At 39.6% G+C, this 134,741-nt stretch overlaps 1 protein-coding gene across 2 annotated transcripts; it reads left to right on the top strand.

Annotated features, from left to right (window-relative positions):
* Window positions 1–31,644: 31,644 nt before the first annotated feature.
* On the top strand, window positions 31,645–122,507 carry CWH43 (cell wall biogenesis 43 C-terminal homolog). Of its 2 annotated transcripts, none has more exons than XM_004469778.4 (16): window positions 31,645–31,870; window positions 33,672–33,863; window positions 49,299–49,419; window positions 49,800–49,954; window positions 57,596–57,794; window positions 60,907–60,995; window positions 63,050–63,307; window positions 65,996–66,121; window positions 74,783–74,862; window positions 87,559–87,664; window positions 88,704–88,839; window positions 96,293–96,442; window positions 102,359–102,503; window positions 112,114–112,175; window positions 117,820–117,975; window positions 122,230–122,507. In XM_004469778.4, exons 1-16 carry the CDS (start codon window positions 31,828–31,830, stop codon window positions 122,306–122,308), a joined length of 2,097 nt encoding a protein of 698 aa, XP_004469835.1. In that variant the 5' UTR covers window positions 31,645–31,827; the 3' UTR covers window positions 122,309–122,507. The 2 variants fall into 2 exon arrangements, with proteins under 2 accessions (XP_004469835.1, XP_023447846.1); XM_023592078.2 differs by lacking the exon at window positions 31,645–31,870 and adding an exon at window positions 34,626–34,685 and having other exon boundaries at window positions 33,786–33,863.
* Window positions 122,508–134,741: the final 12,234 nt, after the last annotated feature.

The raw sequence follows: 134,741 nt of genomic DNA, 5'->3' as shown, positions 1-134,741 counted from the left end.
CCAAACTGGCCAGCCAGTTTCCAAGTTTTCAGATCTCTGAAAGCAGGTGTTGGGGCTCCAGTTCATTCTGCTGGGCTCTATGCAGATTTATTGGATCCCTCTCCAGGGATCTGCTTTGCGTCCCTGTGACCTCTAGGAGGAACAATACTGGGATTCCTTCTGATACACCTTCACTTTCCACTCCCTTTGAAAGCCTTCTGGACAATACATTTCATAACTAAGACTGATCAATAATTGTGAATAAGAAAGCATGAGGCAGCCTCCATCTTCAGACAGAGGATCAGCTGGAATAACTAAGCACCTCCTCTCAATGGACTTCTTGTTTAAAGTTGGCCATACTAAGTACCCATGACATAGACATTCCAGCAGACATTTTCTGAGTGGCACCACCTGTAGGGGGAGCCTCTACATGTCTATTAGCGTAATACAGCTGGCCTCTTATGCTCTCTTCCTCAAGCGTCCCCCAGGAGGTGCTGGTGGTTTGGGAAGGAGAGGCTTTTATAGCTCAGGTTCTTCCCTCCCTTTTCCTCTTGGCAGAGTGCTTACTTATGCTGTTCTGCTCTTTGTCACACAACGGAAGCTCTGCCGCAGTGGGTTGACAACCGTGGCTTTCCAGGGCTGCCTGTGGCTGGCTGCTGAGTCTGCTTAATTCTTGGGTTCAGTTATTAGAACACCCATGTTACAGCATATCTAAACCACATGCTCCCATCCAGCTTTTAACGGATTAAAAAAAACTTTATCTGATTGCTTAAGTTGATTCAGAGCTTGGGTGGGGAAGGGTGCTACTTATTGATTCCCTCAAACCTCAACCCTATGTGCCAGACACAGTAAGCTAACTAAGTTAATGAGGCACAATTACTTCTCTGGGTAAGTTGAGCATCTAGCTATTGTCAAGATGTAAAATTACAGACCTACAAGAGTAAACACACCAAAAACTTGGCGATCAAACTCCTTACCCATTTATTCACCCAGCACAAGATATTCCTTCCTTTGTCTATTCAAAGACTTAACTACATATAATGAAGTTAGTGGTGTAGTGGCATTTCAGTTTTCTTCCTCTGTGTGTGTTGGAATGTTTTGGGAAGGGGAGGAGGAGGCAAACTGGAAACATCTCAAGGCAGACTCTGATGTTGAACATGTTTTAACTTGCTGGGAAGTGGTGGAGTCCATCATCACATCTGCCTTGTCCTATCATTTAATTCATTCAGTCATACTTCAACTGAGCATGTACTTGATGGCAGGTACAATGCAAATTCTTTAACCTTGTTTCAAGGTCCCTTCATTAGACTATGTGCTAGCATGCTTTGTGAAACTTCTGCTTTAGGACAATCATTGCTCACTGAATCCAAATATAACTCTAACTTTATCCCTTTTCTAGTTGTTGTTCTCTTTACCTGGAAAGACATAATCCCTGTCATTTGTAATCATCTCCTTCTTTCTAGCCTATCTCCCTCAATCACCTTAGCAGAGATGAGCTCTTGCTCTATCTAAGAACAACCCTTCCCTTGCTGTTTCTGAGTCTGTGTCCCTAACAAGCTACCTGCTGAATTCCATTCTGTTCTCCAGCTCTGTCTGGTGGAACATGCTGGAGCCACACCCCAGGAGAATGATGGCTTAATGTAAGATTATATTAAACATATAAAATGGTTTAATGTTATATTGATCAGATGGCTTAATATAAAATGGCTTCAAAGACACAGGAGCCATATCTCACACTTTCCAAAAAGACATACAAATGGATATGTTTGATTTACTTGTTCACATGTCTTGTTTCAGCTCAGATTATATACTCCTGGAGGGGTCTATATTTTTGTATCTCCTGAGATGCTGACTTGCCAACTAATTCTCTTCTTCTGAAGAAGAGAATGAACAAGTCGCCCCACCCCGCCTCCTCCCAAGTTTTAGGAGACCTATGTCAAAGAAGTCTACTACGAGAAAAATTTTTGTTCTAAAACTTCCTGTGCATTTTGCATTCTTCTCTGTAATATACCCATGTTTGTTTTAATATAAAAATAATGTTTTAAGTTTCTTACATATAATGCTACGAGAAGATGTATAATATTGAATGGCTGAATTTGTATACTCTCATACACTGCTGCCACCCCTGTGCACACCAATTTGAGAAGCATGGCTAATAGATGTTCAATGAAAAGAATAAACTGAATGACGACATGAATGAAAAACCTGATTATACTAATAAAATTCTTGTTTTTAAATAACTCTTTCCAGAAATTTTTATATTGGGTCACAGTCTTCCAAGGACGCTAACTTGTAGCATGATGGAAGTCACCTTTAATCTGTCTTTCCTACAAGTCTGACCATTTAGGGCACTGATGTAATAATTTCTTACGTTCTGTAGTTAGCTTCACATTACAGATGGGAAAGTGGAGGTTTAGGAAGGCAAGTGAGCCCCACAATTTACTATGGGCAAATAGACCACACCAGCCATGTCTTAGAGTGCCTCCAGGCAGACCTCCTCCTTGGGGACCCCAGAGGGTCCAGCTCATTCCACCTTTACAGCATTTAGCATGAGTGTTTCAGGTCCCTTCACTGGGCCAAGAGACTCTCCTATTTGCTGAGACTGTGTCTTGAACATTTCTGTGCCCTCAAGGATAATGATAGCATCTCACATAGAGAGGACTCCCAGGACAAGTTAGGAGAATGAATATGAAAAATGTATATTTCAAAGAAACTGTTGACTGATGAGTTTATTTTTTTAAATGTAGTTTTTTTATTTTTAAGGCATATTTCTTTTTTTTTAATAGTCAACTTTGATGTAATCAAAATCAAAAACTTTTGTGTAGCAAAGGAAATTGTCAAGAAAGTGAAAAGGCAACCTAAAGAATGGGATAAAATAGTTACATAACATATAACAATTTGTGTGATCTATGTACCATTTAAAAAAAAGATAATAAAAAAATGAAAAAAAGACAATTATGTAACTTTCTAGGTGATTAACATAAGCATTTTCCATACAACTAGATAAATAAAAGAAATAATTCAGATTAAATAAAATTTATCAGATAAAGGTTTAAGTCAAGAATATATAATGAACTCCTATACTTCAAGAAAAAAAGAAACAACACAATTTAAAAATTGATAAAGGTTTTGAATAGACTTTTCTCCAAAGAATATATACAAATGGCCAGTTAACACATGAAAAGATGCTCATAATCATTAGCCATTAGGGAAATGAAAATTAAAACCACAAGGAGATAATACTTCACATCCACAGTCATGGTTATTTTTAAAAATATATTTTTATTTATTTATAAAAGATACTTAGATTACATAATGTGTTACATTAAAAAATATAAGGGATTCCCATATGCCCCACTCCCCACATCTACCACTTTTCCCCACATTAACAACTTCTTTCATCAGTGTGGTACTTTCATTGCAATTGATGAGCACATTTTGGAGCATTGCCACTAAGCATGGATTATGGTTTACATTGTAGCTTACATTCTCTCCCACAGGATTCTGTAGGCTATGGCAAGATATATAATGGCCTGTCTCTGTCATTGCAATGTCATTCAGGACAAATCCATGTCCTGAAAATGCCCCATATTACACCTCTTTTTCCCTCTCCCTGACTTCAGCACCTCCCATGGCCACTGTTTCCACATCAATGATACAATTTCTTCCATCGTTAGAATCACAATGTCTAAGTAGAATACCAGTCAGTCCGCTATAGTCCATATATTATTCACCAATATTGAGCATTCTGGGATGGTGATGCCCACTTCCCCTCTTATTGAGAGGGTGTCCCATCCCATAGGACTGATGGATGGGACTTTCTTGCTTGCATTTGTAGAGTCTCTTGGTTCCTTGGTGTAGTGGTTGTCCTGAGGCATATTTTCTAAGTAAGCTTTTAAAAATAGAAACAAAGCCTGTGCTAAGATGGTGCTCTTGATTAGAAGTCTAAATGAAAGAAAACCTAATGTTCATATTAGTCAGCCTTTCTCAAGCTTGACAAAACCTGTTGTTAACTGTATGTTAAATGTTTGCTCAGAGCAGACCTTCTTTACTTTGGGGGTGCCAGAGTGGTTTATTACCTTTTATCTCTTCGAGAAACCCTTGTGACCCTGGTTTTGTTACCAGGTCTCTTAGAACAGGCACATCTGCTCTCCTGTAGCAGGAACACAGTTTGGTTTGTCTACTATGCAGATAGTAATTGTCTTGACCACCACTTGTACTGAGGTCTGAGTTTAAACCAAGTCTAGGAAGATAATATAATGAGGGTCATTTGCTAGCTATTTTATAGGTACAGATGTCAAGTCTACAACCTATAAAAGTATTTAAAAACAGCTGTATTGAGATATGCCATGTAGTACAAAATTCATGTATTTAAAGTATATGATTCAGTGGTTTTTAGTATATTCATAGAGTTGTGCAACCATCATCACCATCACCACAATCAATTTTGGAACAATTTCATTACAACAAAAAGAAACACGTACCCTTTCGCCATTACCCCCAATGCTTCCCCATTCTCCTCCAGGTAATCACTCATCTACTTTCTGACTGCATAGATTTGCCTATTCTGGGTAGTTCATATGAATGGAATCAGAATTTGTGGTCCTTTCAACCAACTTTTTTTTCACATAACAATGTTTTTAGGGTTCATCCATGTTGTAGTTTATATCAGTATTTCATTTCTTTTTATTGCTGATTAATATTCCATTGTATGGATATATCACATTTTATTGATCAGTTGATAGACATGGCTATTATGAATAATGCTGCTATGAACATTCATGTACAAATTTTTGTGTGGATATATGTCTTCATTTCTCTTGGGTATATATCTTGAGCAGAATTTCTGGGTCATAGGATAACTCTATGTTTAGCTTCTTGAGAAACTATCAGACTGTTACATTCCCACCAGCAGTGTAATGGGTTCCAATTTTTTCACATCCTCTCCAACATTTGTTATTAAGTCTTTTTTTATTATGGCCATCCTAGTGGGTGTAAAGTGTTATCTTATTTGAATTTTGCTGCTGGCTAATAATGTTGAGCATCTTTTTACATGCTTCTTGACCATTTGTATATCTCTCTGAACAATGTCTATTCAAGTCCTTTGCTCATTTCTCACTTGTGTTATTTGTCTTTTTAATACTGAGTTGTAAGTCTTCTTTATGTATTTTGGATACGAGACCCTCATCAAATATATTACTCGCAAATTTTTCTCTCCCATCCTATGGGTTGTTTTTTCACGTTTTAAATGGCATCCTTTGATGTACAAAAGCTTTTAATTTTGATGAAGTTCAATTTATCTGTTTCTTCTTTTGTTGCTTATCATAGTTTTAAATCTTTTTTTTTTTTTTTAAGATTTATTTTTATTTATTTAATTCCTTTCCCCTCCCCCGGTTGTCTGTTTTCTGTGTCTTTTTTGCTGCGTCTTGTTTCTTTGTCCGCTTCTGTTGTCGTCAGCGGCACGGGAAGTGTGGGCGGTGCCATTCCTCGGCAGGCTGCTCCCTCCTTCGCGCTGGGCGGCTCTCCTTATGGGTGCACTCCTTGCGCGTGGGGCTCCCCTACGCGGGGGACACCTCTGTGTGGCACGGCACTCCTTGCCGCGCATCAGCACTGCCCATGGGCCAGCTCCATGTGGGTCAAGGAGGCCCGGGGTTTGAACCGCGGACCTCCCATGTGGTAGACGGACGCCCTAACCACTGGGCCAAAGTCCGTTTCCCAGTTTTAAATCTTAAACATTGTAATTTTTGTTGTGTTTTTTGCCATATAAGTAAAATGAAGCAAGAAAAGGAGGGGGTAAAGGAGCTGAGAGTATGTGTAATGGCATGATTATGATTAGGTCATGATATTTAGACTGGGTAAAGAATGAGGAAGAGTATATAGAGGTAGAATTCAAAGACTGGAGTTCCCAGTGGGTTTGAAGGATTGTTGGAATTTGGAAACAGCTTCCTTGAAAGTTAGGAGGTGATTGTCAGAGGATACGAGGTGTGAAATTGAGTTTATGGAACACTTGCAATTATTGATAATGACTGAGTCTAGAATATGACAACAGGAGTGATTCGGCGAATTAATGAAGACAAACTCATTGGAGGAAAGAAGTTTGCAAACTGTGAGACCAGGGTGTTATTACCATCCTCAAAATGTATATTAAAATCCATAAGAATTTAAGCAGGAGTAGTGACAGTGTATCAGAAGCTAAAATTGTGAGAGAAAAAAGTATCGACTACTCTGAGTAGGATACTGGAGAAGCAGTGTTCTCAAGGGAGAGCCAGATCACTGTTGAGCAAGAAGAAAAGGAAACACTCCGAGGGGAGGTGGGGGATTTAGAGGAATTTTATTGATAATGAACTGCGGCTTCCAGAGGACAGTGTGTGTGTGTGTGGAGAGGATTGCAGAAAGGGAGAGAAAGAGTATGTGTAGAGCCATTTGGGGGTGAGAGGGGAGGGGATAAGGTGACCTGGGAGTCTGGGTGACAGAAGCAAACACGGATAAGGGGCACAGTGAAGTTAGTCCTGAAGGACTCAAGGCAGATATTGGGGGTGAGGCTGTGAGCATTGGGTGTGGCGAGGGGGTGAATATCTAATCTCTACAGATGGAGTTGAGAACATTTGAGGAAGCTGGTGTTATTCAACATTTGGAGAACCCTTCTTGACCCAGTATTATGGGTATAGATGGCTTTTTGGTGAAGGGGAATGGGGAGGGGAAGGAGATCTATGCATGTATTATAGGTCTACGTGCGTGCTCTCTTTTGGCCTCTATAGCCATGTGTTCCCTGCGTCTTCAGTGGTGGACTCAAAATCTATTTCTTTGGCTCATTTGGGTATCAGTGGTCCACCCTTGCCAAAATGGCTTTATCTTGTCCTTGCCATAACTTAGTCTATGAATACTGAATACTAAGCTTTAACCATTCAGGCATACTTTTCTTTCCAGGTAATGATATGTCTGATGCTCTCCTTTATTCCAAAGTCATCATAATCTTTTTATTCCAGTTCTACTCTCATAAAACAGCTCAGTGAGTCATTTTTGACCTATTGAGTCATCATTGATTCCTTCCTTTCTCTTGCTCCACATACTGATTATTATTCCTGTTGATTCATCTTTTATAACGACTTCTCAGTCTTACCTACTATTACACACCACTCTAGTTTAGGATCTTACCAACATAATTCAGTTAATTTTGTAGATGGTTTCTCGGCCACTAGTTTCACTCTCCTACACAATCTATGCTTTCAACTATTTTTAGAGCAATCTTTGTCAAAATCAAATCTAAAATAGATGACTCAATGTTCCAGGCAGTAGACCACACTCAAAGAAAAATTCTTGGCACTACAAGGAAAGAGAGGTCAGACATTTATATGTTCCATGATACAATAGAATGGCTATGGTAACAACAAAAACAATGACAACAAATACAAAGAAAATTTAATTCTGTTTCTTCATGACTTCAAACTCTTCCGTGGTTCCTCATTGCCCTTAACAATGTTTTTTCACCACGACATCAAGGCACATTTGTGTGTCATCTTTAGAGGCAAGGTGCGATGTAAGTAATTTGTAACAATAACATTAAAATACTGTTCTTTATGAATAGTTTTCATAAAAAAGTAAATTAGAGTTGAATTAAGATTATTATGAAAATGATGTCATTCTCACTTGCATCTCTGTATACTTTTGGAGTGCAAAAGAAAGGGATGGATTTACAGTTAGTGAGCTAGGAATTGCATATAGCCTCAATTTAAAGTGAGTGGTAGCTCTCAATTTATCATTTATTTTGTTTTTATTTTTTTAAAAGATTTATTATTTCTTTCTTTCTCTCTGCCACCCCCCCCCCCCCGCCATTGTCTGAGCTCTGTGTTGACTCGCTGTGTGTTCTTCTGTGCTCACTTGCACCCTTGGTGGCATTGGGAAACTGCATCTCTTTTTTGTTACATCATCTTGCTGCATCAGCTCTCTGTGTGTGGTGCCACACCTGGGGGGGCTGTGCTTTTTTCACATGAGGCAGCTCTCCTTGGGGGGCGCCCCTATGCAGGGCGCCCCCTGCATGGCATGGCACTCCTTGCATGTGACAGCTCTGCATGTGGGCCAGCTCACCACAAGGGTCAGGAGGCCGTGGGTATTGAACCCTGGACCCTCCCATATGGTAGGTGGACAGTCTATCAGCTGAGCCACATCTGCTTCCCTCAATTTATCATTTAGAGTTGTGATTGTCGTAAGCAATTAGAAGGACACTGAGTTGTGATTAGGTCTGTTTTCTTTTGAGTGACTGAGTAATTTAACATTGTAAAAATACAATATTATTGTATTTTTAATATCTGTGCCCAGGTTTTCATTGTTAATATGTAAAAATATAATTGATTTTTTTGGTGTTTATCTTGTATACTATGACCTTACTGAACTCACTCATTAATTTGAGGATGGTGTCTTAGTTTGCCAAGGATGCTATGACAAATACTGCACAATAGGTTGCCTTAACAACAAGAATTTATTATCCCACAGTTTTGGAGATTAGAAGTCTAAAATCAAGGTGTCATCAAGGCAATACTTTCTTCCAGAACTCTATAGCATTCTGGTGCTGGTTTGCTGTACTCCTTGGGATTCCTTGGCTTACATCCCTTCACGTGGTGATCTCTCTCCTTGTGTCTACTCTTCCAGTTTCCACTAACTTCTAGCCTCTTCCTGTGACTTCCTCTTTATAAGGCCTCCAGTAATTTTTTTTAAAAAAAGATTTATTTATTTATTTATTTATTTCTCTCTCCTTGCCCCCCCCCACCCTGGTTGTCTGTTCTCTGTGTCTATTTTTGCTGCATCTTCTTTGTCTGCTTCTGTTGTTGTCAGCGGCACAGGAATCTGTGTTTCTTTTTGTTGCATCATCTTGTTGTGTCAGCTCTCCATGTGTGCGGCACCATTCCTGGGCAGGCTGCACTTTCTTTCGCGCTGGGCGGCTCTCATTATGGGGTGTACTCCTTGCGCGTGGGGCTCCCCTACACGGGGACACCCCTGAGTGGCAGGGCACTCCTTGCATGCATCAGCACAGCGCATGGGCCAGCTCCACACGGGTCAAGGAGGCCTGGGGTTTGAACCGCGGACCTCCCATGTGGTAGATGGACGCCCTAACCACTGGGCCAAAGTCCGTTTCCCTAACTTATTTTTATTTTGCTGTTCTTTTTCTAATCTCTTGAGGTGGGAGCTTACACTATTGATTTGAAACTTTTCTTTTCTAATGTGTGCATTTACTGCTATAAATTTTTCTGTCAGCACTGCTTTAACTTTATAACTGTGTCCCCAAAATTTGATGTGTTGTATCTTTATTTTTATTCAGATCAGTGTATATTTTTAACTCCCTTATGACTGCCTCTTTAATCTCTGAATTATTTAAAGTGTATTGTATTAAGATTTTCCTGTTATCTTTGTGTTATTAACTTCTAGTTTGGTTCTTTTGTGGTTGGAGAACACACTGTATGATTTCAATTATTTTAAAATTTTTGAGGTTTGTTATACAGCTCAGGAGATGGTCTATCTTCGTCTATGTTCTTTGGACACTTGGAAAAAATGTGTTAATTTTCAAGGGAGGGATTGTTTTCTTTTTTTAAAGATTATTTTAATTTATTTATTTCTACCTCCCTGCATTGTTCTGTGCTTGCTGTCTGCTCTCTGTTTATTGTGTGCTGTGTCTGCTTGTCTCTTATTTTTTTTCAGGAACCAAACCTGGGACATCCCGTGTGGAAGGCAGGAGCCCAACTGCTTGAGCCTCATCTGCTTCCTGATTGTTTTCTATTGAATGTTACTCAGTTTTTATCAAGAAGCAGGCAAATAAATATAAAGGAAGAAGCATCTATATCAATATAGAGGGACTGCTCCTATAATTCTATTGCAGAAATGTTGTGAACATTTCTGTTAGAAACAGTACATAGTTACTATTGTTGAGAAGGCAAAATTTTGAAAAATAAAACTAAATAACATTATTCACATTAGCTATCAGTTAAAACTGTAAAATTTTAAGTTTCATTTTAACACTAAATTATAGGGTTTTAAAAAAATACTAGTTCTTCAATGTACTTACATGAGTACCTTATTTACATTACTGGTGACATGGTGATCTGGAAAATAAATCAAGACCATTCAAAAATCGATTTTAAAACTAAACATTACATCCATTACAAAGATATTTCTTTCACCATCGAAATTTTCATATTATAAGTTGGATACAATATGATCCATTAATTAAGGAATTTTGAATAGCATATCAGGGACTGCTACTGTTACAACACAGTTGATCACAAAGAGAACAAAGAGTAATGGGAAATTAGCCCTGAATGCAATGAAAATTTTCTATTGCAAATATAAGAAGCTACTTTGTTTGATTGTGGAACTAGTCAGAACTATTTTGTTTTCAAGTGACAGAAATCTGGATTAAACTAGTTTGGGGAAAAAGGAGGATTTATTGATAATAGAATCTTTAGAAATGAACAACTAAACCATGGGATGGGCATAAATGCAGCTGGACCTTAGAAGCAAACAGAATTAGGGGCATGAATGCTGTCAAGACAGTTCTGTCATGTCTGCTCTTCTTATCATATAGGATACATTCTCTCTCAACTTAGCTCACTTTCCTTCACATAGTGGGAAACACAAAACATCTCTCTTGCTTACGTTGCACTGATTCTACCAACAAGAAATTAAAGAAAAATTCTGAAGCCTCAAACCAACAACGTGGACAAAGTTCACCAGAAAGACAGCAAGGACAACTTTCAAACATCATGATTGATTTGTGGAATGCATACCCTTTGGGCAATATGGGCAATATGTACTTTAAAGTAAGTATAATCTTCAAAACAGAATTGTAGTGACAGCCAACATCTGGGTTACAAATTAAAGATATAATAATGATAAAATTGAAGTGGCATGGTTACTTCACCCCATATGCTTGAAATCTAATAATAGTAATGATCAAAATATGTAAGTGGAATAACATCTATCATGAAAATAAGATTAAAAATGAATAAAATAAGGATAGAATGTTAATCATATGACTAAGTTCTGGCCAATGGGATATAAGTGGAAGTGTGTGCAGCTTTTAGGAAGTATCCTTAAAGTGTGGTCCCCTGCTCTCTCTCTCCTTGTTCATTTTCCTGCTTGCTTGAATGAAGATATGAAGCACGGAGCTGAAGCAGCTATCTGAAATCACAAAGTGGAAGCCACCTGTTGAGGATGGTGAACAATGAGGAAGACAGAACTTGGGTTCCTCATGACTGTGGAGTCAGCATACCAGATCTGGACTACTGATGCCAACACTGAGGTGACAGAGATAAAATTTAAATCTTGTTTAAGCCACTGTTTTTTTCCCCCAAATATCTGTCACACTTTGACAAACCTTGGGATGAATCATCTCAATAAGGTGTTTCCTATTCTAATATTTTCTCAATCTCAATGAATTGTACTAACACATGGGATAGCATAAGACATTTGAAGATGTTTGCAAACATGCAAAACCTCAAAAAAAAACACTTATTTTCTATACATTCTTTCTTAAGAAGCTGCTAGAGTAAACCAACCAACTGAAGGCCATGAGATCCTGTAAAAAGAAAGACTAATATAGGGCAGAGGTGAAAGCAATTTCTCAAATGATGCTGAAGGGACACTCCAGGACAACTGCTCTACAGCAAGCCTAGAGATCCACCTGTCCAGACTGGAGCAGAGGAGTAGAGGGCACTAGGAAAGATGTCTCCAGGAATGCAAGAGGACTGATAGAAGATCTCTTGTGTTTGACTATCATAATATTTTATGGCTCCAGGGGATAGTTTGGGAATGAATTTGTGATCATCACAGTAATGAAAATATGGAAAAAAAAGTCAATTGTAGGAACATGTATTAGCCAAATGGATGCTGATGCAAAATACCAGAAATCAGTTGGTTTTTATAAAGGGTATATATTTAGGGTAGAAGCTTACAGATACCAGGCCATAAAGCAAGTTACTTCCCTCAACCAAGTCTGCTGCCACATGTTGGAGCAAGATGGCTGCTGACATCTGCCGAGAGTTCAGGCTTCCTGGGTTCTTCCCGGGACTTGCCTCTCTCCAGGTTTGGCTGCTCTGTTATCACCATAAAGCCAGCTGAAGACTATTAGGCAGTTTATTTCTCTTCCCAGGCCCTTCTCTCTTTCCTCACAACCAAGGTCCTCTGTGTGCTTACTTCCTAGGGTTTCAGTTCAACTGAAAACCATTGCTTCTGCGGAATGGAAATCAAGGGCAGAGATAGGTGTGCCAGGGGAAAGATATTTGGTCACTATTATGTGACTTTTAAAAGTATTATATTACTTTGATAAAAATAAAAAAATTAAATTAATTAAATTATTTTTCTACTTTTCTAAGCTCCTCGAGAGACTGGATTGAATGCAAGAACATTCAGGAAAAAATAAGAGAAAATAAAAAATGAGAACATTCAGGAGGATGCTGTTAGTAGGAACCAATCTGCAGAGCAAAGCCTGGTTCGAAATGGTTTATGTAGCTTTATCCTTATTATCAATAAGAAAACTTGTTAATTTTATTCACTTATTCATTCAACAAATATCTGTTGAGGGCTTGGTGTATGCCAACCTCCTAAGTACCAGAGTTACAACAATGAACATGGCATAGCGCTCACCCTAATTTTTCTACTCCTTACTCTGTTACCATAAAGTGCCTACAGCATTGTTGTTTTCTCTGGGCCAATCATTTTATATATAATAACTCAAATCATCATAACTCTGGAAAGGAAGTTTTACGGATGGGGAAACTGAGACTCAGAGATGTTAAGAAACTTGCCCAATTTCACTGGAAGGCTGGAGTCAAGATTTGAATCTAGGAGGGAATGATCCAATAACCCATGCTCCTTCCAGCACCTTCCCTGCCACCCTCAGTGTAGTAAGGACAGCAACTTCCATTCATCTGTTGTCTGTTATGTACCAGGCATTGGACTAAGTGCTTCACATGCTATCACAGACACCCTTTGTTTGTCTTGGCATATATCTAAGGACATATTGACCTGAAGTGATAGATAATGCTTACTTAGTCTTTTTTGCAGCAAGAGCACATGATCTAATCTCCATAGTCAGACATTGACTCAAGAACTAAAGATGCCAGAGGGCGATGGGAGTACTCCTTTGGCAGCCATGGAGCTCAGACCTACCTACAAGAAAACCTGCTGTGAGGAGTGTAGTTAGCTGAGAGTCTTTCTACAGCTGTTACACCCAGGAAGTTTCAGTCAATTAATGGGCACAAAGTGGGTACAGAAGCTGGGCCTTTCTTCTCCAAGACGCTCCCATTCCGTCTGACTGAAACTTTCGCAGAGGCCACTGCAGTCTGAGACTCTTCCTACCCAATCCTCTTGTCTTTCCTTTCTGCTTTCCCAGGTGTGGCGGTCTTAAGTTGTATGTACCCCAGAAAAAATATGTTCTTAAAGGTAACCCATCCCTGCATGTGTGGACCCGTTGTAGGTAGGATCTTTTGGTGAATAGTATCTTAAGTTAAGTTGTGGCCCACCTCATTCCGGGTGGGTCTTAATCCTTTACAAGAGATTGAAATTCAAAGGAAGAGAGAGAAAGTAAGAAGCTGGAAGCAAAGAAACCTGGAAGAGAAGGGAGAGACCAGCAGATGCTGCCATGTGACAGAGGAGTCCAGGATCACCGGTGGCCACTTTTCAGGAAGATGATGGCTTGATTTGTACATTTTCATGGCCTCAGAACTGTAAGCTTGTGAGCTAAGAAATCCCTACTGTAAAAGGCAACCCTTTCGTGGTGTATTGCTTTTGGCAGCCTAGCAATCTAGAACAACTACCCCTGCCTACTCCTACTCCCTTGTCCTTTATCTTTCATGGATCTCCCCTACCCCATATTAAATGTCCTCCTCTTCTCATTCTGCCTTGGCAGCGCTTCCTGAGGGACACCTCTGAAGGTGGTGACAGAAACAGCTAAAGAGGCAAGTGCTGGGAGCAGTGGTAGTTTTGTGCTGATAGCCGGAGAGTTGACTGCCTAACCCAGAATGGCAGTGGAGCTAACTGTGGCATCCAGTGCTCAATGCAGATGGGGTGTTTCTTCTCAGACCAGTTTTGCAGCATGGTTTTGCTGCAGCCCAGAAATTTAGCCTGGGGCTAGTCAGTAGTGGAGCTGGGATTTGAACATAGGCTTTTTTTTTTTTTTTTTTTTTTGGTAAGGTCCTACTCTTAATAGTTGCATTATGTTTCCCTATTTTTTCCAGTTTTTTTTTAAAAAATGTGATTGCACATGTAACCTCTGTTGAAAATCTGACAGAGTACCCTGGGAGTTGGTGAGACTAGTTCCTGGCTGAATGGATTTCCCTAGATAGTGTTTATTGAACAGATGTTCTTCTGGAGTAACACAATTCCTAGAGGAGAAATGAGTTAAAACACCAAACTCACAATTTGTAAGCTTATTATTTCTCTTTCTCTCTTTCCTGTACCTAGAAGAGCACGGGGTGAATGCTTCATGGCATTCCTTTAATTTTCACACTCTTTTAACCTCTGGGGAGCAAACTGGATGTTTGTGTATTGGTTAGTGAAATGCTAGTGCTGTAGTGAATAGACCCTAACCTTTCAGTGGCTTAACACAAGAACACCAAACAGCTCAGGGTCTGTGTTCCCAGTCAGTGGGCTAACTTTCCTCCAAGTAGTGGTGCAAGAACCTGGACTGAGTGTACACTTAGAAAGGATTGTACAGAGCATGGAACTGTGGGAATCCAGTGGTGGATAATAGACTGTGGTTAGCAGGACAAATATGAGAACGTTTTCTCCTGGATGATAACAAATATATAATACAAATACGAGGTGTTAATAGTTGGGTGGGTTGGGGGGAAAATGCACCAAATGTAGGATATGGGCTATAGTTGGTGGTGGTATTTTGACGATGCGCTTTCATAGTTGGTAACAAATGTTTCACAACAATGTGGGGACAGCGGACTTGGCCCAGTGGTTAGGGCGTCCGTCTACCACATGGGAGGTCCAAGGTTCAAACCCCAGGGCCTCCTTGACCCATGTGGAGCTGGCCCATGCGCAGTGCTGATGCGCGCAAGGAGTGCTGTACCGCACAGGGATGTTCCCCGCGTAGGGGAGCCCCACACGCAAGGAGTGCGCCCCATAAGGAGAGCCGCCCAGCCTGCCCAGGAATGGCGCCGCACACACGGAGAGCTGACACAAGATGACGCACCAAAAAGAAACACGGATTCCAGTGCCACTGACAACAACAGAAACAGACAAAGAAGGCACAGCAAAAAAGACAAAGAGAACAGACAACAGGGGTCGGGGTGGGGGAAGGGGAGACAAATAAATAAATAAATAAATCTTTAAAAAAAAAAGAGAAAATGTGGGGTGTTGGCGGTAGGGAGATGTATGGGGGCTTTGTACGGTGATATGTATGTTTGTTTTGTAAATTGACAAATTTTACTATACATTTATTGCTTATGTATGTTCATGTATGAATGATATATGTCAATACATTTTATTTTATAAAAAAGAACCTGGGCTCCTTTCATTTTGTGGCTCAGCCTTCCCCTTGGGCCTCACTGTCGGAGTCACAGACCCGAAGGGTATCGGGAATGAAAGACAAAGAGAGATTGGGATCAGGGGATCTGCGAGCATTGAAGCCTCAAGGTCATCAGACAAGTTTATTAATCTCAGGGGCTTCTTTATATACCCCAAGCAGTCGTGAGAACCAGCAACTATCCTAGCTACCTATTCCCATTACCTCAACCTGTGTAACACAATGGATCAAAATCGATGATTATAAATCAAGGTTCAAAATTTCTATGTTCTATTATATTGTTGAGAAAACATACCCATAAATCTTGTTGCCCAGGTTGTCCCGTTCTACCTAGTCCTTGTTCCACCTGAGCGTACACATCACCTTGCTAGATTTATGACCTGCACATATAGCTATGGAGACAGCATGACTCAGTGGTCAAGAAAGTAACTTGCTTCCATGGAAACAACATGCCTTTGTTTCCCACACCTCATTACCACAAAAGCAGAAGAAAAAGAGGAGGGGGAAGGCACCTACTTCGCAACCTCCTTGGCTGGCAGTGGCACACATTTTTTGTCACATTTCATTGGTGAGAACCGGTTACACAAGACCTCATGGAGATGACAGGGGTCTGAGAAGTGGAGCCCTTCGCTGGCAGCACCTTTCCAGAAACAGCTCTGGTCTATGGCAGGTAGAGGATAAACATGGGCTTTTGTTATATAGTTAACCTTCTCTGCCTCAAGGAGCCTCCCCTGTCCCTTCAGTCAATGAAAGAAACTCATATTTCTGAAGTGGAGGGAGCTGATAAAGGGCACTCCCCTATTTCTCCCCCATTCAGTTAAGAACTGAAGTCTGTTGATCTCAAGCAAAACCCTTAAAACCTGAAGACTCTGGCTAAAACAGAGCCAGGGGCCATTAGCTCCTTGGAGAGGTTCATTACTCCTTTTATTCTGTTGGAGACATGGAAACCCTCTCTTTGGAAAGAACTGTATGGCAAAGAAGGGGACGATTCATATTTTTTAGGTAAGAAATATGTTTTTTTAAGTATTAACATAAGCAAAACAACCTAAGTGTCCATCAAAATAGGAATAGTTGAGTAAATTATATATAAACATGCCATGGAACAATATGCAGCCATTAAAATTCACAAATTGTGGAAGGTCATTTATCAACATGGGAAAATATTCTTGATGTGTTAGGCACAAAAACGTGGGTAATTGAAGATAATAAATATTAATAGATCACTAATTAAAATTTAAGGAACTAAACAGAACGATACTTTTTTTTTGTTTTTATGGTACCAGGGCCAGGGAATGAGCCCAGGACCTCATATGTGGGAAGCCAATGCTCAACCATTGTGCCATATTGGCTCCCTGGAGTTGGTTTCCTCATTTGTTTTACTCGTTGTTTATTTATTTATTCTTAGAAGGCACCAGGGGACTGAACCCGGGACCTCCCATGTGGGAAGCTGGCACTCAACCACTTGAGTCACAACCACTCCCACTATGCATTCTAATTAATAGAGGACTGCAATAGATTGCATCATTGTTAAAATACACGCTGCTCCTCCTGTGTGGACCCTGCCCCACTGAGGTCCACTTGGCCATGTGTTTGCTAACTGTGAGTGGAAATCATGGGTTCTTCCTGGGATCTGAAGATAGAGCTTGCTCCTTCAACCTGAGTCTCAGATTCATGATGATGGAGCACAGCTGCAGCCAACCTATGACAGACATGTGATGTGAGCTAGAAATACTCTGTTCTTATAAAACACAAGCCTAGCTTATCCTAAAATGGCACAGATTTTTTTTTTTTTAAATGAATGAGCATCACTGAGAATTTGAAGTGGCATGAAGGGTTTTATCCTTATCAAAGCTCATCAAAGAAAAACACTTCTTCTTTTAGCTAGGACACCAGATTATCTTCATTAGAGCATAAAAAGTGTTAACTCCTAGTAGAGATTTTTGCCTTCTGATAAAAAGAAAAATGGTCTCAAAATGTTCTAGCTGAACTTTATGTGTTCACGCTCCAAGGAATGGGAAGGAAGAAAGCAGTGGGCAGTGCTATAATAGACTTCATTCATTCCCATGTAAAATATGAATGCAAATGGCAATTTGAGGTCAAAGAAGAGGCTTCAAGTGAAACAAAATGAAAAGACAAAAATGAAAATACCATGGTTTTTAAAGTTAAATTAAAACCAGAGTGATTATAAATATGAAAATTAAAGTAGCAGCATATTTATATATTTCAGCTATAAATATGAAAATTGAGGGAATGTCCCCAAATGGATGCATTAACAGAGCAGGTCAAATGTGAACTAGCTAATGATGCTGTTATCTTATCAGTTATACAACCAACTCATATCCTGTATGTTATGAATTAAAGGTGTATAGAAATGGTAGTTAATTAAATAGTAACAAAATTCAATGGAGGGAAGAGTAGTTCAAAGTTCCTATCAGTATTTTATTTGAGACATATTTTGGAAGGAAATTAAAAGCAACTTCAAAATTAACTTGCTATAGGAATAATAATTTCAACTACACAAGAAAGGATCAGGAATCATGGAGAACATTCATGCCACAATGTGCTGCAAAGGAACAAAAATGGCAAGTCAGAAAATTTATTGCAAACAAAAATGAAACATTATTAACCCTTTTTAGAAGAATACAAAAAACTGATGAAATTTCCCTGGCATACTCAGCGCCATTCTTGTCTCTGTATTTAGAGAAAAGATTGGAATGAGTTCGAGAAAACAGAGAAGGCATTTAAAATGATCTCAGGATGGAAATACTATCGATATAATTGTCAAACAAATACCGAAGACCTACTATGTACTTAGCACAGGGCAAACATTACAGGTATATACAAATAATAATATAGGTTAGCATTTACTGGGCATGGACTGAGCGTCAGGCACCGTGCTTTATTTAAACCTCAAAACAACTTTATATATGTATAAAGTTGGTTTTTGTAGCAGAGATGGCCAGGAGATTACCAAAACCTGGTTTCCTTCCTTCCTGGGCACACAGCTAGACTGCATTTTCCAGACTCCCTTATTGTAAGTTGTGATCAAAATGTTAAAAAGAAAAAAAAAAAATAAGCCAAATATTGAACTCAGAGTGGAGGAAAAAACACACTGCTTGCATAGTAGAAGCAAAGCTTTTCCTAGCACTTAACTTTGAAAGGGAACAAATATCAACAAAGTACCTACTAAGCACACATAGACAATAAATTAGACTTTTTCATGTGGGTACATGGAAAATAAACATGTATGAGCAAAGAGAAAGGAAAATGCAGGGTCTGATGTTTCTAGTCACCGAAGTCCTTCACACATTGAAGAATGCCTTGTAAAAATGACTGGAACCCCAGTCATTTATTGCAAAATATAACTAGCTTGAATTGCATTTTAAAAACTCTGTATACATGAATCCTCTTTCGCCCCCAGCTGTCTACTCAGCCCTAAGCAACAATTAATCTACTCTCAATTGGTATGCATTTGCCTATTCTGGACATTTCATATAAATGGAATCATACAACATGTAATCTTTTAAAACTGGCTTCTTTTACTTAGTAAAAGAAGGTTCATCCATGTTGTTCATCCATGTTGTAGTACTTCCTTCTTTTTATTGATGAGTAATATTCCAGTGTATGGATATGCCACAATTTGTTTATTCATTCATCTGTTGACAGACATTTGGGTTTCAATTTTTGGATATTTTCGATAATGCTGCTATGAACATCTGTGCATGAGTTTTTGTATGTTCTCATTTCTCTTGATAATTAATATACCGAGGAGTGGAATTGTTGAGTCAAATGATAACTTTACATTTAATAGTTTGAGGAACTGCCAGATTGTTTTCCAAAGTGGCTGCACCATTTTACATTCCTAATGTGGGAGAGTTCCAATTTTTCTATATCCTTGTCAACACTATTATTATCTGTCTTTTGAATTACAGCTGTCCTAGTGGGTATGAAGTGGTATCCCCTTGTGGTTTTGATTTGCCTCTCACTAGTGACTAATGATGCTCTACCTCTTTTCCTGGGATTATTGGCCATTTATAAATCTTCTTTGGAGAAATGTCTATTCAAATCCTGTGTCATATTTAATTGGGTTATTTGCCTTTTTATTACTAGGTTGAAAAGGTTTTTTATATATTCTTTTTAAACTAAAATTTTATTGCAGTATATTATTCATACATGAACATACATAAATAATAAGTACATAGTAAAAGTTGTGAACTTACAAAACAAACAAACATTAACATCTTACAGCCTCCCATACACCACCCCATAACCAACACCTTTCATTGCTGTGAAACATTTGTAACAAATTATGAAAGAGCATTGTCAAAGTATTGCTACTAATTGTAGTCCATTTCTTACGTTTGGTGTATTTCCCCCCAACCCACCCTATTATTTTTTCTTGATCATAAACCATACAATTTATCTATCAATGGCATTTGGTATAATCGCAGAGTTGGTCATTCTCCACTTCAATCATTATTAGAGCATTTTCATTACTTCAAAAAAATAAAAAAAGGAAAAAAACACAAAAAACAAATCACTATCATACCCATATGTTAACACTATTAGCTACAAATCCTGTAATATTCTTTCACTATTTTTATTCATTTACAAAGATTTACAAGTAACGTTTTACCAATTCTGCACAGATTAAACCTCAGCTTTCCATTCTCTAATGCATCTATTCTCTGGTGAATTATATTCTAGCTATTAATTCATTATATTTAGTTCATAAAAGCGAAATCATACAATATTTGTCTTTTTGTGCCTGGCTGGCTTCACTCAACCTAATGTCCTCCAGGTTTATCCATGTTGTCATATGTTTTGAGACATCATTTCTTCTTACAGCTGAAGAATATTCCATCATCCATACCACAATTTATCCATTTGTCAGTTGATGGGTACCTGGGTTGTTTCCATGTTTTGGCAAATATGAATAACGCTGCTGTGAACATGGGTGTGCAGATGTCTGTTTGTGTCACTGCTCTCAGTTCTTCTGGGAATATACCTAGTAGTGGTAGTGCTGGGTCACATGCCAGATCTATATCTAACTCTCTTAGGAACCCCACACAGACATCCATAGTTGCTATACCATTCTACATTCCCATCAACAGTACAGAGAATAAGTATTCCTATCTCTCCATATCCTCTCCAACACTTGCAGTTCTCTGTCTTTTGTTTGTTTTCTTTTTTTTCCTTCATTTTCTGTCTCTGTCTTTTAAATAGTGGCCATTCTGGTAAGTGTGAAATGTTATCTCGTAGTTTTGATTTGCATTTCCCTAATTTCTAGTGATGAACATTTTTTTCACTGTTTTTTTTCTTTTTTGTCATTTATATTTCTTCTTTAGAAGAATGTCTATTCAGGTATTTTGCCCATTTTTAAATTGAGTCATTTGTCTTTTTATTGTTGAGTTATAGATCTCTCTCTTTTTTTTTTAGGATTTATTTATTTTATTTTTTATTTCTCTCCCCTTCCCCCCAGTTGTCTGCTCTCTGTGTCCATTTGCTGTGTGTTCTTCTGTGACCGCTTCTGTCCTTATCAGCGGCACAGGAATCTGTGTTTCTTTTTGTTGCATCATCTTATTGTGTCTGCTCTCCGTGTGTGCGGTGCCATTCCTGGGCAGGCTGCACTTTCTTTAGTGTGCTGGGCGGCTCTCCTTACGGGGCGCACTCCTTGTGTGTGGGGCTCCCCTACGCGGGGGACACCCCAGCGTGGCATGGCACTCATCAGCACTGAGCATGGGCCAGCTCCACACGGGTCAAGGAGGCCCGGGGTTTGAACTGCGGACCTCCCATGTGGTAGACCATCGCCCCATCCATTGGGCCAAGTCTGCTTCCCCTGTAGGATCTCTTTATATATCGTGGATAGTAGATCTTTGTTGGATGTGTGATTTCCAAATATTTTCTCCAATTGAGTAGGCTGCCTTTTATCCTCTTCACAAAGTCCTTTGAGGTGCAGAAGTGTTTAATTTTGAGGAAGTCCATTCATCTATTTTTCCTTTATGTTGCTCATGCTTTGGATGTAAGGTTGGAGAGACCCCCACCTACTATAAAGTCTTGTAGAAGTTTCTCTATGCTATCTTCTAGGATTTTTATGGTCCTGTCTTTTATATTTAGGTCTTTGATCCATTCTGAGTTGATTCATACATAAGGAGTGGAAAAGGAGTCCTCTTTCAGTCTTTTGGTTATGGATATCCAGTTTTCCTAGCACTATTTGTTGAAGTGACTGTTCTATCCCAGAAAAGTGGACTTGGAAGGCTTATTGAAAATCAGTTGACCATAGAGGTGAGGGTGTATTTCTTTTTTTTTCCCCAAAGATTTATTTATTTATTTATTTCTCTCCCCTTCCCTCCCCTCCCTCACCCCACCCCAGTTGTTCATTCTCTGTGTCTATTTGCTGCGTCTTCTTTGCCCGCTTCTGCTGTTGTCAGCGGCACAGGAATCTGTGTTTCTTTTTGTTGCATCATCTTGTTGTGTCAGCTCTCCGTGTGTGCGGCACCATTCCTGGGCAGGCTGCACTTTCTTTTGTGCTCTGTGCGGCTCTCCTTACGGGGCGCACTCCTTGCAAGTGGGGCTACCCTACGCGGGGACACCCCTGTGTGGCACTGCACTTCTTGCGCGCATCAGCACTGCGCATGGGCCAGCTCCACACGGGTCAAGGAGGCCCAGGGTTTGAACCGTGGTCCTCCCATGTGGTAGACAGACGCCCTAACCACTGGACCAAGTCCGCCGCCAGTAAAGGGTGTATTTCTGAACCCTTAATTTGATGTCATTCATCAATGTGTTTCTCTTTATGCTAATACCATGCTGTTTTGAGAACAGTAGCTTTATAATACATTTCAAGGCTGGGAAGCATGAGTCCTCCAAATTCACTATTCTTTTTTTAGGATGTTTTTGGCTATTTGGGACCACTTTCCCTCTCAAATAAATTTGGTAATTGACTTTTCTATTTCTGTAAAGTAGGCTGTGGGAATTTTGAGTGGTAGTGCATTGAATCTATAAATCAATCTGGGTAGAACTGACATCTTCATGAAATTTAGGCTTCCAATCTATGAACATAAATGTCCTTCATTTTTTCAGGTCTTCTTTGATTTCTTTCAGCAGTGTTTTGTAGTTTTCTGAATACAGATTCTTTAGATTCCTGGTTAAATTAATTCCTAGATATTTGAATCTTTCTGTTGCTATTGTAAATGGATGTTTTCTTGAGTTCCTCCTCGCTGTACTCATTACTAGTGTACAGAAACTATTGATTTTTGCATGTTGATCTTGTATTATGCCACTTTGCTAAACTCATTTATTAGCTCTAATAGCCTTGTAAATATTTCAGAATTTTCTAAATATAGGATCATGTCATCTGTGAATAGTGAGACTTTTACTTCCTTTTTTCCAATTTGGCTGCTCCCTTCCTTTTCCTGCCCTTCCCGCTAAAACCTGTAGCACAATGTTGAATAACAGTGCTGGCATTTTCATATATGCCCTTCATTATGTTGAGGAACTTTCTTTCTATACCCATCTTTTGAAGTGTTTTTTTATCAAGAAAGGATGCTGGATTTTGTCAAATACCTTTTCTGCGTCAATCAAGATTATTAGGTGCTTTTTTCCCTTCTGTTTGTTAATGTGTTTTTTTACATTAATTTTCTTATGCTGAACCACCCTTGCAAACCAGGAATAAAACCCACTTGATAGTGGTGTACAATTCTTTTAACATGCTGTTGGATGCGATTTGCAAGTATCTTCTTGAGAATTTTTGCATCTGTGTTTATTACAGAGATTGATCTGTAAACCTTCCTTCCTTCCTTCGTTCTTTCATTCCTTCCACCACTTTTCAAACTACCTTTTTAAAATTTTTTTTAATTTTTATTTTTAAAGAAGCTTTAGATTTCATAAGTGTTACATTAAAAATACAGAGGATTCTTGAGAAGCAGATGTGGCTCAACTGATAGAGTGTTCACCTACCATATAGGAGGTCCAAAAGTTTGCTACCCAGGGCCTCCTGGCTTGTGTGGTAAGCTGGGCCACACACAGTGCTGCTGCAGGCAAGGAGTGCTGGTCCACGCAGGGAAGCCCCCATGTAAGGGTGCCCCCCACGCAAGGAGTGGCCCCTGCGCAAGGAGAGCCACCCTGCATGAAAAACCGCAGCCCACCCAGGAGTGGTGCCACACACACGGAGAGCTGATGCAGCAAGATGACACAACAAAAAGAGACACATCCCCAGTGCCACCTGATGAGAATACAAGCAGACACAGAACACACAGTGAATGGACACAGAGAGCAGACAACGAGGGGGGAGGGGAATAAATAAATCTTCAAAAAAAAAATGTAGGGAATTCTCATGTGACCCATCCCTTCCCTCTCCCATACCTTCCCACATTAACAACAGCTTTCATTAGTGTGGTGCATTTGTTAAAATTGATGAACACATATTGAAGGATTGCTACTAACAGTAGACTATAGTTTACATTATAGTTTACACTCTGCCCCACACAATTTTATAGGTTATGACAAAATGCATAATGACCTGTATCTGTCATTGCAGTGTCCTGCAGGACAATACCAATGTCCTGAAAATGCCCCCATGTTACACTTATTCTTTCCTCTCCCTCCCCTCAGAACCTCTGGTGGCCACTGCCTTTATATCAATGATACCAATCCTTCCACTGATAGAATAATAATAAGTCTATAATAGAATAATAACTCTATTTTAGCCCATTGTTCTTTCCTCAGTCTTGAGGATTTGGGGATGATGATGCCCACTCTGTTTCTAATTGAGAGGGGATTTAGATGTCATGGGGCAGATGGATAGAACCATCTTGCTTGTAGTTGCAGACACTTTTTGTCTCTTGGGATGGGCATTGTCCATCATCATCACCTTGTCACTTGTCCTAGGTAGTCCAATGAACCGGAGAGTAAGTGCTGCAACTCTGCTGAGATTCAGGGCTCAACCAGCACATAAACGGACCAAAGATTTAAGTCTCTGGGACATACATTTAACAAGTATAGTGCTAATTATAGATTCAAATAAAAGGGGCAGAAGAGCCATGTGTAGAGAAACTATAAATGAGTCTAACTCTGTTATGCTGGGGAGCATAAATCCCAAAGTAAAATCCACTGTCAGGGTGCTGAATTCCTGAGCTTGTCTGCCCTGCTTGTAATGTTTAGATGTCTAGAACCCTCAGGAGCCCTGCTGTTTGAGGTACTGGTTACTGTAGCAGTCAATGAGATCCTGCTGAGACGTGGATAAGTGTAACCTTTGGAATGACCTCTCGACTCACTTTGAAGTCTCTTAGCCATAAAAACTCATTTGATTTAATATTTCCCTCTTTTGGTCAAGATCTTTTTCCAGATTCATTGCTAGTCAGTTGTTGGTAATAATACAGCTCATTTGTCGTATTGTTCAAGTTCTGTTTCCTTGTTGGGCTTCTGTCTAGTTGTTCTATCTATTGATGTGAGTGGCATATTGAAGTCTCCAACTATTATTATAGAGACATCTATTTCCTCTACAGTTTTGCCAGAGTTGCCTCATGCATTTTGGAGTACCCCTGGTTTGGTGTATAAATATTTATGATTGTTATTTCTTCCTGGTGGATTGTCCCTTTTATTAATATATAAAGGTCTTTTGCATCTCTTCAAGTCGGTTTTGTCTGACACTAGTATAGTTACCTCTGCTCTTCTCTGGTTAATGTTTACATGATATACCTTTTTCCAACCCTTCGCTTTCAGTCTAGTTTTATCCTTGGGTCTAAGTTGAGTCTCCAGCAGACAGCATATGAATGGCTCATGTTTTCTTATCCACTCTGTAAGCCTATGGCTTTTGATTGGGGAGTTTAATCCACTAACATTCAATGTTATTACTGTAAAGGCATTGCTTCAACCATTTTATCTTTTGGCTCCATATGTCATACCTTATTTTTGTCTTTCACTTTACCCTTTTGGTTACTCTTTCTGATACTCTTCACTTCTACACTCTCCTTCAACCCCCTCTTTCTCTTTTCTTGCTGGAGAACTTCCTTTTGTGTTTCCTGTAGAACTAGATTCTTATTTACATACTCTTCTAGTTGCTGCTTATCTGTGAATATTTTGAACTTACTGTTATATATGGAGGACAGATTTGCTTGATAAAGAATTCTTGGGTGGTGGACTTGGCCCAGTGGTTAGGGCATCCGTCTACCACATGGGAGGTCCGCGGTTCAAACCCCGGGCCTCCTTGACCCATGTGGAGCTGGCTCATGCACAGTGCTGATGCATGCAAGGAGTGCCGTGCCACACAGGGGTGTCCCCCACATAGGGGAGCCCCACGTGCAAGGAGTGCGCCCTGTAAGGAGAGCTACCTAGTGTGAAAGAAAGTGCAGCCTGCCCAGGAATAGTGCTGCACACACGGAGAGCTGACACAACAAGATGATGCAACAAAAAGAAAAGAAACACAGATTCCCCTGCCGCTGACAACAACAGAAGTGGACAAAGAAGAAGACACAGCAAATAGACACAGAGAACAGACAACTGGGGTGCCGGGGGCGGGGGGGGGGGGGGGGGAAAGGGGAGAGAAATTAAAAAAAAAAAAGAATTCTTGGCTGGCAGTTTTTCTTTGTTAGTACCATAATTACATCATACCACTATCTTTTCACCTCCATGGTTTCTGAAGAGAAATCTGCACTTTTTTTTTTTTCCATTTTAGGTGTACTAGGTCTTATTAGACATCACTTGTATGTGATGTTTCGCTACTCCCTTGCCTCTTTCAGAAATTTCTTTTTATCTTTGTCATTTGGCATTTTGAATATTATGTGCCTTGGTATAGTTCTATTTGGACTTATTTTATTTGGAGTACACTGTGCTTCCTGGACACATATATTCATACCTTTCATGAGAGTTGGGAAATTTTCAGCTATTATTTCCTCAGATGCTATTTCCCCTCTCTTCTCCTTCTGGAACTCCCATAACACATATGTTGGTCAGCTTCAAACCATCACTCAACTCCCTGAACTCCTACTCAGTTTTTTTTTTTTCATTCTTTTCTCTTTTCAATTTCAGTTGTTCTGTCCTCTACATCACTGATTCTTGCTTCCATGAGTTCAAATCTGCTGTTGTATGCCTCTATTGTATTTTTTATCTCACTTATTGTGTCTTTCATTTTCATAAACTCTGTTATGATTCTACCTAAGGTTTCAAACTTTTCTTTGTGTTCACCCAGTGTCTTTTTAATGTCCTGTATTTCTTTAGTTGTGTTGTTCTTCAGCTCCATGATTTGATTTAGGAGATTCGTATGAACCTCATTGATTAGTTGTTTTAAGTCCTGTGTCTCATCTGGAGTTTTGATTTATTCCTTTTCCTGAGTCATATCTTCCTTTTTCTTTGACTTGCTTGTAATTTTTTGCTGATGTCTAGGCATCTGATTATGATGATGAGTTTACTCTGATGTTCAGTTTCTCTCTCTTGCCCAGGGATTTACTGTTAAGTAGCTGTGTGCTACCACTTTTCTTTCATTCTTGGTTCAGTTTGTTTCAGATATTTAGGATTGTCCCTGTTTAACTGCTTAAACCAGGGCTAAGGACCCAATAAGGGGATGAAGGCTAGTTTCCAGGGGCCTTGAAAAAGGGGCAATAAAAACACCTGATTGCCTTTTTTATTTATTTTTTATTATTTTCTCCCTTATTTTTGTGAACTTTTCTGGTCTGTGAGCAGATAGCATTACTTGGCTGACCTCTCAACATACAACGGAGGCCAGCCACACCCTTTCTCCCTGTGCCTGCTCAGTAAGCAGGGCAGTAGGGAGGGTGTTTGAGAAGCGAAATTATCTTTAACTCTCTGCCAGGTCTCAGTGCAAACAATGTCCCACCCTACTCAGCCTGGAAGTGTGTGACCCCTCCAATGCAGCAAACCTTGTTCACTGGCCCAAATCTGAATTTGCTCTTTTGGGGAAGAGGCCCCATGCAGCCTTCTCAGTCTGCAGCTGCTACAGTGCACAGCTGCTGCAGTCCACAGACTGCTGTTTGCTCTGAGGATGGGGGAATGGGCAACAATAGCTCCTGCTGAGCTTCATTCATGGGATTTTTCCATCTAGCAGAGATTCCTTTCCTTTGCCCCTCTCTTCTGGGTGGTGTCTAGCCTTCCCCTAATGTCCTAAACCCCAGAACAGTCCTCCTGACAGTCTCTGCCTGTCCTCTAGCTATTTTTATGGGAGAGAAGTGATCCCTCTGCCTCTCTAATCCTCCATCTTCCCAGAAGTTCTGTTTTTATATTCTTTTTTTTTTTAAGATTTATTTTTTATTTATTTATATCCTGCCCCCCCCCCCCCAGTTGTCCACTCTCTGTGTCCATTTGCAGTGTGTTCTTCTGTGTCCTCTTGTTTTCTTGTTAGCGGCACTGGGAATCTGTCTCTTTTCATTGCATCATCTTGCCGCATCAGCTCTCCGTGTGTGCCGCCTCACTCCTGGGCAGGCTGCACTTTTTGGTGCAGGGTGACTCTCTTTATGGGGCGCACTCCTTGTGCGTGGGGCTCCCCTACACAGGGGACACCCCTGTGTGGCACAGCACTCCTTGCGCGCATCAGCACTGCGCATGGGCCAGCTTCACCACACGGGTCAGGAGGCCCTGGGTTTGAACCTTGGATCTCCCATGTGGTAGGCTGGTGCTCTATCCATTGAGCCAAATCCGCTTCCCTGTTTATATATTCTTGATTCCAGTTCCCTATTAGATGTATGACTTAAAAATAATTTATCCCATCCTGTGGGTTGTTATTTTGCTTTCTTGATGGTACCATTTGAAGCAAAAATGTTTTTAATTTTGATGAAGTCCAATTTACCTATTATATATTTTGTTGCTTGTGCTTATTGTTTTGTGTCCTCTAAGAAACCATTATCTAATAAAAAGCCATGAAGATTTACTCATATGTTTTCCTCTAAGTGTTGTATAGTTTTAACTCTTACATTTAGGTCTTTGGATCAACTTGAGTTAAGTTTTGTATATGGTTTGAAGTAGGAGTCCAACTTTATTCTTTTGTATGTAGATATTCAGCTGTCCCAGAACCATTTTTTGAAAAGACCTTTTTTCCATGTAACTGTTTTGGCAAACTTGTCAAAAAAGAATTGACTGTACAGGTGTCTCAATGGAAAAAGTCTTTTGTATAACTTGAAAATGACATACTTCTATAAGAAAGAAATCAGTCTTTATTACCATGGGTCTATTTTCTGACTGGGTAGAGGTTTCTCCTTGTCATAAGGCTACTGCACTCACAGTAACTAAAAAATACAAAACTTCCTCTCCTGGGGAAGTCCTGCTACTTTATCAACTAAGAAGGTCAAAAGCTCTGGAATATATAAGCCTTGCCTAATATAAGGAAATAGGCTAATAAGTTAAGCCCTTGATCTTAAAGCTTGCACCCATGAACCATATTCCTGTAAGAATGAAACTAAACCCAGTTATAATGTCTAGTTATCTTGTGAAAACCAACTTGTTGCTCAAGTGTGGCTTTGTAAAACTCTGCAAATAAACTCACTACCATCCGTCCCATATGAGACATGACACCCAGAGATGAGCCTCCCTGCTGCTGAGGAATTATTACCAAGATTGCTCAGTGATGCATTTGCAGGAAGACTTTGGTGAAAAGGGGTAAATACAAAATAAAATGGAGTTTTTAAAGAGATTTCGAAGTGAGTTGGGAGGTCATTCTGGGGGTTATGCTTGTGCAGGTCTTAGCCAGATTTCACTAACTGCTATGATAAACAAAGCCTCAAACCAAAGTCCTACTGAAGGCCTTAGAAATGTCCAGATGCCACAGGCAAACCATATGGCTACATGAACTCAACACCCCCTCGAGGGACTCTATCTGGGAATATGATGTAGTTATACTCATTTATAAATCCCCTAAGCATGAATCTTACTTCTTTTATCTAAACATTCAATTTTCAGCTTACTTGTTAAGTTTATTTCTCAGAGACTTAAACCCTTCAGATTGTTCTTATGCCAGTTGAGCTATGAAACCTGGCATGTATGTGGTCAACTCCTGCTATTCAGTTCTTTGGGCCTGACTTGAACAAGTAACAATGAGAATGATGGACCAGCCCGAAAGCAATGAGCATCTTCAAGTGCAAGCGAAACAATTCCATTAGTCTGCCCCAATACCTACATCCTGAAGCAGAGTATACATCTTCCCAAAGCCCTTAAGATTGATGAATGAACAAAAACAAGGGGGTGGGGGAATGTATATGCTGACTAAAGCAGATTTATTGTTAATGTAGTTATCTTAGGTTAACTGAATAATTTGTAACATTGATATAAAAATAATTTAAAAATCATCTAGTAGCAGATGTGGCTCAAGCGGCAGAGTGCCTGTCTTCCACATGGGAGGTCCTAGATTTGGTCCCAATGCTTCCTAATAAAACGTAAGAAATGTAGCAGTTTGATATGGTTATGAATTCCAAAACTAGATACTGGATTATGTTTGTAATCTGGTCTGTACCTGGGTGTGACTGAGTTATGATTGGGACTTTGATTGGGCCACATCATTAGGGCATTGAGTTCCCACCTGTTGGTGGGTGAGGACTTACAGATAAAAGGCATGGCAAAGGACAGAGTTGAGGGTGTTTTGATGTTAGAGTTTTGATGCTAGAGTTTGATGCTGAAGCCTTAAGCTGGAGCCCTGGGAAGTAAGCACACAGAGGAAAGAGAAGCAAGCCCTAGGAAGAGAGGAACCCTGAACCCAGGAAGGAGCAAGCCCTGGGAAGAGAGGAACCCTCAACCCAGAGAGAATCAAGACCCTGGAAGGGAGGAACCTAGGAAGCCTGAACTCTCACAAAGGTCAGCAGCCATTTTGCTCCAACATGTGAAAATAGACTTTGGTGATGGAAATAACTTATGCTTTATGGCCTGGTATCTGTAAACTCCCACCCTAAATAAATATCCTTTGAAAAAAACCAACCAATTTCTGATATTTTGCATCAGCACCCCTTTGGCTGATTAATTCAACAAATAACAAGCAAACAAATGAAAAAACAACTCTGGGAACACAGATTCCCACACGCAAGGTACAGGTTTGAATTCCAGTCCTGGTATGTAAAAAAAAAAAAAAAAAGAAAAGAAAAACCAATTGACTGTAAATGAAATTGTTTATTTCTGGACTCTTAGTTCTATGCCATTGTTTTATCCGCCTATATTTGTAACAAAGAGTATTAGTAAGTAATTAAGTTATTTGGGACTCTTTCCTCAAAACTGCTATGGAATTATATTAGCCATTGCTTTTAAGTGATTCTAATACTTGTTAAACACTACCACCATTTAATTCCGGGGCAAACTTTCCAGAAGTGATAAACGAACTCTACTAAAAAGTAAAGCAATTTAAAATACATTGCTTTGAGAAGGTTCTGAAAAGAATGTCAAGATATCCTGGGGTTTGAAAGTTGAGAAAAATCAGTTCAGTTCCTTCGCTACTATAAAAACATCTTCCATCTTCTCCTTAAGGATGGGTACTCTCAAATATTCATGGTGCTGGGAGGGCAGGTTCCATTCGCATCAGTTGTTTTCTCTCCCCTGACCACAGAAAATCCTGCCGTCTATTTAAAACCAGTCAGGTAGGACTCGCCCTGGACCGCAGGCCTCGGGAGGTCTGGCTTGGCCTTAGCACCGCGCCGTCGGGTAATGCACCCAAATGTGTTAGGTGCTGGAAGCGCCAGGTCAGGTATTGCCAGCTTTCTCCCTCATCTCGAGCTACGCAATCAGCGTCTCCAACCCTTCCCCTCCGTCCTCTCGCTGCAACGCCCCCCGCCGTGGGCCTCGTTTCAAGGAGGACACCGGTGGGCCACCTGTCCAGAGTTGTAATTGTTTCCACCCTTCTGGCAGTAGTAACGTTCCGTCACCGAGGATGCTCAGGGAGCCGCCCGGGCCACGTTCTTGCTCGACGATGAAGACCGAGGTCCCTAAGTCCTCAGGCCGGGACGCCTGTCCCTGCAGCCTCCGGTCGCGCCGGGGAAGAAGCAGGCGCCGGGATGCGGTTGGGCTCGGGCAGAAGCAGCGCTGCGAAGGCGCGCGGGGCCCGCGACGCTGGAGGCGGAGGGAGGCGCCCAGGGCGGCGCCCAGGCGGCCAAGCCTGAAGTGGGTGTGCTGGGAAGGGGGTGTGCTGGGAAGGGGGCGGGTGGCCACGGACTGCAGCCGCGCCTCTGCTCCGCACACGAGCCGGCAGGCGGCGGACTGCACGTACCGCTGCGCAGAGATCCCGCGGCTGCCGGGGAGGACGAGGCTGCGGGCGGCGGGACAGGCTCCAAGGCAGGGGCGCGCGGCCGGCGCGGCGGAGTTGGCCCGCGCTGTTTTCCTGGAGGGCGCCCCTCCACGCCGCGGCCATGCTCTCCCTGTGGAGAGAAGTCGTCCTGGAGACCCTCCTGGGTAAGTTGAGGCCGCCCGCGCCGAGGTCGCGGGTTCGGTGGTGCTCTCGCCCGGCCGCGCGCCTTGGCTCCTGGCGGGTTTTGCTGAGCGTTGGTAAAGCGCGCTCTGTGCCCAGAAGGCAGATGCTTATCGTCCCCTGGGAATCGAAGGGAGTGAAAAAGAGAGAAGACCTAGATTTAAGTCCCGAAGCGGAGGATTCGGCGAGGCGCCCGCGGGAGTCGAGGCCTCCCGAGCTCGCGCGCCGCTCAGGGGCTGCCCCCAAGGGGCGCGAACTCTCTCTTGTCCGCCTTGAACCGACTCGGCCCGTATCGCCCCTGAATCCCCACACCCGCGACCTTTAAGTTAAACTTAATAAAATTCAGTCGTGAACTTTAACTTTTTCAAGGAAAAGGGCACCTGTTTCCCCCGGGGACGGTAGGGGAGCACGGGCGGTAGCCGGGACAGGGGGCGGCTGTGGTACGCAGAGGCACTAGGCGGCAAGCATCGGAGTCGAGAAGCATCATTTGCCTATTTAGCAGCTTTGCAAAAAGTTCCAAGGACAGTTATTAATTGTAATCCTGTCGAAGTGTTAAGATGAAAACTATAGTTCCAGACGAACGCTTGAGAGGTTGCGAGAGCCCCACGGTTCACTGTGAAACAGGCGTCTGTCTGGCCGGTAGAGCCGCTTCTCTTGGAACGCGTGATGCTCAGCGGGGCCCTGGGCTCCTTCTCTTTTTTCCGACTCAGTCGGTGTATCATACATAAGTAGGGCTGTGAAAAGCGATTAAGCTTAATGAGTACCTAGGGTGTTAGGCACGTCATGTTTTTGATCTCCTTTAATCCGCTTAACCACTTTGGGAGGTGGTTAAAAGTCCCATTTTTGCTGAGAAGTCACTTGAGAGAAAGTTTACCAAACGCAGTGGGTGCTGCGCTTGGAACCAGGCTGCCCGGGTCTAAGTCCCTTCTGCCATTTGGCACGTGCGTGACCTTAGACAATTACGGACCATTCTGAGTCTCAGGGTTTTTGTTTTGTTTTGTTATTTGCATTTGTCAGAGGGGAGTAAAGTAGTATCAGCCTTCTGGGGATGTGAGGGCTGAGAGAGAGAGCCCCTGAGAAACACGTAATGCAGAGCCTGGCACATGGTAAGTGCCCATTCATATTAATTATCATTATTGCACAAGGTTACACGGTCAGTAATTAGCAGAGGTGAAACTGACTTCAAATCTGGATGTTCCAGTAGATGCACTGCCTCCTGGGGGTTGGGTTTAACAGCCTATTCTCAAGAAAAAGATTGCTGCCGAAACAAAGTGGCTTTGGATGTAGTCTGGGGTAGGAGGACAGAGTCCTGCTGTCTGTTGCTCTTTTTGATTTTCATGGTTTATCTCGTTAGATAGGGCTCAATTTATATAAAGAAAAAATTAATGAAAATATTTTCATTTAATTTATTCAGTAACTTAGTCACTCTGTAGTTGACAGAGCTCTTTTTACACACGTTGTGTCTTGTTGAATACTAACAATTACCCTTTGAGGCAGGTAGGTACTTATTAGTCCTGGGTGACATTCTCCCATGGTCCAAATGAAGAGGCTTTAATAAAGGGACTATCTACAGGGTTATGGATAAGGTTAAAAGAACAAACAGCAGCAGGAAGCCATTCTCAATCTGGGCCCGACAAGCAACGGGGAGGATTAGGTTACCGGAACCCAGTTAAGGCAGGAGTTGGAAGGAGAGCAGCCAGCACAAGCAGTCATAGTGGAGGCTCACGGCTACTGTGTGAAATAAAGCCAAAATGACATTCTCTCTCTTTAAAAAAATTTTTTTAGGGTATGTCTCTTGGTCTCTCTACCATGGCCTGGGACCTATGATCTATTATTTTCCTCTGCAAACGCTAGAACTCACTGGGCTTGAAGGTTTTGGTATAGCCTTTCTTTCTCCAGCATTCCTAACAATTGCTCCTGTCTGGAGACTGGCCAACAAGAAGTGGATGCTAACTCTGCTGCGGATAATTACTGTTGGTAAGATTTTGAAGTGTTTCTTTAAGATATTTTTTTCTGTTAAAAACCAAGTGAAATTATGTAAACTGTCCTTTGAAAGTTAAATGCTTGAATAGAAGTCAAAGGTTTATCTTCTGGAAGATGAGATCAAGAGTCAACCGTTTTTAAGTTTCTGACTCTTCTGCCAGATTGGAAAAGCCTAAAAATCACTGAAATGAGGAGAGGGAAGATACCTTGGAGAATTGGTCAACTCTTGAACATATTGTGTTTCTTTATTAAAATTTTATCATGGGAACATATAAAAATATGTTACCTTAAATTTGCCCTTTTACCCATTTTTAAGTGTATAAAAACTCAGTGGTATACATTATGTTCACAATATTGTGCTACCACCACTACCATCTATTACTAAGCCTTTTTCATTCTCCAAACAGATTCTCTTTGTCCATTAAGCAGTAACTCCTCATCCCCCCTTCCTCTGTACCAAGTAACTCTAATCTACTTTCTGTCTATGAATTTGCTTATCCTAGATATTTCATATAAGTGGAATCATATAATATTTGTCCTTTTGTATCTGGCTTCTTTCCCTTAGCATAGTGTTTCTAAGGTTCATCCATATTGTAGCATGTATTAGAACTATATTCCTTTTTTTAAAAGAATTTTTATTTATTTATTTCCTCATCTGTCTATTTGCTGTTTTTGCTCATTGTCTGCTCATTGTTCTTGCTTGTTTTTTTTTGGTTGTTGTTGTTGCTCACTGTGCATCTTTTTGTTTCTTCTTAGGAAACACTAGGAACTGAACCAGGACCTCTCTTGTGGGAGGCGGGTGCCCAACTGCTTGAGGTACATCTGCTCCCTGCTTGTTTTGTTTGTGCTCGCTGTCTGTTCATTGTTTCCTTGCTATCTTGCTCACTGTTTTTTTGCTTGGTATCTGCTCGTTGTCTGCTCATTGTTTGCCTGTCTTCTTTAGGAAACACTGGGATCTGAACCCAGGACTTCTCACATGGGAGGTGGATGCCCAGTTGCCTGAGTCACATCTACTCCCCCACTACATTCTTTTTATGGCTGAATAAAATTTCATTGCATGTATATACCACATTTTGCTTATACATTTATCTGTTGATGGGCATTTGGGTTGTTTCTTCTTTTTGGCTATTGTAAAGAATGATACTATGAATCTTGGTGCACAATTACTTCTTTGAGTCCTTGTTCTCAGTTTTTTTTTGGGATATACACCTAGGAGTGGAATTGCTGGTCATATAGTATTTCTACGTTTAACTTTTGAAGAGACTTCCAAACCATTTATAGCAGTTCTACCCTTTCAAATTCCCACCAGCAATGTAAAAGGATTCCAGTTTCTCCACATCCTTGCCAATGCTTCTTATTTTCTGTTTTTATTTTCTTGTTTAAACAATAGTCAAACTAATGGGTATGAAATGGTATCTCATTGTGGTTTTGATTTTCATCTCCCTAATGGTAATGATATTGAGCAACTTTTCATGAGGTTACTGGAATTTGTATATCTTTTTTTTTAATCCCCCCTTCCTTGTGGCTTTTTGCATGCTGTCTGCTCTCTGTGTCCATTTGCTGTGCGTTCTTCTGTGTCTGTATTTTTATTTATTTCCCATGCCCCTTGCGGCTTGTTTGCTATCTGTTCTCTGTGTCTGTTCACTGTATGCTCTTCTCCTTTTTTGCTTATCTCCCTTTTTTTCTTTTTTTGGTTGCGTCACCTTGCTGAGTTGACTCTTCATAGTGCTTGCAGGCCAGGCAACTCTCCACAGCATGCAGGCGAGCCTGCCTTCACAAGGAGGCCCCGGGACATGAACCCAGGCCTCCCATATGGTAGACGGGAGCCCAGCTGATTGAGCCACAGCCTGTATATCTTTTCTGGGGAAATGTCTATTAAAGTTCCTTGTCCATTTATTAATTGGGTTGTGTATATTTTTGTTGTGAGTTGAGTTTTTAATATATTTTTAATTAAATCTATCTCAGATATATTCTTTTTTTTTTTGAAGATTTATTGATTTATTCCCCCTCCCCCCCATTTTCTGTTCTCTGTGTCCATTCACTGTGTGTTCTTCCGTGTCCGCTTGTATTCTCATCAGACGGCACTGCTGATCTGTGTCTCTTTTTGTTGCATCATATTGCTGCATCAGCTCTCTGTGTGTGTGGCACTGCTCCTGGGCAGGCTGTGGTTTTGCATGGGGTGGCTCTTCTTGTGCAGGGGCCACTCCTTGCATGGGGAGCACCCTTACATGGGGGCATCCCTGTGTGGGCTGGCATTCCTTGTGTGCAGCAGCACTGCGTGTGGTCCAGGTCACCAACCAGGAAGCCCTGGGTATTGAACCCTTGGGCCTCCTATATGGTAGATGAATGCTCTATCTCTTGAGCCATGTCCACTTCCCTCAGATATATTCTTGGGAACTATTTTCTCCCATTCTGTAAATGATCTTTTCAGTTTCTTGATAATGTCCTTTGATGCACAAAAGTTTAAATTTTGATGAAGTCTAATTTATCTGTTATTTTTTCTTTTGTTGCTCATGTTTTTGGTGTCATATCTGAAAATTCATTGCCAAATCCAAGATTATAAAGATTTCCCCTATGTTTTCGTCTAAGAGTTTTGTGATTTTTGCTCTTATATTGAGTCCTTGATCTATTTTGAGTTAAATTTTGTATATGGTGTGAGTTAGGGGCCAACTTCATTCTTTTGCATGTGGAAATCCAGTTCTCCCAGCACCATTTGTTAAAGAGACTTTTCTTTCCCCATTGAATGGACTTGTCACTCTGTCAAAAATCAGTGGCCATAGGACAACCAGCAAGATGGTGGCAGAGTAAGGAGCTGCAATAGTCAGCTTGCACTACAGGGCAGTTAGTAAACACCCAGAGCTATCTAAAGCACCTGTTTGGGGTATCCAGGAGACCAGAAGAGCATCCTGTGGCATCCTTGAAAGAATGGAGGAGGAGACTGCCCATCTGCAGAGAAGATTCTTAAATAGAGCATTCCATTTCCTGGAGGTTGGTGCCCATCCTTCCCTGGCAGCACAGACTGCCGCGGGAGCTATTCCTCACTCGAATTGGAAGCTCCACTTCCCAAAAATGGGGGAGGAAGAGATGATTGGGCACCAACTTCAGCTACTGATTAGTAAATTAGGCAGGCTAAAGTATAATCCTAGGAACTGCTCTAGTTTGAACCTGTCCAAGTCAGAAAGGGGCCAGTAGCTGCCATTTTAACTCCACTCCTGGCATGAGGGAAAGCAGGATGGACAGAAAATCACAGTGATGGTAGAGACTGGCTTCTTTCCATCCAGGTCAGATTGCAGCTCCAGCATAAACCCCAGCCCCACCCCCAACAGGAAGGAAGCTGGGGGGACCTGCGTCAGCCCCTTTGGGAAAATACAGGCCATGCTGTGGAGGCTGGTGATCATCCTGTTCTGGCAGAGCTGCCTCAGGAGCTATTCTGTGACTGGAATTGGAATCTCCATTTCCCAAAATCGGGTGGAGGAGACAGTGGGCCACCAATTTCAGCCGATTAGTATATTTGGCTGGCTAAATTGTAACCCTAAGAATAGCTAAAGGTTGAACCTGTTCAAGACAGAAAGAGGCCAGTAGCTGCCATTTTGACTGTACCCCCAACATGAGGGGAAGCTGGATTGACTGAAAATCACAGTAATGGTAGGGACTGGCTTCTTTCACCCAGATCGGCCTGCAGCCCTAGCCTAGGGTTCAGCCTCACCTCAGGCAGGGAGAATGCTGGCAGGCCCTGCACCAACCTCTCCAGATAACTGCAGGTACTTTCAGTTGGCACAGATTGAAGAGTTGGGAGTCTACTGCAGTCATTTTGGACCTGCAAGGCATAGATTACTGCCCATACCTGCAAATCCTTCCCTGTCCTAGGCACAGGAGAAAGGGGCTTGAAGCTACATCAGTCTCTCCGGGAAACTATAGTCTAGGCCTGCATGACTTGCATTGTTACACACACCTGTGGCTCTGTCCCTACCCCTGGCAAATGAGAAAGTATAGAAGAAGCTTCATGGGTCCCTGGGGCAACGAGGGCAGCTTGAACCTTCACAGCTTACATAAACCAACTACATCCTTGGCTCCTACTTCAGAAACAGCAAGGGAGAAAGGGCAAAAACGTCCCATACTAAAGAGAAAAACTGCACTCAGAGTAAATGCATCTAGTAAGCCAGATGCCAAGATACCAACAAAAAGTTACAATCTGCATCAAGAAAGAGGAAGATATGGCCCAGTTAAAGGAACAGGCTAAGCCTCCAGATGACATAAAGGAGTTGACACAATCATAGATGTTCAAACAAATCTCCTTAATAAATTCAACTGAGATGGCTAAAGAGATTAAAGATATTAAGAAGGTATTGGAGAAGCACAAAGAAGAATTCGAAAGCATACATAGAAAATAGCAGATTTTATGGAACTGAAAGGTGCAATAAATGAAATTAAAAATACATTAGAGTCACATAACAGCAGATTTGAGGAGGCAGAAGAAAGAATTGGTGAACTTGAAAAAATGGCCTCAGAAAGTGAACATACAGAAGAACAGATGGAGAAAAGAATGGAAAAAATTGAATAAGGTCTCAGGGAACTAAACAACAGCAAGAGAACTGTAATCATATATGTCATGGGTGTCCCAGAAGGAGAAGAGAAGGGAAAAGGGGCAGAAGGAATATTTGAAGAAATAATGGTAGAAAATTTCCCAACCCTATTGAAGGACATGGATATTTATGTCCGAGAAGCACAACATACTCCCATCTGAATAAATCCAAATAAACCAGTTCTCAGACACATACTAATCAGAATGTCAAATACCAAAGACAAAGAGATAATTCTAAGAGCAGCAAGAGAAAAGCAATGCATAACATACAAGGGATACCCAGTAAGATTAAGTGCTGATTTCTCATCAGAAACTATGGAGGCAAGAAGACACAGGTATGATATATTTAAGATACTGCAAGAGAAATCTTCCAGCCAAGAATCTTACATCTGGCAAGACTGTCTTTCAAAAAAGAGGGAGAATTTAGAATATTCACAGATAAACAGAAAATGAGAGAATTTGTAACCAAAAGACTGGCTTTGCAGAAAATACTAAAGGGTGTGCTACAGCCTGAAAAGAAAAGACAGAGGAGAGAGGCTTGAAAGAGAGTTTAGAAATGAAGATTCTATCAGTAAAAGTAACTAAAAGTGTCAAGAGAGTGGTGAAAGTAAAATAGGACAGATAAAAACAAAATATTTAGGAATAAACTTAATCAACAATGTAAAGCACTTGTCTTCAGTAAACTACAACTCATTATTAAAAGAAATTAAGATGTAAATAATTGGAAGAACATTCCATGCTCACTGATCGGAAGACTAAATATCATTAAGATGTCAGTTCTACTCAAATTGATATACAGACTCAGTACAATCCTGATAAAAATTCCACCAGCATTTAAAAAATAAATGGAAAGCATGATTATCAAATTTATTTGGAAGGGTAAGGGGTCCTGAATAGCCAGAAACATTGTAAAAAGGAAAAGCAAAGTTGGAAGCCTCTCACTTCCAGACTTTAAATCATATTACCTAGCTGCAGTGGTAAAAACAGCATGGTACTGGCATGAAGACAGACACATATACCAGTGGAACCAAACTGATGTTTCAGAAACAGACCCTCCCATTTCTGGTCATGTGATTTTTGACAATCCTGTCAAACCCACCCAGCTCAGGTAGAACAGTCCATTCGACAAATGGTGCTGAGAGAACTGGATATTCATAGCCAAAAGAAAGAAGGAGGATCTCTATCTCTCCTTATAAAAAAAATTAACTCAAAATGGATCAAAGACCTAAATATAGAAGCAAGAACAGTAAAGGTTCTAGAAGAAAATGTAGGAAAATATCTTCAAGATCTGGTGCTAGATAGTAGATTTTTAAAGGTGATAAGAAGACGGCTGAGAAGGACTACTGATGCTTAATTACATAGTTTTAATTAACTTTAAAGTGTGGATATGTATAGAGTTGATAGTAACACATTATAGTGAGTAACAGCTCGTTCTTAAATGGGAATGTGGCTTGAAAGGGTAGTCTAGGGATGTAAATATCAATTGAAAGAAAACTAAAGAATAATCTAGGGACTGAAATACATAGTGAATCCAGAGGTGGATAAGAATTGTGATTGATGGTACAGATGCAAGAATGTCTTTCTGTGATCTCGAGCAGATATAAGTCACTATTGCAGGGTAGTTGGAATGTGGAGATGCATGAGGAAAAACACAACTGGAATGACCTGTGGACTGTGGTTAACAGCAATTCTGTAATATTCATGCATCTATGCCAAAGATGTACTGTGTTGATAATGGAGTAGTATTAAAAAAATGTGCCAAATGTGCACTATGGACCATGGTTGGTGGTAATTGTCTGATGATATTATCTCATAATCTGTAACAAATGTTCCACCATGGTATGGTGTGTTGATGGAGTGTTGTATGGGAATTCTACACATGTGAATGATTGTTTTATAAGTTCAAAACTTTTGTAATAAAAATATATTTAATGACAATTCTCATCCACCTTTTGCTTTACTGTGCTGTTCAGTTCCTAGATTATTCTCTAGCATTCTGTCATTGGCATTTCCATCCCTAGACTACCATTTCCAGCCACATCCCCATTTACAAACTAGCTGATACTATTTGTTACCATCCACTCTACACATTTCCATGCTTTTACATTAAAGCTAATTAAAACTTCTACATACATTAAACATCAGTAGTTCATCTCAGTTCTCCTGTATATATTATGCATGCTTGCTTTGTAAGTCCACAACTTTTACTATACACTTATTGTTTATGTATGTTCATATATAAATGATATAATAATAGGGTGGGTTGGGGGAAAATACTTTGGTTAGTAATAATAGTTTGACAATGCTCTTTAATCATTAGTTAAAAATGTATAGCAACAATGCAAGGTATTGGTGGTAGGGTGAGTTATGAGAGTCCTGTATGATGCTATGTATGTTTTGTAAGTTCACAACTATTACTATACACATATTGTTTATATATGTTTATATGTGAGTGATATACTTCAATAAAGTAAAAAAAATAGGGTGGGTTGGAGGAAAAATATGCAAAATGTAAGATTTGGATTATAGTTAGTAATAAGATTTTGATGATATTCTTCTATAATTTGTAACAAATGTCTCACAACAATGCATGATGTTGGTTGGTGGATTGATGAATGGGATGCTTGTATGATATCATGCATGTTTGTTTTGTAAGTTCACAACTTTTACTGCACACTTATTGTTTATGTATGTTCATGTATGAATGATGTAAAAAATAATAGGGTAATGTGGCAGTTTGAGATTATTTATGAATTCCGAAGAGAGAGATGATGTTCGTAAACTTGCATGTTCCTCTGGGAGTGATAACTCATAGATTCAGCTGAGACATTTGATTAAATTATGTTAAGATTAGGACTTAGATTCAACCATGTCATTAGAGTGCAATTTAGCGAGGAGTCCCAGCCCCTTTGGTGGGCTGATAAAACAGACTCTCACACAGAAATAGAGACACAGAGAAGAACATAGAGGAATAAAGATAGCTCATTAGACATGGCAAAGGCCCCAGAAGAAGAGAGATGAGCTGATAGTCTACAGCTGACCTTATGAAGAGAACAGAGCAGCTGAGCCCAGAAAGAGATGAGCCCCAGGGAGAGAGACAAGCCTTATGCCAGTCTATAACTGAGATCAGAAGAAGCTGGTCCTTCCTTCCTTAAGACGAAGGAGGAAGGCTGAACCCTGGTAGTCATCACCCTCCATCTTGCTTCAACACATGGCCAATGACTGTGGGTGAGAAAGTACCTCTTATGGTACCTTGAGTTGGAATCTTTAGGGCCTTGTGACTCTAAGCTTCTGCCGAAATAAATAGCCTTTTAAAAGCCAACGGATTTCTGGTACTTTGCATCAGCATCCCTTTGGTTGACTAATACAGGTGGGTTGGGCGAAAAAAGCAACAAATGTAAGATACTTTGGTTGGTAGTAATATTTTGAGGATGCCTTTTCATCATTTGTTAACAATGTTTCACAATAATGCAAGGTATTGATGGTGGGATGTGGTATGAGAGCCCTGTATGATGATATGTATGTTTGTTTTGTAAGTTCACAACTTTTGCTATACACTTATTGTTTATGTATGTTTATGAATGAGTGATATACTTAAATACATTTTTTAAAGAAAAAAAAACCAATTGGCCATTGATATTTGAGTTTATTCCTTTTTTTAGGTATCAGGGCCTGGGATTGAACCCAGGACCTTGCATGTGGAAGGCTGGCACTCAATCACTGAGTCACATTGGCTCCTCTAAGCTTGTTTGTTTGTTTTGTTTGTTTGTTTTTAGGAGGCACCAGGGACTGAACCGGGGACCTCCCATGTGGGAAGCAGGTGCTCAACTGCTTGAGCCTCATCTGCTCCCTTGGGTTTATTTCTGAACTTTCAATTCTATTCCATTGATCTGTATGTAGAACGTTATGCCAGTGCATTCTTCTTTTTAACTATGACAGAAAACTCAAAATCTATTAAAAATTGTTAGCTAATACTGCACAAAATAGACAAAAATTCTGCAATACAAATACCACAAAGTGTTAACAAACTAGATGAAACAATGAACTAGGAAAAATACTTTCAACTCTTATTCCAAAGGCTAATTTTCTAATATGTATAGAGTTTCTACAAATCATTATTTAAAAAGACCAACAACCTAATTAGAAAAGAAGGTAAAGGAAATAGTTCACTGAAAAGGAAATCCAACTTGTTCTTAAAAATATAAGAAGATGTATAACAATACAAATTACATACACATACATACATATATAGAATTTTTAATATAAGATTTGCAAAAAAACATCTGATAATACTGTGTGGTAGTTTGAGACTTTTATGGACCCCAGAAAAGACCATTTCCTTAGAGCTAATCCATTTCTGTGGGTGTGAACCTATTCTAGGTAGGACCTTTTGATTAGATTAGTCCAGTTAAGGGTCTTTGATGAGACTACTTCAGTAAAGCAGGACGTAGTTTGGGTCTTAATCCTCTTACCAGAGTCCTTTATAAACAGGATGGAGAGAAAGACAGAGAAGAGATACAGGAGCTTGGAGAGGAACCACAGAAGCTGAGAGAGAAAGCCACAGATGGAGCAGCCCGAAGCTGAAAGCAATGGAACTGGAAGACAAGGCAGAGACTGGCAGATGCCACCATGTGCCCTCTTATTGGTGGCTGGTCTTTGGGGAGCATGCATCACCTGATGATGTCTTGATTTGGACACTTTTCTCAGCTTCAGAACTGAGCTTATAAGTTAATAAATCCCCATTGTAAAAGCCAATCCTTTTCTGGTATATTGCTTTTGTCAGCTTTTAGCAAACTAAAACTCTTTGTTGTGGAAGTGGGAAACAAGTACTCTTGCACTGTTGATGGAAATGTAAATTGGCAAACTTCTATGGAGGGTAATTTAGAAGTATTTGCCAAAATTACAAATATACATCTCCTTTAACCCAGCAATTCCACTTCTAGGAATACATATTACAGATGACTCACATATGTGTGAAGTGATAAAAATACAAGATTATTTAACTATTGCAGTAATATCTCTATCTATCTATCTATCTATCTATCTATCTATCTATCTATCTATCTATCTATCTATCTATCTATCTTAGTAACAAGATTGGAAATAACCAAAATGTCAACAATAAGAGATGGGTTAAGTAAATTATGATTATGAAATTTGGTGTAGCAGTTTGATATTGTTTATGAATTTTAAAAAAAGGATATTTGATTATGTTTGTAAACTGGTCTGTTCCTCTGGGCATGATAACCTTTGATTGATTTAAATTCAAATGCTTTACATTTACTTGATTATATCAAGGTTAGGACTTTGATTTGACCACGTCATTAGGTTGTGCAAAGTTGACTCCCCACCCTCTTGGTGGACTATATAAATGGATGCTCAATCAAGAACACGGAAGTAAATATACAGAGAAGCAGATACATGGGAAAAGAGGAAGAGAGCTCCATAGACATTGAAGAGGATCCTGTGGCCCTGGGTAGAGAGGTGAACCATTTGCCTGATAGTTTATAGCTGACATTATGAAGAACCCTGAGCAGTTGAACTTGGAAAGAAGCCAGCCCTCCAGCTTACAGCTGAGATTGGAAAGAGCTGGGACCATGGAACCTTATGAGAGAGGAAGGCTGAATCCTTGCAAACATCACCTGCTATCTTGCTTCAACATGTGTCTACAGACTTTGGGTGCAGAAGTACCACCTATGGTACCTTGAGCTGGACTTTTTAGGGCCTTGTAACTGTAAACTTTTACCTCAAATAAATTTCCTACTGAGTTCTGGTGCTTTGCCTCAGCACCCCTTTAATACTAAAGAATACTGTGTAGCTATAGAAAAGAATAAAACATTATTTATGTAATGAAATGAAATGTTCTTCAAAATACATTAAGTGAACCAAGGAAGTACTAAACAGTGTGTATAGAATACTAACATTTGTGTAAAAAAGGTTGGATGAAAATATATTTAATATTTGAACGTGCGTTAAATATCTCTCAAAGGATTTTAAAAAACTGATGGCATTAGATACTTTCAGGGTGGAGAAAATAGAGACAGGTATAGAAGGGGGACTTTGCATTGTATACCTTTTTTGTTCATTTTTGAATATTTCAATATATTACATTGCCAAAATGAAAATAAAATATTTTAAAATGTACACTTATTATCAGAAAGAATTGAATTTTAAAAAATATTAATAAATATTTGGGAGAAAAATTGGTAGTAAAAAAGTAAGAAGGTAAAGGTCATAGAGAAAAGGTTTAACAAACAAAACCACCAGAATCCAATCTTTTTGAACCTGTGGCTGAAAACTGGACTTTTTGCCCTTCTGCTGTGACTTCTTCTCTGAGATGTTTTCCATATGGTCTTTGTTTTTGAACCATGACATATATTTCCTTTGTCTGGAAACAATTTTTTTTTTTTTTACTTTTTTTCAGATATGGTGACAGGTATCACTATGAGATTGCCTTCGGCTTTTCTGTGAGCCAGTTCTCAACATAGGCAGAATAGGGTATACGCAGTGATTTCTGTGGTTACCCACAATAGTGTAGATCTCTTGTTTTTGAAAGTCTGGACTCAGAGAAGATCACTGAAAAGTACCCCCTTTACTAAGCTGGTGTCCATAAGAATCAAAAGACATGCCAAATGATCATGAAATTTTTACCTCCAGAAATATTAGAAATGAAGCATTCTACCCTGAACTGAGTTTATAGTAACTGAGTTCAATTCCCATTGGCTTACAGAGTCATTATGAAAGTTATTGTGCCCTGAGTGTTGCAGGTTTCATTTTCTCTCTCTTTTTTTTTAATAGGAGGTACTGGGGATGAACCCAGGACCTTGTACATGGGAAGCAGGTGCTCAGCCACTAAGCTACACCTGCTCCCCTGATTAGCTTTTTTTTTTTTTTAAAGATTTATTTTTTATTTATTTCTCTCCCCTTCCCTGCTCTCCCCCCCCCCCCCCAGTTGTCTGCTCTCTGTGTCCATTCGCTGTGTGTTCTTCTATGCCCGCTTGTATTCTTGTCTTGGAATCTCTGTCTCTTTATTGCGTCATCTTGCTGCATCAGCTCTCTGTGTGTGCACTGCACCATTCCTGAGCAGGTTGCACTTTTTTCGCATGGGGCGGCTCTCCTAACGGGTGCACTCCTTGTGTGTGGGGCTCCCCTATGCAGGAGACACCCCTGCATGGCGCGGTACTCCTTGCACGCATCAGCACTGCGCATGGGCCAGCTCATCACATGGGTCAGGAGGCCCTGGGTTTGAACCTTGGACCTCCCATGCGGTAGACAGATGCCCTATCCATTGGGCCAAATCAATTTCCCTATGATTGGCTTTTATGGAAATGATTATACCAGTGACTAAGCTCCATCACCTTTGCTCAGTGCTGCCTGTGCTGGTCTTACCTACAGAGCCAGACTGAGCAGTTGCTGAGTCAGCTTTTCATTATTCACATCCAGTTCTGGCCCAGCAACTTCTGGTGGCTTTAGTTTGCCAAAGGGCTGCCAATGCAAAGTACCTGAAATCTGTTGGCTTTTATAATGGGGATTTATCTGGGGTAAAAGCTTACAGTTCCAAGGCTGTGAAAAGTCCAACTCAAGGCACCAAAAGATGTTTCTCACTAAGTCAGCTGCCATGTGTTGAAGCAAGATGGTGGGCAATCTCTGCCTAGGTCTCTGCCTTCCCCTCCAGTCTTCCTCTCTCAGGCTCAGCTGCTCCACTTTCTTCCCCATTTCAGCTGCAAGCTGGCATAGGGTTTGTCTCATTATGGGCCTTCTGTATCAGTTGGCTCTTCTGCTCTTTTCCCAAGTTCAGCTGTAAGCTATCAGGCATTTGAAGGGTTGGTCTCCTCTTGAGTTGCTCTGTGGGCCCAGCCTCTTGGGGACTTTGTGTTTAAGCAATCCTCTATCTCACGTTGCAGAATCAAATATGATAATTTCTTTTTTCCCCTCTCTGTCTGTCTGTGTCCATTTATATTAGACCCAGCAAGGGAGTAGAGACTTAACCTGAGTCATGCCTCACTGACATAATCCAATCGAAAGCCCTAAAGCAATCTCATCTAATAATCTAATCAACGGCATCTCAACAGAATTCAGTGCAATCAAAGTGTATCACATCCAGAGAAATAGATTCATTTACAAACATAATCTGTTTTTGAGATTCATAAGATAATCTCTAACAGCCACAGGTGGCTGTATGGGATGTGATATAAAAAAGTTTGGGGTGTTTATGGCATTTGATTGGGACTTTGATTCACCATTCACCTCCTTTCTCCATGAGGAGCTGTCACCTTGAACAAAAATAGAATTATGTTTGGGAAAGTGAAGTAAGTGGAAAAGAGGACTGAGGGTTTAAGGTGAAGAGGCCAGTAATTGCCAAATACTCTTCCCTGTAACCATTGAGCTTTGTTGATGCTAGACAGAGGCTGACACAATCCCTTCAGATGCTTCTTAAGGATATTTTACAGTTTTGTCTTAAAGAGCCTTAAGATATTCTTACATTTCTACAGAGAAGGTCTGAGAACTTCATGCTGTCTCACATCTGGCACCTCAGATAGCTTAGGTGAATTACTACCTCCTATCAATTTAGGTTATTTTTAATTTTTATATTTTTTAATTTATTTCTCTCCCCTCCCCTTCCCCCCCCCCCCCCCCCGTTGTCTGTTCTCTGTGTCCATTTGCTATGTGTTCTTCTGTGTCAGCTTGCATTATCCGGGGGAACTGGGAAACTGCGTCTCTTTTTAGTTGCATCATCTTGCTGCGTAAGCTCTCCATGTGTGCGGCGCCACTCGTGGGCGGGCTGCACTTTTTTCATGTGAGGTGACTTTCCTGGCAGGGTGCATTCCTTGCACGTGGGGCACTCCTATGCAGGGACGCCCCTGCGTGGCACAGCACTCTTTGCACGCAGCAGCACTGCATGTGGGCCAGTTTACTACACAGGTCAGGAGGCCCTGGGGATTTTTTTTTTTTAAGATTTATTTTATTTCTCTCCCCTCCTCCCCCCCCCCCCCCCCCCCCGCCACCCCAGTTGACTGTTCTTTTTGTCCACTTCTATTGTTGTCAGCGACACGGGAATCTGTGTTTCTTTTCGTTGCACCATCTTGCTGCGTCAACTCTCCATGTGTGCGGCACCATTCCTGGGCAGGCTGCACCTTCTTTCTCGCCGGGCGGCTCTCCTTACGGGGCGCACTCCTTGCGCGTGGGGCCCCCCTACACGGGGGGGCACCCCTGCGTGCCACTGCACTCCTTGTGTGCATCAGCACTGTGCGTGGGCCAGCTCCACACGGGTCAAGGAGGCCCGGGGTTTGAACTGTGAGCCTCCCATGTGGTAGACAGATGCCCTAACCACTGGGCCAAGTCCGCTTCCCGGGCCCTGGGGATTGAACCCTGGACCCTCCGTATGGTAGGTGGATGCTCTTATCAGTTGAGCCGTGTTTGCTTCCCAATTTAAGTTATTTTTAACCTTAAAGATTTTGATACACCAGAATGACTATTTTAAGACTATAGCAAGCTTTGAAGAGGATGTGGAGAAATTGGAACCCTCATACATTGCTAGCAAGACCATAGTATGGTGTAGCCACTTTAGAAAACACTTTGGCAGTTTCTAAAAAGATTAAACATGGAGCCACCATATGACCTAGAAATCTCACTCCTAAGTATAAACCCAAGAGAATTGAAAACATTACTGACAGAAAAACTTTGTACATGCTCATAACAGCATTCATAGTAGCCCCAAAGTGGAAACAACCCAAATGTCTCTCAGCAAAAGTGGTATATCCAGGGAATATTATTAACCAACCATAGAAAGGAATGGAGTACTGATAAATGCTACAACATGGATAAACCCTGAAAATATTATGCTAAGTGAAAGAAGTCTGGCACAAAAGGCTCTCTATTAATTCGTATCAGAGAGGTCATGTAGTATTTTGCCCTTCAGTGCCTGGCTTGCTTCACTCAACATAAGGTCTTCAAGATTTATCCACATTATCCCATGTGTTAGTACTGTATTCCTTCTTACAACGGAGTAGTATTCCATTGTATGTTATACCACATTTTGTTTATCCATTCATCTGTTGATGGGCACTTGAGGGCAGTGGCCAAGGCAGTTGCTGAAAGCAGGGAGAGGGAAAAAGAGGTGTGATATTGGGGCATTTTTGAAACTTGGAGTTGTCCTCAATGATGTTGCAGGGACAGATGCAGGACATTATATATCCTGCCATAACCCCCTGAATGGACTAGGAGAGAGTGTAAACTACAATGTAAACTATAATCTATGCTGTGTAGCAGTGCTCCAAAATGTACTCATCAAATGCAATGAATGTACCACACTAATGAAAGAAGTTGATGTGGGAGGAGTGTGGGGTGTGGGGAGGGGGGTATATGGGAAGCTCTTATATTTTTTAATGTAACATTTTGTGTGATCTATGTATCTTTTAAAAAAGATAAATAAATGTAAAAAAAATGGCTTTCTATTATATGATTCCATTTATATGAAATGCTCAGAATAGGCAAATCCATAGAGAAAGTAGATTAGTGATTGCCAGGGGCTGGGGGAGGGAGAGAGAAATGAGGAGCAAGTGCTAATGAATATGGAGTTTCTTTTTTGGATGATGGAGAATCTGGAATTATCATGTGGTGATAGTTGCATGACTTTTTGAATATATAAAAACCACTGAATTGTACACTTTAACATGATGAATTTTATGAATTATGCCTCCTTAAAACATAATTATAGTTGCCTCTATTTTTCCTGAGTATAAAGGTGATACTAGACAAAACAGTTATCAAATGCAGATAACTGAGTACTAAGAGTTGCCAGTTCACTATTGCCAGTAACTCTTAGCTCTCCTTAAATTTGTTTGTAGGCAGCATAGCCTCCTTCCAGGCTCCAAGTGCCAAACTTCGCCTGATGGTCCTTGCACTTGGTGTTTCTTCCTCGCTGATAGTGCAAGCTGTGACTTGGTGGTCAGGAAGCGGTTTGCAGAGGTATGGTTTTTATCTTTTGCACCTATCAACAAGCAAGCATGGTCATTCACCAAAGGGAAACTTGGGAAGCAAGTGTTCCATATTACAGTTTTTATCTTCATTATTTACCTTCCATATGGCCTCATAGTCTCCTTTTTTAATTTCCTTTTTTCACAAAACTAGGATGTGAATACTTGCCATCAATCTCAATAATATTTGAGAATTAAAGCATTATAACAAATTGTCTATATAAAGAACTATTTAAAGCCTGAGACATGAACAATATTGCAAGTTATCAGGAAGGCTATTTTTGACACTCATTCTATGAAACTGAAATTATTGATGGATATAGTACAATGATTCCACATGAAAAGTCTTTAAAAATACTTCTGCACTTACAGGTATCACAGAATCTGGGGATTCATTTTAGGACAGATTCTTCTTCTTGTTCTCCGCATATGGTACACTTCACTAAACCCAATCTGGAGTTATCAGATGTCCAACACAGTGATACTGACATTAAGTACCATAGCCACACTTGATCGCATTTACACTGGTAAGTATATGCCCAGTTGATTTACAGATTTCTTTTGTCTTGCCTAATTTACTTTTCCTATCCGAATGGAGACATCTTGAAGAGAAAAACCATGAAAATATTTTTTTGACTCTCCATTTCAACTTTTTACCCCTCTGAAATAGTAACTGGAGCAGCCAGTGGGCTACTTGTTGTTTGAGCAGAAGGCACTTTTTCCTTGCCACTACTGACAGAAGGCAAAAATAAAAGAACCATGTCTGGCTTATAACACCAAGGCAGTAGGATAGGAACCAGGTCTCATACTTAGTTTTGTCTTGCTCCTCCTTCCCTCTGGACTGGACTTTCCAGGATGGGCGCATCCACCTGACAACTTCTATGCCACACCTTTATATCTCCAACACTGTGGAATGTTATCACAGCTAGGGCTGTGGGAACTACTTAGTCTGAAGATATATAAGCTCCAAATCTGAAACCTAAAGAAAATCTTGTGAATTCACACCACCTTTCACCTGGATTTGACTCTCTCTGAGATAGACACTTACCCAACTTTGATGTTTATGTCATACACTAACTTGAGACCCTTCTAAAAAGAAGGAAGAAATGAAACTGGGTTCTAATTGACTTGATCCTGGCATTTTGTGTAACTCAGTGAGTCACTAACTGTTCTTTTGTAAACTCAAGAAGAACCTCAAAAATTAATGGAAGTTTAGAGGATATTGGCTCACCGTGAAAGAAGGACAACTCCTCTCTCTCCCCACTTTTGGCATGAAATGGGTAGTGAGTATAGGGAGAAATTATGCAAGTAAGTTGGTCATTAGCATTAATATTAATTAGAACATTTATAATGTGGTCTAGTCCCTAATTGGTGTTTTTGTATTTTATAAAACACATCTAGCGGTAGAAACTTAGGTGTCAAATTTCACAGGTACAGCCAGATAAGGATCTGAACTTAAGGGTATTGTTTTCATTGCCTGATGACTTTCCTTCTTTCTTGCCTCTGTTTTAAATTTATCTGACCCAGTTGCTGACTTTGGTCTCTTCCTCTGTTTCTGTCCTGCACCCCTATTTACAAACCTCAGACCCCTCACCAGCTTCCCCAGGATATCCGATCAGTTTTATGTAGGGGACAGCCACCACAGAACACAGGATTTTACTTAGCAAATGCACTTTAAGTACCTCTCTTCTCCAAAGTCGCTGCTTAGCCCCTAGACCCCTAGCTTCCCTTTCATTTCTGCTTCTCCTTCCTCCGACTCCATTATGAGCAGAATAGATTTCTTCTTTTTATTTTGTGAAACAGCATGGCCAGCTAGACAGGCAGGCCCTAAGACTTCCTTCTGTCCCACAGGGGCCTTCTTACTGTTGCAAAGCATCTGTCCAACAGGCTCTTTGTCTCTACAAACAAATTTTCCTACTGGCATTTTCTCCGCGTGGTTATATTTTTCTATGTAAAGTCTTTGCTGCTATGAATTGTGACCTCTTAGTTAAACAGCATGTGTGGTTAACTGCAGAGGTGCTGGAGCCAGGCCCTAAGCTCAAATCCCAATTTCTCTTATTAGCTGTGTGATCATGGAAGAAGTTAGTTAAACTCCCTAGGACTCATTTTCCTAATCTTTAAAATGGAATTAGTAATAAAGCCTACTTTATAACGCTGTTTTGGAGATTAAATGAGTTAGTGAAAAGGACTCAGAACAGGTTGGGCATAGTAACTGCTTAATAAATAGACCATTATTATTCTGGATAGAGAGAGGTATAGATGAGAGCCCTTTTTATTTTGGGGGAAGTAGCTTGGTTGTGATGGTTAAGTTCATGTGTCATTTTAGCCAGACTATGTGTCCAGTTGTTTGGCCAAGTAAGTGCTGACCTGGTTGTTACTGTGAGGATGTTTCATGAATTAAATTATCAAGTTGATTGCATCTGTGGCTGATTACATCTATAATCAACTGAGGTGATTGCCTTCAACAATGAGAGTAGTTTCATCCAATCAGCTGAAGGCTTTAAAAGGAGCAGTGACGATTTCAGCAGTCAGAAGAGAGAATGTTCATCTCTACTTCAGCCAGTAAGCTTCCCTTGGGGAATTCATTGAAAACCTTCATTGGAGTTCTTAGCTTGCGGCCTGGCCTACAAAATTTGGACTTGCCCTGTAACCTGACCACCACCCATTAGGAAAGAGCCCCAACTCCTTTGAATAGATTAATCATGTTTCACCAGATGAAACTTCAATGGAATGCTGTGAGGTTTTTGGCTTGTAAGACACTTCTAATTATTCTTGTGCCCTACCTCCAACACCCCTGTTTTCTTCCAGACCTTTAAAAGGCTGAAGTCTCCAAAAGGTGAGGTACAAAGTGTGACCCATGAAGAGGTGTGCTATATTTCAAAAGAACTGCATGATTTTACCAATTTATATAGACAGAAATCAGGGAAATATGTGGGGGAATGGATATTAAGGGTGTGGGATAATGGTGGAAGGAATATAAAGTTGCATTGGGATGAATTTATTGCTATGGCCCAACAAAGAGATTCTGAATTCGGTGTTATAGTTTGAGGGCTTAGAAAGAACTCTAACAGTTTGTTCGGGTGATTGGCTGAAGCATGGACCAAAAGTCTGACTGACATCACCTGAAGTAGAGATGCCAGAACAGCCATGATATAATGTAGATGAGAGGATCCAAAGGATTAGAGAGATTGGAATGTTAGAATGGATTTATCATGTAAGAACTGCCTGCCCACCCCAGGAATGTCCAGAGGACACATTTTTCACCAGGACTGTGAAGAATAAATTTGTGAGACCAACTCCATCATCTCTAAAGAGTTTTGAGGTTGTTCTTCTCTGTAGGCCAGATATTACCGTGGGAATTGCTGTCACTGAACTTGGATCCTTAAACACAATGAGAATGATCAGATCCTGAGTTGGCAAAAGCCAAATGGCAGCACTTAATCACCAAAGACAAGGTGGACATGGTTATCACAATGGAAAGCACATTTGAAGCAGTAATTAAAATAGTCTGACTCTGAGAGAGTGACATTGGCTAGTAGATCTTGGGGTACCTAGATGTAAAATGGATGGGCATTCTACTAAATTCCTTGATCTGTATAAGCAGAAGAGTTCTAGTTCAATGAACAAAATCTGACTTGAATTACAAAAACAGAGAGTCATGGCCCCTTAATTCCCATACTTGGGACAGTTTACAGACCTAGAACCCTTTGAATGAAGGAAAGGCCAGGTTCCCTTAGGGAAAGACAGTGCTACATGGCCAAAAATTTGTATGTTTCTCTTCCTCTCAGCCTTCCTCAAAGGGACCTATGGTCTTTTACTAGGGTAACTGAGCATTGGGGAAAAGGAAATGATCGGGTGTTTAGGTGATTATTAGACACTGGCTCAGAAATGACATTAATTCCAGTAGACCAAAAATATCACAGTGGTCCAACAGTCAGAGCAGGGGCTTATGGACTTTAGGTGATCAATGGAATTTTAACTTAAGACTGTCTCAGAGTGGGTCCCCAGACCCATTCTATCATTATTCCCCCAATTCTGGAATGCATAATTGGAGTAGATATACTCAGCAACTGGCAGAATTCCCACATTGGTTCCCTGACTTATGGAATGGGGACTATTGGTAGGAAAGGCCAAGTGGCAGCCACTAGAACTGCCCTTACCCAGCAAAATAGTAAATCAAAAGCAATGCTGCTTTCCTGGAAGGTTGCAGAGATTAGTACCACTATCGAGGACTTGAAGGATGGAGGCATGGAGATTCCCACAAGGTCTCCATTCAACTCTCTTATTTGGCCTGGGCAGAAAACAAATGGATCTGGGAGGTTGACAGTGGATTATTGTAAACTTAACTAGGTGGTGGCTCAAAACTGTAGGTTCCATTCTAGATGTGATATCATTACTTGAGCAAATCAACACATTATTTGATACTTGGTATGTAGCTACTGATCTGGTAAATGTTTTTTTCTCAAGTTCTGTTAGTGAGGACCACCAGGAACAGTTTGCTTTCATCTGAAATGTCCAGCATTATACCTTCACTGTCCTACCTCAGGGGAATATGAAACTCTCCAGCCCTATGTCATAATATTGTCTGCAGGGAACTTGATCATCTCTCCCTTTCATAAGACATCACACTGGTCCATTATATTCATGATATCATGTTGATTAGACCTAGTGATCAAGAAGAAGCAAATACTCTAGACTTATTGGTGAGGTATTTGCTTGTCAGAGGGTGAGAGATAAATCCAATAAAAATTCAGGGGCCTTCTACCTCAGTGAAATTTCTAGTGTCCAACAGTGCGGGGAATCTCAAGATATCTTTTTTAAGGTGAAGGACAAGCTGTTGCATCTGGCCTGTTCTGCAACTGAAAAAGAGATACAATGCCTAGTTGACCTCTTTGGATTTTGGAGACAGGATATTCCTTATTTGCATGTGCTACTCTGGCCCATTTACTGAGAGAACTGAAATGCTGCTAGTTTTGAGTGGGGACCAGAACAAGAGGAGGCTCTGCAGAAGGTCCAGGCTGCTGTGCAAGTTTTTCTGCCACTTGGACCATATGATCTAGCAGACCCAATGGTGCTGGAAGTGGCAGTGGCAAATAAAGATGCTGTCTGGGACCTTTGGCATGCCCCTATCAGATAATCAAAACATAGATCCTTAGGATTTTGGAGCAAATTCTTGGCATCCTCTGCAGACAACTATTTTCCTTTTGAGAAACAGCTTTTGATCTGTTACAGGGCTGTAATAGAGAGCAAAAGCTAAACCATGGACCACCAAGTTACTATGAGACCTGAATTGCCTATCATGAACTGAGTGTTCGCTGATGTGCCAAGTTGGGGCATGCATAGCAGCACGCCATCATAAAATGAAAGTGATATGTATGAGGTAGGGCTCAAGTAAGTCCTGAAGGCACAAGTAAGTTATATGAGGAAGTGATCCAAATACTCATGGCCTGCACTCCTGCTACTACATAGCCTATAGCTATGGCCTTTTGGGGGAGTTTCTTATAATCAGTTAACTGAGGACAAGAAAAGTTAGACCTGTTTTACAGATGATTCTGCTTGATATACAGGGACCACCTGAAAGTTGGCAGCTGTAGTACTACAGCCCTTTTCTGGGACACCACTGAAGGAAAGTGGTGAAGGGAAATCCTGCCAGTGGGCAGAACTTCAAGCAGTGTGCCAAGTTATTCATTTTTTTTTGGAGGGAGAATGGTTGGAGGTTTGTTTACTGATTCATGGGCTGTTGCCAATGGTTTGGCCAGATGGTCAGGGACTTAGAATGAACATGATTGGAAAATTGGTGACGAAGAGACCTGGGAGAGAAGCACATGGATAGACTTTTCTGAGTAGTCAAAAAACATGAAGATATTTGAGTCCAATGTGAATGATCACCAGAGGGTTACTTCAGTAGAGGAAGATTTTAATAATCAAGTGGAAAAGATGACCTATTTTGTGCATACCAGTCTGTCTCTTTCCCCAGCCATTCCTCTCATTGCCCAATGAGCTCATGGAAATGGTGGGTAGTAATGGAGGTTACGCATGGACTCAGCAACATGAAATTCCACTCACCATGGCTGACCTGGCTACAGCCACTACTGAGTACCCAGTTTGCCAGCAGCAAAGACCAACACTCAGTCCCCGATATGGTACCATTCCCTGAAGTGATTAATCTGCTACCTGGTGGCAAGTTGATTACATTGAACCACATCTGTCATGGAAAGGGCAGCTTTTTTTTTTTTAAGATTTATTTTTATTTATTTCTCTCTCCTTCCCCCCATCCCCCAGTTGTCTGCTCTCTGTGTCCATTTGCTGTGTGTTCTGTGTCCGCTTGTATTTTTGTCAGTGGCACCGAGAATCTGTGTCTCTTTTTGTTGCGTCATCTTGATGCTTCAGTTCTCTGTGTGTTTGGCGCCACTCCTGGGCAGGCTGGACTTTTTTTTTTCATGCAGGGTGGCTCTCCTTACAGGGAGCACTCTTTGCATGTGGGGCTCCCCTATGAGGGGGACACCCCTGTGTGGCAGGGCACTCCTTGCGTACATCAGCACTGCGCATGGGCCAGCTTAACACATGGGTCAGGAGGCCCGGGGTTTGAACCCTCGACCTCCCTTGTGGTAGGCAGACTCTCTATCCGTTGAGCCAAATCCACTTCCTGAAAGGCAGCTTTTTGTTCTAACTGGAACAGACACTCCAAATACAGTTTTACTTTCCCTGCTTGCAATGCTTCTACTAAAACTATCATATATGGAGTTATAGAATGCCTAATCCTCCATAACGATAAGGCATTCTGTAAGTCCACATATTATAGTTTAGCATTGCTTCTGATCTAGGAACCTACTTCACAGCAATTGAAATGTGAGGATGGGCACATGCTTATGGAATTCACTGTCTTACCATGTTCTACAGTGTCCTGAAGCAGCTGGATTGCTGGACCAGTGCAATGGTCTTTTTGAGGACTCAATGATGTTACTACCTGGGTGAAAATACCTTGCAGGACTGGGGCAATGTTGTCTAGGAGGCTTTGCATCCACCCTGTGGTGCTGTTTTTCCCACAGCCGGAATTCAGGGATCCAGGAATTAAAGAATAGAAATGGGAGTAGCACTGCTCACTATTATCTCTAGTGATACACTAGGAAAAATTAAGCTCTGCTGGTCTACAGGTCTTAGTTCCAAATGGAGAACTACTTCCACCAGGAAAAACAACAATGATTCCATGGAAATGCAAGTTAAGACTTAATTAAAGAACTAGTGCATTTCTGATTGGACACAGGATAGTTGAGTATTGTTAGGTGAAAATATGACTATTATTGTTTTTATTTAGAGATTAAGTATGGTTTTAGGGGATATGTATGCCTCCAAGTTGACAAGGGGTTAACTGTGAACGTGATGGTTAAGTTCATGTGTCACCTTGGCCAGGTTATGTTGTCTAGTTGTTGGTTAAGCAAACTCTGGCATGAATATTACTGTGAGAATGTTTTATGGACTTAAATCAAGTTGATTACATCTATGGCTGATTACTTCTACAGATGAGGTGGTTGCTTTCAACAATGAGAGTAGTCTTAGCCAATCAGTTGAAGACTTTAAAAGGACCAGTGAAGATTTCAGCAGTCAGAAGAGAGAATGGCCATCTCAATTTAAGCCAGCAGGCTTCCCTTGGGGAATTCATTAAAACCCTCATTGGAGTTCCCAGCTTGTGGACTGCCCTATGGATTTGGACTTGCCCATCCCCATAGTCCTTTGACATAATTCTTATACAAATCTCATAATCCTTACATATATATCCTGTCAGTTCTGTTGCCCTAGAGAACCCTGTCCAATACACTGGTATGCTAGGAATGTTCCACTCAAATTGGAATTCATTTGTTTTCTGAAAATGCCATTTACTTTTCCTGGATGTATTCTTGGGTCAGTAACTTTCTGCATATTCACTTGTCAAATTTCAAAATGGCCCTTTCTCCCTAAACCACTCCTGAACTAGCTGGTCCAAAATAATCTCTGCCTCTGAATTGGTCTCAGAACATTTGCTTCAAATAGAACTTGCATGTCTCATCTCCCCTTCCAAAGTAAGCTCCTTGAAGCCAGGTGTCATTTCTCACCAGGTTAAAGTCTATTAAACTAAATATACTGGTTAAGTTTCCATATAACTGATTGTTCTCCACTTTTAAAAATTCTAGATGGTGACTGCAGTAAGCCAGGAAAGAAGACTGGGGAGGCAGCCAAGGAGATGGTCTCCAGACCTAACTGGTTGTTGACAGGGGCTGCCTTTGGTAGCCTTCTCTTTCTCACCCACTGGATTTTTGGAGAGGTCTCTCTTGTCTCAAGATGGGCAGTGAGTGGGCATCCACATCCTGGGCCAGATCCTAACCCATTTGGGTGAGTTTGTATTTGGAAGCAATTAAAAAAAAAAGTCTGTTGCTGTCAGAGGAAGGAACCCCTCCTTTGTTGAGCAGCTAGCTCTGTGATAACCATATATTTCATATTCTATTCTTTCTGGGTAGCGTAAACATTGTTTGAGGTTATTGTGGTCTCTGGACATGAAGGAGCCTTAAGGGTATTTGCCTCTGTGCTGAAACTCTGCTGAGAAATAGACCCGACCTAGAAGTGGAGGACTGAAGTGCTCCTGTGTGGGCACTCTGAGGAATCTCTGCATAGAAGAGCTTTCTCAGTGGCAGGGAAGGTATGGCTCATATGAGACAGTCTCTGAACCCCTGCACTTACCTTTCTAAATGCCCTACCTTATCCCCTGCCTCAACTGGACCAAACCCACTTGCAGTTCTCTGAAAGCGCCAGGCTGTTCCAGTCCTCCACCTGCCTGCACATGCTATTCCCTCTGCCTGGGGTGCCCTCTCTGCCTTGATGTCCTGGCAATCTCTTATGTACCCTTAAAGTTCTACCTCAGTCATTTCCTGTGAAGTCTGCTCTGATGCTCTCAGGGGCCACATACATGGAATATCTCTCTTTCTTTTATATCCCCTATTACTTATCTCTCTTACAATTATTTTTATATGTTTCTTGTCCTTTTCAGATGCTAAGCTCATTGACAGCATAGAATATAAAAAGGAATTATATATATTTCCTTTTATATATTCATATATAATATATGAATAATTATATTCATATAATATATATTCATATAATATATATTCATATAATATATATTCATATATATTACTTAGTCTATGTCAGGCACTGAGCTGGGAACTTTTCATATGTTATCTCATTAAGCTCATGGACTCTTTTCATCCTGGCTGCTGTGGCCAGGGAGATAGTTGGGAGACAGACAGTTGAGAGATAGAGAAGGAAGAAAGGAACAAATGAAGGCAGGGGAAGGAAGACTTTGCTTCCACATTTCCCCCATTAAAACAAATATAAGTTGTGTGAAAGGGCAAAAGGAGACCTAAACCAGGAACCCAAGGCTGGATTTGAGGCTGGAATCCTGGTGGCAACAGCAACTCACCATTCAACCTTGGGCCAATCACATTACCACTAGCTTTGTTTTTCTCACCTGTAAAATGAAGGTTTTTTTTCCAGACCATTTGTAATTCTGTATATTGGGGTAAGACATTGAAGAAGGAAATGTAACTCATGAGACCAAGCATTTCCCGGATTGTGTTCAGTGGTATGCTAATTTCTTGAGATGTTAATAGACTCTCTGAAAAGAAAAGATGTTTCTATATAAAATAGGCTTGGGAAATCCTGCATTTCATATTCTTTGCTTTGAAATTCACAACACACATTAGCATTTTAGAAGTGCTTAGAAGCCATGAACTCAGTATTTCTCATACTTATATGAACATGGAATTTTTTTAAAAGCACCTATTACCATCTCATAAAATTGATGTTGCTCAGAATCCTGTTTGAGAAATGTTACTTTAAACCATCATTGCCTACCACCGTCATAGTCATGGTAGGAATTGCTTCCTCAAATTCACTAGATTCCACATAAAAGGAATGGTTCATAGGTAAGTTTCCATGGGAGAAAGGTGAGGGAGAGACTCAGAGTGCTGAAGGGACATTGGGAAACCAAAGGAGCAGTGCAGACCATGAGCCTCCAGGAGGACGAGGAAGGAGGACATACTGTCTTAGTCACATGTTCCTGCTTCCTGTCTGCTCAGGCCAGCTCTCCAGATCTTCTTTCCCCCAGTATCCTCTTTGCAGAATGGGGATAATAACAGCTCCTACCTTTACACACATGTAAAATTCTTAAAACAGTGTCAGGTATTAGTAAGTGCTATGTACTTTAGCTTAATTTATAATTTATACTAACTACTTAATTGGGTACAATATTGGAGCTTTTATTGCTGCTGGGTTTTCCCTTAAAGTTTAATTAAATTCTTCCTTCCTCATTCTATAAGTTTTTACCAAAGTAGCAAAAGAATGAAATAGTTTGGAGTTATTTTAAAAAACAAACCGTTCTCAATTATTTATCACACTGACATTAGTTCCAGGGAGACAAACTGTAGATAAAAACAGTAATGAGGTAGAGAAATGAAAGAAAAAAGGCAAACTAGATAGAAACTATACCCGATGACTTTTTTCTTATGCCCTTTGGCAAAATCATTTAAAATGGCACATGGCCAAAATGGACTATTACTTAATAGTCTGAGAAAACTCAGTTACTGTGTTTACATTGTAAACTGCAGTTGGCATTTTTCTCAAGTCAGAGTTTTTATTACTTCAGTGTCCTGAATGTATATCGGATCAGTTCCTAATGGGCTCTTATTATCTTGTTGGTTGTTTTACACACTGTTTTAGTTTGCCAAAGGGCTGTTTGTGCCAAGTAGCTTTTATAAGGGGATTTTTTTTGTGGGTAAAAGCTTACAGTTCCAAGACCATGAAATGTCCAAATCACACGGTACAATCAGACGTGCTTTCTCACCAAAGTCAGCTACTATTGATCCTGTTGCCCAGCCATGAGGTAAAGCAAGATGGCCACGATTTCTACCGAAGTCTTTGCCTTCCCCTCTGGAATCAACCATCTCCCGGAGCTCAACTGTGGGCAACCAGGCATAGGGTTTGTGTCTTTCCAAGTCTTCTCTATCAGTCTCAGCTGCTCTGCTTTCTTCTGGGTCCAACTGTAAGCTAGTAGGCATATGGCTCATCTGTCCCTGGCCTTGCCTTCTTGAGCCTCCCCAGGCTTTCGTTTTTCTGCAGTCCTTTCTCTCACATGGTAAGATCAATACAATATGGTGACTTCCTTTTCCTCTGTGTCTGTGTCTCTCTGGGCCTCCATTTTTATATGACCCAGCAAAAGGGCGGAAACTCAACCCCTAGTCATACCTCACTGATAGAGTCCAGTCAAAAGAGTCTCACACCCACAGGAATGGATTGGGTTCTTTTTGGGATTCATAAAAGAACTTCAAATTGTTACACATGCATAATATCTCTTAGATCTACCTAGAGGTGGAGGTGTATTTCTGTTTTATACTTGGAACAATGAAATATTACTCATATCAAATGTTTTATAGCATGTCCTTTTTGACAGAGGTGCAATTCTGCTGGGCTTGGCAAGTGGATTGATGCTTTCCATTTGTTCTTGGTTTCCTGGTAGCAGCTTAATCTGGTGGGTTACAGGTATGTTGAATTCATCTGCAGATATGCCAGTCCTTCAGCTTGGCTATCCAAATAACTTGTACCCATGTGCAACTAGACTGGACGTAGATGAATGAGGCAGCCAAACAAATACATGCTGTGAACAAATGGGCTATTATAGCCAGCCACAGCAACAACAACCCGGCTGTCCCCAAGGCAACTAGTAACTGCTGCTCCAGTTCCTGCTTCCTCCTACTTCTCCCTCCCCTCCTATCACTATCCCATTCTCCCTAACTACACTGACATAATTTCCCCCACTCTAATCCATACTCTCTTCCTCCATCCTGTGGACCCTGATATTCTACTATGGAACTGTTGTGATTAGTAATGGAAGAAATTGTAGCATTGATGTGGAGAAAGTGGCCACAGTAGCTGCTGAGGGTAGGGAGAGGGAAGAAGAGATATGATGTGGAACATTTTTGGGACTTGGAGTTGTCCTGGGTGGTACTGGAGGGACAGATGCTGGACATTATATGTCCTCCCATGGTCTACTGGGTGGACTGGGGGAGTGTAAACTACAACGTAAACCATTATCCATGTGGTGCAGCAGTGCTCCAAAATGTGTTCACCAAATGCAATGAATGTTCCATGATGATGAAAGAGGTTGTTGATGTGGGAGGAGTGGGGTGAGGGGAGTGGGAGGTATATGGGGACCTCTTATATTTTTTGAATGTAACACTTAAAAAAAAAATAAAGAGAAAAAAAAATAACCATTGTAGGATCAAAGTATTTGAAGGTCTCAGAATGGAGTTAAACTTTGTGGTTGTAGAGGACCCTAGAATCTGGTCTCATGTTCATCTGAGTGATGTTCTTTTGAAGTGGGGAGAAATAAGTAGTTACATGGGATTTCCCTGTGATGGTGCAAGTGGAATTTATTGATAGATATGAGCTATGGGAATTTAAGAAGCTGGCTAGGGCTACTTTCTTCTCCCCACTCCTTTTTTTCGAGTTCTTGCCCTGAACATTGAAGAGTCTGTTGTAGACACCATTGAGTGGGTGGGTCGCAATTATGCAACATTGATTGAAATGTCTAGAAAATACCATATTATCTATGGAACGGTGTTATATTGATGGTTTCAAATTAGTGTGCTATAGGACCCTGGAGTGTCATCTCAAAGCTGATTTCATAAGAATTGGGAGAAATGTTATATTGCTTCAGCCTACTGTGGACAGGTAGTTTGCATAGCCCCCAACTCCAAGTAGGCTGCTGAATAATGAAGGAACTGATGGCAGTCTTGCTGAAGCAGTGTGCTTATATCAGCCACATCTTTGGGGCTGTGTGGTTGGGAAATTCAGTTTATGTATTGTAGAGCAAGAGGCAGCATTTAAATGGAGGGAAATTCCTTTAGTATGTTCCTTAACAAAAATATCTGTAAATTACATTGATTTTACATATTTTCTAAAGTCCTGGATCTGGTTAGTCAAATTTAATGGACATATATATATTTTTTATTGACTTTGTAATAATATTACATTAAAAATATATATGTGAGGTCCCATTCAACCCCACCCCCCCACCCCCCCTCTCCCCCCCCAACAACACTCGTTCCCATCATCATGACACATCCATTGGATTTGGTAAGTACATCTTTGGGCACCTCTGCACCTCATAGACAATGGTTCACATCATGGCCCATACTCTCCTCCATTAATGACATATTTGTGATAATTACAAATAATTTCTGTCTTTTATTGGTGTTAGGATCTTAAAAATAATCTAAAATTGCTGCCTTCTCTCCCTCTGCCCTTTCTGAACAAATAGCATCAGACTGAGATTTACTAGACCTGCATTCCACTTCTATTTGTGCCAGTAACTAGCAGTGTGACCTTGTTGAACAAATCACTTTAGACTTGCAAAACTTCAGTTTTCTCATCTGTCAAGAGATTGGACCAGTTTGCCGCTAAAGTCCCTCTAACTCTACATGGCTATAAATTGGTCATTCTATAAGCTTATTGTATTTTTTCTTCTTCTTTGTTAATGAAAGTGGCCACTACTGCCTTCCTGTCTGATGTTTTTTTCTCTTTCTCACAAACAGGGATGGCTTCAGCTGTAGGTCTCCTTTACCTACCCACGTGGGCAGCTGCTGTTTGTGGCTGTGTGCTTGCCATCTTCACAGCATCCATATGGCCTCAAGTGCTTGGACATCTTATTAGCTCAGGGACAAACCCTGGGAAAACCATGACCATTGCCATGATATTTTATCTTCTAGAAATATTTTTCTGTGCATGGTGCACAGCTTTTAAATTTGTCCCAGGAGGTGTCTATGCTAGAGAAAGATCTGATATGCTTCTGGGTGAGTATATTTGAAATATCTGAATTAAAGTAACTATCCAAAAATATACCAAAGAACTGACCAAGGTTTAGTACTTTATGTGACTGGAAATAAATAGGAAAATAGACTTTCTTGGTTAAAAAAACTTGAAGAATGTCTAAATTATTACTTAAGAACAGATTCCTTAATTCATCAGTTAGTTTCAAAAATGTTTATTTCTGCAAAGACCATTTTAGTGAATTAATTTTGAAAAAAATTCTAATCTGTAATAAAGTATAAAAGAAGTTTGTGTTACACTTGTATTATGATATGTTGGGAAAAGGTATGATCAAAATGCCCATGTTGCTCCTTTAATAGTAGGCTAATAAATATATAAAGAGTATGTGATTTTTTGTTCCCCTGAATTTTATCTATTATTTTTATTCATCATGTTTTACCAATAAAATATATTTTACATATTTGTATCTTAGTGTAAATGATAAATTCCCAAATCATAGAATAAATACATCTTCCACTTTAGTGTTAATGAACTTATGTATCACATTTAAAATCTCATGAACTTGGCTCCGTTTAATACTTAAAAAATTATCTTCTGGCAGTAATAAAATTATTGACATATACCAGCTATACAATGTTGCCTACATTTTAGTTTAAGTAAAATATGTCAAATGTTTCCAGAATAAACTCTTGGTAAAATGCTAATAGGGGGACTGCTTCATGTTTGTTTGAACATTCATTTTTCTATTTGATTATTCACTAAAAAATTATTACAACCTACTATGTGCAAGGCACAGTTTCAGGTGCTGGAGATTCAAGACGCTTTACCTACCCATCTGGAGCTTTAATTTAGTGTGGGAAACACCATGCATAAAATTGGACAAATACTTAAAAAATTACAGTTGGTGTGCATGCTCTAATGGAGAAGTATAGGCTACTACTTACGTCCAACTACTCTGTACATTTTCAAGTAAACTTTAATCCCTCATAAGCTAGAAAACTATCAGGAGACACTGAATTGGAAAATACATATTTAAATTACATGAAATATTTTGTAAGTAATGAGGATTTGATACCTCTGATAACTATCCAAGCTATCATCTAATTAGAGAAATACATTGCTGCATTTCTTCTGGGATAATCTTGGCCTTATATTTCTTCTGATTTCTTTCAGGTGTGTGTACTCTGCTCTGCTTTATCTTCCTGTCCAATGCCCTGCTTTTTTTCTTACTCCAGCTTGCTTAGGGGTCTGCCATATGAAGCAAACAAATGAAAGTAAGAGCCAATGAATATTCCATTCTGTGCATAAGTTTGTTTCTTCAGAATATTATGAATGATGAACTTTTTGAGTTCCTTTTCACTGCTTATGGGGTTGCAGCTTCATAACAGCTTCATACAACTGAGAATTTGTTTAGTAAGCATTGATATTATCTGATAAGTCTGCAAAAAGCAGAGAACATTGTAATGTTTAGAGTAGTTTTTATATCAGAAATTAGTCATAAATTTATTTTCTGCTCTTTCCTGGAAATCAGATATAATTTTTTTTTTGCTAGCCCTCCACCTAAGCTTAACCCTCACTTGGCATTTTCTAATTCACAGTGTTCAGTCATACCTGTTTCCATTCTTATTATGTACAATTTTAGAAGTATGTAAGTTTTACAAATAAGCTGCATTTTAGTGTCCTAAATTAGCTCAACTTTTTTGGCCAGCCTTATCAGTGCAGTGTGAGCTCTGGCATACAACCTCTGTGAGGACCCTGTACCCAGAGTCCCTGCATCCCTGGTCAGAATTACTGCCACAAACACTGCAATGTAGGACTTACACATCTTTTGTAGAGCTCTTCATCTTGGTATATGCGTGGTCTCAGGCAGAGACTGAATCACTAAACCAGTTCAGAAGGCTCATTTTTCTTGTGCTCCATCTGGCCTGCTCAATCAACAGGCTTTTCCTCCTTGGTCAATGACTTACACTATCAGCAACCTAACAACTAGGAAGCATTCAAGAAATTAAAAGAAATCCCGCATCAGCACAAGGCTGGGGTACCTTCATTTACAGCATGATTCCTAGAACCATAGTTGATTTCTTATGGTCATCCTAATTATCACAATTACTACTAGTGGGGAGCGGGTATAGCTCAGTGATTTGAACTCCTGCTTCAAGGTCCTGGATTCAATCCCCCGTACTTGCTGAAAAAAAAATTACTACTAGAGTAATAGCTTAGGTACTGAGATAAACTAACGTAAAAATTTAATTTTTAGGATATTTTTATTTAAATGAAATTTCAGGTCCTGGAATTAACCATTGAAAGATTTTGGGATGAAAATGTATTAGTTTGTTCATAACTGACAATCCAGCAGGCAGGAAACCATTAAGGATTTAGTTTGAACTGAACAGCACCATTATAATAAATTGGATCTAATTGACATTTATAGAATACTTCAACAATTGCAGAATATACCTTCTTCTGAAGTTCATATGGAATATTCATCAAGACAGACCACATCTTGGACCATAAATTATACTTCAGCAAATTTAAAACAGTAGAAATCCTACAAAGCATACTCTCAGATTATAGTGGAATCAAACTAGAAATCAAAAAAAAAGAAAGATCCCAAAATATATTTGGAGACAACAGACTTCTAAATAATACGAGTCAAAGAAGTTTCCAGAGAAATAGAAATATGTTCTCTCTGTCTGTTTATCTTCAAACAGGGATGATGATACTACTTATTGGGCTAAATATACTTACTGGCCCTAAGAAAAACCTTGACTTTCTTCTTCAAACAAAAAACAGTCCTAAGGTGCTTTTCACAAAGAGTGAAAAATGCATGAAACTTTGTAAGTACAGCTTTGCTTTCTTTTTTAAAAATATGTTTTTATTATAGAAGTTATGAACTTACAAAACAATCATGCACATGTGTAGAATTACCATACAACAGCTCTTCACCAACACACCACACTGTTGTGGAACATTTGTTACAGATTATGAGGTTATATCATCAGATTATTACTACTAAGTACGGTCTGTAGTGTATATTTGGCATATTTTTTTCACACCCCCCCTATTATTAACATAGTATGTCTTTGGCATCAATGCAAGAATATTACAGTATTGTTGTTAGCTATAGTCTATAGGTTACATTAATTGTTATTTCCCCATGCTTCTCCACATTCCCACCACCCTACAATAGTGACATACATCCGTTCTAGTTCACAGAAGCACATTCTTGCATTTGTACTATTAACCACAGTTCTCATCCACCTCTGGGTTCACTGGGTAATTCAGTTCCTAGATTATTCTCTAGCTTTCTCTCAATTGACATTTACATCCCTAGACTACCCTTTTCAGCCACTCCCATTTATAAACCAGCTGCTACTCACTATAATGTGTTACAATCAATTCCATTCATTTCTACACTTTTACAGTCAAGTTAAATAAACTTCTACATACATTAAGTAGTAGTACTCCTTTGCAGCCTTCCTCTTATCTCCTAATAACCTATACTCCAGGTTTTTAACTCCATGTATTTGCTTTTAGTATTTAGTTTATATTAGTGAGAACATACAGTATTTGTCCTTTTGTGTCAGGCTTAATTCACTTAGCATAATGTCTTCAAGATTCATCCTTGTTATCATATGTGTCCCAATTTCATTTCTTCTTACTGTATTCCATTGTATTTATATACCACGTTTTGTTATCCATTCATTGTTTGATGGACACTTGGGTTGTATTTATCTTTTTGCAATTGTAAATAATGCCTCTATGAACATCGGTGTGCAAGTATTTGTTCGCGTCACTGTTTTCAGTTCTTCTGGATATATTCCTAGTAGAGGAATTGCTAGATCACATGGCAGTTCTATATTTAGCTTCCGGAGGAACTGCCAAATTGACTTCCACAGAGGCTGCACCATTTTATAATCCCACCGACAACGTAAGAGTGTTCTTCTCCAGCACTTAGTGTTTTCTGTTTTTTTAAAAATAATGGCTATTCTATGTGGTGTGAGATGATACCTTGTTATCGTTTTGATTTGCTAGTGATATTGAATAGTTTTTCATGTGCTTTTTGGCCATTTGTGTTTCCTCTTTGGAGAAATGTCTAATTATTTAAGTCTTCTGCCCATCGTTTAATTGTATTGCTTGCTCTTTTATTGTTTAGTTGTGTGATCTCTTCATATAGAATGAAATCAAGCCCTTATTGGATGTGTGGTTTCCAAATATTTTCTCCCATTGAGTGGGCTACCTTTCACCTTCTTGAGGAAGTCCTTTGAATCACAAAAGTATTTAAGTTTGAGGAAGTCCAATTTTTTCATGTTTTCTTTCATTGCTCATGCTTTCAGTGTAAGGTTTAAGATCCCACCACCTACCACCAGGTCTTGAAGATGTTTTCCTACATTTTTCCTCTAGGAGCTTTAAGGGTCTAGCTTCATATTTAGGTCTTTGATCCATTGAGTTAATTTTTGTATTTCTTTGGCTATGGATAGCCAGTTCTTCCAGCACCATTTGTTGAATAGACTGTTCTACCCCAATTGGGTGGGTTTGACAGGCCTGTCAAAAATCACTTGGCCACAGATGTGAGGGTCTGTTTCTGAACCATCAATTTGGTTCCATTGGTCTATGTGTAAGTCTTTATGCCAGTACCATGCTGTTTTTACCATTATAGCCAGATAATATGATTTAAAGTCTGGAAGCGAGAGTCTTCCAACTTCACTTTTCCTTTTTAAGATGTTTCTGGCTATTTGGTGCCCCTTATCCTTCCAAATAAATTTGACAATTGTGTTTTCCATTTATTTAAGAAATGTTATGGAATTTTTATAGTGATTGCATTGAATCTGTGTAGCAATTTGGGGAGAATTGACATCTTTAATGATATTTAGTGTTCTAATCCATGAGCACAGAATATTTTTCCAATTATTTAGGTCTTTTTTATTTCTTTTAACAATGCATTGTAGTCTTCAGAATACAATTGCTTTACATCATGGGTTAAATTTATTACTAAATATTTGATTATTTTACTTGCTCTTCTAAATGGAATTTTTCCCCTGACTTCCCCCTCAGGTTGCACATTTCTAGTGAATAGAAACAGCACTGATTTTTGGGTATTGATCTTGTATCCTGACACTACTGAATTTTTTTTATTAGTTCTGGCAGCTTTGTTGTAGATTCTTTTGGGACTTTCTAGGTGTAGGATCATATCCCTCTGTGAATAGCGTAAGTTTTATTTCTTCCTTTCCAATTTGGATGCCCTTCCTTCCTTCCTTCCTTCCTTCATTCATTCCTCTCTCCCTTTCTCCCTCTTTTCCTCTCTCCCTCTCTCCATCTCTCCCTTTCTCCCTCCCTTCCTGGCCTCCCTCCTTCCCTCCCTCCCTCTCTTTCTTTTCTTTCTTGTACTGGGGCTGGGGATTGAACCCAAGACCTCTTATGTGGGAAGCCAGTGCTGAACCACTGAACCACATTGGCTCCCCTTAGTTGGTTTTTTGTTTTGCTTGTTGTTTTGTTTTTCTTTCTAGGAGGCACCAAGGACTGAACCTGAGACCTCCTGTGTGGGAAGCAGGTGCTCAACTGATTGAGCCATATCCACTCCCCCTTTTATTTTTTTCTTGCCTGATTGCTCTAGCAAGAACTACTAGCACCATATGGAACAACAGTGGTGACAGTAGGCATCCTTGCCTCGATCTTGATCTCAATGGGAAAGCTTTCAATCTTTCACCATTGAGTACAATGTTAGCTGTGGGTTTTTCATATATGGCCTTTATCATGTTCAGAAAGTTTCTTTCAATTCCTATCTTTTGTAGTATTTTTATCAAGAAAGGATGCTGTATTTTGTCAAATGCCTTTTTTGTGTCAATCAATAGGATCATGTGATTTTTCTTCTTTGATTTATTAATGTGATGTGTTACCCTGATTTTCTTGTTGAACCACCCTTGCTTACCTGGTATAAAACCCACTTTATCATGATGAATAATTCTTTTAATGTGTTGTTGGATTCAATTAGCCAATATTTTGTTAAGGATTTTTGCATCCATATTCATTAGGGATATAGGTCTGTAATTTTCTTTTTTCATAAATTGTTATCTGGCTTTGGTATTAGTGTGATACTGGCTTCATAGAATGAGTTTGGTAACATTCTTTCTTATTCAGTTTTTTGGAAGAGCTTGAGTAAGATTGATATTAAATCATCTTTGAATGCTTGGTAGAATTAATCTGTGAAACCATCTGGTTCTGGGCGTTTCATTTTGGGGAGTTGTTTGATGACTGTTTCAATCTCTTTACTTGTGATTGTCTTTTGAGGTCTTCTATTTCTTCTAGGGTCAGTGTAGGTTGTTTGTACATTCCTAGAAATTTTTCCATTTTGTCTGCATTGTCTAGTTGCTGGTGTACAATTGTTCATGGCATCCTCTTATGAGCCCTTTTATTTCTGTGGGGCCAATAGTAATGTCCTTGTTTTCATTTTTAATTTTATTTATTTGCATCTTTTTTTTTAGTCAGTTGAACTTAGGGTTTGTTGATTTTGTTTATCTTCTTGAAGAACCAACTTTTGGTTTTGTTAATTCGGTCTATTGATTTTTTGCTCTCAGTTTTATTTATTTCTCCTCTGATCTTTATTTCATTCCTTCTACTTGCCTTGGGATTGTTTGCTGTTCTTTTTCTAGTTCCTTCAGATGTGTAGTTAGGTCATAGATTTTAACTCTTTCTTCTTTTTTAATGTAAGCATTGAGGGCTATAAATTTCCATCTCACCACTACCTTCGCTGCATCCCAGAGGTTCTGGTATTTTGTGTTCTCGTTTGCATTCATCTAGAGATATTTATTGATTTCTCTTGCAATTTCTTCTTTGACCCACTGAGTATTGTTTAATTTCCATATTTTTGTGAATTTTACTTTTTCCATTTTTGTTGATTTCCAACTTTATTTCATTATGATCAGAGAAGTGCTTCATATAATTTTGATCTGGAAATTGGATTTGCTGAGATCTGCTTTGTGACACAACATATGTTCTATCCTGGAGAAAGATCCATGAGCCCTTAAGAAGAATGTATATCCTGCTGTTTTGGGGTGCAATATTATATGTCTATTAGATTTAGTATGTTTATCATATTATTTTATCTCTCTGTTGATCCTCTGCCCAGATGTTCTATCCAATGGGAGAGTGGTGTATTGAAGTCTCCAACTATCATTATAGAGTTATCTATTTCTCCCTTCAGTGTTTGCCTCTTGTAATTTGGTGCATCCTGGTTAGGTGCATATACATTTATGATTGTTATTTCTTCCTGGTGAATTGCCCCTTTTATTAATAGATAATGTCCTTCATTGTCTCTAATAGTTTTGCTATTAAAGTCTATTTCATCTGATGTAAGCATAGCTACTCCAGATTTTTGTTTGTTTGTTTGTTTACTGCATGCATGGAATATCTTTTTCCAGTCTTTCACTTTTAATCTATTGGTATCCTTGGATCTAAAGTGAGTCTCTTATAGACACCATATAGATGGTTCATATTTTCTTATCCATTCCACCAGTCTGTGTCTTTTGATTGGGGAGTTTAATCCATTAACATTCAGTGTTATTACTGTAAAGGCAGTTTTCTATGTCACCCATTTTAACCTTTGGATTTTTATCTGTCATATTTTATTTTCACCACTCATTTTATACTTTTTGTTGCTTTTGCTCATATACTCTTCATTTCTAGACTCTCTTCCAAGTTTCTCTCTCCTGTCTTTTTTTTTCAGGTTGTAGCACTACCTTTAGTATTTCCTACAAAGGTGGTCTTTTAATTATAAACTCTCTCAGTTTCTGTTTATCTGTGAATATGCTAATCTCACCCTCATTTTTGAAAGATAATCTTGCTGGATATAAAATTCCTGCCTGGCAGGTTTTCTCTTGCAGTGTCTTAAATACATCATACCACTGCCTTCTTGCCTTCATGGTTTCTAATGATCCCAATAATCTTATTGGGTATCCCTTGTACATTATGTGTCGCTTTTCTCTTGCTGCTCTCAAAATTCTCTTTGTCTTTGGCATTTGACACTCTGATTAGTATGTGTCTTGGAGTTGGTCTATTTGGGTTTATTCTGATGGGAGTACATTGTGCTTCTTGGGTAGAATACCAGGGTTGGCAAATCTTCTACCATTATTTCTTCATATATTCCTTCTGGGACACCCATGACACATAAGTTTGCACATCTCTTTTAGTTCCCCCAAGACCCTGTTCAATTTTTTCCATTCTTTATCTGTTGAAGTTTGCTTTCGGAGGCCATGTCTTCGAGCTCACTGATCCTTTCTTCTGCCTCCTCAAAACTGCTGTTATATGCCTCCAGTATATTTTTAATTTCATTTATTGTGCCTTTAATTCCTAAAATATCTGCTTTTTTCTATGTGTACTTTCAATTTCTTCTTTGGGCTCACCCAGTATCTTCTTAATATCTTCAGTCTCTTTAGCCATCTCATTGAATTTATTAAGGACATTTGTTCAAACATCATCTGATTAGTTGTCTCAACACCTTTATGTCACCTGGTGGCTTATCTTGTTCCTTTAACTGGACCATATCTTCCTGTTTCTTGATATGTATTATATTTTTTGTTCGTGTTTTGGCATCTGGCTTACTAGATGTATTTTTTCTGGGTGCAGCTTCTCTCTTTAGTTTAGGGCTTCCTGGCCCTTTCTCCCTTGCTGTTTGTGCAATAGGAGCTGAGGATGTAGTTGGCATTGTAACCTGTGGATGTCCAAGCTGCCCATGTTGCCCAATGGACCGATGAAGCTTCTCCCACCTTTCTTCTTTGCCAGGGGTTGGGACAGAGTTGCTGTATTGTGTAATAATCTAAGTTGTGCAGGCCAAGACCGTCTAGAGTTGCCCAGAGAGACTGATTATGTTTCATGTCCCTTCCTCCCTTGTCTGGGGTGGGGATTGAGCTGCAGGTGTGGGCAGAGATCTATGCCGTGCAGGTTCAAAATGACCATAGTTGCTTGCCCAAGTAGACTGATGTAGCACCAACCCCCCTTTTCCCCTGTCAGAGGTGGGGATAGCCCCTCCAAAGTGCCTAATAAGCTAATCCATGTGGGATGAATGCACCTGCAGTTGCCCTGAGAGGCTGAGGAAACACCAGCCCCCTCCTATTCTATGGGGGTAGGGTGGGAGTGGAGCTACAGATATCCCATTATCCTGTCTGTGTGGGCTGAAAGCTCCTGCAGTTGCCCAGAGAGGCAGAGGAAACACATCTCCTTTCCTCTCCTATTGAGATGCAGATATGGTGTCTGACTATTCAGTGTGTGCAGACCAAAAGTGCCTGCAGTTGCCCCAAGAGGCTGGTGCAGGTGCTGCCAGCTTAGGCTAGCTAGGGTGGCAATCTGATCTGGGTGGAAAGAAGCCAGTCCCTACCGTTGCTGTGATTTTCATTCAGCCCCACTTCCCCTCATGCCAGGGATAGAATTAAAATGGCAGCTACCAGCCTCTTTCCAATTTGGACAGGTTCAAACCTGAACTGTTCTTAGGATTATACTTTAGCCAGTCAAATTTACTAATCAGCAGCTAAAGTCAGTGGCCGACCATCTCTTCCTTCTCTATTTTTGGGAAATGGAACTTCTAACTCCAGCCAAGGAATAGCTCCTGAGTTGGCTAGCACCTCCAGTGGAGGATAGGCACTGGCCTCCATGGCATGGAGTGCTCTATTCATGAATCTTCACCACAAATGGGCAGTCTTCTCCTTCCATTCTTTCAAGGATATTGCAGGATGCTCTTCTGGACTCCTGGGCCCCCCAAACAGTTACTTTAGATAGCTCTGTTTAGATTACTAACTGCCTTGTAGGGTGAGCTATAATTCAGAAAGCCTTACTGAACGCCACCTTTGGACTTTCTTTTTTAAAAAGCATTTTATTATATAAATTGTCAAATATTTCCAGATATGTTCATTACATAAAGAACTGTAATGAATCTTAATGCATCCTTCCTCCAGCTTCAACAACGTATTAACATTTGACCCTGTTGTTAACAACTACCTTCCCTACATTTTTTGTGTGGAAGTATTCTAATGTGTATTCCTGATATCATATAATTTCTCCCATAAATACTTCTATTTTAGATTTGTTTTAGTTCTAACATAGACAAGATGATTTAACAGGTAAAATTCCTAAAATGTTTTGGTCTAATATTTGGAAATGTTCATTTCACTTTTATTTCTCCTTTTGTGTAGATCGAATGGGTTAATGTTTGGATTGTGGATGTTCTAGGAGCTCAGACATGAAATTAGATTTTTATTCAATGTCTCACTTACTTCAAATGTACTGTATTAAATAAAAATATTTGTTAAATGTCTACAATGTGAAGATAGTATATTCGGTAGTTATGTAGGATACAAAGAATTGTACCCCTGCCCTCAAGGAGTTAAATAAAGGAGACAAAATATGGAGTAAGGAGATAGAAAACAATTTTAAAAGTGAAATAAAATTTGAATATATTTCTAAAAGAAATGACACAAAGCAGTAAGATCATTGTACAAAAAGTTCATACATACTTCATCATAATTTGAAAACAGCATATTTAAATTTAGGAGAATATGAGGTTCATTTTGTATTCTTTTGCTCTTATGAAGTCAGCTGCCAATGTAATCATTGCTCCTTTGAAGATAATCTGCCTTTTCTCTGACAGCTTGTGAGAGTTTCTCTTTGTTTTGGTGTTCTGAAATTTCACTATGATGTATCTGGATTTGGATTCTTTTTTCCACGTTATGTAGAAGTCTTTGGGCTTCCTGAATCTGAAGAGTGATGTCTTCTATTAATTCTGAAAAAAATTCAGCCATTATTTCTTCAAATATTGCATCTTCCACATTCTTTTCTTTCCTTTTTGAATCCAATTAGATATATGTGGAGCTTCTTATTCTGTTCTCCATGTCTGTTAACTGCTTTCACATTTTTCTACATCTTTGTTTTTCATACTCTGTGTAATTTCCTCAGATTTATATTTCAGTTTACTAATTCTCTAGTCAGCTTTGTCCCAATCTGTTTATCTTGTCCATTGAGTTTCTAATTTTAATTATTGTAATTATATATTTTTAATTTCTAGGAGTCTATTTGATTTATTTAAGAATTTTCCTGATAATTTATTATAGTCTCATGTTCCTTAGTCATATTCATTAATTTTTTTAAAAAGATATTTTATGTTCTTATTCTGAAAGTTCCAGTGTCTGAAGTCTTGGGAGCTTGATTCTAAAGGAATTTTTCCATGTCATTTTCTGATTATGGAGAATTGTTTCCTTGTGTATTATATATATATTTTTTCTTTTTTTACTTTAAGCTTATGGTCCTTGGAACATATTTAGGGAATATTCTTTGGTATGGGTTAGATATGCATGTCACATATGAAAAATAATCCAAGGATTAGACATTTCCCTTTTGCAAAGATTAGATATTTTTTACATTGGCCAATAAGTTCATTACAATACAATCATAAATGTGATTTTTTTTATAAACACTTAAATTCTTCTAAACAATTATTTCTTCTTTCTGTTTAGTTTTATGGCTGCTTGTTGGTGTGGGATTGTTGGGACTTGGACTACGGTATAAAATCTATGAGAAGAAATTAGGCAAAGGGGTAAGTATTAAAATTTTTGAAATAGTATTTTATACGATATCTATGTATTTGAATACATGTGTGCACTTTGCCATTCTCATTGTACTTGCCGTCTGGATCTGAGAGTTTCAGGGCTCTTGCTATATTCTTCTTAACCTTTAGATCACAGGCTGATAACATAATGAAATTTTTTTTATGAAATTGTGTTATTGGAACATCATAGACCTATATATTAGAGTCTAACTGCTCATCATTTTGTTGCGTGAAGTTATTTTATCATTCATGATTTAACAAATCTAAATGATGCAATGAAGAACTATTTTATAATGGGGTCTCTCTATTCCTTTGTAGTATCTCTGAAGAGAACAATGTGAGGTTCTTTGATATCGGAAAAATCTTACAGACAATTCTTGATTTTGTAGGTTATGGGTAGTTTGTGTATAAATGAATTGTGAAAGTTTTCTTGTCTCCTCATCTCCCCTTTTGCTGTCTACGATTTAAAATATATTATTATCAAGAGGAGTAATTTGATTTGTATTCTATACCTGTTCTATCATTCATTTTTTGTTCATTTATTTATTTATTAATTTTGAAAAAATATTTATTTATTTAATTCCCCCCTCCCCTGGTTGTCTATTCTCTGTGTCTATTTGCTGCATCTTGTTTCTTTGTCCGCTTCTGTTGTCAGCGGCACGGGAAGTGTGGGCGGCCCCATTCCTGGGCAGGCTGCACTATCTTTCGCGCTGGGCAGCTTCTTCTTATGGGGCGCACTCCTTGCGCGTGGGGCTCCCCTACGTGGGGGACGCCCCTGCGTGGCAGGGCACTGCTTGCGCACATCAGCACTGCGCATGGGCCAGCTCCACACGGGTCAAGGAGGCCCGGGGTTTGAACTGTGGACCTCCCATGTGGTAGACTGACGCCCTAACCACTGGGCCAAGTCCGTTTCCCTGTTCATTTATTTGATAAATGTTTATCTTATGTGCCTGGTGCCAGGGATACAGAGGTATACAATCTGCCCTTATAGAGTTTACATTTTAGTAGGGGAGAAAGAGTATTCAGATTAACAAATAAATAAAGACCATCACTTTAAAATAGGGCTGCTACAAAGGAAATTAGATTATGGAGTAGAGAGTAACTGGTTCTGGGTGATTAAAGAATGATGAAGCTTGGTCAGCAAGGGGAAGAATGGTAGAAATGAAGTTGGAGAGGTTGGTGTGGGACATCGCGAAGAGCACTGTAGACCACAATAAGGAGTTCTGATTTTATTTTAATTGTAATGGAAGCCATTGGAGTGCTTTAAGTAGAGAGTCAAGAAACCTAATAGACATCACTTTGGCTGCAGTATGAAAAAGGAAATGTAGGGGGAAAATAATGAAAGCAGGGCAATAAGTTATGAGCCTTTTTCTCTTGTCCAGGAGAAGGAAAAAGGTTGTTTGCATACGTGTGGTGGCATTGGAGGTAGAAAGAAATGGATAGACCCAGAATATATTTTGAAAATACGACTGATAGGGTTGATGGATGGATCAGATGTTGGGTAATGAGGAGAGAAGAAATCAAGAATGACTTCTAGATTTTTGGCTTGAGCAACTGGATGGAAGGTGGTAGTATTTACTGAGATGGAAAGAATGAGGGAATAATCGTGTTTGGAGTAATGAAATCAAGAATTAAATACAAAAGTATAGTTACCTGAAAAAGGATAGCTTGATTTAGACTGGTTTGTTGAGCACCTTCGATTCCATCTCCACCCCTCCACCCCCATAGAATGCCTCTTGAAATCTTTGTTGGTAGTTCCATTCTCTTTTTATGACAGTCACAAAACTTAATAATTCTTCTTAAGTAAAGATGAAATGCCCAACCCATTGCTGGTAGAATATGCACATTAAGCTGTTGATATAAAGTAGTGGCCCTCCTATGCAAAGTTATCCTTCTCCCAACCTGAACTTGTATTTTGAGTTGTTTTTTCACTTGTTGTAATGGTTTCTTGTAATCCAGCTCTACTCTTTCATAGGATTGTGGTTTTAGAGCAGTGGGTATTCGTTTGTGATAGATGTTTAGAGTTGGACAGTGCATTCTCTGCCTAAGCTCTTAGACCCAGAAGAGGAGCTCTCAAAAGGGACTGTGCTCCTGCACCTTGACTTGCCTGTACAGAAGAGGTAGAAACCATTCACAATTAGGTGAGAATTGGAAGACCACTTTACAAATATGTTAAAGGTCCCTTTGTATCCCTCTGTGATTTCACTCTTCTTCCTTGCAATAGTAGCCACTATTCTGAATATGATGTTTATAATTTCCAAGCATTTCTCTTTTTTAATGATTTTTATTTAATATTTGTTTGCTATAAAAATTATAGGTTTATAGAAATATCATGCCTAAAATACATAGTCCCAATATACTATCCTATTATCAACACCTTGCATTAGTGTGCACATTTGTTATAATTTGTTTTAATTCATGAAAGAACATTTTTAAAATTGTATTACTCACTATAGTCCATTGTTTACAATAGGCCTCATTGTTTTGTATACTTGTGTTAGTCAGCCAAAGGGATGCTGGTGCAAAATACCAGAAATCTGTTGGCTTTTATAAAAGGATATTTATTTGGGGTAGAAGCTTACATTTACCAGGCCATTAAGCGTAAGTTACTTCTCTCACCAAAGTCTGTTGCCATGCTTTGGAGCAAGATGGCCTCTGACGTTCAACCTTCCTCTTCTTTTTAAGGCTCCATGTCCCAGCTTCTTCCAATATCATCTGTAGGCTGGGATAAGTTTCATCTTGCTCACCGGACTTGTTTCTCTCTGGGCTTAGCTGCTCTGTTTTCTTCACAGGGCTAGCTTTGAACTGTTAGGTGAATGGCTCATTTTTCTTCCTGAGGCCTTCTCTCTTTCCTCACGACCAAGCTCCTCTGTGTGCTTACTTCCCGGGGCTCCAGAATCTAAACTCTCACTCTCTTCTCTGCAGTGTAGTTTTCTCTGTGAGTCTCCACCCACATCCTACTGACTTGGCCCAATCAAAGCCCTAATCATAATTTAATCATGTCCAGAGGAACAGACCAGTTTACAAACATAATCTAATATCTATTTTTGGAATGCATAAACCATGCCAAACTGCTACAATACTCCTATATTTTCTCTTTTGATATTTATTCTAGTAACATATGTATGACCTAAAATTCCCATTTTAATCACATTCATATATATAATTCAGCACCGTTAATTATATTCACAATGTTGTGCTACTATCACCACTATCCATTACCAAAGCTTTTTAATCACCCATGTAAAAATTCTGTATAATGTAAGGATTAAATCCCATCCCTACCTTCAACTCAGCCCCTGGTAACCTATATTCTAGATTCTGACTCTGTGAGTTTGCTTATTCAAATTATTTCTTATTAGTGAGATCATTCAATATTTGTCCTTTTGTGTCTGGCTTATTTAATCCACATGATGTCATCCATGCTGTTGAATGAATCAGAACTTCATTCCTTTTTAATGCTGAATAATATTTTGATTATCCAGTCATCAGTTGATGGACACTTCAGTTGCTTCCATCTTTTGGCAATTATGAAGAATGCCATTATAGACATCAATGTCCAAATATCTGTTTGTGTCCCTGCTTTCAGTACTTCTGGGTAAATAACTAGTAGTGGGATTGCCAGATCATGTAGTTATTCCTTAATTAATTTTCTGAGGAATTGTCAAACTGTCTTCTACAGTGGCTGAACTATTTTACAACCCACCAGCAATGAATGAGTGTTCTTATTTCTCCACATCCTCTCCAACACTCATAGTTTTCCATTTTTAAAATAAAAACTAGATAAAGATTCTGGGGCGTGTGTGTGTGTGAAATGGTTTCTCATTGTAGTTTTGATTTGCATTTCCCTAATGATGTTGAGAATCTTTTCATGTGATTTTTAGCCATTTATGTATTTTCTTTGAGAAATGTCTATTGAAGTCTTTTGCCCATTTTTAAATTGAGTTGTTTATCTTTTTATTGTTGAGCTGTGGAATTTCTTTATAAATTCTGGTTATTAAACCCTTATTGGATGTGTGGTTTCCAAATATATTCTCTCATTGAGTAGGTTATCTTTTCACTTTCATGATGAAGTCCTTTCATGCACAAAAGTTTTTAGTTTTTATGAGGTACTCTTTATTTATTTTTCTTTCATTATGTGTGATATGGGTGTAAAGTCTAAGAAATCATTACCTAACAGAAGATCCTGAAGATGCTTCCCTAAATTTCTTCTAGGAGTTTTATGGTCCCAGTTCTTATATTTAGGTGGTTGATCCATAGTCACTTGATTTTTGCATACGATGTGAGGTAGGGGTACATGTTCATTATTTGCTTATGGATATCCAGGTCTCTCAGCAGTATTTATTGAAAACACTATTCTATACCAACTGAGTGGTCTTGGTAGTCTTGTGACAAAAGGAATTGGCCATATATGTGAGGGTCTGTTTCTGAACTCTCAATTCAATTCCATTGGTCTATATATTTAGCCTTGTGACAGTACCATGCTGTTTTGACCGCTGTAGGTTTCTAATAAGTTTTAAAGGCAGGAAGTGTGAGTCCTCCAACTTCATTATTCTTTTTCAAGATGGTTTGGCTATTTGGGGCTTCTTACCTTTCCAAATACGTTTGATGATTGGCTTTTCCATTTCTGCAAGTAGGCTGTTGGAATTTTGACTGGGGTTATGTCAGATTTGTAAATCATTTTGGGTAGAATTGACATTTAACAACATTTAGTCTTCCAGTCTATGAGCATGGAATGTCCTTCCATTTATTTAGATCATCTTTGATATCTTTTAGCAAAGTACTATAGTTTTTTGCATTTAAGTCCTCTATTTCCTTGGTTAAATATATTCCTAGATATTTGACTCTCTTAATTACTATTGTAAATGGAATTTTTTGAATCCCTTCTCAGATTACTCATTACTAGTGTATAGAAGCACTACTGATTTTTGCATTTTGATGTTGTACCTTGCCATTTTACTGAATTCATTTATTAGCTCTAGTAGTTTTGCTGTAGATTTTTCAGGATTTTCCATATATAGGTCATGTCATCTGCAAATACTGAAAGTTTTACTTCTTCCTTTCCAATTTGGATGCCTTTTATTTCCTTTTTTTTTTTTTTTTTTGGCCTAATTGCTCTGGCTAGAACTTCTAGTACAATGTTGAATAACAGTGGTGACAGTGGACATCCTCATCTTTTTGCTGAAAGTGGGAAAGCTTTCAGTCTTCCACCATTGCATATAACGTTAACAGTGGGTTTTTTGTATATGCCTTTTATAATACTTAGGAAGTTTCCTTTTATTCCTAGTTTTCTAAGTATTTTTTAAAAAGATTTATTTAATTAATTTATTCCCTCCACCCCCATTGTTTGCATTCACTGTGTGCTCTCTGTGTCCATTTGTTGTGTACTCTCTGTGTCTGCTTGTCTTCTCTTTCTGAGGCACTGGGAACTGAACCTGGGACCTCCCATGTGGGAGAGAGGTGCTCAATAACTTGAGCCACCCCTGCTCCCTGGTTTGTCGTATTCTCTCATTGTCTTTCCTCTTTGTGTTTCTTTGTTGTGTCATCATGTTATGTCAGCTTGCTGCACCTGCCCGTCATGCTAGCTTGTCTTCCCCAGGAGGTACAGGGAACTGAACCTGGTACCTCCCATGTGATAGGTGGGAGCTCAATTGCTTGAATCACATCTGCTCCCTTCTAAGTGTTTTTATCAGGAAAGTATGCTGGATTTTGTCAAATACTTTTTCTGGGTCAATAGAGATGGTTGTATGTTTTTCCCCTCCATTTTGTTAATGTAGTGTATTACATTAATTGATTTTCTAGTGTCGAACCTCACTTGCATACCTGGGATAAATCCCACTTGATCATGGTGTCTAATTCTTTTAATGTGCTGTTGGATTCAATTTGCTAGTATTTTGTTGAGGATTTGTGCATCTTTATTCATAAAAGAAATTGGTCGGCAATTTTCTTTTCATGTGGTATCTTTACCTAGCTTTGATATTAGGTGATGTTGGCCTCATAGAAGGAGTTAGGCAGTGTTCTTTCCTCTATAATTTTTTTGAAAGTTTGAGCCAGATTGGTGTTAATTATTTCTGGAACATTTGGTAGAATTCATCTGTGAGCCATCTGGTCCAGGGCTTTTCTTTGTTGGGAGGTTTTCGATGACTGATTCAGTCTCTTTACTTTTATTGGTCTGTTCAGATCTTTTATTTCTTCTAGAGTCAGTGTAGGTTGTTCATGTGTTTCTAGGAATTTCCCCATTTCTTTTAGGTTGTCTAATTTATTAGTATACTGTTGTTCTTAGTGTCCTATTATGATCCTTTTTAATTCTATTTGATCAGTAGCAATGCCTCTTCTCTCATTTATGATTTTATTTATTTTCACCTCCTCTCTTTTTTCTCTTTTTCAGTCTAGCTAAAGACTTTGTCAATTTTATTGATCTTTTCGAAGAACCAACTTTTGGTTTTGTTAATGCTCCCTCCCTTTTTAAAAATTCTATATTTCATTTATTTCTGCTCTAATCTTTGTTATTCTTTCCTTCTGCTTGTTTTGAGTTTGGTTTACTGTTCTTTTTTCTAGTAGCTTCTGATGTGTGGTTAGGTCTTTAATTTCAGTTCTTTCTTCTTTTTTTAATGTAGGCATTTAGGGCTATACATATCCCTCTTAGCACTGCCTTCATAGCATCCATAAATTTTGATGTGTTGTTTTCTCATTTTCATTTGTCTCAACATATTTACTCATTTCTCTTGTAATTTCTTCTTTCACCCATTTATTATTTGAGTGCATTTTTCTTGTTTTGCTTTTTTTCTGTTTTTTTGTTGTTGTTGTCTTTTTTAGTTTTCTCTCTGAGTACATTATTTAACTTCCTATTATATGTGGATTTTCCAGTTCTCTGCCTATTTTTGATTTCCAGCTACATTCCATTATGGTCAGAGAAGATGCTTTGTATAATTTCAGTGTTTAGGAACTTATTCAGAGTGTTTTGTGACCCAGTGTATGGTCTATCTTGGCAAATGATCAATGTGTCTTGAGATGAATGTATATACTGCTATTTGAGGGTGCGACATTCTGTATATGTCTGTTAGGTTTAGTTTAAGTATCATATTATTCAAGTCTCTACATTTCCTTATTGATCTGTCTAGATGTTTTATCTTTTGGTGAGAGTAGTGTATTGAAACCTCTATCTTTTATTGTGGAGGTGTCTAGTCTCTCTCCAGTTTTGTTAGTGTTTGCCTCATGTATTTTGGGGCACCGGTGGTAGGTACATAAATACTTATAGTTGTTATTTCATCTTGGTCGATTGACCTTTTTAACATTTAGTGTTATTACCATAAAGGTAGGACTTGAGCCATTTTGTCCTTTGGTTTTTATGAGTCATATCTTTTTTGTCTTTCTTTTTCTTTATAGCAGCCTCCTTTTCTGTCCAGCTGATCCTCTGCATTGTGTCTGTCTGATCCCATCTCATTTCTAATTCTGTATATTTTTACAGTGCTTTCTTTGTGGTTTCCCTGGGGTTTGTATTTTACAACCTCCATCTATCACCTACTAATCTGGAAAACTGCCAGTTTAGCTTCCACATTGTACGTATTCTTTGTTTCCATATCCCTCCTTTTCCCTTTTGTACCTTGTTTTTGTCCTGCATTACCTCTTTATGTTTTGCATGTCCATTACCAGGAAATATGACTTTTTCTTGTTTAATTTAATTTTTTTTTAGGTTCTCAATAAATGTTTATTATCTACTGGGGAGAGAGATCTGGTCTCTGCCCTCAAAGCTCAGTACCATTAGGAAGAACAAGTCCCAAAAGGGTACACAATGAGGGCAGGACAGAGAATCTGGGATTTAAGAGATTGGGAGGGAGGAGAGGAGAGATTTGGGAAAGGCTTCTAGGTGGACCTTGGAGGATTTGAGCAGAAAGGGGAAGGGAGTGCATTCCTGACAAGGGAACCAGCTCAGCAAAAGTTCGGAGGTGGGCCTGAGAAACACAAGTCTCCCAAGGGTCAGGCAGCAAGCTTCTGGGGCTCACAATTCCAACTGCAGGGCAGGAGTCCTGAAACCCAGGGCTCCCTGTGGCCAGACCTTTGTAAGCACAACCAAGGAAGTCACCATTCATTGAACATGGTTTCAGTAGTGCTTGATGGAGAAGGGGTGGTGGTGCAGTTAATTCCATTTTCAAAAGAAGAAAGGAAGACAAGAGAAGCTGAGTCATTGACTCAAGCCCTGCCTCCAGAGCCCCCTCAGCCACTCTCACCCAATATGCAGGGATACCAGCAGATTCAGCGGTGTGGGAGAGAGGCAATTCCACAGTTTTGAAGAACTGGCGCCAGGGCCACCTGGGTGAGCACCCCCCATTCGGCCCCTTTCAAGCAGGGTGACCTTGGGGTAGTTCACCACACCTGTATGAGTTTGTTTACTTAGCAGTGGTGAAGGCCAATATATGGTTGTGGTGGGAACAAAATAAGCTGATGCATGGGAAGAGTCATTGGACGTGTCCTATGACAGCTGCAAATGACTGAGGCCATCACCTCACAGGATCCCGCTTATCCCGGGAGACGCCAACAGGAAACCGCAGGCACATGGTGCTCAAATGGTTAGGGCCATGCTGAGCATACTCAGAACCCACCAGAGGCACCAGGCAAGCAGTCCCTTCACCCTCACTCGCTCAGGAATCACTGTTAGGCCCCTCCCCTCTCAGCTCCAGATGTCTGGGCCCATCCTCTCTCAAACCCAGACGTCTGGACCCCAGCCGCCTCCTCCCTCAGACCCAGGAGTTGGGATCCCCAGCCTCTCTGACCCAGATGTTGACCCAGCTTCTGTGAGGCCTCAGTACACAGGCTCCTTTCTCTTGGACCCAGGAGTCCAGGTACAGCCCCCTGTTCCCTCAGACTCAAGGGTCCAGGCTCTGGGCTTCTCCCCTCTTAGACTCAGACATCTGGACTGAGCCCCTCTCCCCTCGGACCCAGGCGTCAACCTGACTTTGCCCCAGTGGTAGGCATCTGGCCACTGGGCCCCGCTCCCCACTGCGGCCTGATGAGGAAACCTGCGTTTCTGGGCTGAGGTGGTGGCCCTAGACTCGGGGATAGCCCCGCGTGCCCGGCGGCCCCTCCTCGGCCAGCAGGCAGCGACCCTTGCCAATGGCCAGAGGCAGGCAACTGCAGTCCAGGCAGTCCAGGAGGGCACAGGCCTGGGAGAGTGCACGACTCGCAAGCATCCAGCGGGAACAGGCATGGGAGCCACACAGCCGGGACGAATGCTCGGCTGGGACCAGTGCTTGGCTGGGGGCACGAGGTCCAGCCCCAAGCAGGGCCAGCATCACAGGGTCCCGGGCAGGAGGGAGTGGCTGGGCAGAATGCAGCGCAGGCAGGTGCTGAGGTGGGGAAATGCCTGTATTCTGACTCTCACAGGACTTAAAGAGTGGAGTTGTATATTGAGGATACAGTACTACTGGGTTTTGCACTTACTCTTTTTTTTTTTTTAAAGATTTATTTTTTATTTATTTCTCTCTCCTTCTTCACCCCCCAGTTGTCAGCTTTCTGTGTCCATTCGCTGTGTGTTCTTCTGTGTCCACCTATATTTTTGTCAGTGGCACCCGGAATCTGTCTCTTTTTGTTGCGTCATCTTGCTGTGTCAGCTCTCCGCGTGTGCGGCTCCACTCCTGGGCAGGCTGTACTTTTTTGCACTGGGTGACTCTCCTTACGCGTGGGGCTCCCCTACGCGGGGGACACCCTTGCGTGGCACAGCACTACTTGTGTGCATTAACACTGCGTGGGCCAGCTCACCACATGGGTCAGGAGACCCTGGGTTTGAACCTTGGACCTCCTAAGTGGTAGGCGGATGCTCTATCCGTTGGACTAAATCCGCTTCCCTGCATTTACTCTTTTATTGACCTTTATGGAATATCTTTCTTCTTCACACTATTCCAAGTTACTGCTTCCTGTGCTTTCCTTTCAACCTGAAGAAGTAATTCTTGTAGGGCAGATCTTTTGTGATGAGCGCTCTCAGTTTCTGTTCATCCTTGAATATTTTAAAACTGCCCCTCTTTTTTTTTTTCCCCTGAGGTATCCATACCTCAAAATCCCAGATTGAATCTGGGATCTAGTATGAGGGTAGCTGGTGCCTGACTACTGAGTCACATCGGCTCCGCTGAGTTGGTTTTTTCATTTGTTTTGCTTGTTTGTTTTGTTTTATTTTGTTTTGTTTTTTAGGAGGCACCAGAACCGAACTTGGGACGTCCCGTGTGGGAAGCAGGTTCTCAACTGCTTGAGCCACATCCATTCCCCTGCCCTTCATTTTTGAAGGGCAGTTTTACCAAATAAAGAATTCTTGGCTGGCAAGTTTTCTCTTTCAGTTCCTTAAATTTATCAAATCACTACCGTCTCACTGCCATGGTTTCTGTTGAGAAATTGGCACTTAGCCTTACTGAGATTCTCCTGTATGTGATGAATTGCTTTTATCTTGCTGCCTTCAGAATTCTCTCTTTATCTTTGGCATTTGTCATTCTGATTAATCTGTGTCTTGGAGTAGATCTATTAGGGTTTATTCTGTTTGGAATATGTTGTGCTTCTTGGATATATATATGTTTTTCATAGGAGATGGGAAAATTTCAGCCATTATTTCCTCAAATATCCTTTCTGCCCATTTTCTCTTCTCTTTCTAGGATACATATGATGCATATGCTTGCATACTTCATGCTGTCACTCAAGTCCCTGAGATACTGCTCAGTTTGTTTGTTTTTCTATTCTTTTTTCTATCTGTTCTTCTGACTGTATGATTTTGATCGTCCTGACTTCCACAGTTTGCTGATGCTTTTTTCTGCCTGTTCAAATCTGTTGTTGAATGCCTCTAGTATATTTTTAATTTCCATAATTTCTGTTTCTTTTTAAACTTCAAATTCTTCTTTATATTCACACATTGTCTTCTTAATGGCCTTTAGGTGTATATCCACCATTAGTTTATTTCTTTCCATATTTTCCTTCATTCCTTAAATTGATTTCAGAGATTTGTTTGAACTTCTTTGGTTAGTTGTTTCAAAGTCTGTGTCTCTTTTGAAGTTATTTGTACCCTTGGCTGAGTCATACCTTCCTGTTTCTTAGCATAGCTTGTAATTTTTTTTGTTGATTTCTGGGTATCTGTTTATTTTAATGTGCTAACTCTCAAGGTCAGTCTTTTGCCTTTTGCCTAAGTTTTATTGTTGATTGGCTTTGTGTTAAGACTTGTCTTCGATGTTTGGTCCAACTTATTCTGGACCTTTCGAGTATCCCATGTTTAACTCTTCAGATTTTCTCAGCTCTTCTGCACCTGATTTTTGCTTTGGATATGTGGCACGATTTTCAAGATTATCCTTTTGTGAGAAATCCTTTCACCTCCAGGAGAAAGCTTCCTTTCCTCTGTTCCTTCTCCAGGATTCTTGATCTGTTCTACTTGTTTTTGTGTAGATTTTCACCCCAGCTCCTAGGATTTGTTTAAATTCTCTCCCTCACTGAGTGTCCCCTTTTCATTATACTTTTCAGTTGTGGGACCCATTCTTTGTTTGAATAAATCTGATTATAAAAACAAGAATAAAACACTAGACTAAAAAAGAAAAACAGTTCACTTCCCCTCCCCTCTCCCTTTCCCCATGAGTCTTTTCTGCTTCTGGTTTCTTCATTAGGGTGTTCTGCTCCTGGGAGCCAGATAGGGTCAATCCAGAACGGTTTGCTTTTGGATTAGGTGGTCCAGCAAACAGAGTGTGGATTGAGTGTGTACATCTCTTGCCAACAGTACTGCTGCCGTATCTTTTTTTTTTTCCTTGGTGGCACTTTTGTCTGCTGCATTCCTCAGCGCCTTGTGTTCTGCTCTGGATCTCTGCAGACTTGGGTCCTTATGCCTGGATATGTTTGGAGTTTTAACTCGCTGCTCTGAGTGACCCTATGATCTGTATCCACAGAAGGAGAGACCCAGGCCATGCTGCCTCTGTGCAACTCCCAGGCTACAGGGGACCAAGTGAGGGGGAGGGGTCTGAACTGGCAAGTCCGGATGCAAATTTCCTATCAGATTTTGATGTTTATTTGTTTTTTTCCCTTTTCCTTGATTTATCATTTGTGGATTCCTTTTCTAGTCTCTGTTATACTCCAGAGATCCAAGCAAATGGGGATCTGTCCCTTTATTAGTTGATTTTGAGGGGAGCCTTTCCTGGGGATGTTTTACATTGCCATGTTGATGATGTCATCTCCATGCATTGCTTTATGTTGTTGCTATATATGATATATCCCCAGACAAGATTGTTTGTTTCCGTGCTTTTACAATTTATCTAAATGACATTTTACCTATTTATTTTGCAACTTTTTAACTTAAAATCAACTGTGTGAGAGTCATTCATATCAATATGTGTTGCCCTAATTCAATTATTAGGGCTGTATAGTATTCCACTATATGTACACCATTTATTTATTCATTCCTACTCATGAACTGCTAGGTTATTAGAAATACTTTCTAAACATTCCTCCATTCTAAGCGTCAGCTACATGTTCAAAGGAGATTTATCATGAGATTACCATATAACAAATATCTCCTGTTTTTATGAATTAAATATGAGCAAATGTCTGGGGATATTCTTTTGCCAATGCTAGGGAAATATGATTTTTGGTAGAAAGACAAGGAGAAAATGAGGTTACCAAAACTGCCATTGTTCACAGTCTTCCTAAATTATCATTGAAACAATTCCTCAGGCACCAGTCAAAGAAGTCTCTGCTGCCATCTGGCCTTTCAGGTTTGGATATGACAATGAAGGATGGTCTAATTTAGAAGGATCAGCTCGATTGCTCTTTGAAACAGGTAAGTCTTACTGGAATTAGTTCCAGGGTTTGAGAAACTACTATAATCACTTTTATTTTGAGTAAGATCCTAAGTTCTAGGAGGATGGCCTGCTGGGTCATACACTAATCTTCACTAAAAAAGGCTTTTTACTTTCCTGGGCAGCTGCAGGACAAAGCTTCTATATTTGAAAGCAATTCACTTGACTGAACAAAGCCTCCTCCCGGGTGTACGCAGGCATTCTTGTCATGCTGTTATTAGAGATGCCCCCTGCTGGTGGCTCCTGGCATTGAAGACTCCCTGTTGGGGACCCAGAAAACTGTTGGATTAAAAAGGCAGAATGGGCCAGAGTCATGATCTTTTGGGAAACAAATTGATTGCGTGCCCTGCCATATTCATCTTTGTATGAAATATGAAGCGTGTTTTAAGACATGTGGGAGTTTGTTTCTTAGAGCTACTACATGGCATATGGATCAAGAAAAGTAAAGGGCTAAGTGTTCTTGTTACTCCTATTATTAAACACTTCTCCTGAGAAGTGTCTGACTGTATGCTTGTACGGCCAATTAAAGTTTACTTGGGCTTTAGTTTTCATTTACTCCTTATTACAGGCCTTTGGAGGCATATCAAGGCTGGGGTCTGAAAAAGCTGATAAACAAATTTCTGTTCCAATACAATGAGGTGTTTGTCCTGGAATAGAATGCTATTGTGAACTACTATATTGTTTCTGAACATAAATGGGTATTTGAGGAAGGTATTAAAATTATTTGAAACTTAGGATATTTAAGAAAGAAGTTTAGAATATTTGAAAACTGAGAAAATTCATGTTTTTAACCTTTCCTATATTTCCTCAAGGTGTTTCATATTTTAATTACTTTCTAAACATGGGTTAATTCCTTAATAGCTCAGATTTGAACAACTTTGCTTTAGGCATTCATTAGGAATTATTTTTTAAAATTTTTGAGTAACGGCAAATGGGTTCAGGGTCAAGAGTAAAGTTTGCTAAACTTTTTTTTTAACATTACTCTGGTTAACTACTAGATGCATTTGCTTTTCTGAACAGGAGCAGATTTCATAACGATTTTGGAGAGTGATGCTTCTAAGCCCTATATGGGGAACAATGACTTAACCATGTGGCTAGGGGAGAAGTTGGGTTTCTATACCGACTTTGGACCAAGCACAAGGGATCATACGTGGGGGTGAGTATACCTTGGGAATTAAACCTGAACATAACCCTGAAGGACAAGGAAGCCCAGGCTTGGGGTGGAAATTTGAGAGTATTGTACCCTCATCCTAATAATGTGCCTCAGTGACGCTTCTTGGGGGACTGGGAGATGCTGAAGAATAGATACTGATGAGGACTTCACACGGGGCTGATAGCCCAGCATCCTCCCCTTGGTGGTACTGAGCACAATTCTTACCAGAATTGGTGTGGCTCATTTGGCACACCTCTGTAACTCCAGAGTCAAAAGTGTCTTGTGTACCACGGAGTTTAGACTCCAAAGCAGTGGTTCCCAGCAGTGGGTAGTAACATAGTTGCTGGAAGTTCTGAAAAATTGCTGGTGTTTGAGCCACATGCCAGACTTACTAAGTCAGAGTCTCTAGAGAGGGCAGAGTGTGGAGCCTGGGCAAGAATATTTTCAAAGCCTTCATGGATGTCACTGATTAAGAAACCCTGAATGAGAAACAAAAACAGATTTTTGTGAATAGCATTATCTTACACCTTAAAGGAAAGCATTTTGCAGAAGAAAAGATATAAGTGTATCTGCAGCTAAGTTTTACATAGCATTGTGGCAGGCTTTCACTAAAGAACATTCTAGACAAGGTATAATTGGAGTCTTAGAGTTTGGTTAAAAAAGTGAAATCCAAGGGATTTTTAAATGAATTTGGAATTACGTTTTGATGTTCTACCAAAATGTAGATTTTCCTTATTAAAAATGCAAGATAGAATAGACCAAAATGTTTTTGAAATTCTTTTTCAAATGTGTCTTCAGGAAAATTACCTTGTCAAATGAAAAGTGTATTTTTGTTTAGTGAAATAAGTTTAAGAACAAACCCAATAATAAAGCTCCAGAGAAGTTTTGGTACCAACTCAAAATATCTATGTCTTCTTAAGGCTGCCAGAACCTCTAGCAACATCATGCCGTGATTGTCTAATGTGTGGGTTATCCTTTGCTCCTGGATTCTCTTAGAACCTTTTGTTTAATTGTATTGCTACATGAAGTTTGCCAGAAAGATGAAAAAATTGCCAATCAATTAACTTTTCTTTTTTTTGCACCTCTGAGTAAAGTTTGCTAAAAGGTGAAGTAGAGACCAATAAAATACATTTTGAATTGGGTGCTCTTATAGTCTTTTTTTTTTTAAGATTTATTTATTTATTATCCCCCCTTCCCTCCTCTGCCCTGCTGTTTTTGCTGTCTGTGTTGTCTTCTCTTCTCATTTTCTCTCCTCTAGGATTCATGGGATTCAATCCTGGAGACCTCTAATGGGGAGAGAGGTTCCCTGTCAATTGCTCCCCCTCAGTTCCTGGTTTCTGCTGCTCTTCACTTTGACTCTCCCCTTGTCTCTCTTTCGATGAGTCATCATCTTGCTGCGTGACTCACTTGCACAGGGCACTGGCTCACCATGTGGGCACTTGCACAGGCACTTGAACAGACACTGGCTCACCAAGTGGGCACTTGTGTAGGCATGCTTTCTCTTCTTTTTCACCATGAGGCCCCAGGGATTGAACCCAGGTCTTCCCATATGGTAGGCAGAAGCTCTGTCACTTGAGTCACATCTGCTTCCCATGGTGCTCTTATGTTTTAAGCATCTTTGAACTTGTTGGGCACACAATGCTGAGTACAATATTATTCCCACATGTAAGGAGCTCACTGTCTAGCAGTGTAAACAATTAACTCAAAGCATGCAGTTATGAGAGATAGAACAGAGTTTGTACAGAGCTTTGTGGGAGCACAGAGAAGGGGCTGCCTCAAGCTGAGTGGGGCTTGGAGTCAACTTCGCATTGAGAAGCCTAAAAGGTAAGGTATTTTCCAAGCAGACAAGACGAGATGAGAAGACTATATTTCATTCACAGAACCAGAAGTAGCTCAGTGTGAATGGACTGCATAGATTTAGGAAAATGGTAACAATGTGAGATTGGAAGGTAGGAGGTGCTAATTACCAAGGGGTTTTTATGTTACTTTAAGGAGTTTAGTCATTTTACATATAGAACCCCTGAAGGATTTTCATTGTGCTTTAGAAAGGTCATGCTTGAGGAAGATGTAAGGTTGCAGAGCAAGCACAGCTATTTTCAATATTCCCAACAAGAACTGAAGAAGGCCTGATGCAAGCATGGGGATAGAGAGAAGAGAGACCTGAGGGCTACTTAGAGGGCAGTTGAGGGAGGATTCAGAAATGATTTTCGGTCATGTTTTTGGATTTGAGAGGTTGGTGGGATGGTGGTGCTATTCCATGAGATTAGGAGAATAAAAGATTTCGAGGACATGAGGGTGATTTTGAAAATGTTGATTTTGAAGTGACAGTAAGACCTGCAGACATAGATGATGTCCTTTAGGTGGTTGGGTGTTCATATCTGGAGCTCAGGAGAGAGGACCAAGCCAGGAACAGCCTGGGGACATAGTTGCTGGTGGTACTTGAGGCCCTTGGTGTGAAGGACAGCATTGCTAAGACTGCGTAGAAAGGGGAGTATGGAGAATGGGACCTCAGGGGGTGTGACCATGATTCCTTTCCCCTATTATTATGAATGAGTAAGTTCTGAATGGAACTTCATTCTTTGTTCATCACCCTTCTAATTTTAAAATGTGATTCAAAAAATTGTTCAAGAATAGTCAGAAATAGCAGCTATGTACAGCAGGGAAAACAGAGATTGAGAGGTGAAGCATTTTCTTGTTTGTTTCTTGTTTATTATTACTGAAATAATGAAAATGCTCTAATGATGGAGGTGATGAATGCACAACTATGTGATTATACCAAATAGTATTGATTGTACACTTTAAATGAATTGTATGCTTTCATATGTATCAATGAAAAATGTGATTCAAAACCTCTGAGATTAGAATCCACTCTTAAAATATTTGAGGTTTTTTACTATGAGTAGTGTCTGCTATGGGCTAGTAACTTTTCTTCAAAGTTTGGGGCATCCTGTGTATGAGTTTTGTTTCAGAATGATATTGAGCAGAGGATAGAAGTTAACCCTGAACTGCCTTTATTCTCAAGGTAGTATGACAATAATGTCCTCCAAAACCAGGGGCGCAAAGGCAGGCCTTTCAACAGCCATGAAGTACTCAAGGTTGGTGACAGAAAGGGTAGGAGGTGTGTCAGAAAACATTGGGTTCCTCACAGTATTTGCCATAATATTTTCCAAACAAATAAGTAACAGCATCAGATCTATCATGGGACATGATGGATTTTTTTAAAAAGTTACTATTGTTCTCAGAGGTTCATTTTTTTTTTTGTCTTAAAAAAATTTTTTTTAAGGTTTATTTTTATTTATTTATTTCTCTCCCCTCCCCTCCGCCCCAGTTGTCTGTTCTCTGTGTCCATTCACTGCGTGTTCTTCTGTGTCTGCTTCTATTCTTGTCAGCGGCACCAGCAATCTGTGTTTCTTTTTGTTGCGTCATCTTGCTGTGTCAGCTCTCCATGTATGTGGTGCCATTCCTGGGCAGGCTGGACTCTCTTTCGCTCTGGGCGGCTCTCCTTACGGGGCGCACTGCTTGGGCATGGGGCTCCCCTACACGGGGGACACCCCTGCATGGCACGGCACTCCTTGCGCGCATCAGCAGTGCACGTGCGCCAGCTCCACACGGGTCAAGGAGGCCCTGGGTTTGAACCATGGATCTCCCATGTGGTAGTGGACGCCCTATCCATTGGGCCAAGTCTGCTTCCCTTTTAAAAACTTTATTGACGTATATCAGTCATATATAAACATACATAAACAATAAGTGCATAGTAATAGTTGTGAACTTACAAAACAAATATATATAATAACGTCATACAGGGTTCTCATATACCTCACCTACCACCAATACCTTGTATTGTTGTGAAACATTTTTAATTAATGATGAAAGAGTATTTTTTAGTACTAACCAAAGTATCTTACACTTGGTGTATTTTTCCCTCAGCCCACCCTACTATTATTATTTTTTTAAAATATCGTTTATGCATGAACATACGTAAACAATAAGTGTATAGTAAAAGTTGTGAACTTACAAAGCAAACATGCATAACATCATAGAGGGGTCCCATACATCAACCCACCACCAGCACCTTGCATTGTTGTGAAACATTTGTTACAAATTATGAAAGAATATCATCTGGTCAGTACTCCAAAGAAGATATGAAACCTGCTTCTTCATAATTTAGGTAATCATAAGGTGCTCAGGATTAATATTATTGTTAATTATGAAATGTAGAAGAGTGAAAGAAAAGCTGTTCTCTGAGGACCAGAGCTGACAGTTCTCTGCAATTCATTAGGGCAAGAAGAAAGAATTTGCTTTTTTAATTTATTCTGCAGTTATTTTGCATCTGTAATGACATTTTTTTTGAGAGTTGGAATTGGTTCCTTTATGAAAAAACTGAAAATATAATAAAAATTAAAACCAGCTTTACAAAAGCGAGCCCTTGGAGTTTCTGCCTTCTATCTCTGGCCCTCCAGAGGTGTGAGGCTGCCACTGCAAAGCAGCAAAAGGAAAAGGGCTTTCTGCCGTCTCCTTTTCCCCATTCTAGTCCCATCTTTTTTTTTTTTTTTTGAGGTACTGAGCCAGAGATTGAACCCAGAACCTTGGATGTGGGAAGCAGGTGCTCAGTCACTGAGCCACTTTAGCTCCCCTGAGTTTGTTTTATCCATTTATGTGCTTGTTGTTTGTTTATTTTTGTTTTTAGGAGGCACCAGGAGTGGAACCTAGGACCTCCCTTTGGGAGGCAGATGCTCAACTGCTTGAGCCACATCTGCTCCCTCTATTCCCATCTTTAACTCCACAGTGGGAGTCCTGGGAGGAACCAAACATATGTTGGGGAGTAGGGACCCAAGGCTGTATGGTGAAATGGCTTTTTTTTTTTAGGAGGTACTGGGAATTGAACCCTGGACCTCATACATAGGAAGCAGGTGCTCAATCACTGAGCTACAACTGCTCCCCCACAATGGCATTTTAAAGCCTAGAATGTTTGATAGTGTGCTCTTTACTATTGTAGCCTATACCCTAACTACCATTTTGATTTGATTTCTTTGTCATTTTATAAGGAAATATTAGTAATTTTTAAACATAAATGTTTTCTTCTCATTATAACACTAAAATTTGTTCAGATTAGAAAATATTATTACTATTTTGATTTATTTTCCCAGTGCTTTTTTGCTACAAACATATATAATTTTAAAAAATAAAATTAGGAGTATAAGGTATACTTTATATAAAGTACTGCTTTCTACTTTACGTAATACAGGAGCATATGCTGATGTTCCTTAAAAATTAAAGCCTGCTTTTTTTAATGACTGTATAATCTTTACTTTTGGGTTGGAAGAGGCATGTGAAAGTGTTCTCAGTGAGCAAATGGAACCATGAAGGAAGGACATCAAGCAAGGCTGGAATATTAAGGAATCTGTAACTCCTTCATGGGAGCTCTTTATTCAGTGGAGGCCTCACCTCTGAGTTGTTTTACCCCTGAATTCTTAGGATTGGCTAAGGGATACCTTAGGGTACCCGGATGGGTGCAGGGGTCAGGGAAGGGTGCTGTCAGCCTGGGGGCAGCCTGCTGACAAAAAGAGGCAGGAGTCCGAGGATGAGAAAATGGCAAAGGCAAGGGAGGGAGTATGAGAGCACTGACATCCTGCACACATATGTGAGATGCATATTCTGTTTTCACTATTATAAACCAGCAGTGAGCATATCCGATCTGTATCCTGTCCTCATGGAGCTTATATTCTAATGTGAAGAGATAGAAATAAATGTTACACAAAGGAATAAAGTAATTTAAGGTAGTAAAAAGTGCTATATAGAAACAAGGTACTGAGAGACAGAGACCGACTGGGTGGGCAGTGATGATCGGGTCTCCTATTCCAGATAGGGTGATCTGGAAGGTGTCTCTGAAGACCACACGATGAGGAAGACCCAGGAGCTGAGGGAACAGCCAGGAGCAGAAGGAACAGCCAAGGTATCAAGCGTGGTGCATAGGATCCAGGCTGAACTGGTAAAATGTGTGGTCAAGGGCAGACACCTGATCATAGAGAGCCTCATCATCCATGCTTAGGACTCTGGCCCTACCTCTATTGTGATGGGAGCCACTGGAGGATTCTCAGCAGAACAGTGGTCTGATTTCTATTTTAAAAAGTTCGTTCTGGCTGTTCTGAGAACAAGAATGGGAGGAAGCGTGTGAGCAGGGAGAGGATAGGTGCAGTAGTACAGGGGAGAGATGGTATTGGTGGCAGTGAAGGTGGAAGAAGGGAAAATTCAGAAAATATTTCAGACAGCGTATTGATGGGGGCGAGAGAAGTGACTAATCGGGCAGTGTCTAGGTTTTTGACCTCAATAACTGATAGTATGTGATCCTTTTTAATGGAAGGGCCAGGAGAGCATCAAACTTGTGCTGTTTGAGATGCTCCTGGGCAATTAGGCAGATGCATATAGCTTGGAGGGACAGGCTGGGGCTCTAAATTCGTGTGTCATCACTGAAGAGAATGTTTTGTGTGAAGGACTCCATGAGGGCATCAGGGGGATAGCACAGGTAGCTGGAGAAGAGAAGCCAGTTGTGGCTGAGCTTTGCCCAACCTTTTCATTCATAGTTCTTTAACTTAGGGTGACATTAACGTTTAAAAATACGTTTATTGGACAGTTTTTAATTTCTAATTTTGTGAATTGTTACTTTGTACCTTCACTGCCAAGATTGTGGAGCTGTAAATTTCAATTCATATTACAATTGTTTATGAAAATACAGAATATTTCAGAGTGTCAATGCAAATAAAATGCATGTTGTGTATAATGCTCCTCTTTTGGTGTCTCCATAGCACTTATTAAAACAGTTGGGGGGCGGCGAACTTGGCCCAGTGGTTAGGGCATCCGCCTACCACATGAGAGGTCCACGGTTCAAACCCCGGGCCTCCTTGAACTGTGTGGAGCTCTGCTTGTGTACAAGGAGTGCCATGCCATGCAGGGGTGTCTCACGCATAGGGGATCCCCATGCTCAAGGTGCGCCCCGGAAGGAGAGCCACCCAGCGCGAAAGAAAGTGCAGCCTGCCCAGGAATGGTGCTGCACACACGGAGAGCTGACACAAGAAGATGACGCAACAAGAAGAAACACAGATTCCTGTGCCACTGACAACAACAGAAACAGACAAAGAAGACAACACAGCAAGTAGACACAGAGAACAGACAACGGGGGTGGTGGGAAGGGGAAATAAATAAATAAATCTTTAAAAAAAAAACAGAGTTGGTAGCTGTTGTGCTTAGTGGCCCAGCAAGACATGCTAAATAGCAGAGACGCAATGAACTGACAAGCAGGACAACTCATCTCTGCCACGTTATTTCTCCTAATGCCCTCAGATGCTTGTTGTATGGCACATCATTTTAGACGCATCATTGTAATGACACATCTTAGTCTTGTCCACCTGGTATGATGGGACCAATAATGATGCATGTATTTCTTTTTATTCCAATACAGGATTATGGCTTTGTCAAGATACCCAATAGTGAAATCGGAGCATCACCTCCTTCCCTCACCAGAGGGCGAGATTGCACCAGCTATAACGCTAACTGTTAACTTCACAGACAAACTGGTGGATTTTGTTGTGACACACTTTGGGAATCACGAGTGGGTTTCTTTGGTCTCTCTGATACTTATAGAAATGTTAAGAAATACTAACAAATTGAATGCATTTTCTTTCCTTTCCCAAAGTATTTTTTCTCTATGTTGCTGCTTTTAAAAATCAGGCATAGAAATATTTTGAGATGCATGCAGTCATTTATAATATGGCTACGTTTAGCCAACAATTCATCAACACATTTTATGTGCAGGTGCTGTGCTAAGTGCATTACTGTGTTTAATCTTCATTCTATATGTGGTAAGTACTATTCTAACCCCATTTTACAGATGAACTAGTCTGAGAAAGGTTAAATAACTGGTTCAACCAATGTCACAAGCTAGGAAGTAGGTAACTTCAGCTCCAGAGCCTGCACATTTTGAAACCACACAGTAAACCAGACTACAGAAAAATGAAATTCCCTTTTCCCACAGGATTAGTGCTACTAGAGATGTTACTGTTGGGATTTGAGAATACTAAACAACATTCCTTTTTCCTCTCATGTTTTCAGAATCAACTTATAGGTAGACAAGAAAGTCTGGCAGATAGAGATCAAAATATCACCTTTAATACTGATAAGCCTATTTGGAAGACATGACTTAAGTATGCTCATCTAGATATGCCAATATATACCCCAACAATGCATGGAACTGACTCCCTTCCCCAAACAGCAGAGCCTGCCCTGTCAAGTTTTACCTTTGATGGAGAGAACATGCCAGAAACACTGAGTCTGCAAACTGGCAGTTTCCCAGGAGAAGAAAGAAGAAAGATTTGAGACAAACATGCTCAGTTAATTCTTCTAGACCTAATTAATTAGAAAAGTCCTCCCCGAAAGTAAAGGGTAGAGAGAGAGGCCTGAATAGTTTTCCTAAGAAATCTCCTATATAAGGAAACATGATGAATGGGAATGAGTTTATTCTCCAAATAATCACATTCACAGTCATTGCCTTGGTATGAAAAAATCATGGATATTGCAATAATATATTGTACAAGCAAAGTGAGAAGTTCATAAATTATGCTTTACCATATAAACCATAACAATTTAAAACAATGATGCAAAGTGCTATAAAAATGCTCTAAAATAGGCTTGCATGCCCTGCTCACATTAATTATACAGGAGGCCACAGAGCTTTAAAGTTACACCTAGAACATTAGAAAAACATTATTGTACTGGAAGTCCTATCTAAACAAAACTAATGTGTCTGCTCTCCTTATTTTCCTCATTACCTCACTTTTTTCTCACTATTATGTGAATCTGTGAAAGCATACTTGAATGCTTTCTGAAATAAATCATAGCATAAGTAATATAAACAGCCCATCCAAATATAATTAGTATGGACCATTCACTAATCAGATTTCTGCTTGTCTCCTTAGAAATTAGAAGGGTTTTTTTAGGATCAATGATATAGATGGCTCATATTTCTTTAAAAAGCTGTTTGAAGAAGGGCCTTCTGTTTTTCTTAGTAATTTTCATGCAGTAATTACAGTTATTGAAAAAAATCATTCCAGCAACCTTAAACTGCACTCCGAGTTGGATTTATCTCTTTAAAAATAGGTACTTTAGTGTCTAAAGTTTGCCAACTTCCCCTTAGAATTTTACCTAAGAAACATTTGAATATACTCTTACCCTTTTTTCCCTTGCTTATTTTCTCTGTCCCCTTTCACTCCTCTCAATCTCGCCCACAATATAAAGAATAAATAGTGAGAGTTGAGAGGGATAAGAAAGATTAAAAAGACATGTTAGGAATGTGCTTGGAAAAGAGGAGTGAAGGATTGCCTTATCTAATTTTCTATTGATCACATATTTAAAGCTCCTTGATTAACACCATATCCTTTACTTACTACTTTTCTCATTCACTTGATTTTGTAATAACAACAATATTAGCAAAAGGAATAATAGCTGTCACTTCTTAAGGAGCTATAACTCCAGGGAAGGAAGCAGTATATATATTTATATTTATTAATTATATACCTCATTTTTTAAAAAGTTTTAGATTACAGAAAAGTTACATCAAAAGCACAGGGGATTCTTACATCCCCCCCATTATTAGCATCTTACATTAGTGTGGTACATTTGTTTCAGTTGATGAACTAATATTGAAGCATTGCTACCAACCAAGGTCTATAGTTTACATGATGATTTACACTTTGTGCCGTACAGTTTTTTAGGCATTGACAAACATATACTGTAATGTATCCATTATTGCAGTATCATATAAAACAATTTCCAATGCCCTCAAAATGCCCTGTGCTCCCCCTGTTTATCCCTTCCCCTCCCTTCTGAACCCCTGGTCACCACTATCTTTATATCAGTATTATCAGCTGGAAGCAGTGTAATTTAATGAAGAGCTTGGGTTATAGAATCAGACAATCTGGTTTGAGTCCATTGTCTAATTCTCTCACTATGTAACCTTCACAAAGTTATTTAACTTTCTTGAGCCTCAGTTTCCTCATCTTTCAATAAAGGGCAGTAATCTTACATACGTCATAGGATTCTTGTGAGAATTAAGTGAGATAATATATGCAAAATACATGAATACAGCAAATGCTCCATTAGAACTGGCCATTATTATTAAAATAAATTAGACAACTTCAAAGTAAGGTGAACTGGACAGGTTTAAAAAGAATTCATTCATCAAACATAGCACAGTGCTAGCTGGAATCTCTATCCTCAAGGAACCTCCATTCTTGTGTCACTTGGAAGCTCGGTCCATGGACACTGTGCTGTACAGCCTCCCAACCAGCCACATGAGACTTAGCACCTTGAATAATTTGTGAAGCCATGATTTTGTATTTTTGTTTGCCTTTGTTTTCCATAATGCTAGATACAAAACTTAATACTAGATATAAAACTTCTCATATAAACAGATTTCATTTTCTGGAGATAATGGCATTCAAAGGTGAAATCACATTAGGAATGAATTATAAAATGCTTGTGCATGTTATTAGCTGATTCAACAAAATTTTATAAATTACTGCCTGCACAAATATCTTACAGTCAATAACTAGGAAATAGCAATACTCCCTAGAAATCATTTAGGTAAATACCATAACTAAAATTGATATTATTTTATGTGATTAACTTAACCTACCGTTAATTGCCAGTTTTTTTGTTTTGTTTTGATTTTTGTTTTTTTTCTTAATCTATAACGTGTCTTGTAGAAAGAGGAAATAGTACAGAACCTGTAGTCTGGAAACTTGTTTTCTAGTTTTGGTTCTGTTGCAAGATAACATTGATAGTTCCAGTTTTTTTCTGCTCTAAAAACGGGGTAAAGCTATTAATATCTTTTTACCCCAAGTAGTAGAATTATTGGGCTGATCAAATGTTAAAAGATAAAACATTCTCTCTTTCTCCTCACATATATGCATGTACATTTTATTTTTTATCACCACGTAACATCTCTGAGTAAATGTAAAACTAAACTCATAAGATTATTTTCCAATAATATATTGCTAAAATATATTTGAATGAAAACACTACCTGTCTTGCAGTTCTCAATCTTTCTAGATTGGGATTTGAATCCTAGGCCCGTGTATCAGAAGGAACAGAATTTACTATACACCTAATGAAGGGACTACTTACTAAGATGTTGAAACAGATAAAGGAACAAATGAGATGCTGAAGCACTCAGAGACACTGGCAAGAGTGGGAGACGTTACAGCCCTTAGGACTTAAGGAGAGAATAAAATAGTGTTTCCAGAGCCCATTGAGTTCTGGAACCAGGGCAAAGGGGCACTTGTCATGTGGAATTCATCTACTGTCAGAGATGAGTCCCAAAGTCTCACCTTTTCAACTCCTGATGGTGTTTCCAATTAGCCCAACGCAACTGGAAATCAACAGACAAGGGACATTAGAAGAAGAAATTTGCAGGGATCATCTGCCAGAGCATAGAAAAGAGCAGAGAATGTATCTGTGAAGGAGAGATGGAGAATAACAATAGGCAAATTTCTTATAACCTCATTAAGAAAATTGAGCTACAGCTAAGATGGAGTTGAAGAAGGACAACCACCACACCATGGAGCCTAGAGTGATTACAACTGAAAGTGGGAGGATTGCATCCAGCATCCATGTGGAATCTGAGCCTCCTCTTGACATAGAGGTGCAATGGACACAACCAATCCAATGGCCACATAGAAGAGGTGGCATTGGATTGGGAAAAGTGGACATGGTGGCTGATGGGTATGGGGAAAGGCAGGAAGAGATGAGAGGTGGAGGCGTCTTTGGAACATGGAGCTGCCCAGGATGGTGCTTCAGAGGCAATCACCGGACATTGTAAATCCTCACAGGGCCCACTGGATGGAATGGAGGAGAGTATGGGCCATGATGTAGACCATTGACTATGAGGTGCAGAGGTGCCCAAAGATGTACTTACCAAATCCAGTGGATGTGTCATGATGATGGGAATGAGTGTTGCTGGGGGTGGGGGGGGAGAGGTGGGGTGGGGGGGTGGGGTTGAATGGGACCTCACATATATATTTTTAATGTAATATTATTACAAAGTCAATAAAAAAAAATTGAGCTAATGTCTTTCTCAGTTATTGTGGGAATTCTAATTCAAATGACATAGGTCCTGGCAGATAGTAGGTATTTAACAAATGTTCATCCTTTTCACTCTTCTTTTTCTTGAAATATTTTAAAAATTACTTGGCTGGTTTTACTTGCTTATTCAAACTTAATCCTGTCTTCAAATCCAACCTCAATGAGATTTCCCCAGTCTTCTCTGTCCTCTGTGATCTTCCTCCATCTTCCTCTGTCATTTTTTTCCCCTCAATGCTCATTTTTTGGCTGTCTTTCTGTGTAAGTCCTTGAATTGGTCTGCTGTCTGTTTGCTCTTGGGTGCATTCCTTGCTTTTCTTTTTCTCTGCTATATACTGCAAGGAACCATATTCCCTGGACTCCCTTGCTTTCTGGCTTCTGGGCAGGTTTAGCCAATGGGAAGCACAGTGAAAGGTTGGAGGATAGGAGGAGAGAAGCCAGGTGTCTCTCATCCTTTCCTTCTGCTGCATCTGATGTCTCTGGCAGAGGATGAGTCTCTTCTGTGGCTCCAGTTTCAAGCCACATGGTCCCAGCCTCTCTGGGCATCCTTTGCCATAGCTTCCATCCCCACTAGTCAGTGCTGAAATCTGGTATTATTACCTCCTTGTGTGGTTGCTTTAGCCATAGAGGTAGTATTTTCCCTGCTATTGCTAATCTCTGGTTGCCTCACCCACCCTTCTTTGTCTTCCTCTCACCTAGGTAACCAATTCCCTATGTTAATTTCATTTTGTTTGAAGCACCTAAAATGGTTTCAGTTTTCTTGGTTGGATCATGTCAACTGTGATGTACTTTTTTTCAAACAGATTGACAGTAAACCCAGCCCCACCCAAATAGCTTCATTTCCCCACCTAATTACCTCAGTTATATTTGCACAGTATTTAGCATAGTAAAAAGTACCATGTTTAGTCAGGATTTGGCCATGGGAGCCAGAGAGGGTTTTAGAAAGTGCTCGGTTGAAGAAATGGAGTGGGTAACATGATTCTGGTGTGTTCTATGGACATTAGCATTCTCCTTCTTACCAGTATTCCTGGCTTTTTCCTTTTTATTGGGGGGGGGGGGTCTATATGTTTTTCAGGTGTAATACTTATGACTAGGTACCACATTATTGATATAATTTCTTCTGATGAAAGTCGGACAAATGCTATTTTTAGAATCAATATTTAAGTCAACTTGACTCCAAATGATTTGTGGAGAGGGAGCATATTCTTAGTTAAAAGTTTGTCAGCCTACTTAGGTAAAAGTTTGTCTGTCTACACAGCATTGTCTTGTGTAACATTAAGACATTTGCCCAAATAGGAATTCCTCTGGTTTTGTGCAATATTCGAAGGTACCTAAGACTTTAAAAATTGCCTTGAAAATGCAATAAAGAGATATTTTTTGCATTTTTTAGAGATGACCTGGACAGAAAACTTCAAGCTATTGCTGTTTCAAAACTACTGAAAAATAGCTCTAATCAAGTAATTTTTCTGGGATATATCACTTCAAAACCTGGATCCAGAGATTATCTACAGCTAATTAAACATGGAAATGTGAAGGTAACACAGTCTTAGTAAGATTTCTGATTTGTTAATTAAAATGCTTTTTTTCATGTTTAAAAAAAAAATCAACCCAACAATTAAATATGTTCTGATTTATCTACTGTTGCATAGAAAATCACATGACACACTGGCTTTGAACAGCAACCAGTTATTTATTCACAAGCCTGAAATTTGTGAGCAAAGAAATGCTCAGCAGGTATAGCTCATCTCTGCTCCATTTAACTTTATTTAGGTGGCTCACCTAGAGACTTCCTTTTTTTTTAAGACTTATTTAATTTATTTATTTACTTATTTCCCCCTCTTGTCGTTTCCACTGGCTCTCTTCTCATCTTCTTGTTCAGGGGGCAGTGGAACTGAACCTGAGGCCTCCCATGTGGGAGGGAAGCACCTAATTGCTTGAGCCATCTCCACTTCCTGTTTTTTGTGTCTCTCATTGTGTTTCCTTGCTGTGTCTCTTGGTTGTGCCATCTCACTACATCATCTTGTTGCGCTAGCCCATTGCATCAACTTGCTGTCTTGCTCGTCTTCTTTAGGAGGCACCAGGCACCGAACCCATTTGAGCTACATCTGCTTCCTGTGACTTTCAAGATGACTCACTCACATGGATAGCAAGTTGGTGCTGGCTGTTAACTAGGAGCTCTGCCGGGCCTATGGGCTTGGGGTCTGCATTTCTCTCCATGGGCTTCATTCTTGCAAGGTGACTGGGTTCCAAGAGTGAGTATCCCAAGAGAACCAGGCAGAAACTCTATTGTCTTAATATGACCTAGCCTTGTAATCACACAGTGTCGCTTCTGCCATAGTCAAAGCGGATTTAACTGAAGAAAATATAAGCCTCACATCTCAATGGGAGGAGTAGCCAAATCAAATTATAAGAATACCATACCATATGGGATGTAAGATATTGTTGTGGCCATGGTTAGAAAATATGATGACCTACTTTATGAGAGTTTATCATGATATAAGAGCAAAGTAGAAAATGAAATATCACACAGAGAGGTTGGCTGATCAGCCAGGCAGGATCTCACCAAATGACATTGAATTAGTCCTTACTTTTTTAGGTCTAAAACACTTGAAAAAATCAGTATATCCAGATGTAACCATGCTCTGGGGAACTGACACAAATAAAATCCTCAAGAAACAGATTATGCACTAGAATGCCAAATGTATTGATTTACAATGAGAAGTAATTTTTATATGCAGTTAAACCTTACAGAGATGTTTTGGTCCTTTTCATTTTGCCTTTAACTTCCAGTTTTGAGATAATATTTATAGAAAAAAACACCTTATTCATATTATGTTGATTTTACTACTTTAACTTGTAGAATGTAACATTATTTAGCAAGTTCTTGGAGAGACAAAGATGAGAAAGAATGGCATAAGGGGAGTTTTCTGTGTGCTACAGAAAACACAAAGTAACAGTGGGTTAGAAAAGATAGAAGTTTATTTCTTTATGTAAAGTCTGGGTAGGTGATTCAGCACAAGTGTGGCACTTATGTCAGGAATCTGTGCTTCTTCCATCTAGGGCCTCCACTTTACAAGGCCTCCATTCCCAACTTTACCTCATGGTCCAAGGTGATAGCATTCATGTTTTAGTTACCAGGATAGAGGAAAAGTAATGAAAGAACACACAAAGCTATGCGCATTATCTCTAAAGGTCAGCTCAAGGAAGCTGACTCCAGGGAGTGCATGTGGCTCAAGTGGTTGGGCCCCTGCCTCCCACATAGGAGGTCCAGGGTTTGGTCCCCAGTTCCTCCTAAAGAAGGCAAACAATGAGCAAACATCCAGCAAAAACAACGAGCAGACAATGAGCAAAAACAGCAAGGAGATATTGAACAGACAGGGAGCAAATACGATGAGCAAGACAATGAGGAAAACAATGAATAGACAATGAGCCAAAACAAGCAGGGAGAGTAGTGGATGTGGTTCAAATGGCTGGGTGCCTGCCTCCCACACGGGAAGTCCTGGGTTCGGTTCCTGGTGCCTCCTAAAGAAAAAACAGACAGCAAGCAGGCAACAAGCAAAAACAAGCAGATGAGTACAAACAATGAAGGAAAAAACAACAAACAAACAGATGAGGGAGCCATCTGTTTGGGGGGGGGGTGGGTGGAAGGAAGCTGACTCCAACCCTTGCACTCAAATTTCATTGACTGGAATTTAGTGATATGGACATACCTTGGGGGACAGGAGGTTGAGATTTGTAATATGTAACCTCAAGGGCCATATTCCTAGTTAAAAATACTGTAATTTTGGAAAAGGAGAAGGACAGATGGCAGATATTAGGGAGCAAGAGTTAGTCTCTACCACAGTGGATAAGGCAGACAGTGGAGACTTCATTTTTGGCTTTTGTCAGAGGGCTTATGGTGGTGACATTTTTTATTATGGAGAAAATAAATAAGGAAGTTTTGCAAAGAAGATGATGGATTCAGCTCTGGGCTGAGTTTGAGTCATCTTAGGGACATAATGGAGATGGAATTCAGAAGGGCAGTCAGGACTAGAGAGGTCAGGAAGTTACCATCTTATGGGTGAGCATTGAAACCATGGGAGTGGAATGAGCATGCAAAAGGAAGACCAAAGAAAAACCCCAATAAAGCCACATTTAATGTGGCTCTCATGGGGGTGATAGGTGAGGGAAGACAAGGGAGATCGTCTCAGGAAAGAGATTGGGAGAGTTCAGAAGAAGGGGAAAACCGGAGAGTGTGAAGTCACAGAGGCTACATTAGTTATTTATCACTGTAACCAACCCCAAAACTCATTATTTCTCTTGATTCTGTGGGTTGACGGGAAAGTTCTCTGTTCTTGTCTGGGTTCACTCATGCAGTCTGCTGTAGGGAGGTTCAGCTGAGGCTGGAGGGTCCAAGACAGTGCCACTCACATGGCTGCTCCTTGGTCCTAGCTGTTGGCTAGGGCTTGCTCCACATTGTCTCTAATCACCAGCCTTGCTGGGGTTTCATTTATCAGCTGTGTGACCTGGGCACAAGTTATTTAACTTTTCTGGGCCTCAAGTTCCATATTTGTAAAGTGGCGATGGTAATATTTATTGCATCACAGGGTTATTTGTGGATGAAATATACTAAAAAGTCTGCAAATCTCTCAGCCTTGAATGTAGGATGCACTCAATAAATATATATAAATAAGATAAACTTGTTTGTAAGAACATGGTCAGTTAAGTACAAAAGAATGTTATACAATATATTACAAGTCTGAAGAAAAACTGAATCCTAATGAGAGGGCATTCCTATATTTGTGTGTGTATATGTGTATATATAAGGGATATGCTTGGTGTTAGAGAAGAGGAATTTAATTTGATTTTTATTTCATCCTCTCTTGGTTTCTACTATCACTCTCAGAAGCTGTGTCAAGATTGGCAGTGGATTCTCATATTGCTTTTTCTATTAGGAAGTTTATTAATGTGGAGAAGAGTTTTAATCATAAATGTTTGGATGAACAGATTTTACTCTATAAGAAATTAGTCTTAAGATTTGACAGCATCTTTTTAAACCTAATAAAATGAAATAATAGTTAAACAGATTCATTGTTTATTATTCCCAGTATGACTAAATTTTTATCTCTTCACAGGACAAACCAAACTAGTGCTTTTTGATCATCTTTAAAATTTACAATTTAACTTTAAAACTTATTACAATTTTCTTATGTATACAAAAGGTATATATGTATTTATAATTATAAATAATAACAAAGATTAATGTAATAGCATCATGTGTCCACCACCAACTTTAAAGGAAAAAAGAGAGAAGTAAATTGTGGTATATTCTTTTAGGATTCAAAATATGTTTTAGTTAAATTTTAGTAGTAAAATTCAGATATATTTTTATTCATAGGATTTTAAAAAAGAGGAATACTGAGACTTCTTCCTTCAGTATAGCAGCTCCATATTTAGAGTTTTCTGAACACATTATAAAAAATGTTTCTGCTCTGCTTCTCTTATGAAAAATAACTCCTATCTAAAGCTTTCAACATCAAAAAGACTCATGATTGCTTCCAAAATGTGTTTATTTCCATGATTCAATTTAACAAACAAATATTGAGCACCTGCTGAATGCCAGGATTCGTGCTAAGTGCAAGAAATACAAAGATCATTAAGAGTGCCTCTGCTCAGGAAGGGATGGTATAACTGGTGTGCATAAATTGCTTCACAGAATGACAGATGAAGATGTGGTAAATTCTGCTTGGGTTGGGGGTCCTAGAAAAATGCAGGAATCCACAAACTATATTGTAATTATTGATTTACCTGCTGTGATGGTTAAGTTCATGTTGGCTAGGTTATGGTGACTGATTATTTGGTCAAGAAAAAAGTTACTGTGAGGATTTTTCATCGATTTAAATCATCAGTAAGTTGATTGCATCTATAACTGATTACATCTGCAATCAAGTGAGGAGATTAACTTTAAAAATGAGAGAAGATTCATCCAATCAGTTGGAAGTCTTAAAAGAGAACTGATGATTTCAGGAATTAGAAGGAAGAATTTCTATCTCTACTTCAGCCAGCTTCTCCTAGAGAAGTCATTGAAGACATTAATCTGTGTTCCCAGCTTGTGGCTTGCCCTATGGAATTCAGACTTGCACATTCCCAAAGTCATGTGATCCAATTCCTATAATAAATCTAATAAACCTCATATTTACATTATATATGTATATATATCTATATATCTACATAGATATATATCCTATTGATTCTGTTTCTCTGAGGAGCCCTGATTAGCATCGATTTGCCACCAGGAGTAATTCCTGAGAAACTGAATCTTACAGATGATATAGCTGAGTGAGTGTGAGGTTTTGGCAATTGGTTTGCTAATCTGGTTAGATTCCAAAGCACTAATAACTATAGTGATCACTGATATTCCATGGTATGAACTGACAATAGAGATATGCAAAATACTACAATTGGATACTGCTACTCAAATGATTATAAGTGGCAAGGCTCTGGGTGAGAATGTATTTGATACCTTAACAGAGTTCTTTAGAGTTAAGAGTAATGATATTGGCTGGTTGTTCCTAAATATGGTGGATACAGTTGTTAAAGACAGGGATGAGCTCAAGGGTTCAAATTCCCAGCTTGAGTGCCTCATGAAAGACATGAAATTTTTTGTGTATGTCCTAAAAGAAACTCTTTATTTTGTGTAGCCACAGACTTAAGACTTTTGAAAACCAGACCCACAGACTCACTATGTGAGTGGCTGAATTACAATGTAAATTGAATCCCCAGCCTTGCAAGGTGTCTGCCGTTAAAGTGAGGGCATTGACCAGAAAGAAATGAAATTCTGAAAACTGGAATGGAGACCTGTGAGTTGATAGTGATAACAGTGGCGACACTGAAACCCTAGAATCTGCTGAGTCTTTTTTTGCCAGATAAACCTGTAATGGTCTGCCCTGACGAATCAGCCATCCAACTTCCATGTGAAGAGATAAACCTGCTGTGCCTGATACACCTATAACAGCCTCCCCTAACAGTGTTCATACGTCAGAGTGAAGAAATTAATCCTGTTTCACCAGATGAAACTGCAATAGAATATCCAGAGATAGCTGACTTGCAAGACACTTCTAATTCTCAAGATCACCCCCATAACCCTGCATATCAGAGGGTGGGCAATAAATCCAAACAAAAATTCGGAGACCTTCCATTTCATTCAAATTTCTGGGTATCCAGTGTTGTGGCACATGTCAGGATATCCCTTCTAGGGATGTCTGTTGGATCTGGCCCATCTACGACCAATAACAGCCACAATGCCAACTTAGCCTCTTTGGATTCTGGAGACAACATATTCCTCATTTGGGTGTGCGACACTGTCCCATTTATCGAGCAACCAGAAAAGTTGCTAGTTTTGAGTGGCAACTGGAACAAGAAGAGACTCTGCAACAGGTCCAGGCTGCTGAGTAAGTTGCTTTACCACTTTGCTTATATGATCCAGCAGATCCAATTGTTTTTTCCACTTTGCTTATATGATCCAACAGATCCAATTGTTTTGAAAGTTTCAGTGGCAAAAAAAAAAAAAAGATTCTGTCTGGAGCCTTTAACAAGCACTTACAGGAGAATCACAGAGTAGACCCTTAGGATTTTGGAGCAAAGCCCTCTGCAGGTAACTACTCTCCTTTTGAGAAACAGCATTTGACATGTGTGATAGTTAACTTCATGGGTCAACTTGTCTAGGTTATGATGTCCAGTTGTTTGGTCAATAAACACTAGCCTGATTGTTATTGTGGGGGTCATTCATGGATTTAAATTATTCATAAGTTGATGGCTTCTGTGTCTGATTATATCAAAAGCAACTGGGGAGATTCCCTGGAACAATGGGAGAAGTTGAAGGCATTAAAAGGTGATGTGATGGTTTTAGCAATCAGAAGGGAGAATTTGCACCTCTGCTTCAGCCAGCCAGTTTCTCCTGGGGAATTCATCGTAAACCTTCACTGTAGTTTCCAGCTTGTGGCCTGCCCTGTGGAATTTGGACTTGCCTATCCCCATGGTCAAGTGAGCCAATTCCAATGAAAAAAAGAATACCTTATAATATTCACATACCATATATTGACATAATATTTAATATTTACATAGTATCTATTTATATAAAATATCCATCTATGCGTTTATGTATATGTCAGTTCTGTTTCCCCAGAGAAACCCTGATAAATACAGCCTGCTAGAGACCAAATGCTTAACCACGACCCACGAAGTTACCATGAGACCGCAATTGCCTATCATGAACTGGGTGTTGTCTGACCTGCCATGCCATAAAATTGGGCGTGCACAGTAGCACTCCATCATTAAATGGAAGTGGTATATATGAAATAGGGCTCAAGCAGGCCTTGAAGGCACAAATAAGTTACAGGAGGAAGTGGCCCAAATGTTAATGTTCCCACTCTTGCCGTATTACCTTCTCTTTCCCAGCCAACAGCTATGGCCTCTTATAGAGTTCCCTATGATCACTTGACGAAGAGAAAATTCAGGCCTAGAAGAATAGCTACAGCGCTTTCTATTTTCTGGGCAGAAAATCCTCCTGTGGTGAAGGGAAATCCTCCTAAGGGGCAGAATTTTGAGCAGTGTACCTAGTTTTTTATTTCATGTGGAAGGAGAAATGGCTGGATATGTATTTGTGTATTATTTCATGGGCTGTGGCCAGTGGTTTGGATGGTCAGGGATTTGGAAGGCTCATGATTGAAAAATTGGTGATAAAGAGGCCTGGAGGAGAGGTGTATGGATAGAATTTTCTGAGCGGACAAAAAACATGAGCATGTTTGTATCCCACATGAATGCTGACCACAGGGTACCTTCAGTAGAGAAGAATTTTAATGATCAAGTGGATAGAATGACCCATTTTATGAATACCAGTTGGTCTCTCTCCCCAGCCACTCCTGTCATTGCCCAGTGAGCTCAAGAACAAAGTGGCCATGGCATAGGGATGGAGGTTATACATGGGCTCTGCAGCATGGACTTCCATTCACCAAGACAGACTTGGCTACAGTCACTGCTGAGTGCCCACTCTGACATCAGCAGAGATCAAAACTCAGTTTCCAATATGACACCATTCCCCTAGGTGATCAGCCTGCTACCTAGTGGCAAGTTGATTACATTGGACCATTTCCATCATGGAAGGGGCAGTGTTTTGTTCTGGAATAGACACTGCAAATACAGTTTTGCCTTCCCTGCATGCAATACTTCTGTCAAAACTACCATCTATGGACTTACAGGATGCCGTATTCACCATCATGGTATTCCTCACAGCATTACTTCTGATCAAGAAACACACTTCATGGCAATTGAAGTGCAAGAATGTATATATGCTCATGGAATTCACTGGTCTTATCATCCTCCCCATCATCCTGAAGCAGCTATTTGATAGAATGGTGGAATGGCCTTTTGAAGACACAATTATGGCACCAACAGGGTGGCAATACCTTGCAGGGCTCAGGTGGTGTTCTCCAGGAGGCTGTGTATGCTCTAAATCAGCATCTGCTCTATGGTAGTTTCTCCCACAACCAGGATTCATGGATCCAGGAATCAAGGGGTGAAAATAAGTGTGGCACCACTCACTATTATCCCCAGTCATCCACTAGAAAAACTTTTGCTTCCTATCCCTGCAACTTTAAGCTCTACTGGCCTACAGGTCTTAGTTCCAGAAGAAGGAGTGTTTCCACCAAAAGAAACAACAATGATTCTCTTGAACTGGATGTTAAGACTTGCACTTGGTCACTTTGGACTCCTCAGCCTCTGAATCAACAGGCAAAGTAGGGAGTTACTGTAGTGGTTTGGGTGATTGATCCTGATTATCAGATAGGACTGGTACTACACAATGGAGGTAAAGAAGTGTTTGCCTGGTGTCTTAGTTTGCCACAGGGCTGCTAATACAAAGTATCAAAAATGGATTGTTTTTTATAATGGGAAATTTGTTAGCAGTAAAACTTAAGAGTTCTAAGGCTGTGAAAATGTCTAAATCAAGGCATCATCAGAGATGCTTCCTCACCAAAGGTTGGCTGGGAGCAGATCCTGGGTCCTGTCATGTGATGAGGCAAGATGGCAAGTCTGTCGTTCTTGCTCTGCTTTCTCCTGGAGTTCAGCTGTGGGCAGTCAGGCCTGTGGCTCATCTCTTCAGGCTTGAACTGCTCCATGGGCCCATCCTCGTGGGGGCTTTGTGCTTCAGCTTCGGCTGCTAGTGATCCTTGAGTCCTCTCTCACATGTCAGTTTCAAAATGATGGCTTCCTTTCTCTGTGTTTTCTCAGTTTATATAAGACCCAGCAAGAGGGCAGAGATCCAACCTGTGTCATGCCTCACTGATGTAGGCCAATCAAAGGTGATCTAATCAAGGTCCTAGGTTTAAGGAGATGTGTATGGGAGCCTAATTGATAAGGGGGGAATGTGATGATTAAGTTCACGTGTCAACTTGGATTGGTTATGGTGTCCACTTGTTTGGTGAGGGAAGCACTGGCCTCATTGTTACTGTGAGGATATTTCATGGATTTAAATAACCAGTAAGTGATTCCATCTATGGCTGATTACATTTACAATCACCTAAGGACTTTGTCTTCATCAATGAGGCATATCTCATCCAAGCAATTGAAAGCCTTAAAAGGAGAACTGATAATTTCAGCAATCAGAAGAAAGAATTTCCACCCCTACTTCAGCCAGCAGCTTCTTCTGGGGAATTCATTAAATACTTTCATCATAGTTCCCAGCTTGTGACCTGCCCTGTGGAATTTTGACTTGCCCATCCCCACAATCATGTGAGCCAATTCCTATAATAAACCTCATAATATTTACATTATCTCTATCTCTGTATTTATCTCTAATTTATATATATCCTGTCAGTTCTGTTTTCTTGGAGAACCCTGACTAATACATTTGCCTAACTCCCTCTCTAGACCACCTCCATCTTTGCATTTCCAGCAGCTAGTCCAGGAACTAGATGGGCACATAATACACACTCAAGAAGTAAGTGTAGGATGAGCAAATAATTTGGACCTTAAAAGATGAGTAGTGGTGAGGCAGAGAAAATAGAATGCACAAAGCCATTGTGATCACTGGCTAACACATTTTCTCAGCATTTCAGAATACAGAATTGTTTTCATGCTTTAAACATTCTCTCCTCTGCTCTTTATTAGGATATTGACAGTACAGATCACCACAGATGGTGTGAATACATCATGTATCGAGGGCTGATCAGGTAAGTACTGGTGTATGATTTTTTAAAAATCTGTTACTGTGATTTCTTGTGTCTGTTCTAGAAGGAGAAACTTTACAAAAGCAATTAATTTTTGTTTCTTTTTATAAGCATTGATTTAGCTATTTATGCAGTTTTAACAATTTTTTCAAGGTGTGGCCTAATATTTAACAAGGAATAACCATCCATTCTTTCGTTCATTGATTCACTCAGTAAGTATTTATTAAATAGCCATTATGTGCCAGGAATTGTTCTAGGCAATGTAGATATAACAGAAAGAAAAGATCACTGACTCTAATAGAGCTTACATTCCGATGAAAGGGTTAGAAAATAAGCAAATAAGAAATTATAGAATGTAACAGATATTGTTGATAAGTGCGATGAAAAAAATGAATAATGCTGCTTAAGAAGAATGGGGAGTGCTGGGGTTGGCTGTGGTATGTTACATACGGTGGGCAAAGTAGGCCCTTCTGATGGAGCATATTCATTTCCTAGGGCTGCCATCACATAGCACCACACACTGGGTGGCTAATAACAGCAGAAATGTAGCCTCTTCTAGAGGCTAGAAGTCTGAAATGGAGGTGTGAGCAGGACCATGCAACTTCTGAAAGTTCTAGGGAAGAATCCTTCCTTGTGGCTTCCTGCTACTGTTGGCCCCTGGCATTCCTTGGCTTGTGGTAACATAACTCCAGACGCTGTTCCATCTTCAAGGGCCTTCTTCTCTTCAACCTCTGGGTCTCTGACTGCACCTGGCATTCTCCTCTCTGTGTTGTATGTCTTTTTTTTTTTTTTATGTCTTATGTCTTATGACATATTTAAGTATGTCTTTTCTTATAAGGACACCAGTCCTATTGGACTAATGTCTACCCTTGTTCAGAATGACTTCAACTAAGTCGATTACATCTGTGAAGACCCTATTTCCAAATAAGGTTATATTCACAATTACCAGGGGTTTGGACTTTGGCATCTCTTTTTTTTGGGGGGGGGGGCAATATTTCAGCAATAACATGGGGTGATAGTTGGACTACAGCCTGAATGAAATGAAGGAGCCAACCTGCTTGTATCCTGAGGAAGAGGATTCCAGGCAGAGGCACAGCAAGTGCAAAAGCTTGAGAGTGGAGTATGTTTGATATTTTTGGTAATAGTGAAGGCCAGAGGAGGTAAGGGGAACAGATCACGTAGACAGGGATTGATTATCAGGCCCCTCCACTTTCAGAGTTCTTCAGTGGAAGGAGAGTGTCTATCATCTGTAGACCTTCCCTGAGCCCATAGGGGCTTCTCCTGCTAGTACATAATGGGCTGGGAGATATTGGACCTGAGGGCTTTACTTCCCTTTCTGGGGATATTGCTGGGAGCTCTGGATTGGGCTTCTAAGATGGACCTCTCTGGGCCTTAGACCCTCATCCACACAGAGAAGTTCGTCATTAGAGGCATCTTGGCATTGCCCGCCTGAAGGGAGGGACTGACGGTTGAACTGATCATCCTGTAAGTAACCTCTCTTGCTAAGATCTTCGGGTCTCCATTTATGAAGGAAAATGGTTGCCTTCTAGGGATGACACAGGAACACAACAGGGACCACTTCTCTCCCAGTGGTTGTTCAGTTATGATCAACCTGGATCCAGTTGCTCAATTATACGTTACTGTCCTGTGAAAGCAAATCTTTATGTCTCTTGCTCTGTATCCCAGTTTTCTTTTAACAAGTATTGATTAAGAATAGTTTATATCAGGCACCAGGGGTATAGCAGTAAACAAAACAGACAAAGTCACCCATTCTGGGGAGGGAAGATGGACAATAAACCTAATAAATAATTCCAAAATATATTTTTAGAAGGTGACTAATATTGTTGGGGGAAAAAATAGAGCAGTATGGTGCATCAGGAATGTCGAGGTGGGGGTGAAATTGTAAATGGGGGGTTGGGTAGATCTTATTGAGATACTGACACAGGAACTAAGATTTGAAGGAGAGGGCCATGTGGATATGTGGGAGAAAGCCCTCCCAGGTACAGGGGACCAGCTGGTGCAAAGGCTGTAAGGCAGGAGTGTCAGGTGGGTTTGAAAAAACTGAGGCTAAAGGGCTAGAGAGTGTATGTGGGGTGGGGGGATTGGTAGAGCTAAGTGGGAAATGCATGAACACAGACAGAAGGGTGTAGATGTTGAAAGGAGGTTTTGGCCTCTGGGGGAGTCCCTTAAAATCAGGTGACTGAGGAAGAGAAAACTCAGGCCTGGTTTACAGATGATTCTGCATGATATGCAGGTACCATCTGAAAGTGGACAGCTGCAGCACTGTAACCCCTTTCTGGGACATCCCTGAAGGACAGTGGTGAGGGCAAATCCTTCCAGTAGGCAGAACTTCAAGCAGTGCACCTGGTTGTTCATTTTGCTTGAAAGAAGAAATGGCAAGAGGTGCATTTGTACACTGATTAATGGGCTGTTGCCAATGGTTTGGCTGGATGGTCAGGGACTTGGAAGGAACATGATTGGAAAATTGGTGGCAAAGAGGTCTGGGGAAGAGTTATGGGGATAGACCTTTCTCAGTAGGCAAAAAACATGAAAATATTTGTGTCCCACGTGAATGCTCACCAGAGGGTTACTTTAATAGAGGAAGATTTTAATAATCAAGTGGATAAGATGACCCGCTCTGTGGCTAACATTCAGCCTCTTTCCCCAGCCTCTCCTGTCATTGCCCAATGGGCTCATGAACAAAGTGGCCATGCAGGGAGGGATGGAGGTTTATGCATGGATTTCCCCTTACCAAGGCTGACTTGACTATAGCCATTACTGAGTGCCCAATCTGCCAGCAGCAGAGACCCACACTCAGCCCCTGATATGGCACCATTTCTCAAGGTGATTAGCCTGCAACCTGGTGTCAGGTTGATTATATTGGGCCATTTCCATCATGAAAAGGGCAGCGATTTGTTTTAACTGGAATAGACACATAATCCAGATACAGGTTTGCATTTCGTACATGCAATGCTTCTTCCAAACTACCATCCATGGACTTACTGAATGAGATGGTTTTTTAAAATTAATTTATTTACTTAACCATGACCAGCTGAGGTGCTTGCTGAGGGTAACAGGAACATGGAATGGGTAGTGGAAGAAGGTAGTGATAAATATGAACATCAACCACATGACCAGTTACAGAAATGGGATCTGTAATAGTCATGAATCTTTCTTGTTTCATTATGAGTATGATTGTATATGTACATAAAACGAATTTGTTTTCTTCCCCGACCTTTTCCCTTATCATATGATAAGTTATATTAGTTTCATGTCATAATATTTAAGGATGCCAAGTTTAAGAGTGAATATTATACCCAAGGACTTGCACCCTATTCTATAGAGAATTAATCCATTTCCAGTTGTATGCAGGAGAGTTGAACATTGGTAGGTGGAAATATATATATATTTATGCATGTCAGTTATTTTTACCTAGAGACTAAGTATTGTTTAAGGTAATGTGTTTGGTTGCTGAGTTGACAAGGGGTGGATTGTGATGGTTAGGCTAATGTGTCACCTCAGCCAGGTAATTGTCCCCAGTTGTTTGGTCAAGCAAGCACTGAGCTAATTATAAGCACTGGGCTTTACTCATCAGCAAGTTTACTGCATAGTTGGCTGATTATAACTGTAATCAACCAGGGAGATTGCCACCAGCAATGAGTAACATTTTATCTGATCAGTTGGATGCCTTAAAAGGGGAAGTGATTTTAGCATCAGAGAGAATTTCCCAGCTCGTCTTTGGAAAGCCATCATCTCCTGGAAACACATTAAGGACCTTCACTGAACTTTCATTGGCGTCCCTGGCTTGCAGCCTGCCTGTGAGATCTGGACTTGTGCATCCCCATGGTCATGTGAGAGACTCTTATAAAATCTCATACAGGGAAGCGGACTTGGCCGAATGGATAGGGCATCTGCCTACCACATGGGAGGTACGTGGTTCAAACCCCAGGCCTCCTTGACCCAGAGTGCACCCTGTAAGGAGAGTTGCCCAGCGCGAAAGAAAGTGCAGCCTGCTCAAGAATGGCCCCGCACACACAGAGAGCTGACACAACAAAAAGAAACACAGATTCCCGATGCTGCTGATAAGGATAGAAGCGGTCACAGAAGAACACACAGCTGACAACGGAGGTGGGGGGGGAGTTAAGTAAATAAATTAATTTAAAAAAAACATCTCATACATTTACAGATATCTCCTGTCGATTCTGTTCCCTAGAGAACCCTGACTAATACACCCCTCTATTGGATTCCCAGTTCACTCTCAGAAAAAGCTAGTCTTTGCAGTGGCCTGCACAGAAAGCCTTCATCATCTGCCCCCATCTCCAACTCTAAGCTCATCTTCTGTCATGTTCCCACTTCCACATTCCATTCCAGTCATGGTGGTTTTGATCCTCAGGAATGCCAGCCACATTCTTTTGCATTTGCTCTTCCCGTTTCTTAGAATGCTCTTCCCCCATTATCTGTATGGCTTGCTCCCCTCAATTCATTCAGCTCTTTACTCAAACATCATTTTATCAGAGAGGCCTGCCCTGACCATCCCCTATAAAATAACAACTTCTGCCTCTCACTACTCACTGTTCTCCTTACTCTGTTTTTTCCCCATAGTACTTACGTGCTTATCAACACCTGACAGATTTTATACATACATACATTTTTAATTTGTTGTCTTTGACTAGATTGAAAATTCCATGAGGGCAAGGACCTTATTTTGGACACTGCTTGTCCCTAGTACTTAAAACAGTGCTTGATATACAGTAGGGATTAATATATATTTATTCATTGAATAAAATGAATGAGTGAAGCTGCATTGATTTTTATTTTGAAAGAGGCAAGATATAAATAAAATAAAATGAATTCTTTGTTGCTTGCTGTTCCCTCATTTTTCCATCTGAGCTTCTCAATAAGAGCTTTTTAAGTGATATCTGTGAAGTGCTTTGGATTTCCTGGAGAACTGAATGTTCTAAGCAAAAACAAGATGTGGAATTTTTTCAGACATATATAATCTTTGATTTTAGACTTGTCAGTGTGGATGAAATATGTCAGTGATATTTGGATTTTTAAAGGTAAGAAAGGATGTAGACATTAACTCCTATCATTCCGAAGAAATTCTGTTATTGACTCAAAACATAATTGTGTGTGGGGCAATTTGTATAGATATAGAGACTATTCATTGGTGTAAAAAAGTAAAGTTGCCAGCTATATTTAGTCAATTAAATCTATTGAATGTTCCTTGTTTATTTATGTCATAAAATGATATTATCAATGTTTAGTTCTAAGTTCTAGTTGTGATAATATAGAGTATGAGGTGATAAAAATGGAAAATTAGTTTCATAATGAAGGTGCTATCTATTAGGTCTTATTTCCTTTTTTTTCTTTTCTTTTTGAGGTAGAGGGTGCTGGGGATTGAATCCAGGACATCAAATGTGGAAAGCTGGTGCTCAGTCACCGAACCACATCATCTCCCCTGAGTTGGGTTTTTCATTTGTTTTGCTTGTTTTTTTTTTTTTTTTTTTTTCAGGAGGCACCAGAAACTGAACCCAGGACCTCCCATGTAGGGGGTGGGCTCTCAACAGCTTGAGCCACATCTGCTCCCCCTGAGATTTCTGTATGAGGATAAAACTTTTACAAGCCATTTCTGTTTATGTCACAGATTAGGTTATGCAAGAATCTCTCATGCTGAACTGAGTGACTCTGAAATTCAGATGGCCAAATTTAGGATCCCTGATGACCCCACTAATTACAGAGACAACCAGGAAATTGCCAAAGACCACAGGGAAGTTCCTGAGAAAATCCATTTCAATCCCAGGTGAGTGAGTTCCTTTATGCTGTAGACTATAGTTTTGAGACAGCACATCCTCTCTAGGAAATCCAAATATTACCTCAAAATGAGGTACAAATTATGATTGGTTCTAGAGGATCATTCCAAACAAGGTATCTCATGGTAAAGATTATAAAATCCTGCTTAGGTTGAAGTTATCGTGGCTGCTTTCTGAGGTAGAGGAACCTCTTCTATTCCCAACCTCAGGTAAAAAAGATTACATTATCATCATTGTTATCATCAACACCATCATGATAGCTTATATTTTCTTTTCAGTTTTTAAAAAATGTTTGATTCTGAAATAATTTAAAACTTACAGGAAAGCTGTAAACATAATACAAAGAGCTCCAATATACTCCCTACCCAGATACCCAAATTTACCAACTTTCAATATTTTGCCGTTTTGGTCCTTCCTTCCTTCTCTTCATCCTTCCTGTTTCTTTCTTCCTTCCTTCTTTTCCTTCCTCCCTCCCTCCTTCTGTCATTTTCTTCCTTCCCTCATTCCTTCTTTCCTTCCTTTCTTTATCATCTATCTATAATTTTCTAAAGCTTTGAAAGTAGGATGCATACATCATTCTCCTTCGCTATTTAATACTTTCATGCATTTTTTTGAAGAACAAGAATATTGACTTATGTAACCATATTAATTACCATTGTCAAGGTCAAGAAATTTAACATCAATATAAAGCATACAATCTATATTCCAATTTTTCAATTGTCCCAGTAATGTCCTTTTGGGCATTTTCTCCTCCAGGATCGCACATTGCATTTAATTGTCATTATCTCTTTAGTCTCTCTCTTTCTCTTTAAATTGTGGTAACATGTATACAACATAAAATTTCCCATCTCAGCCACTTCCAAGCATACAATTCAGTGGTGTTAGTTAAGTCAACAATGTTGTGCTACCATCACCACCATCTATTACCAAAACTTATCCATCACCCCAAACTGAAACTGCATCCACTAAGCATTGATTTTACATTTCCTTCCCTCCCTCCCCATCCTGTAACATGTAATCTACTTTCTGTTTCTATGGATTTGCATATTCTAGTTATTTTATATAAGTGAAGTCATACACTATCTGTCCTTTTGTGTCTGATATATTTCACTCAACAACTATGTTGTAGCATGTATCAAAACTTCAGTCCTTCTCAGGCTGAATAATATTCCCTGGTATGTATATATCACATTTTTAAAATCCATTCATCTCCTGTTAGACACTTGGGTTGCTTCCGCCTTTCTGCTCCTGCAAATAATGATTGCTAATATTTGAGTGCTGTTGTGCCCCAGACCCTGTTCTAGATGCTCTGTGTGTTATCTCAGTTAATCCTCATTGGCTTGGTACTTTTTATTCCCATTTTATAAGAGAATCTTAGGCTTAGGGATGTGAAGTAATTTCATTAGAGTTGCATGGCTGCTCAGTAACAGAGCTAGTAAGTGGGAAGGAAGAGTGCTAGCATTGTTGGGTTGCCATGATTCTCAATTCTGGCTACGCTTCAGATTCAGTTGAAGAGCGTTTAAAATATACCACGGCCTGGGCGGTACCCCAGACCAATTACATCATGAGCTCTTGGGGTGGTCCCTGGGTTTGGGGATTTAAAAAAATATTTTCTAATGTGCGGTTAGGATTGAGAATGACAGGAATAATGTAACTCAGACTGTGGGGAATGAATAATTCATCCACATTGCAGATATCCTATCATGTGAAATATTTTGAGTTTAGTTTAGTTTTCAATAGAGATCACCTGAGAAGATTTTTGTGGCAGAACATATGATTTGGAATCTCTTTTCTACTCCTGTGACCAAATAATGAGAGGAAACTTCTGCATAAAACCAAACATAGAACATTTCATATACATTATTTTATTATTTGATATTTCTGATACTTTTACCAGCCATTAGCTATAGAAATTTCTCAGACCTCACTTTGTTGGGGGGAAAAAGAACATTTCTCCATTCTCTTTTTCTTCATTGTCCCTCCTTACAACAGGAAAAATCTATACTGAAGTGTAAGCAGTTAACATGAGGAGAGCTGTAGCTAAACCCTGAGTTTCCTCCATGGCTGTATTTTATCTTTCCCTCTGTAAATGCGATGTGGCTGTGAAGAGCACGGGCTCTGTGCTTGTGCTGCTGGCTCAGATCTTCACTCTTGCCAGCTAACAGCTGGGTAACTATGGGCAACTTGCTTAACCTCTCAAAGTCTCAAGGCCCTCATCTACAAAATAAGAAAAATGTAGTGCCTCCCTTCTAGGGTTACTTGAGGTTTGAATCATATAAAATTTTTAGAATAGTACATAGTGAATGCTCAAAGTTAGCGAGTTGTAGCCATCACCACAATAGTCTTGTAGTAGTGACCATTGAAGTAAAATAGGAAATTTCCTCTCCTCTTGACAATTAAAGTGACTTCTTAAATGGAAGACAGAAGAGCCTTTACTCCAAGCTAGAAGCAGTGACAACTAGTAAGTCAAATTTGTTCTAACAGTCATACAAGATCTGGGAAGAAGACAGCTGTTTCCTTATTCTTCATTTACCAAGAGGGTGAAGTCCACTTAAAATATTTTTATATAATCACAACTGCAGATTGACCTCAGCCAACGCTGAGGGGAGCTAGATCTGCTGTCCCACTCAGTTTAATTGTGCAAATAACAGAAGCATAAGCATAATTTAAAGTTTTCTTATTACAAAAGATAGGGGAGCAGATGTTGCTCAAGTGGTTGAGCACCTGCTTCCCACGTATGAGGTCCTGAGTTCAGTCCCCTGTACCTCCTAAAAACAAACAAACAAATGAGAAAACCAGCTCTCTTTGGGGAGTGGATGTAGCTCAGTGGTTGAGCACCTGCTTTCCATGTACGAGGTCCAGGGTTCAATCCCCATTACCTCCTGAAAAAAAGGTATATAATACACGCACATATATATACACACACACCTACACACATGTAAAAGTTTATAAAATAGAAATAGGCAAAGAAACAGCATTTGCCAAAATTCCCATCTCTTTTAATTCCTTAATTCAGCAAGTATTTATTGAACACAAAATGTCAACCCAGTGCTAGGCCTTGTGCTGGGTACTGAGAACAGAGTGGTGAGAATGACAAAGTCTGTCCTTTTGTAGCTTATGTTTTACTGGGCTGATAAGCAATTCAGAGATTACCACTGGTAATATTTTAGGTATATCTTTGCTTTATATAAGCATATATATCTGTATATCACATAGTTATTCCAACTTTGTAATGTATGACATATATATGCATATATACACACATACAGGTGTATACATGTGAGTTGTGTGTTCATTCTATTTGTTAGTTTGATTTTTTTCACCCAAATAGTATATTATGAAATTCCTTCCATAATAAAAGAATTTTAAGGATTGCATAATATGCCATTGATGTCCAAAAATTTAGCTAACTAATTTAGTTTTGCACATTTAGTCTTTCATTGTTATAAAAACTCTTCCTAGGATTCCTCCTTATTAAATCTTTGGATATATCTATGATTATTTTTTTAGGATCCAGTTCTAGATGTGGAATAGCAAGGTCAACAATTATGCACAATTTAATATTCTTTGGCATTAATTAGGTTTTAAGGTGACAAAGTAAACAGGTCTCCCATTTCCTACACTTAGGTTATTTGGGTAGAGGCTATTTGGATTTTGTGATTACTGATGAAGAAAAGGAAGGCAACTGTCTCATTTGTTCAGGTCTTAGCTTGCTTTCCAGTGCCTTTTGTATTTTATCATACAAAAGCTATACAATTAATTACCTGTAGCATTATTAGAGCTATGTAACTAATTAATTTATTCATCAACAACATAAATAATCTGTAGCACATGAGCACATGTAAAGATTTAGAAGTGCCAAAAACAGATTTTTATATGTGTACAAATGTAACATGAGCAAAATTTCAGGTTTCATGTCGTCTTCATCTATGAAATGGATAGTCTTCAAACTGAGAACTAGAAGGAGAACCCAACTTTATTTTTCAGCAATGTCATCAACCAACCATTTTTAAAGAGTTGTGCTTTTGGAATGATCCATAACTGCAAAAATGGACCCTGGAGATTAAAACTGTAGTCTGCCTTTCCATATGCATGAATCCCTTTTTATTTCTTCATTTGCTGTTTTATAAATTGATCACCTCTCTCCTGGTTTTATGATATATAAAACTGCTGTGGATTATGTTTGAAATGTAACATAAGAACATATCTTTCTGAATGGTTTATATATCAATTCTTTTTTTTAGATTTGGATCTTACAAAAAAGGACAGAATTATAAGAATAGCCATCATTTTCATATGAATACTCCTAAGTACTTTGTATGAACCATTTAAAGCAAGAAGTCATTGGGAAAGTCTTGTAAGAGAAAAAGTATGTAAGATAAAAGGGAGAAAATAAAGAAAGTGGGAAAATACACATGAAGAACTCAATTTCTAAGAAATACGGTATCTGTGCCATGGAAAGTCCATCAATTCATAAAATATGTTGCTTAATAAAAACATTTCTCCCTATTGTTTTTCTTAATTTTTTTATTAAATTGTCTTTTCTTAAAAGATATATAAATCACAAAAAATGTTACATTAAAAAATGCAAAAGTTTCCCATATACCCCATGCCCCACCCCGCCACTCCTCCCACATCAACAACCTCTTTCATCATTGTGGCACATTCATTGCATTTGGTGAATACATTTTGGAGCATTGCTGCAGTGCATGGATTATAGTTTACATTGTTGTTTACACTCTCCCCCAGTACATTCAGTGGGTTATGTCAGGATATGTAATGTCCAGCATCTGTCCCTGCAATATCATTTAGGACAACTCCAAATTTTTTATAAAATAGAATGGGAAGTAATATAAGAAAATTTTATTATTAGAGGTAAAAATAAGAAAAAATTCTTACTTTACAAAAAACGAGCAGCCTTAAATCCCTCTTTGGACAAGGCAGGGAAAACTTTAAAAATTAAGCCTAGTTGTTAGAAGAATTAGTGTATCAGCAGCAGCAGCCCCATCACAATCCTTCCCTGAGCTATGATGTAATTATGTTATTATCCCCTACTTGCATCACTTCACTGGAATACATGATACAGCATGCTGATGCCCCCAGTCAGTCAGGCTGCCAAGCTCTGAGAGAACATGACTCATCACACAAAGGGGTCTCATGGAGTGAATTTTCTTCCCTAGAACCAAACAAAAAGGTGGTGGGGAAGATTCTGTTCAATGGCACCATCTCCACAGGGAACAGTGATTTGAAAGTTGATTGTTTTAGTCTACTAGGCTGTGGGAAGCAATATACCAGAACTTGGTTAGATTTTATTTAATACAATGGGTATTTATTTGCTTACAAACTTACAGTTCTGAAACTGAGAAAAATACCTAAATCAAGGAGTCATCAGGTAATGCTTTCTCCCTGAAGACCCGCTGCTGGTGAGCATGGACTCCTCTGTCACATGGCAAGACGCGTGGCAAGGCACATGGCAGTGTCTGCAGATCTCCCTTCTCTTCTGGGTTTTGTTCCTTCAGCTTCTTGCTTTTGTGGTTTGCTTTCTCTGTCTGAATTTCGTTCTCTTATAAAGGACTTCAGTAAGAGGATTAAGACCAACCGTGGGCCATGCCTTATCTGAAAAACCTAATTACTTAAAATAAGTTTTCATCCACAGGAATGGATTAGCTTTAAGAACATAGTTTTTGGAGGTACATGAAGTTTCAAATCATTACATTGGTCATGGAGACACATAAGGTCTCAGAACTGAGAAGGCCAAATGTTTTCTCTTTTGGAGCAAGGAATTAAAAGAGAAACAATCTTCAGAGGTTTTATGTTACAATCTAAGGGAGCTCTTTGGATCTATTTTTTTTAATATATTGAACATACGGCCGTATGCAAAACACTGTCCCTGTGGTGGTTTTCAAACTATGTCCAAACATGGTTTGGCGCTTCCCAAGGTGGAGCCTGATTCACCTCTCTTCATGTGCAGGCTGAACTTAGTGACTTACTTCCAATGAAGAGAATAAAGTGAAAGAGATGGCATGCAACTTCCACAAACGTATGTTTTAAAAGACATCATGACTTCTTTCTTGGGTCTCACTCTCTTGGATCTGAGAGAAGCCAGCTTCCATGTTTCAGCCAGCCTTACGTAGAGGCCTTTGTGGTGAGGAACGGGAGTCCTACCCAGCAGCTGTGAGAGTGAGCCCTCTCAGACATGGAATCCAGCCCCAGTCTGGCTTCAGATGATTTCAGCCCCAGCTGACATCTTGTCTGCAACTTCCTGAGAGACCCTGAGCCATAACCATCTGGTTAAACTGCTCCCAAATTAACAACCCACAAGCAACCTTGAGATAATAACTTTGTTGTTTTAAGCCACTGCTCCATAGTTGGGATAATTTGTTGTGCATCAATAGTAACTAATACAGCCCTTGAACCTATTCATGCTAGGGCAAGTTTGAGAACCTGGTAATAACATTTATTTAACCCCTGTTATATCAATAGTACTATGCTAGGCACTTGGTGGTGGTCGTAGGTGTCACTTACCTGAAAAAGACATTGTCCTTTTCTCTGGATCCTAAGCACCAAATCTGGGATTCAGAAAGTTACAAAACTGCTTGAAAAGCAGCTACTGATTATTGACTCCCTATTGAATCAGGAGCTTTACCAGTATTATCTCCTGATAGCAATGCTACAACATTTTGTAACCCAGATGTCAACTGAGGTCTCTTAACCTTTCAGCTCTGAATAAGATAGAACTCCTATTCCACTCCCTCTGGAAGACAGTGTTCTGCCAAGATTTCTGTGAATTGCAAGAAGCAAAGCGCCAAGACTCAGATATTAGATATTTATGGTCACTGATCTCTTTCCATTATCATGTAGCAATTCATAGATGGTCTGACTATTGCATTTCTGACATCTGGATTATGCTACAATGCAAGGTAAATGCAAGAAGAGAATTCATTTAATGCCCCTAGTCAAGCCTGCTTAATAGTTCCCAAAGTTTTGTGGAGAACAATTTTCACACAGCAAGTGCTGCTGCTTTTCTACATTCAGAAAACCCATACAGAACTCACTTCCTTCCTTGACTTCCACAAAACAAACAAAGCAAACCATTTTCACCAACTGCTCTAGTGGGTAGCATATTTTACTGAAGGTTTAGAAAGAAAGAAGGGTGTTTATATTATAGAAACTCAAAACATCTTCAAATAGAATATCTTCTGATTTTAGAAATATTTTGTCCCCTCCACACCATGTAGTTTATCAGTGTCCCTCTTATTTTCTCCGGTTTCTCATCTCTTCCCAATTTCTGTTCATTTCTAATACAAATCAGATTAACTATTTTTTCTTACTCTCATGTTTACTTATCATGGTATCAGGACCTACCACGAATGTCTTATCCAAGTGGGAGATTTCAATACTTCTCTCCCAGTATATGACAGAATAAGCAGAAATTAAACTTAACCTAATTGACAGATGTAGAACAGTGCCCCAAGTAACTGCAAATTACTCATTCTTTCCAAGTGCACACAGACCATTTACTAAAACTGAACATGGGCGGCGGACTTGGCCCAGTGGTTAGGGCGTCCGCCTACCACATGGGAGGTCCGCGGTTCAAACCCAGGGCCTCCTTGACCTGTGTAGAGCTGGCCCATGCACAGTGCTCATGCATGCAAGGAGTGCCCTGCCACGCAAGGGTGTCCCCCGCATAGGGGAGCCCCACACACAAGGAGTGTGCCCCATAAGGAGAGCCACCCAGTGCGAAAGAAAGGTCAGCCTGCCCAGGAATGGTGCCACACACACGGAGAGCTGACACAACAAGATGACTCAACAAAAAGAGACACAGATCCCCATACTGCTGACAACAACAGAAGCGGACAAAGAAGACGCAGCAAATAGACACAGAGAACAGACAAGTGGGGGGGGGGGGGGAAGGGGAGAGAAATAAATAAATAAATAAATAAATAAATAAATAAATAAATAAATAAATAAATCTTTTGGAAAAAACCTGAACATATGCTGGGCCAAAAACTGAGACTCAACTAATGTCATGTCAAACATTCACTTAATACAGAGCATATTCTCCGACAACAGTGAAACTAAGCTAGAAACAATGGAAAGATAATGAGAAATCCCCATATATTTGGAAATTGTACAATAAACTTCTAAATAATCCATGGGTCAAAGAAATGATCACAATGGAAATCAGAAAATACTTTGAACAAATTATGATGAAAGTATGGAATATCAAAATTTGTGGGTTGCAGTTTTGTGTTTAGGAAAAAAAATGTATAGCCTTAAATGTAGGTTTCGGGAAAGAATAAAGACTGAAAAACTGTTACCCAAGTGTCCATCAGAAGAAACTTGAAAAAGAACAGAAATTCTAAAAGAAAGTAGAATAAAGGAAATAAAGATAAGAGCAGAAATTAATGATATGGAAAAGAAACATTCTGTAGAAGCAACATTTGGTTCCTTTAGAAAGACTAATAAAACTGAAAACTCTTTGGCAAGATCGAAAAAGAGAGAATAGGCAAAAATGACCAACATCAGGAAAGAAAAAGTAGATCTTATAAGCTTTATAAAGAAAACGAGGAGATTATGAACAATTAATTTGCCTTGAAAAACATAACTGACCACAAGTAATACAAAAAGAAATAGGAAATATATTCAAGAAATTGAATTCATAATTTAAAACAAACATAAAACTTCTGAGCCAAATCATCGAGGTCAGAGGCAACATGAGTTTCTGTCTGCCCTCATGGGCAGCTTGTGTCTGTAGCTTCCAGCTTGTCCCCCTCTTTATATCCATTTTCCTTTCCCTGGATCCTGCCTTGTGGACTTGAAGCTCCAGCATCAGACCTGAAAATAATAGACTTACTAGGTTGCCTAATCAGCTTCCACAACTGTGTAAGTTCAAATCTCTGTAACAAATCTCTCTATGCATTCAGTGGTTTTGCTTCTCTGATTGAATCTCGACTGATAAAACTTCCTCACAAAGAAAATTCCAGGCCTGGGTAGTTTTCCAGTGAATTTTATTTACCAAATATTTACCAAATATTTAAGGAAGAAATAACACCAATCTTACAAATGCTATTTCAGAGAATAGAAAGGGGAATACCTCCCAACTTGTATGATGTCAGCATAACTTTAATATCAAAATGAAAGGAAAGTTAAAAGAAAGGAAAATTATATAATATTGCATATAAATGCAAAATTCCTAACTGAATGTTAACAAATATTATCCAGCATTGTATAAAAAGGTGATACATTATGACCAAGTTAGAGAGTTACACCAGGAATGCAAAGTCAGTTTAACACTTGAAAATCAACCAATATATTCTCCACTTCAACAATATATATTCTAAAAATTTGACCAAACTCAATACTCATTTATGCTTTAAAAAATAATCTTAAACTACAAATAGAAGAAAATTTTCTTAATCTAATACAGCGTAGTACAAAATCTTATGGCAAATATAATGGCAAATTAATGAATATTTTCCCCTTCATTTTTTTAAAGATTTAATTAATTTATTTCTCCCCACCCCCTCATTGTTGTTGTTTGCATTTGCTCCATCTGTTCATTGTGTGCTTGTCTTCCTATTTTAGGAGGCACCAGGAAGTGAACCTGGGACGTCCTGTGTGGGAGGGAGGTGCCTAATCACTTGAGCCACCTCTGTTCCCTGCTTTGTTGTGTCTCTCATTATGTTTTTCCTCTTGTTGCATCACCTTGTTGCATCAGCTTGCTGCATCGGCCCATTGCTTCAGATCACTGTCTTGCTTGTCTTCTCTAGGAGGCATTGGGAACTGAACCAGGACCTCCCATGTGGTAGGCAGGAGCTCAATCTCTTGAACCACATCTGTTTCCCTTTTCTCCCTCATTGAGGTATGAGGCATGAATGGCTACTATCACCACTGCTATTTGACATTATACTAGAGGTTCTAGGCCATGCAATAAGCTAGAATAGCAAATAAAAAGCATTAGAATGAAAAGGAAGAAATAAAATTATTATTTTCATACAATATGATTATGTAGAAAATGCAAAATAATTTACAGATAAACTGTTAGAATTACTGGAAGCAGAAATCAAGTGGAAAATGCCCAAATTAGGATGAAATGGAAGAAAATCAACATTCAAAAGAACTGCATGCCTGCTTCATGTCATCTAAGTCCTTGTTCCTTAAAATACGGCCTATAGCCCTGCAGCAGTGGCATCACCCCAGGTCTTGTTAGAAATATAGTCTCTTCAGTTTTGCATTTTAACAAGATCTGCAGGTTGATTTGTATACACATTAGATTTTGGGAGACCCTGATTTTGGTGGTCAAAACAATGTCAAGCCCTCAAACTGAAGTTAAGGTGATTCTGAATGGCTAGTATTCCCTAGACACCGAGCAAAAAAGTAAAGAAAATAAAGAACTGAAAATCCTCTTCTCATGCTGTTTTACCCCAAATAAGAATACTTTTCTGTCTCCTAATCCCCCAAAGGACCAAAGATCAGGCTTTAGCATTTATGAAAGCTCAAATAGTCTGAGAGATATTAAACTTTAAAAAAATCCTCTTAGGAGGACGATGATAGGTTTCTAATTATCTCAACAAATAGCTTTTTTTTTCCAGACACAATATCCAGCACACAAAGACTGAGCACACAAGGAGATAAGACACCATTAGCCATGATCAGCTGAAACAATATACCAGGCAAACAGCCATACTGAGGCTTCAGATGTAGGACTTGCCAGGTGTAGACCAAAAAAACTCAACAACACAAAAAACAAGCTATGCTTACCGTGTTCAAGGACATAAAAAACCAAGCTTAAATATTCTGGCAGAGAACTAAAACTTTAAAAAAAAAAATTCTAGGACATTCAAAATTACTATAAATGAAATTAGGAATTCAATGAAATGGCTTAATGCCTGAATAGACAAATAGCCAAAGAGAATTTGTGAGCTGGAAGATAGGTCAAAAGAAATTCATAGGTCCAGGGTTGAAGGTTCCCAGGGAAAAGGGATAAGGGCAACGTTTCAAAGACGTCAGTTTAATATTTGCAAAGACACTATTCCTATAATAGTATAAATATAAACTTATGTAATAATCCTTTTACACCTTTATATGGTAAGATGCTTTATGCAAGACAAAGTGCATGCCCTTCACTACTTTTCACATGAAGTATATGGAGAACTAATATTATGTATTCCCCTTCAATTTGATGATCCTAATGCAAGCAGAGTAATTTAGAATGCCTCTAAACATCCCAGCCTCACAGATGCTTGCTGTTACTGAATCCTAAAGTAAAATAAGGCCCAGATGTATCAGGTGGGGTAAGGGTGTGGCTGAACAAAATTTCTCCCACCAGGCTCTTCTGAACAGATAATGGGCTGCCTCGGAATAGGAAGCTAAGGCCTGTGATAAATTGGGGGGTGCCATCCTAGGACTGATGGGGACTGCTTTGGAGACCGTGATAACGTGGCTGAATTTGAAATGATTGGTAAACTGGTATAATCTGTGAACCCAGAAAAATACAATATTTTCTTAGTTTTTCTTGAGCTGCTATGACTTAACCACAGGATTGTGGTTGACGTAACCACAGGAATTTATTGGCTCATGGTTTCAGAGCCTAAAAGGCTTGCTTCTTCCTGAGGTTAGCACCAATCCACGGGGTTCCTTGGCTTTCTCCTGACATGATGACGTCCTCTCCTTTCTCCCGGGTCTTACGGTTTCTCCTGTATTCATCTTCTGGCCCCCACCCGTGGCTTTCTCTTTTCAAGGCCTCCATTAAAAAGATTAAGCCTGACTCTAAGTTGGCACATCTTGACTAAAAATAATTTCTTCAAAAGGTCCTGTTTAATGGGGTTCACACTCACAGGAATGGGATTAAGTTTAAGAACATGTTTATTCCTGGCATACATAACTCATATCTACCATAAATATGTTCTCAGTTTTCTTTATTTTTAAGGTTTCTGAGGAAACCTATAGATCATAAATTAAATCAATTTTGTGGAATTTTGGCATTCTTGTTTTTTATAACAGCAGAGTCCAAATTCTATAATTGCATTCAGATGATCAGGAGCTCTGGGGAATTCATTCCTTTTTAATTCCCCTTATTTTTCAGAGAAGGAAAGTGCAGATTTCTTTACTCATGTTTTCACTGCTTCCTAGTAGAATAAACATTATGCAAATATTTCTTGCTCATATTTTTGCCACAACAGAAACTTCCTTACAATATCTCTGTAAACATTTTCTAAGATTTCTGGAAGTTTTCCACTTAGTTTTTTTTCTTTTTGACATTTTAACTAGTTAGCAAAATGTTCAGTTTGGGTTTGTTTTATTTTTTTTCCTGTTTCTTTTAACTTTAAATTGATAATGTACTCATTCTGTCTTTTTTTTTTTTTTTTTTTTATAAGAGTACTTGCTGGTTTACAGAAAAAGATGCATAAAATACAGGGTTCCCATAAACCACCCTAGTAATAGCACCTTGTATTGGTATGATACTTTTATTAAAGTTGAAGAAGGCATACTTTTATAATTGTACTATTAATGACAGTCCATGGATCAACTTACGGGTTACTGTTTGTGTTGTAAGTTCCATTAATTTTTTTTAAAAATTTATTCTGATACCGATTTCCCATTTTAACCACATTCAAATATGTAATACAGCACTATTAATAATCACATTGTTGTGTTACCATCACCACCATCCACTCCAAAATTTTACCATCATTTCAAACAGAAACTCTATATTTTAAGCTTTAACACCATATTCCCTGCCCCCACTCCATAGCCTGGTAAACTATATTCTAGATTCTCTCTCTATGAGTTTGCTTATTCTAATTATTTTATACCAGTGAGATCACATAATGTTTGTCCTTTTATGTCTGACTCATTTCTCTCTAGTGGTGTCTTGAAGGTTCATTCATGTTGTCACAGGTATTTCATTCCTCTTTATGGCTAAGTAATATTCCATTGTGAGTATGTATTAGTTAGGGTTCTCTAGGAAAACAAAACTGGCAAATATTTTTTATGTATATGTATATATCTGTATTATGTAAATATTATCCGATTTATTATAGGAATTTGTTCACATTACTGTGGAGATGGCCAAGTCCAAATTTCCATAGGGCAGGATGTAGTGTGGGAACTCTGACGAAGATTTTCAATGAATTCCCCAAAAGAAGCTGTTTGGCTGAAGTAGAGATGGAAATTATCTCTTCTGACAGCTGAAATAATGACTTCTCCTTTTAAGACCTTCAACTAATTGGATGGGCCATCTCTCATTGTTGAAAATAATGTCCTTAGTTGATTGTAGATGTAGTTAGTCATAAATGCAATCAAATTACTGATGATTTAATTCCATGAAATGTCCTCACAATAGCAATCAGGTCAGTACTTGTGGGACTAAATAACTGGACACTGTAACCTAGCCAAGTTGACACTTGAACTTAACCATCACATTCTACCCCTTGTCAACTTGGCAGCCATACACATCTCCTTAAACCATACTTAATCTCTAAGTAATAAACATACTTAATGTCTAAATTTAAAAACCTAATAATATTCAACTGTCCTGCCCACAACTAGAAATGCACTAATGCTTTTCCAGGAAGAGGGTGCAAGATCTTGGGTAATATTTACTCTTAAACTTGATATTCAATAACTTAAATACTATGGCATAAAGTTAATATAACTTAGGTTATATGATAAGGGATTATGTAAGAAGGAAAACAAAGATATTTGCTTTATGTATATATACAAACTCATTACAAAACAAGGAAGAAATACTCATAACCATTACAATCCTCATTTCTGTAACTGGTCACATGGCCATATTTGAATTATAACTACCTTCTTACATAACCAGTTTCATTTTCTCCTTACCCTCAGGAAGCACTTCAGCTGGCTGTGGTTCTTTGAGCGGTAGGGTGACCCTAACCTTCTTTCCTGAAATATTTGAATTGGGTTATTGCAGTTTTCCATAGACTATAATCTCAGGGCAATGGTAGTACTAAGAGACATCCTATGGGATTTTCTGTATTCCAGGCAAACTCTTCTTTTCCTTCAAAGAGTAGTAGCAGACCTAATTCTACTAAAAAATTAGCAACAGTCATCCCCAAACAGTACATAAATTCCCTTCTTTACCTGTATATTCAGAGGCATGAAAAGCCCCTCGTGGATAGGTGGCAGTCTAAAATTTCAGTTCAAGGATATCATTGTATATATCCTGGAAGAAGAACTCCTCCTTTTGGAACAAAGACCTGTAGACGAGTAGAGCTTAAGACTGCAGGAAAAGGAAGCAAAAATTTTTCTTGTGGATCACTAGGGATAACAGTGAGTGGTGCCCCTCCCATTTCCAGCCCTTGATTTCTGGAACCATGAATCATGGCTATGGGATTAACTGAATCTTAGAGTGGATGCTGAGTTAGAGCATTTACAGCCTCCTGGAAAACACTGCCCCAGCTCTGCAAGGTATTGCCATCTAGTTGGTGATATTCCACTATTCTATCAAGTCAGCTGCTGTAAGATGATAGGGGAACATAGTAAGACCCATTACTTCCATGAGCATTTGCCCAATCCTGTACTTCATTTGCCATGAAGTCAAAAGCAATGCTGTGTGGAATACCATGACAGAGGATAAGCATTCTGTAAGTCCACAGATGGTGGAGTTGGCAGAAGCGTTGTGTACAGGAAAGGCAAACCCATATCTGGGATATATGTCTATTCCAGTTAGCACAAAATGCTGCCCCTTCCGTTTGCTCCATTTGAGCAACATGGAGGCTCTCAGGAGGTAATTCTTAGGCACCCTACAGCTCTAGGCCTAGTTCTTATTTCAGGCACAAAGGCTAACAAGCATAGTCATTAGTAGCAAGAGCTCATTGTTGAACCATCCTTCTTTATTGGTCTTAGCCATTGCACTTGGGGGGTTGTTGCTGTTCCACTGGGGAATGTAATAGAATCCCCCCTGGCTAAGAACTCAGCACTCCCTCAGTTGTTGTTTTTAACTGTAACCACTATGAAAATATCCAAACATTTTTATGTACCCTGTATACATGCTCTGGAGAACTCCCTTCCAATCATGTGCCCTCTATCAATAACATCCCACACCAGTATTCCTCCCCTGCCATAGTCACACCTCTCTGTGATCCAAAACTTCTTCGAAAATGAAACCTAATATATTTCCAGGTTCCATTAATAGTAAAATGGAATATAGTGATGGGTTTAAAGGTTAGATATAGAATACATACTAATTTAGAAAAATTAAAGTAAAAATAAATTGGGGTATCAAAAAATTAAAAAATTAAAAAGCTTTGTTTTTGATATTTTGCCTTTTATCACTGCAATAGGTGTTGCCCTGTATATACAGTGGCAAGGCAATTTCTTCCATTTCTTTCTCAGTGTCTATATAATTTCTTTTCTTTTTTTTTTCATGTTCTTCAAGTTTCCTGACCATCCAACCAAACCATTGGCAACAGGCCATGAATCAGTATACAAACACACATTTGGCCATTTCTCCTGCTAAACAAAATGAACAACCAGGTACACTGATCAAAGCTCTGTCTGGAGGAATTCCCCTCACCACTGTCCTTCAAGGATATTCCAGAAAGGGACTGTAGTTCTGCAACCATCCACTTTTGGCTGGTTCCTATATAGTATGCAGAACCTTGTGTAAACCAGGCCCAAATTTTCTCTTCTTCAGTCAACTGATCATAAGAACTTCCAAGAGGCCATAGCTGTAGGCTGGGAAAGAGAAGGTAATTGGCAGGATGAGGTCATGGGCATTTGGGCCACTTCGTCATGTAACTTACTTTTGCCTTCAGGGCTTGCTTGAGCTCTGTCTTGTATATACCACTTCCATTTTAGGATGGAGAGCTACTGTGCACACCCAACTTTGTGGGTTGTTGGGGCAGACAATACCCAGTTCGTGATGAGCTACTGAAGTCTCAGTAACTTGGTGGCCCATGTTTAAGCATTCAGTCCCTACTAAGACCCAGTAGCAGGACAAAAGCTATTTCTCAAAAGGAGAGAAGTTATCTGCAGAGGATAGTAAAGCTTTGCTCCGTAATCCTAAGGGTCTGCACTGTTAGTCTCCTATACAGTCCTGCCCAAATCTCTAGACAGCATCTCTAGTTGCCACTGAAACAGCCGCCCCATTGGACCTGCTGAACATATATGGTCCAAGTGGACCAAAACAGCTTGCACAGTAGCCTGAACCTACTGCAGAGCCTCCACTTGTTCTGGTCCCTACTCAAACTAGCAGTTCTTTGGGTCACTTGGCAAATGGACCAGAGTTGCACACCCAATGAAGAATATGTTGTTCCAAAAATCCAAAGAAGCCAACTAGTCATTGTGCCTATTTGTTAGTTTTAGGAGGGGCCAACTGCTACAGCTTTTCTTCATTTTAGAATGGATATCTCGATACCCACACACCATTGGACATCTAGAAACATCACTGAGGTGGAAGGCCCCTGTATCTTTGTTGGATTTATTTCCCACCCTCTGACATGCAAATGCCTCATCAATAACTCTAGAGTAGTTGCTACTTCTTGATCACTAGGTCAATAAACATAATGTCATTAATATAATGGATGAGTGTGATGTCTTGTGGGAGGGAGAGATGATCAAGTTCCCTGTGAGCTGATATATCTCTGAGATAGCACAGGGTGTACTGCTGACCTTGACAGCTGAAAGCAAACTGTTTCCCATGGCCTTTACCAACAGAAATTTCAGGAAAAAAGCATTTGCCAGATCAATAACTACATACCTGGCACTAGGGAATGTGTTGATT

The sequence above is a fragment of the Dasypus novemcinctus genome, chromosome 1, assembly GCF_030445035.2.
Source record: "Dasypus novemcinctus isolate mDasNov1 chromosome 1, mDasNov1.1.hap2, whole genome shotgun sequence".
Classification (NCBI taxonomy): domain Eukaryota; kingdom Metazoa; phylum Chordata; class Mammalia; order Cingulata; family Dasypodidae; genus Dasypus; species Dasypus novemcinctus.
The sequence above is the reverse complement of the archived record's forward strand: the minus strand, read 5'-3'. Positions and strand labels throughout refer to the sequence as shown.

Coding starts and splice junctions, on each gene's coding strand:
- CWH43 (XM_004469778.4), top strand. CDS start 31,828: ATGCTCTCCCTGTGGAGAGAAGTCGTCCTGGAGACCCTCCTGG. Junction 57,795..60,906: donor CCAGATCCTAACCCATTTGG/GTGAGTTTGTAT, acceptor CCTTTTTGACAG/AGGTGCAATTCTGCTGGGCT. Junction 74,863..87,558: donor AGAAGAAATTAGGCAAAGGG/GTAAGTATTAAA, acceptor ACAATTCCTCAG/GCACCAGTCAAAGAAGTCTC.